The 144,179-nt window shown below is 46.2% G+C and overlaps 1 long non-coding RNA gene across 2 annotated transcripts; it reads left to right on the plus strand.

The window, feature by feature from the left end:
* Positions 1–29,063: 29,063 nt before the first annotated feature.
* LOC134929177 (uncharacterized) lies at positions 29,064–89,783 on the plus strand. Of its 2 annotated transcripts, none has more exons than XR_010178349.1 (3): positions 29,064–29,170; positions 37,212–37,268; positions 88,984–89,783. It is a non-coding gene; the product is annotated as an uncharacterized LOC134929177 (long non-coding RNA). The 2 variants fall into 2 exon arrangements; XR_010178348.1 differs by lacking the exon at positions 29,064–29,170 and adding an exon at positions 29,177–29,431.
* The last annotated feature ends 54,396 nt before the right edge of the window (positions 89,784–144,179 follow it).

Raw genomic sequence — 144,179 nt, forward strand, 5'->3', positions numbered from 1 at the left:
GGGGCAATGGAAAGTCACACTCCTTGTCTGGAAGTTAATTTTTCCCTAAAGCCCCTAATTGGAATCTAGGCAGAGGCATAAATGAATCCCAGTCCCAGTCCCAGGAAAACAAATATGCGAGCATATGTAATAGGGTCTGAGTTTGCTGGAGGTGCTGTATGCCAGTGGATCTCAGAGGTTTTTTTAAAGTGGCAATCATTTACAAGGCAAAACTCGGACCCTATTACATATGTCCAATGGTGTGTCTATCTATCGATCTATTTATTTATGTATTACAGATTGAGTATCCCTTATCCAAAATGCTTGGGACCAGAAGTATTTTGGATATTGTTATGTTTCTGTATTTTGGAATAATTGCATACCATAATGAGATATCATGGTGATGAGACCCAAGTGTAAGCACAGAATGCTTTTATGTTTCATATACACCTTATACACACAGCCTGATGGTAATTTTAGCCAATATTTTTAATAACTTGGGTGTTCATTCCGAGTTGATTGCTAGCAGAAAATGTTCGCTGTGCAGCGATGATGCAAAAAAATGGCACTTCTGCGCATGCGTATGCAGCGCAATGCGCACGTGCGACGTACTTTCACAACGGCCGATGTAGTTTCACACAAGGTCTAGCGATGCTTTTCAGTCGCACTGCTGGCCGCAGAGTGATTGACATGAAGTGGGCGTTTCTGGGTGTCAACTGACCATTTTCAGGGAGTGCTCAGAAAAATGCAGGCGTGCCAGGAAAAACGCAGGCGTGGCTGGGCGAACGCAGGGCGTGTTCGTGATGTCAAAACAGGAACTGAACAGTCTGAAGTCATCACAAGCGCTGAGTAGGTCTGAAGGTACTCTGAAACTGCACAAAATTATTTTGTAGCCGCTGTGCGATCCTTTCGTTCGCACTTCTGCTAAGCTAAAATACACTCCCAGTGGGAGGCGGCTTAACGTTTGCACGGCTGCTAAAAACAGCTATCGAGCGATCAACTCAGAATGACCCCCTTTGTGCATTAAACAAAGTGTGTCTACATTCACACAATTCATTTATGTTTCATATATACCTTATACACACAGCCTGAAGTTCATTTAATACAATATTTTTAAAAACTTTGTGTATTAAACAAAGTTTGTGTACATTGAGCCATCAGAAAACAAAGGTTTCACTATCTCACTCTCACTCAAAAATTCCGTACTTCGGAATATTTGGATATGGGATACTCAACCTGTATATATACTATAAACACACAACTTGCAGAATTATATAGCCAATCTACAGGGACTGGAGCCCGCAGTGCACTGGCGTATTTATAATGGGTGTGGTGTGTGTGTGCAGTGCACATGGGCCCCAGAGGTGCCCTCCCTGCAAACCTTGCACTAATTATTTTTCAATACCTACCCTCTGAAGTCCCACGTTTGCAGCAGTAGCGTGGCAGAAATCACTAGGAAAATGGTGCGGTGGACATTTTCCCAGCATTTTGCCCAGTAAGAAAATCACTGGCAAAATGTCCGCTGTGCCATTTTCACAGAGACCTGCGCATGCACACTAGACTCTGGAACAGAGCTAGGGTGCCCTTGTGCCCAGAGCTACAGTGCTTCTGGCATAGAGAGGAGGGGGCCCAGATGGACCCTGCACATGGGCCTTCTACACTCAAGATGCGCCCCTGCCACAGTAAATTGATAGAGCTCCAGGTACACTTTGATTCAGCCATTTGCAGCATACAGAATCAGCGTTCACTGGTGGGTCCCATCTCACAGTCCAGCAGCAGTGGCGGGTGCCCCGTTGCTTGCTGCAGTGCAGGCTGAGCGGTACCAGACGGGAGCCATCCAGTCCCCTACTGCAGGTGTTAGTAGGGTTCCTGGGACAGAGCCAATTAACTCTGCAGCAGCAGCGGGTGCATTGCAGAGCTCAGTTGGAAGAGCAGCGGTCACCCTTGGATCCTGCTGAGAACCACACAGGTGCTGCTGTACATGTAGGTGCCCCTTCAGGGCTTGGAGCTATTGCCTCTGGGTGTTACGCCCCTGAATCTGAAAGAAAATACAAAGCAGTGGTATAGTAGCCTTAGAAGCAGAGGCGGAACTACCGCCAGTGCAACCAGTGCGTTGCACTGGGGCCCGCTACTGTCCAGGGGCCCAAAGCATGTAATAAGTCAAACTGACTCATTACATGGCGCTGTGTGCTGCGGGCAACCGCCGCCCGCAGCACACAGGAGAGGAGCGCAGCTGCCACGGGGGAAGGAGGAGGAGGGAGGTGGAGGAGGGAGCCGCAGCAGCGCTGTGTTATTGGTTGAGGTGCTGCTGCTGCTGTCCCTCTGCTTCACCATAGGCTGTCTTCCGACGCTGTGAAGCGCATCCCAGCATTCACAGCGGCGGAGAATAGCCTATGATGAAGGATTGGGACAGCAGCAGCAGCGCCTCCACCAATAACACAGCGCTGCTGCGGCTCCCTTCTCCACCTTCCTCCTCCTCCTCCTCTCCTGCCCGGGAATCGGGATCTCTGTCAGAAGCTGCACCGAGGAGCCTGAGCCAGCGGAGACAGTAAGTATAATTCTTTCTTTCTTTCTTTCTTTCTTTGTAAAAAAGGGGATGCTGTCTGCCATAATGTGTAAAAAAGGGGGACGCTGTCAGCCGTAATGTGTAAAAAGGGGGAATCTGCCTGCCGTAATGTGTAAAAATAAGATTTTAAACCTACCGGTAAATCTTTTTCTCGTAGTCCGTAGAGGATGCTGGGGACTCCGTAAGGACCATGGGGATAGACGGACTCCGCAGGAGACATGGGCACTTTAAGAAAGACTTTAGGTATGGGTGTGCACTGGCTCCTCCCTCTATGCCCCTCCTCCAGACCCCAGTTAGAGAAACTGTGCCCAGAGGAGACGGACAGTACGAGGAAAGGATTTTAGTTAATCCAAGGGCAAGATTCATACCAGCCACACCAATCACACCGTATAACTTGTGTATTTATTAAACAGTTAACAGTATGAAAAAACAACGTAGCATCAGTCCAAAACCGATGAAACTATAACATAACCCTTATGTAAGCAAAACTATATACAAGTCTCGCAGAAGTAGTCCGCACTAGGGACGGGCGCCCAGCATCCTCTACGGACTACGAGAAAAAGATTTACCGGTAGGTTTAAAATCTTATTTTCTCTTACGTCCTAGAGGATGCTGGGGACTCTGTAAGGACCATGGGGATTATACCAAAGCTCCCAAACGGGCATGAAAGTGTGGATGACTCTGCAGCACCGATTGAGCAAACAGGAGGTCCTCCTCAGCCAGGGTATCAAACTTATAGAATTTAGCAAAGGTGTTTGAACCCGACCAAGTAGCAGCTCGGCACAGCTGTAGTGCCGAGACCCCTCGGGCAGCCGCCCAAGAAGAGCCCACCTTCCTAATGGAATGGGCCTTAACCGATTTTGGTAACGGCAATCCAGACGTAGAATGAGCCTGCTGAATCGTGTTACAGATCCAGCGAGCAATAGTCTGCTTTGAAGCAGGGGCGCCATATAGGACAAACAGTGCTTCTGTTTTTCTGACTCTATCCGTTCTGGCCACGTAAATTTACAAAGCCCTGACCACATCAAGGGACTCGGAATCCTCCAAGTCCCTCGTAGCCACAGGAACCACAATAGGTTGGTTCATATGAAAAGATGACACCACCTTAGGCAAGAATTGAGGTCGGGTCCGCAATTCCGCTCTATCCATATGGAAAACTAGATAGGGGCTTTTATGAGACGCCAATTCCGACACTCGCCTAGCCGAAGCCAAGGCTAATAACATGACCACCTTCCAAGTGAGATATTTTAACTCCACCGTTTGAAGTGGTTCAAACCAGTGCGACTTAAGGAAACTCCACACCACGTTAAGGTCCCAAGGCGCCACCGGAGGTATAAAAGGAGGCTGAATATGCAGCACTCCCTTCACAAAAGTCTGTACTTCTGGGAGAGAAGCTACTTCTTTTTGAAAGAAAATGGATAAGGCCGAAATCTGAACCTTAATGGAGCCTAATTTTAGGCCCAAATTCACTCCAGTCTGTAGGAAGTGAAGGAAACGGCCCAGATGGAATTCTTCCGTCGGAGCATTCCTGGCCTCACACCAAGAAACATATTTTCGCCATATACGGTGATAATGTTTTGCTGTCACGTCCTTCCTAGCCTTTATCAGCGTAGGAATGACCTCATCCGGAATGCCTTTTCCCGCTAGGATCCTGCGTTCAACCGCCATGCCGTCAAACGCAGCCGCGGTAAGTCTTGGAACAGACAGGGCCCCTGTTGCAACAGGTCCTGTCGTAGAGGAAGAGGCCACGGATCTTCTGTGAGCATTTCCAGCAGATCCGGATACCAGGTCCTTCGTGGCCAATCTGGAACAATGAGAATTGTTCTCACTCCTCTTTTTCTTATTATTCTCAACACCTTGGGTATGAGAGGAAGAGGAGGAAACACATAGACCGACTGGAACACCCACGGTGTCACTAGGGCGTCCATAGCTACCGCCTGAGGGTCTTTTGATCTGGCGCAATACCTCTGTAGCTTTTTGTTGAGGCGGGACGCCATCATGTCTATCTGGGGCAGTCCCCACTGACTTGCAATCTGTGCGAAGACTTCCTGATGAAGTCCCCACTCTCCTGGATGCAGGTCGTGTCTGCTGAGGAAGTCTGGTTCCCAGTTGTCCACTCCCGGATTGAACACTGCTGACAGCGCGCTTACATGATTTTCCGCCCAGCGAATAATCCTGGTGGCTTCCGCCATTGCCACTCTGCTCCTTGTGCCGCCTTGGCGGTTTACATGAGCCACTGCGGTGATGTTGTCTGACTGGATCAGAACTGGTTGGTCGCGAAGTAAGGTCTCCGCTTGACGTAGGGCGTTGTATATGGCCCTCAGTTCCAGGATGTTGATGTGAAGACAAGTCTCTTGGCTTGTCCAAAGTCCTTGGAAGTTTCTTCCCTGTGTGACTGCTCCCCACCCTCTGAGGCTCGCGTCCGTGGTCACCAGGATCCAGTCCTGAATGCCGAACCTGCGGCCTTCTAAAAGGTGAGCACTCTGCAGCCACCACAGGAGAGACACCCTGGCTCTGGGGGACAGGGTGATCCGCTGATGAATTTGTAGATGTGACCCGGACCACTTGTCCTTGCAAAAGTCCTTGCATGGAATCTGCCGAAGGGAATGGCTTCGTATGTTGCCACCATCTTTCCCAGGACTTGAGTGCAATGATGTACTGACACTTGTTTTAGTCTCAATAGGTTCTTGACTAGAGTCATGAGTTCCTGAGCTTTTTCTATCGGAAGAAAAACCCTTTTCTGGTCTGTGTCCAGAATCATGCCAAAGAAGGTCAGGCGGGTCGTAGGAACCAGCTGCGACTTCGGGATGTTGAGAATCCAGCCGTGTTGCTGTAACACCCTCAGGGAAAGTGTCACGCTGTTCAGTAACTTCTCTCGTGATCTCGCTTTTATGAGGAGATCGTCCAAGTATGGGATAATTGTGACACCCTGCTTGCGCAGGAGCACCATCATTTCCGCCATTACCTTGGTGAAAATCCTCGGGGCCGTGGAAAGCCCAAAACGGTAACGTCTGAAATTGGTAATGACAATCCTGTACCGCAAATCTCAGGTACGCCTGGTGAGGCGGATAAATGGGAACATGAAGGTATGCATCCTTTATGTCCAGAGATACCATAAAATCCCCCCCTTCTAGGCTGGCGATGACCGCTCTGAGCGATTCCATCTTGAACTTTAACCGTTTTAAATATAGGTTTAGGGATTTTAAATTCAAAATGGGTCTGACCGAACAGTCCGGTTTCGGGACTACAAACAGAGTTGAGTAGTAATCCTCCCCTCTTTGAAGCAGGGGAACCTCGACCACCACTTGTTGAAGACACAATTTGCGAATCGCATTTAACACTAACTCCCTTTCTAGGGGAGAAGTCGGTAGAGCCGATTTGAAAAACCGTCGAGGAGGCACCTCTCCGAATTCCAGCTTGTATCCCTGAGAAACAATTTCTGTTGCCCAGGGATCCACCTGTGAGTGAACCCAGATGTGGCTGAAAAGTCGAAGACGTGCCCCCACTGGGGCGGACTCCCATAGCGGAGCCCCAGCGTCATGCGGTGGATTTTGCAGAGGCCGGGGAGGACTTCTGTTCCTGGGAACTAGCTGTGTTGTGCAGCTTTTTTCCTCTGCCCTTACCTCTGGCAAGAAAGGACGATCCACGTACTCTTTTGCTTCTATTTGAACGAAAGGACTGCATTTGATAATGTGTCGCTTTCTTAGTCTGTGAGGGAACATAAGGCAAAAAATTCGATTTACCTGCCATAGCTGTGGAGACGAGGTCCGAGAGACCTTCCCCAAACAATTCCTCACCCTTGTAAGGCAAAACCTCCATATGCCTCTTCGAGTCGGCATCACCTGTCCACTGCCGGGTCCATAAGACTCGCCTAGCAGAAATAGACATAGCGTTTATTCTGGAACCCAGTAGACTAATGTCTCTTTGAGCATCTCTCATATATAAGACAGCATCTTTTATATGCCCTAGGTTCAATAAAATGGTATCCTTATCTAGGGTCTCAATATCCGCTGATAATGAATCTGTCCATGCTGCTACAGGGCTAGAAACCCAGGCCGACGCAATCACCGGTCTGAGTAAAGTACCAGAATGTGTGTAAATGGACTTCAAGGTAACCTCCTGCTTGCGGTCAGCAGGATCCTTGAGGGTAGCCGTATCTTGGGATGGCAGCGCTATCTTTTTTGATAAGCGTGTCAATGCTTTGTCTACCCTAGGGGAGGATTCCCACCGTATCCTGTCCAGTGGCGGGAAAGGATACGCCAAAAGAATCCTTTTGGGAATCTGCAGTTTTTTGTCTGGAGATTCCCACGCTTTTTCACACAACTCGTTCAACTCATGTGAGGAGGGAAAAGTTACCTCAGGTTTCTTTCCCTTATACATGTGGACCCTCGTGTCAGGGACAGGGGGTTCCTCCGTGATATGCAAAATATCTTTTATTGCAATAATCATATAACGAATACATTTAGCCACTTTTGGCTAAAACTTTGCATCATCGTAGTCGACACTGGAGTCAGAATCCGTGTCGGTATCTGTGTCTCCTATTTGGGATAGTGGGCGCTTTTGAGACCCACGAAGGTCCCGGCGACATAGGGACAGACATGGGTTGACTCCCTGACTGTTCCCTAGCTTCAGCCTTGTCTAATCTTTTGTGCAATAAATTGACATTAGCACTTAAAACATTCCACATATCCATCCAGTCAGGTGTCGGCGCTGCCGACGGAGACCTCACATTCATACGCTCCCCCTCCTCCCTAGGCGAGCCTTCCACCTCAGACATGTCGACATACGCGTACCGACACACCACACACACAGGGAAACTCTTATCTGAAGACAGTTTCCCCACCAGGCCCTTTCGAGAGACAGAGAGAGAGTATGCCAGCACACACCCCAGCGCTATATGACCCAGGAAAAAACACCAAATGTTTACCCAGTAGCGCCTTTTTATATGTATATGCGCAAATTATGTGACCCCCCCTCTTGAAAACCCTCTGTCACCGTAAGTAAGCAGGGGAGAGTCCGGGGAGCTTCCTCTCAGCGCTGTGCTGTGGAGAAAATGGCGCTGGTGAGTGCTGAGGGAGAAGCCCCGCCCCCTCGGCGGCGGGCTTCTATCCCGCTTAAAATTCTTAAAAAACTGGCGGGGGCTCTTTATATACATGTACAGTGCCCAGCTGTACATGTATATGTGTAATTTTGCCAAAGGAGAGGTTTATATGCTGCCCAGGGCGCCCCCCCTGCGCCCTGCACCCTTACAGTGACTGTCGTGTGTGAGGTGAATGGGAGCAATGGCGCACAGCGTTACTGCTGTGCATTACCTCTGTGAAGATCAAGAAGTCTTCTGACGCCTCTGAAGTCTTCTTTTCTTCTTATACTCACCCGGCTTCTATCTTCCGGCTCTGCGAGGAGGACGACGGCGCGGCTCTGGGATGGACGGCGAGGATGAGACCTGCGTACCAATCCCTCTGGAGCTAATGGTGTCCAGTAGCCTAAGAAACAGAGCCTTGAAACTCACAGAAGTAAGAATGTTTCTCTCTCCTCAGTCCCTCGATGCAGGGAGTCTGTTGCCAGCAGGCTCCCTGAAAATAAAAAACCTAACTAAAATTCTTTCTAACAGGAAACTCAGGAGAGCTCCCTGTAATGCACCCAGTCTCCACTGGGCACAGTATCAAACTGGGGTCTGGAGGAGGGGCATAGAGGGAGGAGCCAGTGCACACCCATACCTAAAGTCTTTCTTAAAGTGCCCATGTCTCCTGCGGAGCCCGTCTATCCCCATGGTCCTTACGGAGTCCCCAGCATCCTCTAGGACATAAGAGAAAAGGGGACGCTGGCTGCTGGAATGTGTAAAAAGGGCACGCTGTCTGCCATTATGTGTAATGGCAGAAAAAGGGGGACGCTGTCTGCCGTTATGTGTAAAAAGGGCATGCTGTCTGCCGTTATGTGTAAAAAGGGGGACGCTGTCTGCCGTAATGTGTAAAAAGGGCACGCTGTCTGCCATTATGTGTAAAAAGGGTACGCTGTCTGCCGTTATGTGTAAAAAGGGGCACGCTGTCTGCCGTTATGTGTTAAAAAGGGGGATGCTGTCTGCCGCAATGTGTAAAAAGGGGGATGCTGTCTGCCGTTATGTGTAAAAATAAGAATTTACTCACCGGTAATTCTATTTCTCGTAGTCCGTAGTGGATGCTGGGAACTCCGTAAGGACCATGGGGAATAGCGGGCTCCGAAGGAGGCTGGGCACTCTAGAAAGATCTTAGACTACCTGGTGTGCACTGGCTCCTCCCACTATGACCCTCCTCCAAGCCTCAGTTAGGTACTGTGCCCGGACGAGCGTACACAATAAGGAAGGATTTTGAATCCCGGGTAAGACTCATACCAGCCACACCAATCACACCGTACAACTCGTGATATGAAACACAGTTAACAGTATGAAACAATAGAGCCTCTCAACAGATGGCTCAACAATAACCCGATTTAGTTAACCATAACTATGTACAAGTATTGCAGATAAACCGCACTTGGGATGGGCGCCCAGCATCCACTACGGACTACGAGAAATAGAATTACCGGTGAGTAAATTCTTATTTTCTCTAACGTCCTAGTGGATGCTGGGAACTCCGTAAGGACCATGGGGATTATACCAAAGCTCCCAAACGGGCGGGAGAGTGCGGATGACTCTGCAGCACTGAATGAGAGAACTCCAGGTCCTCCTCAGCCAGGGTATCAAATTTGTAGAATTTTTGCAAACGTGTTTGCCCCTGACCAAGTAGCTGCTCGGCAAAGTTGTAAAGCCGAGACCTCTCGGGCAGCCGCCCAAGATGAGCCCACCTTCCTTGTGGAATGGGCATTGACAGATTTTGGCTGTGGCAGGCCTGCCACAGTATGTGCAAGCTGAATTGTACTACAAATCCAACGAGCAATAGTCTGCTTAGAAGCAGGAGCACCCAGCTTGTTAGGTGCATATAGGATAAACAGCGAGTCAGATTTTCTGACTCTAGTTGTTCTGGAAACATATATTTTCAGTGCCCTGACAACGTCTAGCAACTTGGAGTCCTCCAAGTCCCTAGTAGCCTAGGCACCACAATAGGCTGGTTCAGGTGAAACGCTGACACCACCTTTGGGAGAAACTGGGGACGAGTCCTCAATTCTGCCCTATCCATATGGAAAATCAAATAAGGGCTTTTACAAGACAAAGCCGCCAACTTTGATACTCGCCTGGCAGAAGCCAAGGCCAATAACATAACCACCTTCCACGTGAGATATTTCAAATCCACGGTTTTTAGTGGTTCAAACCAATGTGATTTTAAGAAACTCAACACCACGTTGAGATCCCAAGGTGCCACAGGAGGCACAAACGGGGGCTGACTCTGCAGCACTCCTTTTATAAATGTCTGAACTTCAGGTACTGAAGCTAGTTCTTTTTGAAAGAAAATCGACAGAGCCGAGATCTGTACCTTAATGGAACCCAATTTAAGGCCCATAGTCACTCCTGCTTGCAGGAAATGCAGAAATCGACCTAGTTGAAATTCCTCTGTTGGGGCCCTTTCGGCCTCACACCATGCAACATATTTTCGCCATATGCGGTGATAATGAGTTGCTGTAACCTCTTTCCTGGCTTTAGTAAGCGTAGGAATGACTTCCTCCGGAATGCCCTTTTCCTTCAGGATCCGGCGTTCAACCGCCATGCCGACAAACGTAGCTGCGGTAAGTCTTGGAACAGACAGGGCCCCTGCTGCCGCAGGTCCTGTCTGAGTGGCAGAGGCCATGGGTCCTCTGATATAAATTCTTGAAGTTCTGGGTACCAAGCTCTTCTTGGCCATCCACGAGTATCGTTCTTACTCCTCGCCTTCTTATTATTCTCAGTACCTTTGGTATGAGAGGCAGAGGGGAGAACACATAAACCGACTGGTACACCCACGGTGTTACCAGAGCGTCCATAGCTATCGCCTGAGGGTCCCTTGACCCGGTGCAATATCTTTTATAGCTTTTTGTTGAGGCGGGACGCCATCATGTCCACCTGTGGCCTTTCCCAATGGTGTACAATCCTATTGGAAGACTTCTGGAGGAAGTCCCCATTCTCCCGGGTGGAGGTCGTGTCTGTTGAGAAGATCTGCTTCCCAGTTGTCCACTCCGGGAATGAACACTGCTGACAGTGCTAACACATGATTTTCCGCCTATCGGAGAATCCTTGTGGCTTCTGCCATCGCCATCCTGCTTCTTGTGCCGCCCTGTTGGTTTACATGGGCGACTGCCGTGATGTTGTCTGATTGGATCAGTACCGGCTGGTTTTGAAGCAGAGGCCTTGCCGGCCTCAGGGCATTGTAAATGGCCCTCAGGTCCAGAATATTTATGTGTAGGGAAATAACCTGACTTGACCAAAGTCCCTGGAAATTTCTTCCCTGTGTGACTGCCTCCCAGCCTCAAAGGCTGGAATCCATGGTCACTAGGACCTAGTCCTGTATGCCGAACCTGCGGCCCTCTTGAAGATGGGCACTCTGCAGCCACCACAGTAGAGATACCCTGGTCCTTGGAGACAGGGTTATCAGCCTATGCATCGGAAGATGCGATCCGGACCACTTGTCCAACAGGTCCCTCTGAAAAGTTCTTGTATGGAACCTGCCTAATGGGATTGCTTCGTAGGAAGCTACCATTTTTCCCAGGACTCGCGTGCAATGATGCACCACTACCTATTTTGGCTTCAGGAGGTCTCTGACTAGAGATGACAACTCCTTGGCTTTCTCCTCCGGGAGAAACACTATTTCTGGTTTATGTCCAGAACCATCCCCAGGAACAGTAGACGTGTCATAGGAACCAGCTGTGACTTTGGACTGTTTAGAATCCAACCATGCTGTTGTAGCACTTTCCAAAATAGTGCTACCCCGACTACCAACTGCTCCTTGGACTTCGCCCTTATAACGAGATTGTCCAAGTACGGGATAACTACAACTCCCTTTTTTTTAAGGAGTATCAACATTTCGGCCATTACCTTGATAAAACACCCTCGGTGCCATGTACAGTCCAAACGGCAGTGTCTGGACTTGGTAATGGTAATCCTGTACCACAAATCTGAGGTACTCCTGGCGAGGATGGTAAATGGGGACATGCAGGTAAGCATGCTTGATGTCCCAGGATACCATGTAATCCCCCTCGTCCAGGCTTGGAATAACCGCCCTGAGCGATTCCATCTTGAACTTGAATTTTTGTGTTCAAGGATTTTAAATATAAAATGGGTCACACCGAACCATGCGGTTTCGGTACCCCAACCCGTGTGGAATAGTAACCCCGTCCTTGTTGAAGTAGGGGCACCTTGAGTGTTACCTGCTGGGAATACCGCTTATTAATTGCCTCTCGCACAGCCTCCCTGCCTGAGGGAGTTGTCAGCAAGGCATATTTTAGGAAACGGCTGGGGGGAGACATCTCGAATTCCAGCTTGTACCCCTGAAATACTACTTGAAAGAAACAGGGATCCACCTGTGAGCGAGCCCACTAATTGCTGAAATTTTTGAGACGGCCCCCCACCGTACCTGGCTACACCTGTGGAGCACCCGCGTCATGGTGTGGCCTCACAGGAGGCGGGGGAAGAATCTTGATTCTGGGAACAGGCTGACTGGTGCAGCTTTTTTCCCTCTACCCTTGTCTCTGTACAGAAAGGAAGCGCCATTTGTTTCTGAAGCCGAAAGGACTGTACCTTTGTCTGTGAGGAAACCTGAGGTAAAATTATTTCTTCCCAGCAGTTGCTGTGGATACGAGGTCCCAGAGACCATCCCCAAATAATTCCTCACCCTTATAAGGCTCTCTATGCGCTTTTTAAGTCAGCATCACCTGTCCAGTGACAGGTCTCTAATACCCTCCTGACAGAATGGACATTACATTTATTTTGGATGCCAGCCGGCAAAATATCCCTCTGTGCATCCCCCATATATAAGACGACGTCTTTAATATGTTTTTATGTTTGCCAACTAGTATCCCTGTTTGACAGGGTCACCGACCACGCTGCAGCAGCACTATCTGCAGGTCTCAGTCTAGTACCTGAGTGTGTAAATACAGACTTCAGGATAGCCTCCTGTTTTTTATCAACAGGTACCTATTAAAGTGGCCGTATCCTAAGACGGCAGTGCCACCTTTTTTGACAAACGTGTGAGCGCCTTATCCACCCTAGGAGATATCTCCCAGCGTAACTTATCCACCTGGCGGGAAAGGGTACGCCATCAGTAACTTTTTATAAATTACCAGTTTCTTAACGGGGGAACCCACGCTTTCACACACTTCATTTATTCATCTGATGGGGGAACAAAACACTGCCTGTTTTTTCTCCCCAAACCTAAAACCCATTTTTAGAGGTGCTTGGGTTAAAGTCAGAAATGTATAACACATTTTTTATTGCCGGGATCACGTCACGGATGTTCCTAGTGGATTGTGTATATGTCTCCACCTTGTCGACACTGGAGTCAGACTCCGTGTCGACATCTGTGTCTGCCATCTGAGAGAGCGGGCGTTTTTGAGCCCCTGATGGCCTTTGAGACGCCTGGGCAGGCGCGGGCTGCGAAGCCGGCTGTCCCACAGCTGTTACGTCATCCACCCTTTTATGTAAGGAGTTGACACTGTCGGTTAATACCTTTCACCTATCCATTCACTCTGGTGTCGGCCCCACAGGGGGCGACATCACATATATCGGCCTCTGTTCTGTCACCATATAAGCCTCCTCATTCAACATGTCGACACAGCCGTACCGACACACCGCAGACACACAGGGAATGCTCTAAACGAGGACAGGACCCACAAAAGCCCTTTGGGGGGACAGAGTAAGAGTATGCCAGCACACACCAGAGCGCTATATATATACAGGGACTAACTGAGTTATGTCCCTAATAGCTTTTATATAATATACTGTATACAGTGCCAATTTTAATGCCCCCCCTCTCTTTTCCCTCTTACTGTGCAGGGAAGAGCCAGGGAGCTTCCTTCCAGCCGAGCTGTGAGGGAAAAATGGCGCCAGTGTGCTGAGGAGATAGGCTCCGCCCCTTTTTCGCGGCCTATTCTCCCGTTTTTTATGGAATTCTGGCAGGGGTATTTACCTCATATATAGCCCCTGGGGCCATATATTGAGGTATTTTAGCCAGCCAAGGTGTTTTTATTGCTGCCTCAGGGCGCCCCCCCCAGCGCCCTGCACCCTCAGTGACCGGAGTGTGAAGTGTGTGAGAGGAGCAATGGCGCACAGCTGCAGTGCTGTGCGCTACCTTGGTGAAGACAGAGTCTTCATGCCGCCGATTTTCCGGACCATCTTCTTGCTTCTGGCTCTGTAAGGGGGACGGCGGCGCGGCTCCGGGACCGAACATCAAGGCTGGGCCTGCGGTCGATCCCTCTGGAGCTAATGGTGTCCAGTAGCCTAAGAAGCCCAATCCGGCTGCAAGCAGGCGAGTTCGCTTCTTCTCCCCTTAGTCCCTCGCTGCAGTGAGCCTGTTGCCAGCAGGTCTCACTGAAAATAACAAATTCTAAGACTATAACTTTCTAAGAGCTCAGGAGAGCCCCTAGTGTGCATCCAACCTCGGCCGGGCACGAAATCTAACTGAGGCTTGGAGGAGGGTCATAGTGGGAGGAGCCAGTGCACACCAGGTAGTCTAAGATCTTTCTAGAGTGCCCAGCCTCCTTCGGAGCCCGCTATTCCCCATGGTCCTTACGGAGTTCCCAGCATCCACTAGGACGTTAGAGAAAAGGGGGATGCTGTCTGCCTTAATGTGTAAAAAGGGGACGCTGTCTGCCTTAATGTGTAAAAAGGGGGCGCTGTCTCCCGTAATGTGTAAAAAGGGGACATTATCTGCCGTAATGTGTAAAAAGGGGAATCTGCCCGCCGTAAGGTGTAAAAGGGTCTCTACCTGGTGTAGTGGTGCTACTGTGCGGCGTAATTTGAATAATGGAGACTTCTGTGCACCGTTATATGAATTGGTATTATTTTGTGGCCACACCCCTTCCCCACAAAGCCACGCCCTTATGTATTTTTGCGTGCGCCTACGGTGCGCACTGCCCCTGTTTTGCATGCAGGGGTGGGGCTCCAATGCTGTTTCTTGCACACAGTGCTAAAATGTCTCGTTACGGCACTGTTGCTAGGTATCCATTTCTCTGGCCCTGAGCAGGTCCCCCTCACCAGATCCTCTCCAGGGGTTAGGGGGTGGATGGGATGAGGGTGCAAAGCATTTTGTCGCACCTGGGCCCACCGCTCGCTAGTTCCGCCACTGCTTAGTAGGGATAACAAATACTCAGCTGAAACTAATATACAGTGCATCCGGAAAGTATTCACAGCGATTCACTTTTTCCACATTTTGATATGTTACAGCCTTATTCCAGAATGGTATAAATTCATTTTTTCCCTCAAAATTCTACACACAATACCCCATAATGACGACGTGAAAAGTTTTTTTGTGATTTTTGCTAATTTATTAAAAATGAAAAACCTTAGTTTCACATGTACATAAGTGTTCACAGCCTTTGCCATAAAGCTCAAAATTGAGCTCAGGTGCATCCTGTTTCCACTGATCATCCTTGAGATGTTCCTACAGCTTAATCGGAGCCAACTGTGGTAAATTCAGTTGATTGGACATGATTTGGAAATGCACACACCTGTCTATATAAGGTCCCACACTTGACAGTGCATGTCTGAGCATGTCTGAATTGTCTGTAGACCTCTGAGACAAGATTGTCTTGAGGCACAAATCTGGGAAAGGGTACAGAAAAATATCTGCTACTTTGAAGGTCCCAATGAGCACAGTGGCCTCCGTCATCCGTAAATGGAAGAATTTCGGAACCACCAGGAGTCTTCCTAGAGCTGGCCGTCCGTCTAAACTGAGCGATCAGGGGAGAAGGGCCCTAGTCAGGGAGGTGACCAAGAACCCGATGGTCACTCTGTCAGAGCTACAGCATTCCTCTGTGGAGAGAGGAGAACCTTCCAGAAGTACAACCATCTCTGCAGCAATCCACCAAACAGGCCTGTATGGTAGAGTGGCCAGACGGAAGCCACTCCTTAGTAAAAAGTACACAGCAGCCCGCCTAGAGTATGCCAAAATGCACCTGAAGGACTCTTAGACCATGAGAAACTAAATTCTCTGGTCTGATGAGACAAAGATTGAACTCTTTGGCGTGAATGCCAGGCATCAGGTTTGGAGGAAACCAGGCACCGCTCATCACCAGGCCAATACCATCCCTACAGTGGTGGTGGCAGCATCCCTACATGGTGGTGGCAGCATCATGCTGTGGGTATGTTTTTCAGCGGCAGGAACTGGGAGACTAATCAGGATAGAGGGAAAGATGAATGCAGCAATGTACAGAGACATCCTGGATGAAACCTTGCTCCAGAGCACTCTTGATCTCAGACTGGGGGCGACGGTTCATCTTTCAGCAGGACAATGAACTTAGGCACAGAGCCAAGATATTAAAGGAGTGGCTTCAGGACAACTCTGTAAATGTCCTTGAGTGGCCCAGCCAGAGCCCATACTTGAATCCGATTGAACATCTCTGGAGAGATCTGAAAATGGCTGTGTACCGACGCTTCCCATCCAACCTGACGGAGCATGAGAGGTGCTGCAAAGAGGAATGGGCAAAACTGGCCAAAGTTAGGTGTGCCAACTTGTGGCAGCATTTTCAAAAAGACTTGAGGCTGTAATTGCTGCCAAAGGTACATCAATAAAGTATTGAGCAAAGGCTATGAATACTTATGTACATGTGATTTCTTCGTTTTTTATTTTTAATAAATGTGAAAAAATCTCAAATAACTTTTTTCACGTTGTCATTATGGTGTATTGTGTGTAGAATTTTGAGGGGAAAAAATAAGATTTTAAACCTACCGGTAAATCTTTTTCTCCTAGTCCGTAGAGGATGCTGGGGACTCCGTAAGGACCATGGGGAATAGACGGGCTCCGCAGGAGACATCGGCACCTAAAAGAACTTTCTAGTATGGTGTGCACTGGCTCCTCCCTCCATGCCCCTCCTCCAGACCTCAGTTAGAGAACTGTGCCCAGAGGAGATGGACAATACGAGGAAAGGATTTTGTTAATCTAAGGGCAAGATTCATACCAGCCCACACCAATCATACCATATAACGTGGAATAGACATAACCAGTTAACAGTATGAACAAAACAACAGTATCGGTCCAAGACCGATTCTAACTGTAACATAACCCTAATGTAAGCAATAACTATATACAAGTCTTGCAGATTTTCCGCAGTGGGACGGGCGCCCAGCATCCTCTACGGACTAGGAGAAAAAGATTTACCGGTAGGTTTAAAATCTTATTTTCTCTTACGTCCTAGAGGATGCTGGGGACTCCGTAAGGACCATGGGGTTTATACCAAAGCTCCCAATCGGGCGGAAGAGTGCGGATGACTCTGCAGCACCGACTGAGCAAACGCTAGGTCCTCGTCAGCCAGGGTATCAAACTTGTAGAATTTAGAAAAAGTGTTTGACCCCGACCAAGTTGCTGCTCGGCAAAGCTGTAATGCCGAGACACCCCGGGCAGCCGCCCAAGAAGAGCCCACCTTCCTAGTGGAATGGGCCTTTACTGAATGCGGTAACGGCAATCCAGCCGTAACATAAGCCTGCTGAATCGTGTTACAGATCCAGCGAGCAATAGTCTGCTTCGAAGCAGGCGCGCCAATCTTGTTGGCAGCATACAGGACAAACAATGCATCTGTTTTCCTAATTCTAGCCGTCCTGGCTACATAAATTTTTAAGGCCCTGACTACATCCAGGGTCATGGAATCCTCCAAGTCACTCGTAGCCACAGGCACCACTATAGGTTGGTTCATATGAAACGAAGACACCACCTTAGGTAAAAATTGAGGACGAGTCCTCAATTTCGCTCTATCCACATGAAAAATCAAGTAAGGGCTCTTGTAAGACAAGGCCGCCAATTCTGACACACGCCTCGCAGATGCCAAGGCTAACAACATGACCACCTTCCAGGTGAGAAATTTCAACTCCACCGTTTTAAGGGGTTCAAACCAGTGTGATTTAAGGAACTGCAACACCAAGTTCAGGTCCCATGGTGCCACTGGGGGCACAAAAGGAGGCTGGATGTGCAGTACTCCTTTTACAAACGTCTGGACTTCTGGGAGAGAAGCCAATTCCTTCTGAAAGAATATTGACAAGGCCGAAATCTGTACTTTAACAGAGCCTAACTTTAGGCCCATATCCACTCCTGTCTGTAGGAAGTGGAGAAAACGACCCAGATGGAAATCTTCCGTAGGAGCATTCTTGGTTTCACACCAAGAGACATATTTCCGCCAGATACGGTGATAATGTTTTATCGTCACCTCCTTCCTAGCCTTTATTAGAGTAGGTATGACCTCCTCCGGAATACCCTTGTCCGCTAGGATCCGGCGTTCAACCGCCATGCCGTCAAACGTAACCGCGGTAAGTCTTGGAACATGCAGGGCCCCTGCTGTAACAGGTCTTCCCTTAGAGGAAGAGGCCAGGGATCTTCCGTGAGCATCTCCTGAAGATCTGAGTACCAGGCCCTTCGAGGCCAGTCTGGAACAATGAGTAATGTCTGTACTCTTTTTCGTCTTATGATCCTCAACACTTTTGTGATGAGAGGAAGAGGAGGAAACACATAGACCGACTGGAACACCCATGGCGTAACCAGAGCGTCTACTGCTATTGCCTGAGGGTCCCGGGACCTGGCACAATACCTCCAAAGCTTCTTGTTGAGGCGTGACGCCATCATGTCTATTTGAGGAACTCCCCAGAGACCCGTTATCTCTGCAAAGACTTCTTGATGAAGTCCCCACTCTCCTGGATGGAGATTGTGTCTGCTGAGGAAGTCTGCTTCCCAGTTGTCCACTCCCGGAATGAAGACAGCTGACAGAGCGCTTACGTGATTTTCCGCCCAGCGAAGAATCCTGGTGGCTTCCGCCTTCGCGACTCTGCTTCTTGTCCCGCCTTGGCGGTTCACATGAGCTACTGCTGTGACATTGTCTGATTGAATCAGAACCGGTAGGTTTGCGAAGAAGATTCTCCGCTTGTCGAAGGCCGTTGTATATGGCCCTTAGCTCCAACACGTTGATGTGTAGACAGGACTCCTGGTCTGACCATTGTCCCTGAAAATTTCTTCCTTGGGTGACTGCTCCCCATCCTCGGAGGCTCGCGTCCGTGGTTACCAGGATCAAGTCCTGAATGCCGAACCTGCGACCTTCTAGAAGGTGAGCACTTTGTAGCCACCATAGAAGAGACACCCTGGCCCTGGGGGACAGTGTTATTTTTTGATGTAATTGTAGATGGGACCCGGACCATTTGTCCAGAAGATCCCATTGAAATGTGCTTGCATGGAACCTGCCGAAGGGAATGGCCTCGTAAGTTGCCACCATTTTCCCCAGAACCCGAGTGCATTGATGAGCTGACACTCTTTTCGGCTTTAGTAGTTCTCGGACCATGTTCTGGAGGTCCTGGACTTTTTCCAACGGGAGGAAAACTTTCTTTTGTTCCGTGTCCAGTATCATGCCTAGGAACGGTAGTCGAGTTGTCGGAACCAACTGTGACTTTGGTAGATTGAGAATCCACCCATATTGTTGAAGCACTCTCTGAGAGAGTGACACGTTCTCCAGTAATTGCTCTCTTGATCTCGCTTTTATCAGGAGATCGTCCAAGTATGGGATAATTGTGACTCCTCGCTTGCGCAGGATCACCATCATTTCCGCCATTATCTTGGTGAAAATCCTCGGGGCCGTGGACAGCCCAAACGGCAATGTCTGAAACTGATAATGACAATCCTGTACCGCGAATCTCAGGTACTCCAGATGAGAGGGATATATGGGGACATGAAGATAAGCATCCCTTATGTCCAGTGACACCATAAAATCCCCCCCTTCCAGGCAGGCTATCACCGCTCGGAGCGATTCCATCTTGAATTTGAATCTTTTCAGGTACAGGTTCAGGGATTTTAGGTTTAAAAATAAGAATTTACTTACCGATAATTCTATTTCTCGTAGTCCGTAGTGGATGCTGGGAACTCCGTAAGGACCATGGGGAATAGCGGCTCCGCAGGAGACTGGGCACAAAAAGTAAAAGCTTTAGACTAGCTGGTGTGCACTGGCTCCTCCCCCTATGACCCTCCTCCAAGCCTCAGTTAAGATACTGTGCCCGGACGAGCGTACATAATAAGGAAGGATCTTGAATCCCGGGTAAGACTCATACCAGCCACACCAATCACACCGTACAACTCGTGATCTGAACCCAGTTAACAGTATGATAACCGTAGGAGCCTCTGAAAAGATGGCTTCCAACAATAAACAACCCGATTTGTTTGTAACCATAACTATATACAAGTATTGCAGACAATCCGCACTTGGGATGGGCGCCCAGCATCCACTACGGACTACGAGAAATAGAATTATCGGTAAGTAAATTCTTATTTTCTCTGACGTCCTAGTGGATGCTGGGAACTCCGTAAGGACCATGGGGATTATACCAAAGCTCCCAAACGGGCGGGAGAGTGCGGATGACTCTGCAGCACCGAATGAGAGAACTCCAGGTCCTCCTCAGCCAGGGTATCAAATTTGTAGAATTTAGCAAACGTGTTTGCCCCTGACCAAGTAGCTGCTCGGCAAAGTTGTAAAGCCGAGACACCTCGGGCAGCCGCCCAAGATGCGCCCACCTTCCTTGTGGAATGGGCTTTAACAGATTTTGGCTGTGGCAGGCCTGCCACAGAATGTGCAAGTTGAATTGTACTACAAATCCAACGAGCAATCGTCTGCTTAGAAGCAGGAGCACCCAGCTTGTTGGGTGCATACAGTATAAACAGCGAGTCAGATTTTCTGACTCCAGCCGTCCTGGAAACATATATTTTCAGGGCCCTGACTACGTCCAGCAACTTGGAGTCCTCCAAGTCCCTAGTAGCCACAGGTACCACAATAGGTTGATTCATGTGAAACGCTGAAACCACCTTAGGGAGAAATTGAGGACGAGTCCTCAATTCCGCCCTATCCGAATGAAATATCAGGTAAGGGCTTTTATAGGATAAAGCCGCCAATTCTGATACGCGCCTGGCTGAAGCCAGGGCCAACAGCATTACCACTTTCCATGTGAGATATTTCAAATCCACTGTGGCAAGTGGTTCAAACCAATGTGATTTTAGGAACCCTAAAACTACATTGAGATCCCAAGGTGCCACTGGAGGCACAAAAGGAGGCTGTATATGCAGTACCCCTTTGACAAACGTCTGAACTTCAGGCACTGAAGCCAGTTCTTTCTGGAAGAAGATCGACAGGGCCGAAATTTGAACCTTAATGGATCCTAATTTTAGGCCCATAGACAATCCTGCTTGCAGGAAATGTAGGAAACGACCCAGTTGAAATTCCTCCGTAGGGGCCTTCTTGGCCTCACACCACGCAACATATTTTCGCCAAATGCGATGATAATGTTTTGCAGTTACATCCTTCCTGGCCTTGATCAGGGTAGGGATGACTTCATCTGGAATGCCTTTTTCCTTCAGGATCCGGCGTTCAACCGCCATGCCGTCAAACGCAGCCGCGGTAAGTCTTGGAACAGACAAGGTCCCTGCTGGAGCAGGTCCTTCCTTAGAGGTAGAGGCCACGGGTCCTCCGTGAGCATCTCTTGCAGCTCCGGGTACCAAGTTCTTCTTGGCCAATCCGGAGCCACGAGTATCGTTCTTACTCCTCTCCTTCTTATGATTCTCAGTACTTTTGGTATGAGAGGAAGAGGAGGGAACACATATACCGACTGGAAAACCCACGGAGTTACCAGAGCGTCCACCGCTATTGCCTGAGGGTCCCTTGACCTGGCGCAATATCTGTCCAGTTTCTTGTTGAGACGGGACGCCATCATGTCCACCTTTGGTTTTTCCCAACGGTTTACAATCACTTGGAAGACTTCTGGATGAAGTCCCCACTCCCCCGGGTGGAGGTCGTGTCTGCTGAGGAAGTCTGCTTCCCAGTTGTCCACTCCCGGAATGAACACTGCTGACAGTGCTATCACATGATTTTCCGCCCAGCGGAGAATCCTTGCAGCTTCTGCCATTGCCCTCCTGCTTCTTGTGCCGCCCTGTCTGTTTACGTGGGCGACAGCCGTGATGTTGTCCGACTGGATCAATACCGGTTGACCCTGAAGCAGAGGCCTTGCTTGACTTAGGGCATTGTAAATGGCCCTTAGCTCTAGGATATTTATGTGAAGAGACGTTTCCATGCTTGACCACAAGCCCTGGAAATTTCTTCCCTGTGTGACTGCTCCCCAGCCTCTCAGGCTGGCATCCGTGGTTACCAGCATCCAATCCTGAATGCCGAATCTGCGGCCCTCTAGAATATGAGCCTTCTGTAACCACCACAGGAGAGATACCCTTGTCCTTGAAGATAGGGTTATCCGCTGATGCATCTGAAGATGCGATCCGGACCATTTGTCCAGCAGATCCCACTGAAAAGTTCTTGCATGGAATCTTCCGAATGGAATCGCTTCGTAAGAAGCCACCATTTTTCCCAGGACTCTCGTGCACTGATGCACTGACACTTGTCCTGGTTTTAGGAGGTTCCTGACTAGCTCGGATAACTCCCTGGCCTTCTCCTCCGGGAGAAACACCTTTTTCTGGACTGTGTCCAGAATCATCCCTAGGAACAGTAGACGTGTTGTTGGAATCAGCTGTGATTTTGGGATATTTAGAATCCACCCGTGCTGACGTAGCACTACCTGAGATAGTGCTACTCCGACCTCTAACTGTTCCCTGGACCTTGCCCTTATCAGGAGATCGTCCAAGTAAGGGATAATTAATACGCCTTTTCTTCGAAGAAGAATCATCATTTCGGCCATTACCTTGGTAAAGACCCGTGGTGCCGTGGACAATCCAAACGGCAGCGTCTGAAACTGATAATGACAGTTTTGTATCACAAACCTGAGGTACCCTTGGTGAGAAGGGTAGATTGGGACATGGAGATAAGCATCCTTGATGTCTAGAGATACCATATAGTCCCCTTCTTCCAGGTTCGCTATCACTGCTCTGAGTGACTCCATCTTGAATTTGAACCTTTTTATGTAAGTGTTCAAAGATTTTAGATTTAAAATTGGTCTCACCGAGCCGTCCGGCTTCGGTACCACAAACAGCGTGGAATAATACCCCTTTCCCTGTTGTAGGAGGGGTACCTTGATTATCACCTGCTGGGAATACAGCTTGTGAATAGCTTCCAATACTGCCTCCCTGTCGGAGGGAGACGTTGGTAGAGCTCGTTTGGAATCCGCATCACCTGACCACTGTCGCGTCCATAACGTTCTTCTGGCAGAAATGGACATCGCACTTACTCTAGATGCCAGGGTGCAAATATCCCTCTGTGCATCTCGCATATATAGTAATGCATCCTTTAAATGCTCTATAGTTAATAATATACTGTCCCTATCCAGGGTATCAATATTTTCAGTCAGGGAATCCGACCAAGCCACTCCAGCGCTGCACATCCAGGCTGAGGCGATCGCTGGTCGCAGTATAACACCGGTATGTGTGTATATACCTTTTAAGATATTTTCCAGCCTTCTATCAGCTGGTTCCTTGAGAGCGGCCGTATCAGGAGACGGTAACGCCACTTGTTTTGATAAGCGTGTGAGCGCCTTATCTACCCTAGGGGGTGTTTCCCAACGTGCCCTAACCTCTGGCGGGAAAGGGTATAGTGCCAATAATTTATTAGAAATCAGCAGTTTTTTATCGGGGGAAACCCACGCTTTATCACACACCTCATTTAATTTATCTGACTCAGGAAAAACTACTGGTAGTTTTTTCACACCCCACATAATACCCTTTTTTGTGGTACTTGTAGTGTCAGAAATGTTCAATGCCTCCTTCATTGCCGTGATCATGTAACGTGTGGCCCTACTGGACATTACGTTTGTCTCGTCACCGTCGACACTGGATTCAGTATCCGTGTCAGGGTCTGTGTCGACCATCTGAGGTAACGGGCGTTTTAGCGCCCCTGACGGTGTCTGAGACGCCTGAACAGGCACTAATTGATTTGTCGGCTGTCTCATGTCGTCAACAGTTTTTTGCAAAGTGCTGACATTGTCACGTAATTCTTTAATTACTACCATCCAGTCAGGTGTCGACTCCCTAGGGGGTGACATCACTAACACAGGCAATTGCTCTGCTTCCACATCATTTTCCTCCTCATACATGTCGACACAATCGTACCGACACCCAGCACACACACAGGGAATGCTCTGATAGAGAACAGGACCCCACTAGCCCTTTGGGGAGACAGAGGGAGAGTTTGCCAGCACACACCAGAGCGCTATATATATACAGGGATAACCTTATATAAGTGTTACTCCCTTTATAGCTGCTGTATTATATATTAGCTGCCAATAGTGCCCCCCTTCTCTTGTTTTACCCTGTTTCTGTAGTGTAGTCTGCAGGGGAGAGTCAGGGAGCCGTCCTTCCAGCGGAGCTGTGAAAGAAAATGGCGCTTGTGTGCTGAGGAGAAAGGCTCTGCCCCCTTCACGGCGGCCTTTTCTCCCGCTTTTTTCAGGAAACTGGCAGGGGATAAATGCATCCATATAGCCCAGGAGCTATATGTGATGCATTTTTTTTAGCCATATAAGGTTTTTATATCGTTTTTATTGCGTCTCAGGGCGCTCCCCCCCAGCGCCCTGCACCCTCAGTGACCGGAGTGTGAAGTGTGCTGAGAGCAATGGCGCACAGCTGCAGTGCTGTGCGCTATCTTATTTGAAGACAGGAACGTCTTCTGCCGCCGCTTTCTCCGGACCTCTTCGCTCTTCTGGCTCTGTAAGGGGGCCGGCGGCGCGGCTCCGGGACCCATCCAGGCTGAACCTGTGATCGTCCCTCTGGAGCTAATGTCCAGTAGCCAAGAAGCCCAATCCACTCTGCAGTCAGGTGAGTTCGCTTCTTCTCCCCTTAGTCCCACGATGCAGTGAGCCTGTTGCCAGCAGGACTCACTGAAAATAAAAAACCTATTTAAACTTTTACTTCTAAGCAGCTCAGGAGAGCCACCTAGCTTGCACCCTTCTCGTTCGGGCACAAAAATCTAACTGAGGCTTGGAGGAGGGTCATAGGGGGAGGAGCCAGTGCACACCAGCTAGTCTAAAGCTTTTACTTTTTGTGCCCAGTCTCCTGCGGAGCCGCTATTCCCCATGGTCCTTACGGAGTTCCCAGCATCCACTAGGACGTCAGAGAAATGGGCCTTACCGAACCATCCGGCTTCGGAACCACAAATAGGGTTGAATAATACCCTTTTCCCTGTTGGCTCATGGGAACCCTGATAATCACTCGCTGTTGACACAGCATTTGAATTGCAGCTAGCACTACTTCCCGCTCTGGGGTAGAAGCTGGTACGGCCGACTTGAAAAATCGGCGTGGGGGCACTTCTTCGAATTCCAGCTTGTAGCCCTGGGAGACTATTTCTATCACCCAAGGGTCCAAGTCTGACTGAACCCAGACTTGGCTGAATAGTCGAAGGCGTGCCCCCACCTGTGCGGACTCCCGCAGGGGAGCCCCAGCGTCATGCGGTAGACTTAGCGGAAGCCGGGGAGGACTTCTGCTCTTGGGAACCAGCCGCAGCAGGTGTCCTCTTGCCTCTACCCTTACCTCTGGCGAGGAAAGAGGAGCCCCGACCTCTTCTGGATCTATGCGACCGAAAGGACTGCATCTGATATTGTGTGGGTTTCTTTTGCTGTTGGGGAACAAAAGGTAAAAAGGTCGATTTACCCGCGGTAGCTGTAGAGATCAGGTCCGCGAGGCCGTCCCCAAACAATACATCACCTTTGTAATGTAAAACCTCCATATGCCTTTTTGAGTCTGCATCCGCCGTCCATTGGCGGATCCATAAGGCTCTTCTTGCCGAAATAGCCATAGCATTAGCTCTTGAACCCAGTAAACCAATGTCTCTTTGAGCGTCTCTCATATATAAGACTGCGTCCTTAATATGAGCTAATGTTAACAAAATTGTATCCCTATCTAGGGTATCAAGGTCAGCTGACAGTGTATCCGTCCAAGCTGCTACTGCACTACATACCCATGCCGACGCAATTGCCGGTCTAAGCAAAGTACCAGTATGAGTGTGGATAGACTTTAGTGTAGTCTCTTGCCTGCGGTCCGCAGGATCCTTGAGGGCCGCCGTGTCAGGGGACGGTAGCGCAACCTTCTTGGAAAGGCGTGTTAAGGCTTTGTCCACTGTGGGAGAGGATTCCCAACGTACCCTGTCCTGTGTAGGGAAAGGGTACGCCATAAGAACCCTTTTGGGAATCTGCAGTTTCTTATCTGGAGTTTCCCATGCTTTTTCACATAACTCATTAATTTCATGGGAAGGAGGAAAGTTTATAACTTGTTTCTTTCCCTTAAACATGTGTATCCTCGTGTCGGGCACCGAGGGCTCATCAGTGATATGTAACACATCTTTTATTGCAATAATCATGCACTGAATACTTTTTGTCACCCTGGGGTGCAATCTTGCTTCATCATAGTCGACACTGGAATCAGAGTCCGTGTCGGTATCTGTCCCTTATTTGTGAGAAGGGACGTTTCTGAGACCCCGACGGGTCCTGTGAGTCGGTATAATCCGTAGATTGATTACCTGTCGACGCACTGGACTCTGCTTTGTCCAGTCTTTTATGCAGTGAAGCTACACTAGCATTTAACATATGCCACATATCCATCCAATCCTGAGTCGGCACCGTCGACTGAGACACACCACTCATCTGTTCCACCTCCTCTTTGGATAAGCCTTCCGTTTCAGACATGCCGACACACGTATCGACACCCCACACACACTGGGATATAACTATAAGGGGACAATTCCCTAAAGAAGGCCCTTTGGAGAGACAGAGAGAGAGTATGCCAGCACACACCAGCGCCAACTGACCCAGGGAAAAGAAAACCCCGATAGCGCTTTTATATATATATAAATGTATATAGATTTCCCCACTCACTGCGCCTTAATTATCTGCCCCCCTCTCTTTTTTTTCAGCCCCCTGATGCTCAGCAGGGGAGAGTCCGGGGAGCCAGCGTTCTCTGCAGCCTCTGTGGAGAAAATGGCGCTGGTTAGTGCTGAGGGATCAAGCTCCGCCCCCTCACGCGGCGGACTTCGGTCCCGCTCGTGAATTTGAAAAAAATGGCGGGAATCCGTAGTTTACTGCCTCCGCAGCCTAACTACCTAAAACGAGGTTTATTGCTGCCCAGGGCACGCCCCCTGCGCCCTGCACCCATCAGTGCCATGTGTGTGTTTAAGTGTGGGAGCAATGGAGCGCAGCTTCCTGCTGCACGCTTACCTCATGAAGATCAGAAGTCTTCTGCCGCCTGATGTCTTCTTATGTCTGACATACTCACCCGGCTTCTTTTTTCCGGCATCTGTGAGGAGGATGGCGGCGCGGCTCCGGGACGAACCCCAGGGTGAGACCTGTGTTCCGACTCCCTCTGGAGCTAATGGTATCCAGTAGCCTAAGAAGCAGAGGCCTTAACTCTTAAGAAGTGGGTCTGCTTCTCTCCCCTCAGTCCCACGATGCAGGGAGTCTGTTGCCAGCAGAGCTCCCTGAAAATAAAAAACCTAACAAAATTCTTTTTACAGAAAACTCAGGAGAGCTCCCTGTAATGCACCCTATCTCCTCTGGGCACAAGATCTAACTGAGTTCTGGAGGAGGGGCATGGAGGGAGGAGCCAGTGCACACCATACTAGAAAGTTCTTTTAGGTGCCCATGTCTCCTGCGGAGCCCGTCTATACCCCATGGTCCTTACGGAGTCCCCAGCATCCTCTAGGACGTAAGAGAAATGTATTTATTGCAGTTTGGAATAAGGGTGTAACATAACAAAATGTGGAAAAAGTGAAGCGCTGTGAATACTTTCTGTATGCACTGTACACTACATGGGCATGGCATGCATTATGGAAGCATACAAAAGGTCTAGGAAATGAGCGGTTAAAGCGGCAGACAAAAAGGGTGTACGATAACCCCCCACCCCCACCCCCCGAAGTAGGTGTGTGTGGAAGGGAGGGGGGGGGGGGTGTTGGGAGGCAGAAGCCATGGGTACCTTGCTATGTCACTTACATAAGTTACAATAAAGGAAGGCACTCTGAAACAGAAATTAAAATTATAAATATTTGTTGCGTTATTGTGCATTTTTGCTGGTGGAACATACATGCATAATAAGATAATTGGAATATAACTGATGAGATATTGCTGCATGGCCAAGTTAACCACAATGCTCTACCTTTTTTCAAGATAGTCACGCCACCGGGTGGCACTGTTCTGCTAATGTCTTTTTACTGAGTAACTTATTTTATGAAAAGTATATTGCAGGTATGTTTGCATCACTCTCCTTATGTTATGAATCCACTATTGGTCTTCCTGCAGAAATCTTCCTGAGACACCACCACAATTATCTCACACATATCTTATGGCACATGTGTAATGGAGAAATTGTCAGTGCAAATGAGCTTTGCTCCTCTGGGCTGCCGGGACATGTAGTCTCTCACTTCCCACCCTGACTCACACGGTGGTGCTGCGGCTGATGTTCCCCAGGCAGCTCTTTGTGGGTCTCAGCTGGTCCCGGGGGCAGGCTGATAGTACTACATATGTTACATCGTTAATAGGCGATGATAAGGACTCCACAGTTTGCTGCCTTCTGTACTGAGTCAGCTGTTAGGAGTAAGCACAACTTCATCCACACTACCCATTGCACTTTCATCTACATTCCTCCTATGTTAAAGCACCGATTCTTTTCAGGCTATTACGTCTCTGATATCTTATCTCACATCTTTCTCACATTTTAGGCCTGGTTTATATTCTCTGCCTGTAACACATTGACTAATTTATCATTTCTTCCATGATGCACTGAAGAAGAATCGCCCTTGAGCTGCAGCAGGAGGGAACAAGGTGTGGCTCAGGCTTGCTGCTAGAAAATGTACTAGTGCTGCCAGATCACTGTGTTTGCCTGTGCCCTGCCATCCCTCACACGTGCAACAGCTACCTCTCAGTAGTGATGCTGCTAAATGGGGGGTTGACAAAAGACAGTGGAAGCAGAGGAGACCCTCAGCAGTCAGCAGCGCCCACTCATCATCAGCCCTCCCTAAGACAGGGCAAACAGGTGTTCCTCTCATGTGACTGTGAGGAGGGGGAGGGAGCCTGGTGCTATCCCTGACTGATCTGTGTGTTATACGGCTGCTAGAGGCTGCAGCTTGTGTAGTTGGTACCCTGCTGTTGGTAACGTGAAGTCAGGAGTCTGAGCAGTAAGGCAGCGCCTAGAACATGCTATTACATGCAAGTTATGAGATGACTACTAGTTAGCCTATGGATGCTTACTACGCAGGCTCGGAAGGGTTGCTACTACACACAGTGCTGTAAGCTGTGCTCCCTATCTGTAGTCTCCCAGTGCATAGCTGTGCTTACATCACATATGGACACTCTCTGTTACAGTAGCACCTGACAGTAGAACCTTTGCAGGATGTGTGGTGAGAAGGAGAAGAGCCATCAGTGCTCAGTGTCCCGGCCTGTTGCCCCCCGCCCCGCTCTCTCAGAGACAGGCAGACAGATGCCTCCTATCACCGACATTATTAGCTCTGTCGTTTTCCTGCCCTCGCTCACTCCCTCCCCCTTCCTGTGGGGTGTGGAGTGGAGGAATTAGAAGTGGTGCTCTGCCTGTCTCCTTGGAGGTGAGAGGGGGGAGGGATGTAAAAGTGGGTCAGGATGGAATGTAACCAGACTCTGCCCCTCCTGCAGATACAGGCTGCTCTGCCTTCCTGTTATACAGCCGGTCCGCTGCTGCTGCTGCTGCTGCTGGCATTCCTCTGTTGATATTCGCTGATGGTAACCAGGGGACCCTAAAGGATGTTTCTGTCATCCTAGAGAAAGAAAATGTAGTTGCCAAAGTAACAAAGTTTGGCTTGAAGGCAGTGATGCAGTAACTTTCTTAGGTGAGCGCCCTGATTGATAGGTCACTGGTACTGTGCCTAAGGCTGTTTGTTAGGTGAGGCTAATCTTCCTTGTAACCCTTTGAAGAAGGCTACACTCTTAAATACTGAAAGGGTTACATGAATGTCTGTATGCTGTGCAGTAATTCCTGGTACCATACAGACATGTAACTTTGCTTTGACTGCTGATTTGTAAATTAAGAAAAAAGTTTTAAATAAATATTCTGTATTTAATCCATTAGCAGTGCACCCGATGTATTACATTTACCACAAGCATTGAGTTGTGAACAACTGTCATCCATTAACTTCTGTTATTAAATGCTATTATTGTGGAGCTATTTGCCCTTATATCAGGAAACTTAATTGGGATTGTGAAATTAAAGCAAAACCTTGTAGGCATCCGCTGCTTTAAAAGAAGGCATGTACCAAAGGGTGGTACAGTCCCATCCCATCCCTGCATTGAAGTGCTGGGTGCTGGCCTGATTCCTTTTATCTTTTAATTTTGTGTTTGCAATTAAGCAGACTGACACTTCCAGCTGTAGTGCTCTCATAGATGAGGGAAATGCATGTGAGCAGATAGAAACATATGCAGTTACAGTGTGCGTGAGCCATCACATTGGGTCGACCTGAGTGTGTGAAAAGCACATCCGTGTCCAGGATGACAGATCTACACAGTCTAGATAGACAGTCAGTAGGTCCGCACCATATGCGCTTAAGGTCGACAGGTTCAAAAGGTCAACACGACAGTGGTCAACACAAATGGTCAACGCATGTTTTTGGGTTTTCACATGTTTTCCCAACATTTGCTTGATTTACTATCCACGTGGGCTACAACTGGGAATTGTAACCTGTGGCAAAAGCAGCGAGCTACCTTGCCTGAAGCGTGCCGAACGAAGTAAGTCTGCGAGTCTACGTTTCCTGCTGATGGTGATCACAGAACATGAAATATACAAGATGTGGCCAAAATAATCATGTCGACAATTCTGGTGTCCACCATTGGCATGTCGACCTTTTGACCCTATTGATCTTTTGTACCTTAACCACTCTCGACCTTTCATCTGTCAACCTTTTGTACCTGTCGACCTAATGTATGTTGACCATATGGTGCCAACCTATTGATTGTCGACAGTGTAAATTTTCTAGATTACACTAGGTTCATAGCTGAAAAGTTACATTGCAGTGGATGAGTACTCTACCACAATATGTGAATCTTGTTTATCACTTACATCGTGTTACGTATTTTCTCATACTTCCTAGAGAATGCTGGGGTCCACTTCAGTACCATGGGGTATAGACAGTTCCGCAGGAGCCATGGGCACTTTAAGACTTTTCAAGGGTGTGAACTGGCTCCTCCCTCTATGCCCCTCCTCCAGACCTCAGTTTAGAAAATTTGCCCAGGCAGACTGGATGCACTCCAGGGGAGCTCTACTGAGTTTCTCTGAAAGACTTTATGTTAGGTTCTTTATTTTCAGGGAGGACTGCTGGCAACAGTTTCCCTGCTTCGTGGGACTTAGGGGGCAGAAGTAGGAACCAACTTCCTGAATAGTTCCATGGCTCTGCTTCTGGCTGACAGGACACCATTAGCTCCTGAAGGGTACTAAACGCTAGCTGCGGCTATGTGCTCACTCCCATAGCGTGCCGTCAACCCCCTTGCAGAGTCAGAAGACAGGTGAGTGTACAAGAAGAAGGATCATCATCGTGACGGGTAAAAGGTACTGGAACGCTGCGCGCCATGCTACCCAGTAACACAGGCACAGCAGGGCGCGGGGGGGGGGGGGGGGGGGGGGGGGGTGCCCTGGGCAGCATGTAGCCTACTCAAAACTGGCAGATAAGGGAACATAAGATGCTGAGGCACAGTCCTACCCCCGCCAGTATAAAAATTTGTATTAAAAAATCTGATAGGAAACGCGCCATTGCGGGGGCGGGGCTTCTTCCTCAGGCAGCCAGCACACTGCTCAGCGCCATTTTCACTCCTAGCAAGCTGCAGAGAACGCTGGTCCTCCTCCACTTCTGAACCAAGTATCAGGGTGCAAAACAGGGGGGTGCACAGTGTAATTTGGTGCTATATTGTGTATTTATCAATTTAAAAGCGCTATAGGTCGGTGGGCATTTTGTGTTTCACAGGATTATTATAACTGGCGCTGGGTTGTGAACTGGCAAATCCTGTCTGTGTCCTTCTGACAGATTTTACTGTGGGTCTGTCCCCTATAAGTCCCAGAGTGTCTGTGGTGTAGTTGTGCACGTGTGTAACATGTCTGAGGCAGGGAGCTCTTACCCTGAGGGAGCCATTTTAAGAACACAGAGTTGTAATGTGGTGGCGCTACCGGCACAGCACGAGCCTGAATGGGTGAAAGAATTACGTGATAGTGTGAATCATATCAGTAAGAGATTGGATAAGTCTGAGTCTCATGCAGAAAGCTGGAGAAAATCAGTGGAAGATGTGATTATTCATAGTTCTGCCTGTTCATCCACAGGAGACAACTCTGGGTCACATAAGAGATCATTTGCACAAATAGTACCAACTGATACCGACACAGACTCTGATTCCTGTGTCGACACTAGTGATTCCAGGGGAATAGATCATAAATTGGCAAAAAGCATTCAATACATGATTGTTGCTATAAAGGAGATCTTGGAAGTTACGAAAGCCCCTCCTGTACCTCAGGAGAAGGCTTATTTTTATTTAAAAAAAAGAAATTAAATGTAACTTTCCCTCCTCACGAGGGAGTTTGGGCAAACCCTGAAAAGAAGTATCAGATTCCCAAAAGAATTCAGGTTGCTTATCCTTTCCCAGCAGAGGACAGGAAAAGATGGGAATCACCCCCCCCCCCCCCCCCCCCCCCGTTTTAGACAGTGCTTTGTCACGATTAACTAAAAAGGCGATTCTTCCTGCACCTGGGACGGCTTCACTAAAGGAGCCGGCAGACCGCAAGTTAGAGACTGCATTAAAATCTATTTATGTGGCCAGTGGTACGCTACTCGGGCCCACCATTGCTTGTGCGTGGGTGAGTAGTGCTATCGAGAAATGGTCGAACAATTTGTCATCTGAAATTGACACAATAGATAGAGATGAGGTACTCCTAACGTTAGGTCATATCAAAGACGCTGCTGCATACATGCTAGAAGCCATGAAAGATATTGGGCTCTTGGGTTCAAAAGCCGCTACCATGGCAGTCTCAGCTCGAAGGGCGTTGTGGATTCGCCAATGAAATGCTGACGCAGATTCCAAAAGAAATATGGAGGCTCTCCATTATAAAGGTGAGGCCTTGTTTGGAGATGGGCTGGATGCTTTAGTCTCTGCGGCTACCGCAGGTAAGTCGACATTCTTGCCTTATGCTCCTGCACCGGCGAAAAAGTCACATCACTCTCAGATGCAGTCCTTTCGTCCCAACAGATACAAAAAGGGTAAAGGTTCCCCTTTCTTTGCAGGTAGAGGGAGGGGAAGAGGAAAGAAGTCCACAGCGTTTCCAGGATCGCAGGAGCAGAAATCAACCCCTGCTTCTGCCAAATCTGCAGCATGATGCTGAGGCTCCCTTGCGGGAGTCCGCTCGGGTGGGAGCACGTCTGAAACTTTTCAGTCAGCTCTGGGTTCAATCGGGCCTGGACCCATGGGTCTTGCAAATAGTGTCCCATGGATACAAACTGGAGTTTCAAGACGTCCCCCCATGCCGATTTTTCAAATCGACCGTGCCAGCTTCTCTTCCGGACAGAGAAGTAGTATCAGCTGCCATTCAAAAATTATGTCAGGCTCAAGTCATTGTACTGGTACCCTTGTCACAACAGGGAGAAGGTTTTTATTCAAGCCTCTTCGTGGTTCCGAAGCCGGACGGCTCGGTCAGACCAATTTTAAACCTGAAATCTCTGAATCTTTACCTAAAAAGGTTCAAATTCAAGATGGAATCTCTGAGAACAGTGATTTCCAGTCTGGAGGAAGGGGACTTCATGGTATCAGTAGACATAAAAGATGCTTACTTACATGTTCCCATTTATCCTCCTCACCAAGCGTATCTGAGATTCGCAGTACAGGATTGCCATTACCAGTTCCAGACGTTGCCGTTCGGGCTCTCCACAGCACCGAGGGTATTCACCAAGATGATGGCAGAGATGATGGTCCTTCTTCGACAACAAGGAGTCAATATAATTCCTTACCTGGACGATCTCCTGATAAAAGCGAGATCCAGGGAACGGTTGGTGCAGAACATTGCACTCTCCCTGTCAGTACTCCAACAACACGGTTGGATCATGAATTATCCAAAGTCACAGTTGGAACCGACAACAAGATTGTCCTATCTGGGGATGATACTGGACATGTAAGTACAGAGGGTATTTCTTCCAGTGGAAAAGGCTCTAGAAATCCAGGGAATGGTCAAGCAAATTTTGAAACCAACAAGAGTGTCGATCCATCAATGCATTCGGTTGTTGGGAAAGATAGTAGCGGCCTGCGAGGCCATACAGTTTGGCCGATTCCATGCCAGAGTTTTCCAGTGGGACCTGTTGGACAAGTGGTCCGGATCCCACCTACACATGCACCAGAAGATAATCCTGTCCTCCAAAACCAGGATTTCACTCCTGTGGTGGCTGCACAGTTCTCACCTGTTAGAGGGACGCAGGTTCGGGATTCAGGACTGGGTCCTAGTAACCACGGATGCAAGTCTCCGTGGTTGGGTAGCAGTCACACAGGTAAAAAGCTTCCAAGGAAAAGGGTCAGGTCAGGAAACCTGTCTTCACATAAACGTTCTGGAATTGAGAGCCATTTACAACGGCCTTCTACAAGCGGTGCATCTTCTTCAAGATCAACCCGTGCAGATCCAGTCGGACAGTGTAACAGCAGTCGCGTACATAAACCGTCAAGGCGGAACGAAAAACAGAGCGGCAATAGCAGAGGTGACAAAGATCCTCCTCTGGGCAGAAAGACATGTAAGAGCTCTGTCAGCAATTTTCATTCCGGGAGTGGACAACTGGGAAGCAGACTTCCTCAGCAGACACGATCTCCATCCAGGAGAGTGGGGCCTCCACCAAGAAGTCTTCGCAGAGGTGACAAGTCTTTGGGGAGTTCCTCAAGTAGACATGATGGCATCTCGTCTCAACAAGATGCTTCAGAGTTATTGTTCCAGGTCGAGAGACCCTCAAGCAATAGCAGTGGATGCACTGGTGACCCAGTGGGTGTTTCGGTCGGTATATGTCTTCCCTCCACTTCCACTAATACCTAAAGTTCTCAAAATCATAAGAAGGACAAGGGTTCGAGCAATCCTCATTGCACCAGACTGGCCAAGGAAGGCTTGGTATCCAGATCTTCAGGAGCCGCTCATAGAAGATCCTCAGCTTCTTCTTTCTCGCGAGGACCTGCTGCAGCAGGGGACGTGCGTGTATCAAGATGTACCACGGCTACGTTTGATGGCATGGCTGTTGAGCGCCGGATCCTAACCCGAAAGGGTATTCCCAAGGAAGTCATTCCCACTCTTATTCAGGCCAGGAAAGGAGTAACATCTAAACATTACCACCGTATTTGGAGAAAATATGTGTCTTGGTGTGAATCCAAGAAGGCTCCTACGGAAGAGTTTCAGTTAGGACGTTTTCTCCGTTTTCTGCAGGCTGGTGTGGATGCGGGACTAAGATTGGGTTCAATCAAGGTCCAGATTTCGGCCTTGTCAGTTTTCTTTCAAAAACAATTGGCCTCCCTTCCAGAAGTTCAGACATTCGTGAAAGGGGTGCTGCACGTCCAACCTCCATTTGTGCCCCCAGGGGCACCTTGGGACCTTAATGTGGTGTTGCAGTTCCTTCAATCAGATTGGTTTAAACCTCTACAGGAGATAGAATTGAAGTTTCTCACTTGGAAAGTGGTAAACTCTTGGCCTTGGCATCTGCAAGGAGGGTGTCTGAATTGGGGGCCTTGTCTCACAAGAGCCCTTACCTGATCTTCCATGAAGATAGGGCAGAGTTGATAACTCGCCAACAATTTCTTCCAAAGGTGGTTTCGTCTTTCAATATAAACCAACCTATTGTGGTGCCAGTGGCTACTGACACCTTCGCTGCTTCAAAGTTTCTTGATGCGGTTAGAGCTTTGAAAATTTATGTCGCAAGAACAGCTCAGATACGGAAAACAGAGGCTCTGTTTGTCTTGTATGCTCCCAACAAGATTGGGTGTCCTGCTTCTAAGCAAACTATTGCGCGCTGGATCAGAGGGATGATTCAGCACGCTCATTCCACGGCAGGATTGCCGATAACGAAGTCGGTAAATGCCCATTCTACTAGAAAGGTGGGCTCATCCTGGGCGGCTGCCCGGGGGGGTCTCGGCATTACAACTTTGCCGAGCAGCTACTTGGTCAGGGGCAAACACAATTACAAAGTTTTACAAGTTTGACACCTTGGCCGATGAGGACCTCAAGTTTGGTCAATCGGTGCTGCAGGGTCATCCGCACTCTCCCGCCCGTACTGGAGCTTTGATATAACCCCATGGTACTGAAGTGGACACCAGCATCCTCTAGGACGGATGAGAAAACAGGATTTTAATACCTACCGGTAAATCCTTTTCTCCTAGTCCGTAGAGGATGCTGGGCGCCCGACCCAGTGCGTACTTTACCTGCAGTTGTTAGTTTGTAGTTACACAAGTGTTGTGTTACGGTTATTTTTTCAGCATGTTGCTGCAAATTGTTCATGCCCGTTGGCATGTGTTATGTTGAATGCCATGTGGTGCGGCATGGTTGAGGTGTGAGCTGGTATGAATCTCACCGTTAAATTAAAAGTAAATCCTTTCCTCGAAATGTCCGTCTCCCTGGGCACAGTTCCTATACTGAGGTCTGGAGGAGGGGCATAGAGGGAGGAGCCAGTTCACATCCTTGAAAAGTCTTAAAGTGCCCATGGCTCCTGCGGAACCGTCTATACCCCATGCTACTGAAGTGGACCCCAGCATCCTCTATGGACTAGGAGAAAAGGATTTACCGGTAGGTATTAAAATCCTGTTTTCCACTATTATCATGTTACTTTTGCCATTTATTATCACACTTCCCATGAAACGAAATATATATGTTATAAATAATAATTGCTGATGTTGAATTTGGTATTGATTTCATCCAATTTGATAAATCATCAAAATTTTAAGGGGCAGATTCACTTTGTGTTTGTACACTAATTCTATGTGGGTTATCTGGGCTGGAAAAAAAATTTTTTTTTTCTTTTCTTTTCTTGTATTTCATAGATGTACAAACAAAATATAAGCAAGGCTATCCTCCCATATTAATCTGATATGTGTGTAGCCATACGTTGTGATGGAATGTCGCAATTAATCTTTTATTTAAATTTTTTTTCTATGTTTTGAAGTATTAAAATAATAATAATAATTAATAATAATAAAATTATTAAATAACTGCTACTGATAAGCAGGTGAAATCAATATTTGCAGTGACATTAAAAATCCTGTAGTTTCAAAAAACAAAACACAGTAAAATCATTTCTGAAGCCTGTGAGCCACATCGATGGGAAGTTTAGTGCTCAAGGACAGCTTCCACTTTATTTCTGCCTGTTTGTAAGCAATGAGAGGAGACTTCTTGGAAAGCATTTGAATACATTGGGGATACTTAGAAAACATTTGCATGGAAACTCTGTGCAGATCAAACAGGGACAGTACGTAGAAAAACACTGTCAGATTTTATAAATGTCCCCCAAATAGCACCATGTACTTCAGTTATCCTAGATCTGATCTGGCAGCTGAGATTAGTATTTTGAATAAAATAAATTTTTTTGTAAGAAATTTGCATTAAGTAACACTTGACAGTTTTTTTTACAGGTTTCAACAGGTTCAAGTTCCACAAGCAGTTTGAAAGGATGATAAAATGTCAATAATGTAGGTACATCTCAATTTAATGGAATGCAAAGGTCATTAAAAAAAATGTAAGAACACTTTTTTAATTGTAATAAATAATTCACTGAGGTTCACATGTTCTAATTCTTTGAGAGTGATTCATACCCCTTTCAGACTTATACCACTTTTATGTAAACACAGCTTTGACCGAGATTTCCAGACACAGTTCCAACCTGGGTTAGACCCTATTCACACTACACATTGGACCCAGGTTATTCCCAGGTCAGCCCCACTGCTTTTATACCGGGTTCAAATGCAGGGTTACTTGACCCAGGATATTTAAAAGTGGTGGTTTTAGACTGCACCTCAACCTGGGTTGAGCTGGCTCTACCCGGCAATATCCCGGGTTATATTTGCGGTGTGAAAGGGGTATTACACACTGAACCCAAGTCTGCCCTACATGTTGCTCACAGACCCTCCCTTGAGGCAGACCTCTGTATACACTACCAGCTTTTAAGTATAACCTGGGTCGGATAACCCAGGTTGAGCTGTTTACACTGCAATGTAATACCCCTTTCACATCTCCAATGCCGGATCCCGCCCGGGAATTAGAAACGGGTCCTTCCCGGGTGGGATCCGGCATTGGAGACTCTCCTATCTCTTCTGCTGGCTTCCAGACCCGGCATATTCCTGTGTCAGTTGCCATTGCGGCGGGGGGTGAAGCCAGGGGTGGAGGCGGCGCTGGGTTATGAGCTCATCTCAGCACTTCCTCTCCCTATCTTGTATACGGATCCAGGATCGTATTGACCCGGGAATCGGTTTACAGAGCCACTGACCCGGTATTCAACCCGGGAATAACACTTCTTATAACACGGGTTGAATTACCTGGTCAGGCGACCCAGGAAATCCGACATGGCGCTTTCACACCGCACACTGGTTATTTGTGCTGTGTGAAAGGGGTATTACCTGGGTCCAACCCTGGTAGCTACCAGGGTCAGATTCCCTGGTCACTCGACCTGGGTTATTTTTCAAGGACCCTTTTACACCAAGCTGGGAGCAATAACCCGGGTCAAAGTCTTGGTGTACAAGGGGTATAGCCAGGTCACACCTGGGTTATTTCTCTAACGTCCTAGTGGATGCTGGGGACTCCGTAAGGACCATGGGGAATAGACGGGCTCCGCAGGAGACTGGGCACTCTAAGAAAGATTTAGTACTACTGGTGTGCACTGGCTCCTCCCTCTATGCCCCTCCTCCAGACCTCAGTTAGAATCTGTGCCCGGACAGAGCTGGGTGCATTTTAGTGAGCTCTCCTGAGCTTGCTAATAAGAAAGTATTTTAGTTAGGTTTTTTATTTTCAGAGAGCTTCTGCTGGCAACAGACTCTCTGCTACGTGGGACTGAGGGGAGAGAAGCAAACCTACTAACTGTGGCTAGGTTGCGCTTCTTAGGCTACTGGACACCATTAGCTCCAGAGGGATCGAACACAGGACCTGACCTTGTCGTCCGTTCCCGGAGCCGCGCCGCCGTCCCCCTCGCAGAGCCAGAAGTCAGAAGCCGGCGGGTTGAAGCAAGAAGACGTCAAAATCGGCGGCAGAAGACTCCTGTCTTCATATGAGGTAGCGCACAGCACTGCAGCTGTGCGCCATTGCGCCCACACTAACCCACACACTCCGGTCACTGTAGGGTGCAGGGCGCAGGGGGGGGCGCCCTGGGCAGCAATTGATTACCTCCTGGCAAAAAGCAGCATATATACAGTTGGACACTGTTATATGCATGAGCCCCCGCCATTAATTTTACACAAAATCGCGGGAGAAGCCCGCAGCTGAGGGGGCGGGGCCTTCTTCCTCAGCACTCACCAGCGCCATTTTCTCTCCACAGCTCCGCTGAGAGGAAGCTCTCCCCTGCAGAAGCACGATAGAGAGGGTGAAAAAGAGAGGGGGGGGCACATAAATTTGGCGTAAAAACAATATATACAGCAGCTACTGGGTTAACACTAAGTTACTGTGTGATTCCTGGGTCATATAGCGCTGGGGTGTGTGCTGGCATACTCTCTCTCTCTGTCTCTCCAAAGGGCCTTGTGGGGGAACTGTCTTCAAATAGAGCATCCCCTGTGTGTGTGGTGTGTCGGTACGTGTGTGTCGACATGTCTGAGGTAAAAGGCTCCCCCAAGGAGGAGATAGAGCAAATATGTGTGTGAGAGGGTGTCTCCGTCGACAACGCCGACACCTGTTTGGATATGTGTAAGTGCTGAGGTGAATTTATTGCACAAAAGATTAGAGAACAGACAGGAAATCTACCCATGTCTGTCCCTATGTCACAGAGACCTTCAGAGTCTCACAATGCTCACTATCCAAAATAATAAACACTGATATCGACACGGAGTTTGACTCCAGTGTCGACTACGATAATGCAAAGTTACAGCCAAAATGGCTGAAAGGTATTCAATATATGATTATTGTAATAAAAGATGATTTGCATATCACTGATGACTCATTTGTCCCTGACACAAGGGTACACATGTTAAGGGGAAGAAAGCTGAGGTAAATTTCCCTCCTCTCATGAGGAAAAAGAGCGGGAATTTCCAGACAAGAGACTGCAGCTTCCCACAAAGAATTCTCAGGTAGTATCCTTTCCCCACTAGGGCCAGGATGTGATGGGAATCTTCCCCTAGGGTGTCACGTTTGCACAGAAGGTAGCACTAGCTATTCTCAGGGATCCTGCAGATAGCGTGCACATTCTAGTACACTACTCAGACCGGCGATTGTGTCGGCATGGGTTTATAGCGCTGTGGCAGCGTGGACAGGTACCTTATCAGCAGAGATTAGATATATATATATATGTATATATAGAGATATATATATATTAAAGATGCTGTCTTAAGAGATAGGTATATATGTATAAAACATGCCCAAAGAGACATGAGTATACTGGGTCCTAGAGTCAAAGCTATGTCGATTTCTGCTTGACGTGTCCTGTAGAATGTGCAATGGACAGATGATGCCGACTTAAGAGGCATATGGAAGGCTGAGGATTGTGTGGAGAAGGGTTCTCGGACCTGGTCTCCACAGCTATGGCTGGTAATTCTGATATTTTGCCTTATATTCCTGCACAGCCTAGGAAAGCACGACATTATCAAATGCAGCCTTTTGAATAAAGAAACAAGAAAGTCCGAGGTGCGTCCTTTCTTGCCAGAGGCGGGGGCAGAGGAAAGAAGCTGCACAACACAGCTAGTTCCCAGGAACAGAAGTCCTCCCCGGCCTCTACAAAGATCCACTGCATGTCGCTGGGGCTCCACAGGCGGAGCTAGGCCCGGTGGGGGCACGCCTTCGTAAGTTCAGCCACAAGTGGGTTCACTCCCTGTTAGATCCCTGGGCAATAGATATTGTGTCTCAGGGATACAAGCTGGACTTTGAGAAGAAGCCCCCTCACCGACGGCCCTGCCGGCTTCCCCCCACGAGAGGGAAACAGTGTTAACTGCAATTCACAAATTGTATCTTCAACAGGTGGTGGTCAAGGTTCCCTTCCTTCAACAAGGAGGGGGTTATTATTCGACCATGTTGTAGTCCCGAAACCAGACGGTTCGGTCGGACCCATATTGAATTTAAAATCCCTGAACATATACCTGAAAAGGTTCAAGTTCAAGATGGAATCGCTAAGAGCGGTTATTGCAAGCCTGAAAGGGGGAGATTTTATGGTGACTCGGGACATAAAGGATGCATACCTTCATGTCCCCATTTATCCACCTCATCAGGCGTACCTCAGAATTGCGGTACGGGATTGTCATTACCAATTTCAGACGCCGTTTGGTCTCTCCACGGCCTCGAGAATATTCACCAAGGTAATGGCGGAAATGATGGTGCTCCTGCGGAAGCAAGGTGTCACTATTATCACGTACTTGGACGATCTCCTCATAAAAGCGAGATCAAGAGAGCAGTTGCTGAACAGCGTATCACTTTCTCTGGAAGTGTAACGGCAACACGGCTGGATTCTATATATTCCAAAGTCGCAGTTGGTTCTTACAGCTCATCTGCCTCTCCTAGGCATGATCCTAGACACAGACCAGAAAAGGGTTTATCTCCCGATAGAGAGAGCTCAGGAGCTCGTGACACTGGTCAGGAATCTATTAAAACCAAAAACAGGTGTCAGTGCATCACTGCACTCGGGTCCTGGGAAGGAGGGTGGCATCATACGAGGCCATTCCCTTCGGCAGGTTCCATACGAGGACCTTCCAAATGGGACTTACTGGACAAGTGGTCCGGATCACATCTTCAGATGCATCGGTTAATCACCCTATCCCCCAGAGCCAGGGTGTCTCTCCTGTGGTGGCTGCAGAGTGCTCACCTTCTTGAAGATCGCAGATTCGGCATTCAGGACTGGGTCCTGGTGACCACGGATGCAGGCCTCCGAGGGTGGGGGGCAGTCACACAGGGAAGAAATTACCAAGGGCTGTGGTCAAGGCAGGAAACTTGCCTTCACATCAATATCCTGGAACTAAGGGCCATATACAACGCCCTAAGTCAAGCGGAGACCCTGCTTCGCGACCAACCGGTTCTGATTCAGTCAGACAATATCACCGCAGTGGCTCATGTAAACCGCCTAGGCGGCACAAGGAGCAGGGTGGCGATGGTAGAAGCCACCAGAATTCTTCGCTGGGCGGAGAATCACGTAAGCGCACTGTCAGCAGTGTTCATTCCGGGAGTGGACAACTGGGAAGCAGACTTTCTCAGCAGGCACGACCTCCACCCCGGGAGAGTGGGGACTTCATCAAGAAGTCTTCGCGCAGCTTATAGGTCGGTGGGAACTGCCACAGGTGGACATGATGGCATCCCGCCTCAACAAAAAGCTACAGAGGTATTGCGCCAGGTCAAGAGACTCTCAGGCGATAGCTGTAGACGCACTGGTGACACTGTGGATGTTCCAGTCGGTTTATGTGTTTCCTCCTTTTCCTCTCTTACCCAAGGTGCTGAGAATCATAAGGAAAAGAGGAGTGAGAACAATACTCATTGTTCCGGATTGGCCAAGAAGGACTTGGTATCCAGAGCTGCAAGAAATGCTCACAGAGGACCCATGGCCTCTGCCTCTAGGGCAGGATCTGTTGCAGCAGGGACCTTGTATGTTCCAAGACTTACCGCAGCTGCGTTTGACTGGCATGGCGGTTGGACGCCGGATCCTAGTAGAAAAGAGGGATTCCGGATGAGGTTATTCCTACGCTGATAAGGGCTATAAAGGACGTGACGACTAAACATTATCACCGTATACGGCGAAAATATGTTGCTGGGTGTGAGGCCAGGAATGCCTCTACAGAGGAAGTCCAGCTGGGCCGTTTCCTTCACTTCCTACAGTCGGGAGTGACTTTGGGCCTAGAATTGGGGACCATTAAGGTCCACATTTCGGCCCGATCCTTTTTCTTCATACAAAAACTAGCTTCTCTACCTTAAGTTCAGACGTTTGTAAAGGGAGTGCTGCATATTCAGCCCCTTTTTTGTGCCACCAGTGGCACCTTGGGATCTTAACGTGGTGTTGAGTTTCCTGAAATCTCACTGGTTTGAGCCGCTTAAGACCGTGGAGTTAAAATATCTCACGTGGAAGTGGTCGAAAATTGGCGGCTTTGTCATGTAAAAGCCCCTATCTGGTTTTCCATATGGACAGGGCAGAAGTACGGACTCGTCCGCAATTTCTGCCAAAGGTGGTGTCATCTTTTCATGTGAACCAACCTATTGTGGTGCCTGCGGCTACTCGTGACTTGGAGGATTCCAAGTTACTAGATGTAGTCAGGGCTTTGAAGATTATGTAGCCAGATCGGCTGGAGTCAGGAAACCTGACTCGCTGTTTATCCTGTATGCATCCAACAAGCTGGGTGCTCCTGCTTCAAAGCAAACTATTGCTCGCTGGATCTGTAACACGATTCAGCAGGCTCATTCTGCGGCTGGCTTGCCGCCTCCAAAATCAGTAAAAGCCCATTCCACAAGGAAGGTGGGCTCTTCTTGGGCGGCTGCCCGAGGGGTCTCGGCATTACAACTTTGCCGAGCAGCTACTTGGGATGAAATCCTGGGATGCTCGATCTGGATATTGCTTTGGGACCCTTTCAGACTAAGCAAAAACTTGGGTTGGTGCGCGTTCATGTGTAATATAAATAACCCGGGAAATTTTTGCTAGTCTGAAAGGCGTATCAGCGGAGAGTGATAAACTACCAACCAGCTCCTAACTGTCATTTTTCAAATACACTGTGTGGTTTATTTACTAAGCCTTGGATGGAGATAAAGTGGACAGAGATAAAGTACCAGTCAATCAACTCCTAACTGTCATTTTGAAAACACAGCCTGTGACATGGCAATTAGGAGCTGATTGGTTGGTACATTATCTCCATCTACTTTATCTCCATCCAAGGCTTAGTAAATAGACCCTACAGTCTGTAACATGTCAATTAGGAGCTGATTTGCTGGTACTTAATCACTCTCCACTTTATCACTTTTCAAGGCTTAGTACATCTCCCCCTTAGACTTAATATAATTTAAACATTAAAAAAAAGATATAAGTCCTGATTCAGAGGTGGACGCAATGCTGATGTTTGCGCAACTGAACATGCACGAAAACTTGCAATAGAGTTGGCAGCAGAAAATCATGGGCTTTGACTCAGTGAAGGCCTGAAGTGTTTGTAATAAAAGGCTGTCCCATGGGCGTGTCAGTGAGATCCCAAATGCAGATCCACAACCACAGTGACAGAGGCCATGTTTAGAGGCAGTGGCAGCTCCAGAGGTGGGGCTGCAGCACAGTCCAGAATTCAAATAGGGGAGCCACACCAACTGCCACTCCAAACACTGCCAAGCATTGTCGGCTGGGAATCACTGGCAGTTGGTGTGGCTTCCTTATTTTTAATTTTGAACTACACTGCAGCTCCACATCTGGAGCTGCCACTGCTTTAAGGGGAAGGCTAACATTATCATTTGTATATTACCGCTACAGCTGTTTTGACAGCTGCTGCTATTGTGGGTGCAGTACCGTCGACCTCTGAATCATGCCCATCACCTTTAAAAATCCCTGGAAATTATGGACATTGACAGTCGTCATACGTAAACATATTGTTAAAATTGTTTTCTTGATGAGTGGCATGATGGGCATGACCAGAGCATGGCACTCTACTGAATCTAGACTAAGTAGTGCACCTGATTTTGCATCCAAGTGCTAAAATTAGACTTTATGCTGTAAAATTAGATCTTTCTGCAGCGGGGTACATTGGTTTCCACAGGGAAACAACGGGGTGTAGAGATAGATCTTGATCCAGGCACCAACAGGCTAAAGCTTTAGACTGTCCCAGGATGCATTGTGGGGCCTCCTCTATAACCCCATCTCCAGGCACTGTGAGCTCAGTTTCGAGTTGGTGCCTGCAGAAGAAGGTCACTTAACAGGGGCTGCACTGGGCAGCCCTGAAAAAGCTTTTAGAAGACTTCAAGGACTGCAACACTTACATGTCAGGGTGACATTCTGTGCTGCGGCTCCGTCACCTCCCCAGTTGCGTTGCATACTCCAGCTGGCTCTGTTCCCGGGTACTTGCGGCGGAGACGCTCTGGCTCTGGGCACACGGTCGCAGACGCTCTCCTGGTTCGCGTGGCTGCTACTGAAGGGTGGAGGTAAGAGGGTCTCCCAGGCGGGACCCTCCATTAAATCGCGTTCTGATCCCTGTCTAGGAGACGGACTGCGACGCTGGTGTGGACACTGTAACTGGGCAGGGACCCCACTATATCCACCAGGGCAGAGGAGTACAGGTTGGATATATTAATATCCACTTTCAAAAAGGCTCCATAGTACCAGGTGGGGAAGTCCAGTATAGGGAAGAAGGCGCTTGACCCGTAGCCCCCAGCCCAGGGCGCCATCTACTAGTGGTGTTCCCGCCCTGGAGCTGCCTCACACTCTACCTCACTCCCTGACTAAAACGCTGGGCGCCATTTTCTAGAATAGCTGCGACTGGTCTTCGGGACTGCAGGGCAAGGTCTCCTTTGCAAACCCGCCTGTGCATCAGCGCCGTGGTCTTACAAACACTTAAGTATTCTACATGTCGTTATTAAGACAGCGTTAGCTAAGAACAAGTGTACCTGTGCCAGAATATATTGTATGAGTATTCTGATATATACATCCGGTCTGAGACCGTGCATTGTTTTATTTATATATATATATATATATATATTTCTCTAAACGTCCTAGTGGATGCTGGGGACTCCGTCAGGACCATGGGGATTAGCGGCTCCGCAGGAGACAGGGCACAAAAATAAAGCTTTAGGATCAGGTGGTGTGCACTGGCTCCTCCCCCTATGACCCTCCTCCAAGCCTCAGTTAGGTTTTTGTGCCCGTCCGAGCAGGGTGCAATCTAGGTGGCTCTCTTAAGGAGCTGCTTAGAAAAAGTTTTAGGTTTTTTATTTTCAGTAAGTCCTGCTGGCAACAGGCTCACTGCATCGAGGGAGTTAGGGGAGAGAAGTTCAACTCACCTGCGTGCAGGATGGATTGGCTTCTTAGGCTACTGGACACCATTAGCTCCAGAGGGAGTCGGAACACAGGTCTCACCCTGGGGTTCATCCCGGAGCTGCGCCGCCGACCCCCCTTGCAGATGCTGAAGATTGAAGGTCCAGAAACCGGCGGCAGAAGGCTTTTCAGTCTTCATGAAGGTAGCGCACAGCACTGCAGCTGTGCGCCATTGTTGTCACACACTTCACACCATTAGGTCACGGAGGGTGCAGGGCGCTGCTGGGGGCGCCTTGGGCAGCAATGTATAATACTTTTTATGGCTAAAAAATACATCACATATAGCCCTTGAGGCTATATGGATGTATTTAACCCCTGCCAGATATCTCAAACTCCGGGAGAAAAGCCCGCCGGAATAGGGGGCGGGGCTTATTCTCCTCAGCACACAGCGCCATTTTCCTGCTCAGCTCCGCTGTGAGGAAGGCTCCCAGGACTCTCCCCTGCACTGCACTACAGAAACAGGGTAAAACAGAGAGGGGGGGCACTTTTTTTGGCGATATTTTATATATTTAAGCTGCTATAAGGATACAACACTTATATAAGGTTGTTCCCATATATATTATAGCGCTTGGGTGTGTGCTGGCAAACTCTCCCTCTGTCTCCCCAAAGGGCTAGTGGGGTCCTGTCTTCAATAGAGCATTCCCTGTGTGTCTGCTGTGTGTCGGTACGTGTGTGTCGACATGTATGAGGACGATGTTGGTGTGGAGGCAGAGCAATTGCCGATAATGGTGATGTCACCCCCCAGGGAGTCGACACCGGAATGGATGGCTTTGTTTATGGAATTACGTGATAATGTCAGCACATTACAAAAATCAGTTGACGACATGAGACGGCCGGAAAACCAGTTGGTACCTGCCCAGGCGTCTCAGACACCGTCAGGGGCTGTAAAACGCCCTTTACCTAAGTCGATCGACACAGACCCAGACACGGACACTGAATCTAGTGTCGACGGTGAAGAAACAAACGTATTTTCAAGTAGGGCCACACGTTATATGATCACGGCAATGAAGGAGGCTTTGCATATCTCTGATACTGCAAGTACCACAAAAAGGGGTATTATGTGGGGGGTGAAAAAACTACCTGTAGTTTTTCCTGAATCAGAGGAATTGAATGATGTATGTGATGAAGCGTGGGTTAACCCAGATAGAAAAGTGCTAATTTCAAAAAAGTTATTGGCATTATACCCTTTCCCGCCAGAGGTTAGGGCGCGCTGGGAAACACCCCCTAAGGTGGATAAGGCGCTCACACGCTTATCAAAACAAGTGGCGTTACCGTCTCCTGATACGGCCGCCCTCAAGGATCCAGCTGATAGGAGGCTGGAAACTACCCTAAAAAGTATATACACACATACTGGTGTTATACTGCGACCAGCCATCGCCTCAGCCTGGATGTGCAGTGCTGGGGTGATCTGGTCGGATTCCCTGACTGAAAATATTGATACCCTGGATAGGGACAGTATTTTACAGACTTTAGAGCAATTAAAGGATGCTTTTCTTTATATGCGAGATGCTCAGAGGGATATTTGCACTCTGGCATCGAGAGTAAGTGCGATGTCCATATCTGCCAGAAGAAGTTTATGGACACGACAGTGGTCAGGTGATGCGGATTCCAAACGGCATATGGAAGTATTGCCGAATAAAGGGGAGGAATTATTTGGCGTCGGTCTATCGGATCTGGTGGCCACGGCAACGGCCGGGAAATCCACCTTTTTACCTCAGACCCCCTCCCAACAGAAAAAGACACCGTCTTTTCAGCCGCAGTCCTTTCGGTCCTATAAGAACAAGCGGGCAAAAGGACAGTCATATCTGCCCCGAGGCAGAGGAAAGGGTAAGAGAGGGCAGCAAGCAGCTCCTTCCCAGGAACAGAAGCCCTCCGCGGATTCTGCAAAGCCCTCAGCATGACGCTGGGGCTTTACAAGCGGACTCAGAAATGGTGGGGGGTCGACTCAAGAATTTCAGCGCGCAGTGGGCTTGCTCACAGGTGGACCCCTGGATCCTGCAGATAATATCTCAGGGTTACAGGTTGGAATTCGAGAAGTCTCCCCCTCGCCGGTTCCTAAAGTCTGCTCTGCCAACGTCTCCCTCAGACAGGGCGACGGTATTGGAAGCCATTCACAAGCTGTATTCTCAGCAGGTGATAGTCAAGGTACCCCTCCTACAACAGGGAAAGGGGTATTATTCCACACTATTTGTGGTACCGAAGCCGGACGGCTCGGTAAGACCTATTCTAAATCTGAAATCTTTGAACCTGTACATACAAAAATTCAAGTTCAAGATGGAGTCACTCAGAGCAGTGATAGCGAATCTGGAAGAAGGGGACTTTATGGTGTCCCTGGACATCAAGGATGCTTACCTGCATGTCCCAATTTGCCCTTCACATCAAGGGTACCTCAGGTTCGTGGTGCAAAACTGTCATTATCAGTTTCAGACGCTGCCGTTTGGATTGTCCACGGCACCTCGGGTCTTTACCAAGGTAATGGCCGAAATGATGTTTCTTCTACGAAGAAAAGGCGTATTAATTATCCCTTACTTGGACGATCTCCTGATAAGGGCAAGGTCCAGAGAACAGCTGGAGGACGGAGTAGCACTAACCCAAGTAGTGCTGCAACAACACGGGTGGATTCTGAATTTCCCAAAATCTCAGTTGACCCCGACAACACGTCTGCTGTTCCTGGGAATGATTCTGGACACGGTTCAGAAAAAGGTGTTTCTTCCGGAGGAGAAAGCCAGGGAGTTATCCGAACTTGTCAGGAACCTCCTAAAACCAGGAAAAGTGTCTGTGCATCAATGCACAAGAGTCCTGGGAAAGATGGTGGCTTCTTACGAAGCAATCCCATTCGGCAGATTCCACGCACAAACTTTTCAGTGGGATCTGCTGGACAAATGGTCCGGATCGCATCTGCAGATGCATCAGCGGATAACCTTATCGCCACGGACAAGGGTGTCTCTTCTGTGGTGGTTACAGAGTGCTCATCTGTTACAAGGCCGCAGATTCGGCATACAGGACTAAGTCCTGGTGACCACGGATGCCAGTCTGAGAGGCTGGGGAGCGGTCACACAGGGAAGAAACTTCCAGGGAGTATGGTCAAGCCTGGAGATGTCTCTTCACATAAATATACTGGAGCTAAGAGCGATTTACAATGCTCTAAGCCTGGCAAAACCCCTGCTTCAGGGTCGGCCGGTGTTGATCCAGTCGGACAACATCACGGCAGTCGCCCACGTAAACAGACAGGGCGGCACAAGAAGCAGGAGAGCAATGGCAGAAGCTGCAAGGATTCTTCGCTGGGCGGAAGATCATGTGATAGCACTGTCAGCAGTGTTCATTCCGGGAGTGGACAACTGGGAAGCAGACTTCCTCAGCAGACACGATCTACACCCGAGAGAGTGGGGACTTCATCCAGAAGTCTTCCACATGATTGTGAACCGTTGGGAAAAACCAAAGGTGGATATGATGGCGTCTCGCCTCAACAAAAAACTGGACAGGTATTGCGCCAGGTCAAGAGACCCTCAGGCAATAGCTGTGGACGCTCTGGTAACACCGTGGGTGTTCCAGTCAGTGTATGTGTTTCCTCCTCTGCCTCTCATACCCAAAGTACTGAGAATTATACGGCAAAGGGGAGTAAGAACGATACTCGTGGCTCCGGATTGGCCAAGAAGAACTTGGTACCCGGAACTTCAGGAGATGCTCACGCAAAATCCGTGGCCTCTACCTCTAAGACGGGACCTGATTCAGCAGGGACCGTGTCTATTCCAAGACTTACCGCGGCTGCGTTTGACGGCGTGGCGGTTGAACGCCGAATTCTAAGGGAAAAAGGCATTCCGGAAGAGGTCATCCCTACACTGGTTAAAGCCAGGAAGGAGGTGACTGCACAACATTATCACCGCATTTGGAGAAAATATGTTGCGTGGTGCGAGGCCAGGAAGGCCCCCACGGAGGAATTTCAATTGGGTCGATTCCTACATTTCCTGCAAACAGGATTGTCTATGGGCCTCAAGTTGGGGTCCATTAAGGTTCAAATTTCGGCCCTGTCGATTTTCTTCCAGAAAGAATTGGCTTCAGTTCCTGAAGTCCAGACTTTTGTAAAAGGAGTACTACATATACAGCCCCCGATTGTGCCCCCAGTGGCTCCGTGGGACCTTAATGTAGTTTTGGATTTTCTCAAATCCCATTGGTTTGAGCCACTCAAATCGGCGGATTTGAAATATCTTACATGGAAAGTAACCATGCTACTGGCCCTGGCTTCAGCCAGGAGAGTGTCAGAATTGGCGGCTTTATCGTATAAAAGCCCATATCTGATTTTCCATTCGGACAGGGCCGAACTGCGGACGCGTCCTCATTTTCTGCCTAAGGTGGTGTCAGCGTTTCACCTGAACCAGCCTATTGTGGTGCCTGCGGCTACTAGCGATTTGGAGGATTCCAAGTTGCTGGACGTTGTCAGGGCATTGAAAATATATATTTCAAGGACGGCTGGAGTCAGAAAATCTGACTCGCTGTTTATACTGTATGCACCCAACAAGTTGGGTGCTCCTGCTTCTAAGCAGACGATTGCTCGTTGGATTTGTAGCACAATTCAACTTGCACATTCTGTGGCAGGCCTGCCACAGCCTAAATCTGTCAAGGCCCATTCCACAAGGAAGGTGGGCTCATCCTGGGCGGCTGCCCGAGGGGTCTCGGCATTACAACTCTGCCGAGCACCTACGTGGTCGGGGGAGAACACGTTTGTAAAATTCTACAAATTTGATACCTTGGCTAAAGAGGACCTGGAGTTCTCTCATTCGGTGCTGCAGAGTCATCCGCACTCTCCCGCCCGTTTGGGAGCTTTGGTATAATCCCCATGGTCCTGACGGAGTCCCCAGCATCCACTAGGACGTTTAGAGAAAATAAGATTTTACTTACCGATAAATCTATTTCTCGTAGTCCGTAGTGGATGCTGGGCGCCCATCCCAAGTGCGGATTGTCTGCAATACTTGTACATAGTTATTGTTACAAAAAAATCGGGTTGTTCTTGTTGTGAGCCGTCTGTTCAGAGGCTCCTACGTTGTCATACTGTTAACTGGGTTCAGATCACAAGTTGTACGGTGTGATTGGTGTGGCTGGTATGAGTCTTACCCGGGATTCAAAATCCTTCCTTATTGTGTACGCTCGTCCGGGCACAGTATCCTAACTGAGGCTTGGAGGAGGGTCATAGGGGGAGGAGCCAGTGCACACCACCTGATCCTAAAGCTTTATTTTTGTGCCCTGTCTCCTGCGGAGCCGCTAATCCCCATGGTCCTGACGGAGTCCCCAGCATCCACTACGGACTACGAGAAATAGATTTATCGGTAAGTAAAATCTTATTATATATATATATATATATACTAGTCCAGTGCAGTTTTATTGTCTGACTAAATTAATTATCTGCATTGCCACTGTGACTGTGTGTGCCTGTATTTGCTGTGTGGATCTCACTTTCAGTGTATCCCATCTATATCTATCACTGTATTCTGTACCCTAAGGGACTCGGTGCGTCAGGGTCTTATATAGTGCTTCACAGTATTTACAGATTATAGTGTATTATACTGTGTGCTCAGTCACATAATACCGGATTTATTTGCTGGTGTTGTGTACTGTGTCCTCAGTCACATATTACCGGATTTAGTCACTGGTGTTTGTGTACTGTGTACGCGGTCACATACTAGGGGATTTATCTGCAAGTATTAGTACTCTGTCTGGCTGTATCATACTTAGATGCTCTGCGGTTGCATTCATTGTAAAAATGTCTAACACAAAGGGCGGAAAATCCGAGAACGTTCCTGCATCCTTCAGCACATGCGCCAAGGATTTGCCTGAGGTGGAAGTTTTGTATGACGGTCTGTGTACTATGTGCCATGTATCTCCCAGTCAGTCCGCTGCTCCTGTTACCAATTAGGAGCCACCTTGGGCGGCGTTCTCAACTATGCTCAATACGCTTGTGCAATGCCTTACGCCCCCTATGGGATCCCCTATGCCATTGCAGCCACATATTGTCCCTATGGTAAATCCGCCTTGGGCGGATAATTTGTCTACCCAGTTGCAGCAGTTAAATCAATCCTTGGTTAGACATAAGGCTGCCCCAAGTCACTCTCGTGTCACGGGGTCATCTAAGCGGGCTACTTCCTCCTCACAATCCACTAATATCTCAGAGGACTCCTCTGATGATGATGATGGGATGAATACTGTCCTATATTCTAGAAAGAGAAAAGAAGACTCTATCTTGGGGGCACTCTTTGAAATATAAATAGGGCCAGATATACCCTTAGGTATCATTAAAATATAACCTTTAATTGTATCTTTAAAATTAATAGGAATTTGAAAAGGAAAAATATATAAACACACACACAGGTTTATTCATATACACCTTGGGATCACTTGTCTATCACAAGGAGTTCAAAGAACACTGATTGCTCACTATGGAGCTTATTGGTTCAGAGAACACTGATTGCTCACCGAGGAGCTTGTTTTAATTATTTTTATTCAGATTTTTTTATAACCAATTATGATCTCTCACTGTTTAAACAACCATATCATGAATAGGTATTGATTTACCGAACGTCAGCTCCTATATTCTCAAACACATGTATAATTATAAAAATTCAAAATTTACCCAAATGGTATATACACAGTGTTGAGAGATGCAGAATGCCCATCATATTTATATGGTATCTTATGCGCTCATTAGTAGCCCGACATAAATAGTTGGTATAGAGAGAAAAAAGGAAAGAGTAAAAAAGATGATCAGTATGCCATGGTACATTGCTTCTACTGTCTCACCGTCATGAGCTCAAGGTTTTTGTTAGCTCAGCGGCCGGTGGATGAGAGGGCAGCGACCTTGAAATTTCTGACCAGAAAGAGGATAAGTGGCCGTACTGCTTTCCCTGTTAGAGCGGATGGAATGTCTCGATATCCTAGGACATTGCAGGACACTGCAGCGCAATCCAGGGATGAGTGTTAACCGAAATTGAGTACAATTCCTGCCTGTTTAATTTTCAGGTAATTGCAGGGAGATGATAGGGAGTGGTTCAATGTTAAACCAGTGCCGTGCACATTCTCACATAGAAATGCATTTATCAAAAAAGCCGTTCTCCACACAGGCTATTAGCAAAGTACTTTCCCAAATTTATTTTCAGGTATACTTTATCGGTATACTAATATTGTTAGGCTCACTTAACATAATTCATTATTTTCTCTAACATTTGACCATAGGTCACTGAACAATATGTGTTGGGCTAAAAGTAGCAGCAAACTCAGCTAGAATGAAAAGTTTTTATGACCGCAAACCCAGTCCAGCCGCTGAGATCTCTTTTCGTCATGTACTCTGGTCACTAGGACCGGTGCAGCGGACGGCAAATATGAAAACAGCAGCGCTTCGGGTATATATCCTATTTTCAGCTAGCTCTCATCCACGGATTGTGGTGCAGCGTCCTTGCTCTGTCCTATGATATCAAGGCGCTGCAACCGCTCTAACGTGGAAAGCAGCACAGCTACTAATCTTTTTTCCGGCCAGTAATACCCGAAGCGCTGCTGTTTTCATATTTGCCGTCCGCTGCACCGGTCCTAGTGACCAGAGTACATGACGAAAAGAGATCTCAGCGGCTGGACTGGGTTTGCGGTCATAAAAACTTTTCATTCTAGCTGGGTTTGCTGCTACTTTTAGCCCAACACATATTGTTCAGTGACCTATGGTCAAATGTTAGAGAAAATAATGAATTATGTTAAGTGAGCCTAACAATATTAGTATACCGATAAAGTATACCTGAAAATAAATTTGGGAAAGTACTTTGCTAATAGCCTGTGTGGAGAACGGCTTTTTTGATAAATGCATTTCTATGTGAGAATGTGCACGGCACTGGTTTAACATTGAACCACTCCCTATCATCTCCCTGCAATTACCTGAAAATTAAACAGGCAGGAATTGTACTCAATTTCGGTTAACACTCATCCCTGGATTGCGCTGCAGTGTCCTGCAATGTCCTAGGATATCGAGACATTCCATCCGCTCTAACAGGGAAAGCAGTACGGCCACTTATCCTCTTTCTGGTCAGAAATTTCAAGGTCGCTGCCCTCTCATCCACCGGCCGCTGAGCTAACAAAAACCTTGAGCTCATGACGGTGAGACAGTAGAAGCAATGTACCATGGCATACTGATCATCTTTTTTACTCTTTCCTTTTTTCTCTCTATACCAACTATTTATGTCGGGCTACTAATGAGCGCATAAGATACCATATAAATATGATGGGCATTCTGCATCTCTCAACACTGTGTATATACCATTTGGGTAAATTTTGAATTTTTATAATTATACATGTGTTTGAGAATATAGGAGCTGACGTTCGGTAAATCAATACCTATTCATGATATGGTTGTTTAAACAGTGAGAGATCATAATTGGTTATAAAAAAATCTGAATAAAAATAATTAAAACAAGCTCCTCGGTGAGCAATCAGTGTTCTCTGAACCAATAAGCTCCATAGTGAGCAATCAGTGTTCTTTGAACTCCTTGTGATAGACAAGTGATCCCAAGGTGTATATGAATAAACCTGTGTGTGTGTTTATATATTTTTCCTTTTCAAATTCCTATTAATTTTAAAGATACAATTAAAGGTTATATTTTAATGATACCTAAGGGTATATCTGGCCCTATTTATATTTCAAAGAGTGCCCCCAAGATAGAGTCTTCTTTTCTCTTTCTAGAATATTTGGTTTTCTGACTCTGGGGAGCAACACCAACCCTGTATTATGGTGAATCTACCCGAGTAATCATAGGTATTTGGTTTTCTTTAAAGAATTAACCCCCCTCGTGTGTTCATTTTGTGTGTAACTGTGTCATCCAGGCACAAACAAGGGGGTATCTTGTTGCGGATCATCACAAATGTTTCTTCCATGAATACTGTCCTGTCAGACACTGACTCAGCTGCTTCTGACGAGGAATGTACAACTCAGGTTGATGCCCCTGACCTAGTGGTTGCTATTAAGCAAATCCTACAAATCGATGATGATGTGAATCCCACTACTGTGTCTAAGAAACCTGATAAATTTAAACGTCAGAAGGTAACTAAAACATTCTTACCACATTCTGACCATCTTGTGGAAATACGTCAAGAACCCTGGGCTTCTCCAAGGAAGAAATTCTCCTTGTCTAAAAGGATGGTAGCTCGCTATCCTCTCCCTACAGAGTTGTGTAACAAGTGGGAAAATTCACCTCCGGTGGATTCCCATGTCACCCGCCTTGTGGTGTCATCTACTATGCCAGTCACCACTGTCACCTCACTGAAGGAACCGACAGATAAGCGTGTGGAGGGTTGCCTGAAGTCTATTTACTCCCTTACAGGTGCTGTACATAGACCCACTATAGCAGCCTCCTGGGCTGCAAAAGGAATTGAAGCATGGGTTCAGGCATTAGAGGAAGAGCTGCCTCAGGATATATCTGACACTGCCAGATAATAACTTTCTCATTACCACCGCCGCCTATTACATTCAGGAGGCGTCCTCTGAGGCAGGTGTGTTGGTGGTTAAGGCAACGACTACGTCCATCCTAGCTCGCCATATTCTGTGGTTGAGGCCATGGAAGGTGGACCTGGACTCCAAAAAGACCTTGGAGGAACTCCCTTTTAAGGGGGACATCCTATTTGGGGAAGACCTCAATAAAATTGTGACTGACTTAGCGGCTGCTAAGACGGCTTTTCTCCCAAATACTAATCCTTCTGCACAGAAGGCAAAAGGTACACTTTTCTTTCCTTTCGACCTTAAGGGAAAGCAAACGGTCAGGCATACCAGAGACAGTCTCGTGCTCCCAAAACCACTAAGCCCAAGGCAAAACAATCCTGGGCTGCCCATCAGCCTGCTTCTAAACACGACAAGCCTGCTGCATGACGGGGCGGGCCTCCCCCTGGGGGACCCCTGGGTTGGAGGCCGACTTCTGCGATTCACCCAGGTCTGGTTAAAGACCATTTCAGACACATGGGTGCGAGAAGTTGTCTTTCACGGGTACGCAGTCTCTTTCAAGAGACGTCCCACTCGCCAGTTCTGCATAACTGTTTTTCCTTCGGATCCGTTAAAGGCGCAAGCTCTACAATTGGTTGTGCATTCCCTCCTGGATACAGGAGTGATAGTGCTGGTACCTCTTTATCCCAGAGAGGCAGAGGATACTACTGGACCCTGTTTCTAGTCCCGAAACCCAATCAGTCTTTCCGGCCTATACTCAACCTGAAATCACTGAACAAGTTTGTGAGAATGTCCAAGTTTCGTATGGAAACACTGCGCTCAATTGTACTGGCCATGGAACCCGGAGACTATATGGTATCCTTGGATATACAAGATGCTTACCTGCACATACCTATTGCCATGTCGCATCAGCAATATGGGATCCAGTCTCGACACTATCTAGGTTGACCACTATTGGTCGACAGTAACTAGGTCGACAGGGTCTCTAGGTCGACATGTTCTAGGTCGACAGGTCAAAAGCTCAACATGAGTTTTTCACAATTTTTCTCCTACGTCCTAGAGGATGCTGGGGACCCCGTAAGGACCATGGGGTATAGAGGGGATCCGCAGGAGACATGGGCACACTATAAGACTTTGAATGGGTGTGAACTGGCTCCTCCCTCTATGCCCCTCCTCCAGACCTCAGTTAGACTCTGTGCCCAGGAGTGACTGGACACACACTAGGGGAGCTCTACAGAGTTTCTCTAAAGACTTTATTGTTAGGTTTTTTATTTTCAGGGAGACCTGCTGGCTACAGGCTCCCTGCATCGAGGGACTGAGGGGAGAGAAGTCAGACCTACTTCTGCTTAGTTAAAGGCTCTGCTTCTTAGGCTACTGGACACCATTAGCTCCAGAGGGTCCGATCACTTGGTTCGCCTAGCTGCTTGTTCCCGGAGCCGCGCCGTCACCCCCTCACAGAAGCCAGAAGAAAGAAGCCAGGTGAGTGTTAGAAGATCAGAAGACTTCAGTAACGGAGGTACAGCACAGCGGTCGCGCTGTGCTCCATGCTCCCACACACCAACGGCACTCACAGGGTGCAGGGCGCTGGGGGGGAGCGCCCTGGGCAGCAAGTTACTGAAGGTCAAAAAGGCTGGCAATTGAGGCATATTCGATGCCCGGGCACTGTGTACGATACCCCCGCCAGTGTAACGCAGCGGTCGCGCTGCGCGGCATTGCTCCCACACACCAACGGCTTTACGAGGGTGCAGGGCGCAGGGGGGGCGCCCTGGGCTGCAATATATAAAAAGAGCATGTATACAGTATATAGATACTATATATGGACCCCCGCCAGCTTAAAGTATATATATTAGTAGCGGGGCTGAAGCGCGCCGGGAAGGGGCGAAGCTTAGTCCTCACACCAGATTCAGCACCATATTTCTCTATGTCCCCGCCAAAGCAGGGCAAAGAGGGGGGGGCACAGTGTTTTAGTGCTATATAGTGAGAAATATAGCACTATTTTTGCTAATTGGAGTATAATCATTATTGTGGTGCATATATATATATCTGTTATTCCTGTCAGATTTACCCACTATAGCTTTTTAGTCAACATATGTCGACGTGAGTGAGTGCTCTGTCAAAAGCAGCTGTGTGGTTCACTGTCGGCATCGCCGACGTCTGTTGGTACTTGATTCAAGAGATGCAGTATCAGCAGATCGTTAGTGATTTCCTTGTCAAAAGTAAACACTGTATGGGAGACACAGTAGTATGTGGGTGACCCTGTCGGCACCAACTGTTATTACTGGGTGTAAATTAACATGCTGTAACTGCCTTATACCTGTATATATATTTATAGGTAGGGTACGGTTCCATGGGATATGTGGGGGAGTGTTATCAAAATTATTTATGTATGCTTCCCTCGGACCCCTCGGGGTTGCAAGAATGTTATTTTGCCTGGTTACTACTCCCTGCTGTTGACGAATACTAGGTTTTCTGTCGGTGTCAAAGTCAGAAAAATATCATGCTACACGTTGCCATATATTCACCTCATGCGCGTGCCTGATGCACGTGCACATTCTCTCCCGTGCGTGCAGATACTCGCAGCTGCGTAATGGAGCTTCTACGGCCGTGCGCATTGGCGCGTGGTATGTGCATTTACGGTAGAGTTTGTGTGCGTCTAGCGGGCGACTCAATCATTAAATAATAAAACCAAATAGTATGTTTTATAGATAATGTTCCCCTTAGTGATAACTGTAAGTTTGTTTAATGTGACTTGTTCATGGACATAGGAATCCCTCTTTTCATGATACAAAGGGTCTGTCTAAGGTTGAACAGTGGTGTCTGGTACCTAACCGAAGAGTATTTTAATAGCAATAATCCGGTGTTGGTTAGGTAAAGATTAATTGCTCCTGCGTGTAGTTATGGCCATTAGTAGTTTCTGGACATTTCATATATTTGCAGTTCATTATCCATGCGGCGGGAATCCGGCGATTCCCTCCCACCTGAGCAGTTTGTAATAGCCACAGCCCACTTGTTCAAATCCACCTATGACCTTTTGTTACAGTGCAGAGAGACATTCCTGTGTCCAATGAACAATAAGATTGTAGGGCCCTTTGTAGTACACTGTATGTTGTGTATATAAGGGTCACTGTCCCCAGACCGGCCAGTACTCTCACTCTTCAACATTTATCTCAGATAATTGGAGGACTGGATTCCGGTTGCACTTGCGAGTGTTTCCCGTATGGTATGTTTCTCTGTGGCCACTTTGTTACCCGTTTAAATGTTAGTCATTCATTCTTATTTGTTGTATTAGTGTTTGCGATCGTTCGCTATTGTGTATATTTCTGTTTAGTTATTCTGTTAGATTTTAATGTTAGCCTGTAGTGTATGAACTGTTCACTGTTTTCTTTTCCCTTTTACTTAGTTAAATATTGTTAGTAAAGGTGTTGGAACCTTAGCACGGTATTGTGTGATCATTACATTGCAGAGGGTAATAGGAGCGTCTCGATCGCTCAAACAGCTTTAGGATTAACAAGGTTAAGCAGCGTTATATCGCTACAGTAATTCAGTATAAGGTTTACAGCATAAGAGTATCCTTTCTGTGTGTTACATTCGAGGTTTACTGATTGTCATCCTGTGAGCGTCTGCGCCGCTCGTGATCTCCTCGTGGTCTCGAGCGTCCGCTACGCTGGTAGCGTAGCATTACGGTAGTCGACCGCCTATAGCGTGCTCGACACCACGCATTAAGCTGTGAGCGAGCGTGTCGCATGTGCGTCTCGATCACGGCCGAGCGTATGCTACGCTAAGTGTGTACCCTTACGGTACCCCATACGCCAATTGCGTACTGAGTCTCTTACCCATATATAGTGAAGGTTATAAGGTAATCAAATCAGCATTATCAATTGAGGGCTCGTCCGTCCTCCACATATCCACACTAACGAAAACAAACGTTATCTGCCAGCAAGGGCGGGAAGGCAGTAGTGCTGGCTAGATAAGCGTCTGTTTCGCTACGTTGTAGGAGTGCTGGTGGAATCCGGAACCGGAGGTAAGAACAATACGCTATTATCTTTTAAAACTGTTTATTTCTGTTTTTGCGTACGCACACACGCACGCACACACCTGCATTGTTGCGGCTCACTCTCTTGTTGCCATTAGAAACGTGCTGAGGAAATCTGGTGCTATTTAGTTGAGATTATAAAGGATAATTTTTTTTAAGGAAATAGTTGTAAAGGACACGCACACAGCATAGCAAATACTGTGTGGTGTACGGTAAGCGTTTACAGTTGAACATCGTTTACATTGATAGAAGCGTGTTGGTTGCGTTGCTGTGGGCATATCTGGACTTTGTGCATACGTGTCTCGGGCATTGTGCGAGATTACGTACGCAACACAAAGGCATACGCACGTGGCGTGTTTACGCAGCGGAGCGTACGGATACGCCCACCGAGACTCAGGTCACACGATAACATTGTTTTAGTGGGGGCGGTATAGTATAGCCAGCTGATAATAGCACAGGTTTGTTCAGTTTTCCAAAAAGCTTAGTTAAAAGAGAACCTTTTTCCATTGCAATACTCAGGGATCGAACTACTACCTGTATGAAAGGAATTTCTGTACAGAAAGATCAGTGTATATGAGTGAGTAGGAGTGAGTGTGGAAATAAAGGTATTATTTTCTGTGAACCCACAAATCGGGATCCCGTCGGAGACCACATCAGGTGAGTGGACACTTGGTGGCGTGGGACTGGCTTGCCCGCGTTAACATTATACAACGTAAAAGGAGCAAGTAGTATCCGCAGACAAAACGACTGCGAAGGTTTAAGCGCAGCCCGGGGGGTTTTGCGTATTACCCATATAGATTGAGCTCCGGCTGAAGGTTTCGCAGCCTAAACAACTGATTCCGTTGGTCGTACAGCGTATAAATATTAAGTTACTTATGCACAGTGCGACTGGACCGCACGTAATTGTGTGCATTAGTTTGTTACCTTGATACCCATTAAAATTTACTGTGGGATCATAAACGCTATTTGTACATTCTAACGTGATTTGTGTAGGTTTTTGTTATTTTAAGGGAGTTTCGCTGTTCACTCAGGAAATCTCCAACAACCAATACTTACTGGGGAGGGTAGCATACTCCCACGCGCCCCAGTAAATAGAGGTTACAAAAGATCCCACGGATTGGATTGGCCAATTGGGGCGCAGAGTGAGTGAAGGCACTAGTGGAACTTTCACCGTCGCCTTACCGCGGGCATCGTGGTTTGTTTTGTAAGAATTTGCTGAGACAGTAATATCTGCAAACAATGGGGGCCAGTTGTTCAAAGAAGGGACGTCCAACAAGGGTTCACGTTGGTAGTTGTTGGCCCAAAGGGTCAGCACGGTATATAATGTGTGAAAAATACGGATCACACACACAGGTATTTTGCAAAGAATGGGAACGAATGACAGAGGATGATGGGGAACAGTTTCCCCGGGTAGGCAGTTTGAACCCTGAGGTATTGCAGAACCTAAGAAAAAGGATAGGTCTAATAAAATCTGCAAAGCAGAGGATTAGACATTATGATTGTTTACAGGTATGGCAACAGGAAAGTGAAATACAACAGGAATTAGCTCAGAAAGCAAATTCAAATCCTGGTAGGAGTCTGATAGCAACGGCACCACCACCATATATAGTAGGGGACAAAGTGGCTACAGAGAATGACATGCGGGTGTACGATAAGGGTGCACTTAACCAATGTAGTAATGATAAGAATAAAATGAAAGTTAATGCAAATGTTGAGACTAACGCTAACCCATGCAAGTTGTATCCCATTTTAAACTTTCCCCAGGAATACGACCAGGAAGATGAGCCCACTACGATTTCAGCTCTCTCTCTAGCGGCCACCATAAACGATACTTCAGTAGGCATCGCCCAACCAGTAAGATTGGTATCAAAGGCACATAGTTCAGGGACAGGTGAGGTTGTATCTAAAGGTAAGTACGGCACTGTACAATATGCTGAAACTGTTGCACCACCCACTGTAGAATCAACCGAGAGTGAAGTAATTAATATTAATCCTGTTAGAGTGATAGCGGTCCCCAATGGGAAGACCGACACAAATGGGGTCACACCCATCAGGAATATTGCAATGCACTGTCCCTGGTCCCGAGCAGAATTAAGAACAATTTTGTCTGAATTTCCTGATCCCAGAAAAGATTTAGCCGCATGTCAGAGGTTCATTAAGGACCTGGGTAACTCCATTGAACCAAATAACAAAGATTGGCGGACACTACTGAGGGCATGCCTGCCCTCTAGTATTGACCCTGTGAAATTTTTAGCTGACTGTAAATTAGACGAAGAAGTACCCCTTACGGATGAGTATAATCAAGATAATGTAACCAGGATCAATCTGCAGCTGGGAGTATACTTCCCAGCTGTGGTAAAATGGAACAAAATTTTCTCCATCAAACAAATGGAAGGAGAAACTGCCGCTGACTATTTCCACCGGGCACTGGAGGAAATGGCTAAATACACTGGGATCGTGGAAATTGAGGCAAATATACACCATAGAGAGGTAGCGGTGTCCGTCTTGATGGACGGTTTAAAGGAGGTATTAAGGAATAGGGTACAAACCACTCAACCTAACTGGAGAGGTATGTCGGTGGCCGCCTTAAGAGAGACTGCTGTTGGGCACGACAGGAACATCACAAGACGCAGGGAGTCACAGAGTGATAAACTGATGGCTATAAGTATCCAAGCCCTTACAACAAGGCCACCTCAGTTTAAATCTCAGACCCCTGGTGGTAAGCCACATACGATAAAATGTTACAATTGTAATAGGGAAGGTCATTTTGCACGTAACTGCACCAGTAATCCACACAATGCATATAAAAACCCTAGACAACGACATGACATAAGAGATTGGGATCAAGGACCGCAGAGACGGAGTTATGAGCCACACGCAGGGGAAACAAGAAGGTATCACCCAAGAAGAGACTGGCAAGTCTCTGATAATTCCCATTTACCTCCTTCACAGGTAATAGCTGCCAGTACGATGCAGGGGGTCACCACGCACCATAGGGGCGGGGCCACACCTGTAGTCTGCAGCCAGTGAAATTAATTGCGAGCCTTGGAAGTGAACCCGATGTCACAATTGATGTAGCTGGTAAATCTCTAAATTTCCTTGTAGATACGGGGGCGGCCAAGTCAGTGATAAATTCGACCGTGGGCATGAGAACCACTGGTAAAACAATTCCAGCCATGGGAGTAACAGGAGTAGTACAGCACTACCCTTTAAGCAAACCTGCAGAGATTACGATAGGGCCTTTGCATACCAAGCATTCTTTTCTGTTGGCTGCATCGGCTCCGACTAATCTCCTAGGGAGAGATTTACTGTGCAAAATGGGATGCGTCATATACTGTACTCCTGAAGGTGTGTTCTTGGACATACCCGAAAACCACGCTCAGGAAGCGCAGGATATGCTAGACTCCCCAACAAGATTAATGTCACACACTGTTGTTGTAAATAGGTGTCCGTCCAAGGTAGAGGAAGTGATTTCCCAGATACCGGAATCACTTTGGACCAAGGATGGACAAGACCCTGGATTGATGGCAAACGTAGCCCCAGTAGTTGTGCAAGTAAAAGATAGTAGGATAGCTCCAAAAATCCCACAATATCCTCTGAAGCCAGAGGTGGAGTTAGGAGTTTTGCCTGTAATAGAGCGCTTGCTACAACAGGGCATTCTGGTAAGAACGTCCAGCACTGCCAATAGTCCCATCTTCCCTGTTAAGAAGAGTGGGGGGAGGGGTTACAGATTAGTGCAGGATCTAAGAGGGATCAACAAAATAGTTGAGAGTCAATTCCCCGTAGTACCAAATCCAGCTGTTATCCTTATGCAAATCCCTCCCACTGCCAAATTTTTCACTGTGATTGACCTCTGCTCCGCTTTCTTCTCGGTACCTCTGCACCCTGACAGTCAATACTTATTCGCATTCACATACAGAGGAGTTCAGTATACATGGACTCGCTTACCACAAGGTTTCATAGACAGTCCAAGTATCTTCTCACAAGCCCTGCATGATTGTTTACAGTCTTTCCAACCAGAGAGTGGATCAGTATTGATCCAGTACGTGGACGATTTACTACTGTGTTCAGATTCACTGGAAGCGTCCCTGAGAGATACGAAACAACTCCTGTTTCATCTTTCAGACACAGGACACAAGGTTTCCAAAGATAAGTTACAATTATGCCAGGCCCGGGTGAAGTATTTGGGACACTGTCTGACACAAGGACTGAGACACCTCACCGCTGATAGAATTCAAGCAATTCGTGACATGACCCTGCCACAAACCCAGCAACAGATTAGAACGTTTTTAGGAATGTGTGGGTATTGCCGTAACTGGATCCCAGGTTTTTCCATACTGGCCCTACCTTTGCAGGAGATGGTCTCATCAAGCAAACCTGATCGGATTTCGCACACAGACGAATCCGAGATGGCCTTTGAGAGACTCAAACAGTGCCTAACGCATGCACCGGCATTAGGTATGCCAGACTATGGGAAACCCTTTGAGCTGTACGGAACAGAGAGTGCTGGGTGCGCAGCAGGTGTCTTAACCCAGAAGCATGGTGATGCCAGCAGGCCGGTAGCCTACTATAGCGCTTAGCTAGATACGGTAGCGCGATCCCTCCCCACATGCTTGCGAAGTGTTGCAGCAATAGCATTGCTAGTTACAAAAAGCGAAGATGTACTGCTAGGACACAACCTCACAATTCATACACCACATGCAGTGTCAGCCTTGCTGAATTCTGCCCACACCAGACACGTCTCATCAGCGCAGTTTACAAGATGGGAATTGGCATTGATGGCCCCCGTAAACATCACCATAAGGAGATGCAGCGCATTAAATCCTGCAACGTATCTCCCAGGTGTGCCTGGACAGGCACAAAGGGTGGAGGATGAGAGTGATGGTGAAGGAGGATTTAATACAGGGGATGACACGCATGATTGTATGGAATATTTGACCCAAAATTTCGCGGCAAGGCCTGACATCAGTGACAACCCACTGGAAGATGTAGATTTTACCTTCTACACTGACGGTAGTTGTCACAGACAGACGGACTCGGGAGACTTGTGTACTGGATACGCGGTCGTAGATGACCAAAATACCATAGAAGCAGAACCGCTAGGCCCACCTCACTCAGCACAAGTTGCTGAACTGGTTGCCCTAACCAGAGCATGTGAATTGGCTAAGGGCAAGTCAGCCAATATTTACACAGATTCTAGGTACGCATTCGGAGTAGTCCATGATTTCGGAGCCCTATGGCGCCTCAGAAATTTCATGACGGCAGCTGGCACACCCGTAGCGCATGCAGCCCACATCAAAAGACTTCTAACAGCGATACAGGAACCCGACAGAGTGGCTGTTATCAAGTGTAAAGCTCACACATATAGCCAAGACCCGGTATCACTTGGTAACAGCCGAGCAGACGAAGCTGCTAAATCAGCAGCCGGTAACCCCATACAAACAGACAGTACACGACTGATGGTATTTAATACTGTAAACACACAAAAATTGTGTGAAATGCAAAATTTGTGTTCCCCACAGGAAAAGGCAGTCTGGAGGTCAAAAGGATATGGCCAGGAGTCCTCAGGACTCTGGACAGATGGACATGGTAAACCAGTGGCACCCAGAGCATACCTTCCAAGTCTAGCGGAAGCAGCACATGGGCTGACTCATCTAGGCAAAGAAGGGATGTGTAAGCTAGTAAGAGCTTATTGGTGCGCCCCAGGATTTTCCTCCCATGTGGGCAAAAGAGCAATGACATGTCTCACCTGCTTGAGGAAGAATATCGGAAAGGCAATACCGACAGAGCCATCCCATATCCCTCCGACAGATGGTCCTTTCCAGGTAATACAGATTGACTTCATACAATTGCCACCTTGTAGAAATTTAAAATATGTATTGGTCTGTATTGATGTGTTCTCAAATTGGGTTGAAGCATTTCCCGCGGCCACAAATACCGCTGTATTTACTGCAAAGAAAATTGTGCAGGAATTTGTGTGTAGGTACGGTATCCCTAGAATAATTGAAAGTGATAGGGGTACCCATTTCACAGGTGAAGTCTTTCAAACAATGTGTAAGTTGATGGGAATTAATAGTAAGCTGCATACTCCGTACCGCCCCCAGGCGAGCGCGAAGGTGGAAAGAGTAAACAGCACTAATAAAAAATAAATTGAGCAAGGTAATGACTGAAACAGGACTGTTATGGCCTGAAGCTTTGCCAATCGTACTATACAGCATCAGAACCACACCCAGGTCCCCTCTAAATCTGTCTCCTTTTGAAATTCTGTTTGGTCGACAACCCCATGTTATGATTAAGCCCCAGGATGATTTGAAATGTAACAATGAAGTAACCGTAAAGTACTTGGTTAAGATGAGTAAGCAATTGAGGAATCAGAATGATAATCTAAAGTTGGTGATTCCTGATCTGCCAGACAGTAATTGTCATGACATTGAACCTGGGGATTATGTAATGATACGGAATTTTCTACGTTCAGGTTGCCTTATTGACAGATGGGAAGGACCATACCAAGTCTTATTGACCAGCACAACAGCATTGAAGGTTGCCGAGAGAGAGACTTGGGTCCATTCGTCTCATTGTAAAAAGGTCACTGACCCAGAGAGGTCCTGTGATAAAGAACAGACGGTAGAGGTTGTATCACTAGAGTGTCTGTTCAGGGAGCATTGAGACAACACCTGAGCGCCGAGAATAATAAGACCGGAAGCTTGTCGAACCAGATTTCTTTTTTTCCCATTTGTTATTTTCTCCAGTTCCCACCTCCCTCCTATTTCCTTTCCCCCTTCTTATTTTTCTCCTTTTACTCCTCTAAGATGGACTTGCCCCAAGAGACTGTGATCCGGATTTTCCTGTTGACCATGATGTTGACCAGAGCAGTCTGTTTCGGTGAGAGTACCATGGAGGTCGAGAAAGGATCTGGAATGGGTTCTGATGACCAGGATGCAGGCGTAGATTTCCAAGAACAACATAATCTCCGAGTAAAGGTACAAAGACATCCGCTTGGAAGAAGAATTTGACAACCTTTTACACAGACCATTGATGGACAATGCCATAGACCCCCATTTTCCCTAGTGACTTTAACTTTTACGATAGCCCAATACTTTAAAGATTGTAAGTCTATGGACATTGAGAAAGCTTTTTGCTCAGCATTTATAGCAAAAGCATCGGGAGACTACAGTCAACATGTACATCGAGACAAGACATCAGACAAGACCTCAATCAGCAAATGTATATTAAACTCACATAGTTTATGACTGCATTTACCATAATTGCTTCTTATCTTCACCACTACAACCTTCAGGTAATGACACACATAGTCGATAGGGAATATAGGCACAGATATTAGCACTCACATATCCCCCCATTCATGTATCATCAACTAAAATGTGCTCCCCCATTTTGTTGCAACCAAAAGCCGAAAAGAGCTCGGTAAAGTTTGACAGCCCATCCACAGACCCGTAATACGGGATAAGAAGGAATTCAAATGTATACTTCGCAATACCTCGAAGCTTGATTTAAAACACGTACGGCACGATGATACATGACCCCTCAAACATGGATTCATACACACATGCTTCTACTATCTCACTAGGTCATACTTTTTTTCCCACCTGATCCTCTTCTCCCTTACCCAACCATAGAAATGTATTTACACATGACATATATTTTTCTTTTTTGAACTGTTTTAGGAAGTGGCAGTTATTGATGACTGCCAAAGGGTGGACTGTCAAAGTCAGAAAAATATCATGCTACACGTTGCCATATATTCACCTCATGCGCGTGCCTGCTGCACGTGCACATTCTCTCCCGTGCGTGCGGATACTCGCAGCTGCGTAATGGAGCTTCTACGGCCGTGCGCATTGGCGCGTGGTATGTGCATTTACGGTAGAGTTTGTGTGCGTCTAGCGGGCAACTCAATCATTAAATAATAAAACCAAATAGTATGTTTTATAGATAATGTTCCCCTTAGTGATAACTGTAAGTTTGTTTAATGTGACTTGTTCATGGACATAGGAATCCCTCTTTTCATGATACAAAGGGTCTGTCTAAGGTTGAACAGTGGTGTCTGGTACCTAACCGAAGAGTATTTTAATAGCAATAATCCGGTGTTGGTTAGGTAAAGATTAATCGCTCCTGCGTGTAGTTATGGCCATTAGTAGTTTCTGGACATTTCATATATTTGCAGTTCATTATCCATGCGGCGGGAATCCGGCGATTCCCTCCCACCTGAGCAGTTTGTAATAGCCACAGCCCACCTGTTCAAATCCACCTATGACCTTTTGTTACAGTGCAGAGAGACATTCCTGTGTCCAATGAACAATAAGATTGTAGGGCCCTTTGTAGTACACTGCATGTTGTGTATATAAGGGTCACTGTCCCCAGACCAGCCAGTACTCTCACTCTTCAACATTTATCTCAGATAATTGGAGGACTGGATTCCGGTTGCGCTTGCGAGTGTTTCCCGTATGGTATGTTTCTCTGTGGCCACTTTGTTACCCGTTTAAATGTTAGTCATTCATTCTTATTTGTTGTATTAGTGTTTGCGATCGTTCGCTATTGTGTATATTTCTGTTTAGTTATTCTGTTAGATTTTAATGTTAGCCTGTAGTGTATGAACTGTTCACTGTTTTCTTTTCCCTTTTACTTAGTTAAATATTGTTAGTAAAGGTGTTGGAACCTTAGCACGGTATCGTGTGATCATTACATTGCAGAGGGTAATAGGAGCGTCTCGATCGCTCAAACAGCTTTAGGATTAACAAGGTTAAGCAGCGTTATATCGCTACAGTAATTCAGTATAAGGTTTACAGCATAAGAGTATCCTTTCTGTGTGTTACATTCGAGGTTTACTGATTGTCATCCTGTGAGCGTCTGCGCCGCTCGTGATCTCCTCGTGGTCTCGAGCGTCCGCTACGCTGGTAGCGTAGCATTACGGTAGTCGACCGCCTATAGCGTGCTCGACACCACGCATTAAGCTGTGAGCGAGCGTGTCGCATGTGCGTCTCGATCACGGCCGAGCGTATGCTACGCTAAGTGTGTACCCTTACGGTACCCCATACGCCAATTGCGTACTGAGTCTCTTACCCATATATAGTGAAGGTTATAAGGTAATCAAATCAGCATTATCAATGGCCATAACGTTCCTGGTAGATCCACAACTGGGGCATGTCAGTACATGGTCATACACATTCAGAACACATTAATGTCACTAAGGACCCGACGGTTCAGGACAATCCGCTTATATGTATGGTATATATATATATATATATATATATATATATATAGGATATGTGTGTATTTGTGTATTACATTATGTATATTAATATTATGATTTACACTGAATGCTGAAGTAATAGTATTCCTTCTCATGTGCTGGTCGCTCTGTTGATAAAGCTCTAGGTCGGCCATGACGAGTTGGTCTCAGATCCTCTCAAGGAGTCTGAATGTTGTTCGTTTCCTGCCGCGGATAGAATACTGTGAAAGTCAACTCCGGGTCGACACGGGGCCTTGTCACAAAGGATCGTATACAGGAAGCTAAGTGATATTTTATTTCTATACTTTGGACTTATCTGCATTACATGCACATGGGGGAGTGGTTATATTCGGAAAGGCATCCGATATCATTACCCTAAAGAGAGAGGGGATGTTCCTTAGGTTGGTTCTTCTCTATAAATCTCGGCAGGCTGCCGTGCGTATATAGGAGGTGTGGCCGGGGGAATGCTGAGGCTGACTCCGAGAGATACTAGAGTTTCTTCCTGGGACGGTGTACCACTGTTTGAGGATGCCTCAGTTCAGTCAATCTCGGCGGATACTCCTGGAAAATCTAACTTCATGAGTTAGTCTCCTTCACAACGGTTGGTGACGCATTCTTTTGTGGGATGCAGTCGTTTTAACCGGTTCGATACCGTTCTTCTTTTTTCCTTTTCTGTGCAGACAGTGGAAGGTGAAAAGGTAAGTGTTCTGCAGCCTTGTTAGGTTCGCAGAAGCGGATGTCGGTTTCTGTTTCTACTACATCCATCACATGTCGCTGAGTCTATCTGGCTGGAGCCCACTCCGGTGGGAGCTCGTCTGCTACTTTTCAGTCAGTCCGGAAATAGACTAGAACCGGTGAGTTAATAATAGAGGACATGCTGGAGTTTACAGATAATTCCCCTCACTGATTTTTCGAATAGATCTTAGCGGTTCTCCTCTGGAAGGTGAGGTAGTACGCGACGCCATACTAGAGTTGCGTCAGGTTCAGGACATTGTCCTGCTGTCCCTAAAAAAAAAAAAAAAAAGAATCAAAGATTTCTACTTACGAAGGGAGCTCCAGCACGTAAAGGTAGAAAAAGGGTTAAATGTGTTTTTCTCCACATTCGGCTTACCTGGGGTGATATCCAGGATTGTCTTTGCCATTTCACCGGAGTGATGGCAGTATGATGGGTTTCTTTCAATAGTAAGAGCCATTGTTATTCTGCACTGAGACGCTCTCCTGATTAAGGCGAGGTCAAGAAACAAGTGGTGCAAATCGTTGTTTCTCTCTGACTGTTCTTCAACACAGGGAATGGCTGTTGTTCCCAATGACGCAGATGTCGAAGGTGGGTATCAGAGTAGATACTGAACGGTTGAGCTTCTGTGTTTTCCTGTGGAAAGAGGTCTGAGGATCCAGAGTCGGATCAGATTTGCAGGGACAATCCATCAATATGTTCCGTTGATGAAGAAGATGGTGCGGCCTAAGAGGCTTTTCAGTGAGCAGGTCAAATGCCAAAGTGGTTTTCACAGGGCCAGTTGGAAATGTGGTCCGGGTCTCACCTGCACATGCGCCAGAATTTAATCCTAATGGCCAGGTTATCGCTCCTGTGGTGTCTGCTCAGTTCTCGCCTCCTAGAGGGACGAAGGTTCGGAATCCAGGTGGAGTTCCTGGTGTCCATGCATGCAGATCTCCGAGACTGGGGAGCAGTCCTTGCAAGGGAAGTATTTCCAGATGAAAAGGTCAAGCTGGGAAGCTTGTCTGAAATAAGCTTTCTTGGATTAAGAGCTATTTTCAGTGAACATATGCTTAGTGATCTGCCCGTGTTAATTCTGTCGGACGACTTGACAGCAGTGGTGTAAGTAAGCCGCTAGGGCGGAACAAGGAGCAAAGCGGCAATGGCAGATGCCGTAAAAGTTTTCCGCTGGGTGAAAGGACTGGTAAACGCTGTATTAGCAGTCTTCGTTCCGGATGTGAACGACGGAGAAATAGATTCCTCTGCAGATGCGATCTCCATCCGGGAGAAATACAGTTGTCATCGAGAAGTTTCACTGAAGCGACAAGTCTTTGACGAGTGCCTCAATTGGACATGTTGGCGTCTCGCCTCAACGAGAGATCTCAGGGATATTGTTCCAGGTCAGGGGACACTCAAGCTATAGCAGTGGACGTCCTCGGGACACCTTGGGTGTTTTCATTCGGTCTATGTGTCCCCTCCGTTTTCACTCTTCTGAAGGGGATAAACGTAAGACGAACAAAGGTTCAGGCGATCCTCATTGTTCCGGTCTGAACATGGAGGGCTTGGTATCCAGTTCTTCAAGATTTACTCATAGCAGATCCCTGGCCTCTTCCTCTACGTGAGGAACTGTTACAGCAAGATCCGGGCGTGTATCGAGACTTACCGCGGCTGCGTTTGGCGGCATGGCGGTTGAACGCCATATCCTAGCCAGAAGGGGTATTCCCAGTAAAGTCATTTCCACTTTTCTTCAGGCTAGAACAGAAGTAACGGCAAAGCCTTACCACCGTCTTTAGAGAAAATATGTGTCTTGGTGTGAATCCAAGAAGGCTACTACGGAAGCTTCAGCTGGTTCGTTCTTCTCCATTCTTTGCAAGCAGGTGTGGGTGCAGGCCTAAAGTTAGGCTCCATTCAGGTGCGGTTTTGGCCTTATAAATTTTCTTTCAAGAAAGAATTCACGACCTTTCCGGAAGTTCGGACCTTCGTGGAAGGAGTACTACACATCCAACCTCCATTTGTGCCCCCATTGGCACCGTGGGACCTTGACGTGGTGTTGAGTTTTCTTGTGTCACAATGATTGGAACCTTTCTGAAATGTTGTGTTAAAATTTCTCTCTTGGAGAGTGGTCATGCTTTTGGCTTTGGTGTCCGCACGGCGGGTGTCGGAAGTAGCGGCTGGGTCTCTCAAATAGCCCCTGTTTGATCTTCCAGGAGGATAGAGCGAAATTGAGAACTCGGATAATAGTTCTGCTAACAGTTATTTAGGTGTTTCGCAGAAACCAGCCTATTTGATGCCTGTGGTTACTTAAGCTGATTCAAGGTCTCTCTCGCTGTAGTCAGATCTTTGAATATTTACCGTATTTGCCGGCGTATAAGACGACTAGGCGTATAAGACGACCCCCAACATTTCCACTCAAAATATAGAGTTTGTTATATACTCGCCGTATAAGACTACCCCCTTCCACACACCAAATAAAACGTAAAAGAACATCAGATTTGTGACATACTGTATATTATGACCTGATAAGAGATTTGGATAGGGAGTATTTATCAAGGTATGCATAAGAAGGGGGGAGGGGGCGAGGAGAAAGTTGTAAAATGTATAAAAGTATACCCCTGTGTGCATTTAGTGTTACCGGTTTCACATGAGTGCCACTAGTATTAGTATTAGTGCCATTACAGTACCTGTCATTGTCACCATTGTACGGCCACAACGCGACTGCAGCGCCTCCGGCCAGTCCCTGCATCTCCCTGTAATTGGCACTAGTGACCCGCCGCGGCCGAACTGGATATCGCGCGATACTGGATGGTGAGTAGAATGAGGTGGGCGGGCATCGGGAGGCCACTATGGGCACCGGGCGAGTATCGGAAGGCCACTATGGCAGCTATGTCTATCCCAACTGAAGTGCACCCGGCGTATAAGACGACCCCCCCACTTGGAGGCATGTTTTTCAGGGCAAAAAAGTAGTCTTATACGCCAGCAAATACTGTATGTTTCCAATTTGGCTCAGATTGCGGAAACAGAGGCTCTGTTTGTCCGGTATGCTCCCAGCGTGACTGGGGCGCCTGCGTCTCTGCAGTAGGTTACACGCTAGATCTGTGATCCGATTCGGCGTGCTCGTTCTACGGCTGGATTGCCGTTACCGAATTCGGTAGTGACCCATTCTACTAGGAAGGTGGGTTTTTCTTGGGCGGATGCCCGAGGAGTCTCGACAATTCAACTTTGCCGAGCGGATAATTGGTCGGGTTCAAACACTTTTGCTAAGCTCTACAAGTTTGATACCCTGGCTGATGGGGACCTCATGTTGCTCAGTCGGTGCTGCAGAGTCGTCCGCACTCTCCCGCCCGGTCTGGAGATTTGGTATAAACCCCATGGTCCTTACGGAGTCTCCAGCATCCTCTAGGACGTAGGAGAAAATAGGATTTTAATACCTACCGGTAAATCCTTTTCTCTTAGTCCGTAGAGGATGCTGGGCGCCCGTCCCAGTGCGTACTGTGGCCCTCATTCCGAGTTGTTCGCTCGCAAGGCGAATGTAGCAGAGTTACACACGCTAAGCCGCCGCCTACTGGGAGTGAATCTTAGCTTCTTAAAATTGCGACCGACGTACGCGCAATATTGCGATTACAAACGAGTTAGCAGTTTCAGAGTAGCTCCAGACTTACTCTGCCTGTGCGATCATTTCAGTGCTTGTCGTTCCTGGTTGACGTCACAAACACACCCAGCGTTCGCCCAGGCACTCCCACCGTTTCCCCGGCCACTCCTGCGTTTTTTCCGGAAACGGTAGCGTTTTCAGCCACACGCCCCTGAAACGCCGTGTATCCGCCCAGTAACACCCATTTCCTGTCAATCACATTACGATCGCCGGAGCGAAGAAAAAGCCGTGAGTAAAAATACTTTCTTCATAGTAAAGTTACTTGGCGCAGTCGCAGTGCGAACATTGCGCATGCGTACTAAGCGGATTTTCACTGCGATGCGATGAAAAATACCGAGCGAACAACTCGGAATGAGGGCCAGTGTCTGCAGTTATTGGTTATGGTTACACTCTGGTGGTGTTTCTTTTCTGTCAGGCTGTTGCTGACGTTGTGCATGCCTTGGCAGGCAGTGTCTTATTATTGGTTGTGTTGACACACTGGTTGTGTTACATATTCTCTCACCATGTGGCTGTGTATTTTTCATGCCGTTGGCGGGTGTTCTTTTGAATGCCACATTCTGCGGTATGTTCGTGGTGTTAGCTGGTATGACACTCACCGTGTTTAAACAATAAATTCTTTCCTCGAAATGTCCATCTCCCTGGGCACAGTTTTCTAACTGAGGTCTGGAGGAGGGGCATAGAGGGGGGAGCCAGTTCACACCCATTCAAAGTCTTATAGTGTGCCCATGTCTCCTGCGGATCCCGTCTATACCCCATGGTCCTTACGGAGTCCCCAGCATCCTCTACGGACTAAGAGAAAAGGATTTACCGGTAGGTATTAAAATCCAATTTTTTCTTTTTTTGAACCTTTTCATACTTAACGATCCACGTGGACTACGATTGGAATGGTAATCTGTGCCGAGTGAAGCGGTAGCGGAGTGAGGCACCTTGCCCGAAGCATGGCGAGCCATGCGAGGGGACACGGTGCACTAATTGGGGTTCCCGGTCACTCTACGAAGAAGACGACACCAAAAAAAACAAAAAACTCATGTCGACCTTTTGACCTGTCGACCTAGACCCTGTCGACCTAAAGACCCTGTCAACCTAGAGACCCTGTCGACCTAGTTACTGTCGACCAATAGTGGTCGACCTAGACACTGTCGACCTAGTTACTATCTACCTTCCATACCACACCCCAGCAATATCTGTGGTTTGCTATTGGCAACCTTCACTATCAATTTCAGGCTCTGCCGTTTGGACTGGCAACAGCCCCTCAGATCTTCACCAAGGTTATGGCCGTGATGACGGCTCATCTCCGTCGCCAGGGAGTCAGGATCCTGCCGTATCTGGACGACTTGCTGATTCTGGCAAACTCCCACGATGTCCTCCTCAGTCATCTACAACTGACGGTAAACTTCCTACAAGTCCACGGGTTGCTAATCAACTGGAAGAAGTCCTTGGTGGTCCCTGCTCGGAGCACCTGGGAACACTGCTGGACACACACAGTCAACGGCTGTTTCTGTCTCCAGAGAAGGTCCTGAAACAGGATCAGATACTTCCTCTCTCGCCCAAGAGTGTCGATACACTCGGCGATGCAAGTACTAGGCCTCATGGTGTCGGCTTTCAACATGGTAGAGTACGCTAATTTCACTCCCGCCCTCTGCAGAGGTTAATCCTTTCCAAGTTGGATGGCCTGCCTCACGGATCAGGTCTCACATGATCTCCTTGACCCCGGAGGTTCGTCTATCGCTGACCTGGTGGCTACAGGAACAGTAGTTGAGCAGGGGCCGTCCCTTCTGGATACCCAACTGGGTCCTACTGACTACGGACCCAGTTCGAGGGGTTGGGGCGCGGTGTTGGAGCAGCACTCTTTCCAGGGTCGGTGGACCAAGGAGGAATCACTCCTCCCAATAAACATTCTGGAATTGCGGGCAGTTTTTAATGCTTTGTCTCTCGCCGTGTCTCTGATACGGAACAGTCCTGTTCAAGTACGGTCAGACAACGCCACCATAGTGGCGTACATAAACCATCAAGGCGGCACTCCAGCCGCATGGCAATGATGGAAATGTCAAAAATCCTTCGTTGGGCGGAACTCCATCTGCCAGCAATATCGCCATCTGCCAGTGTTCATTCCTGGAGTCCTCAACTGGGAAGCGGATTTCCTCAGTCGTCAGGACGTGCACGCCGGAGAGTGGAGTCTTCATCAAGAAGTCTTTCAACTCCTAGTGGACAAGTGGGGTCTACCAGATGTAGACCTGATGGCGTCTCGACACAATCACAAAGTTCCGGTCTTCGGATCAAGAACGAGGGATCCTCAAGCAGCGTTCGTGGACCCAATTCCATGGAACTTTCGGCTGCAATATGTGTTCCCTCCAGTGTCACTCCTGCCCAGGGTACTGCGGAAGTTCAAACAAGAAGGAGGAAAACTACTTCTAGTCGCTCCAGCGTGGCCCAGACAGCATTGGTTCTCAGACCTACAGGGTCTATCGATAGAGCGTCCTCTTCTACTTCCTCAGTGCCCAGACCTCCTCGTTCAGGGCCCTTGTGTCTACCCGGACCTGGCCAGACTGGTTTTGATGGCGTGGCTCTTGAAGTTTCACTCCTAAAGGCCAAAAGAATTCTCTGAGGTGGTTATCCAAACTATGCTGAAGGCCCACAAACCGGCTTCTGCGCAGATTTATTATAGGGTCTGTAATTCTTACTTCACCTGGTGTGCTGCTAAGAATTACGATGCTTAAAAATTCAGTACTTCCAGACTTCTGGCTTTTTTGCAACAAGGCCTCGACTTAGGCCTTCGTCTGGTCTCCCTCAAGGTTCATATCTCTGCCTTGTCAGTTTGGTTTCAGAGAAAAATTGTGTCTATTCCTGACGTTCATACTTTCACTCAGGGTGTTTTACGGATTCAGTCTCCCTATGTTCCTCCTGTGGCTCCATGGGATCAGTCTGTTGTTCTGAATGCCCTGCAAGAGTCTCCATTTGAACCTCTTGAGTCAGTGGACCTTAAATGGCTCACGGTCAAGGTCCTGTTCCTACTGGCTATTGCCTCTGCTAGAAGGGTATCGGACCTAGGCAATCTGTCCTGTCGTCGTCCACCCTTTCTGATATTTCACCGGGACCGGGCAGTTCTTAGAACTTGCCCTGGTTATTTGCCCAAGGTGATGTCATCTTTTCGCCTTAACCACGAGATTGTGGTTCCGGCTTTCATCTCTTCTGGTTTGTCATCTAAAGAGCGGTCTTTGGATGTGGTACGGGCTCTCCGTGTTTACGTAGAGAGGACTGCCTCTATTAGGAGGTCAGATACCCTTTTTGTACTTTTTCGTTTTCACAAACGTGGCTGGCCTGCGAACAAGCAACCATTGCCAGATGGATTAGACTAGTGATTGCACAAGCATATGCACAGGCTGGTCTTCCAGCTCCTGCTGCTATTAAAGCCCATTCTACTCGGTCTGTTGGACCTTCTTTGGCGACCCGCCTAGACGCGTCCGCTGAACAGTTGTGCAAGGTGGCTACGTGGTCTTCAGGGAACACGTTTATTAGGTTCTATGCCTTTGATACTTCCGCCTCCCAGGATGCTTCCTCTGGACGTCGGGTTCTCATACCCACTACGGCACGTCCCCTCCCATGAGGAACTGCTTTAGGACATCCCCGATGTTATTCCCTGTGGAAACCAATGTACCCCGCGGCAGAAAAGGAGATTTATGGTAGACTTACCATTGTTAAATCTCTTTCTGCAAGGTACATTGGTTCCACAGGGCGCCCGCCCTGACGCACCTAGCTTCTATGGGTTTGTATGGCATTAGCCACTAGTCCCTTCTCCTGTCGCGAGAACGTGGTTCTATGTGACTAACATCTACCTTCTCTTTTACCTGCTCCTGCATTGGACTGGTTAATGAAACTGAGCTCACAGTGCCTGGAGGCGGAGTTATAGAGGAGGCCACACAATGCATCCTTGGACAGTCTAAAGCTTTAGCCTGTTGGTGCCTGGATCAAGATCCATCTCTACACCCCAATGTTTCCCTGTGGAACCAATGTACCTCGCAGAAAGAGATTTAACAATGGTAAGTCTACCATAAATGTCCTTTTTAATTCACTTCCTAGTTGTGCAGACTGTGCAATGGTGGATGCCTTCCCTCAGAAGTGTTTGAACTCTAAACTCACTTCACATTGAGGGGGATATGTAATGAGCCTTGGAGAGAGATAAAGTTCCAGCCAAGCAGCTCCTAATTGCCAAGTTACAGGCTGTGTTTGAAAAAATGTCAGTTATGAGCTGATTGGTTAGTACTTTAGCTCTCTCCAAGGCTTAATACATCTGCACGTGAGTGTGTGGTTGTACAATGCAGGTTTGCATGGCGCTTCACAATAGCCACCCAGTTCACCTTCCTTGAAGTCATCCTTCAATTGCAATGGTTAGTGGAACCATACCCAATTTTCAGGGTGATTTAATTATTCTAAAATTAAAAACTGTGTAACATTCATGTAACCGGAAGCCAAAGGAGCCAATTCTATGTTCCATCCACTCTGTACTGCCACTGGGGTTCCACATAAAGAAAATATGAACAATTAATCCTGGTAGTATGGCAGCAGTGAGTTTAGTTTGTCTGAAAACAAGCACTGCAATGAATGAACTTCTATGGGGGGGGGGGGGGGGGGGGGAGAGAGAGGACTGTCCTGGGAAAAGATGGACTCAGTAGTAGATCTACATCCTGCTGTACTGGGCCTTTCAGCAACAGGGCGAACTGTACATCTCCGCCCCAAATGATCAGATGCAGTTTTTCTCCCACCTAATGAGGCTGCTTCAGAGTTGATAGCAAAATGGATGTGAATCACTCTAAATAAATGTACACATGTACAAATGTAATGTGTATTTTCACCCATACTGTATTACAGAGAAAGAGAAAGGGTAGCACTATGTCACCAATATCAGTATGTAGCAAATGTACACAATATATAGGGAGCAAAAAGTTATAAAATATATAAATAAAATGTAAGCTCTCATGAGCAGGGTCCTCAACCCTCATGTTCTTATCCTTCTGTTACTTAAACGATCTTCTACGGCACCAAATCCCACAGTTTTCTGCCACCCTTATACTTGTGTGAGTGTCGTCTGCTGCTGTAGCTATGTTTATTTACCCTGTACTTGCCCTATATTGTCTTCAACTGTAAAGCCCCGTAAACACTGGGCGATACACTAGACCAGAGGTTCCCAAACGTGGTTCTCAAGGCACCACAATGGTCCAGGTTTTAGGTTTATCCATGCTTGGCCACAGGTGACTTAATTAGCACCCCAGTCTATTTGATGTAACCATCTGTGCTGAGCCATGGATATACCTAAAATCTGGACCGTTGGGGTGCCTTGAGGTCCGCGTTTGGGAACCTCTGCACTAGACGATATGAACGATAACGATCTTTTTTAAAAGATCTATTGTCATATCATCTAGTGCAGTGGTTCTCAAACTTGGTCCCCAGGACCCCACACGGTTCACGTTTTCCATGTCACCCAGCAGGCGCACTGTGTATGACCAACTGCCACATTTAAAAAATCTACAGGTGACCTGCAAAACATGAACCATGTGGGGTCCTGAGGACCGAGTTTGAGAACCTGTGATCTAGTGTGTATGCCTGAACGATGCGAGCACCCACGGGTCGTTCTCGTTCAGGCATTATCTACTGAACGACTATCAACTTTAACTATATTGTTTTACTGCATGTGCAGGCGATGACGTCACTGAATGATATCGTTCAGTGTGTATGCACTGGCGATCTCCCCTAATTAGCAATCAGCGATATAGCTCTGATTGCTAACTAGGGGAGGTCGCCCAGTGTGCACCCAGCTTAAGTCACTATTTTCCTGTTTTGATTATTTGGTTTATGTACTATGTTTATGTTATTGGACACTGCTGATCCCTTGCGGCGTCATAAAAATAAATGATGATAATAATACTACTAATAATAAATATATATTATACAAAGCAAACACTAAGCATAGCTAAGAAACTTTTTGAAAGTGTTAATTATACATTAGTACACTGGTTTAAATTCATGAAATATACAAAAAAAATCCCATAAAAAAGAAAGACAAAAATTATCTAATATACCACTGTGATGATTAAAAAAAAGTAATATAATGACTCTAATATAGGGGTTATTCAGATGTGTCAGCAAACCAAAAAAGCACACTAATGAGCAAAACCATGCTGCACTGCAGGTGGGGCAGATGTAACGTGCAGAGAGAGTTAGATTTGGGTGGGTTATTTTGTTTATGTGAATGGTAAATACTGTCTGCTTTATTTTTACACTGCAATTTAGATTTCAGTTTGAACACACCACCCAAATCTAACTCTCTGCACATGTTACATCTGCCCCACCTGCAGTGCAACATGGTTTTGTCCATTAGCATACTTTTATTGGTTTGTAACAAACCTGAATACGGTCCATAGTTCAGCCATGAAGTCAGAGCCCTAACACACATGAATTATCCACTGCATCTCAGGAAATCAATGTGCCCAATACGTGGGCTGTATAGTAACAGAAAGCTAGATAATGATCTTTGATCTGGCATGTCACAGGACATTGTATTGAGGTGCTCCTGGATTGCAAATTAGTATTATGTTGTAAATGTCACTATTTATAATCTTAAATATTATCAAGTTATGACTATTATCTAACTTTTTACTACTATACAGCCCACATATAGGGCACACGTGTTAGGGCTCTGACTCTGGACAAACTATTTTATAACATTGGTATATTATTTATTTTTTCCTTTCCTTTTTATATGGATTATATGGGATATATTTATCACTGATGTGATAAATAATTTTCGCCTAAATTTGCAATTTAGCTCTTGCTTGGAGACAAACTCTGATATGGGCCCATGCCAGTGAGGTGATAGCTAAGAAATCAGTCACCAATTGGGAGATAATAGTACATACAAGAAATTACAATATAGAAAATAAATTACTATTTGAGCTATAATACTCTCAATGTGCATATATGGACAGAAGCCACAAGTGTAATTTTCATTCAATTAATTTATTTATTAGACACTATCTTTTCAATTTGATGTATAATTGTATCAAATCTCTAATAAAGATACGTATCATAAAAAGTTTCTTTCTTTCCAAACATAAAAATACATACACATATAAAAGGTATTCAAATTACATAGATATAAGACATCCAATGTTACAATATAAAAAAAATGTAGGTCACGTGACTCAAAAAATGTACACTCTAAAAATGTTATATAATATTATTTGTCTGAAAGCTTCAGTTGAATAATTCTTAATGTGTCCAATAGTAGTCTTTTATATAAGAGGTGAATAAATGCAACGGACCACTTATCCCAAACACCAGCACGGAGGTGTTACTTAGATATGTGGAGTTTACCAATCCTGATCTGCATGTGATATTGGTAAGTGATTATGCTGTTCACAGCGGGGAGCCATGAGCAACTTTTACCCGTCCGTGTCTGTCCCGACTGCTATACATAGGGGGGAATTCAAATGTTTGAAAAGTCAGTTGGGTGTCTGTTTTTTTCCTATCTAATAGACAGGAAAAAACAGACACCCAACCAACTTTTCAAACATCTGAATTCCCCCCATGGAATACAGAGCTGGTGCCGCTTGTATTAGGACTGGGAAAACCTTGCCGCTCTGCCACTCGCCGTCAGCTGGTTGGCCGCATTACATGACCTACATTTTTTTATATTGTAACATTGGATGTCTTATGTTTGGAAAGAAAGAAACCTTTTATGATACTTATCTTTGGAGATTTGATACAATTATACATCAGATTGAAAATTACACTTGTGGCTTCTGTCCATATATTCACCTTGAGAGTATTATAGCGCAAATAGTCATTTATTTTCTACATTGTTTTGTATATATTTTATGGGGAGTGGAGGATTTTTGGCCTTCAGTTTTTCACCATAAATTAGCTGTGTGAACACAGACACCAGCTTGGATTAATATCAATAAAATTTAATAGAATATATCAAAATATACATAAGCGCCTAAATCCCTTTTGTGTCTCCATACAAGAAATTACAAAGTGATCCTTCAATAACAATCAGCAATAAATTAAAGGAATTAACAAATAAGGCTGTACAAAAATTGAAAAGCAGTGAAAAACAAGAGAGTGATTTCATAAATATACCAAATCCTGCAACACCTACAATATATGTACTCCCAAAGTTATATAAACACGCCACTAAACCTCCAGGCAGACCCATCATTTTGGGGTCAAACAGCGTTACATCCAATTTGTCCGCCATGATTGACCATTTTCTGCAACCTTTAGTTAAAACCAATAATGCATACTAGAAAGACACTTCTGACACTTTAAGGAAACTTGATAAAATTCAATGGGATGACAAATGTATCTTAGCCACTGGATATGTCAGTAGTTTATATACAATAATTGATCGGGACAAAGGTTGTGAGGCTGTAAAATTCTTCTTGGACAAAAGTAATTACTCTGAAGAATTAAAAGCGTTTATTATTGAATACATTTCTTTTATTTTGCATAACAATTATTTGTAATTCAGTGGATGTTTTGATTTATAAATCAAAGTCACTGCCATGGGCACTAGGTTTGCCCCCAGCTACGCAAATCTGTATATGTCGTACTGGGAGCACATCTATATAGACCCAGTAAACGTAGCGGGGGCAAACCTGGTGTGCGGTATTGTTTTATTGACAATGTATTTTTTATTTGGAAAGGGGAGAACAGTGCCTAGGGGGTATATTCAGTTGAAATCAGATCCATTCCGACATTCATTTGTTGGAATGGATCTCACCTGGGCTATTCAATGCTATCTCAATTTGACTTTTAAAAAAGAGCCGCAGGTAGACGGGAGAGAGCAGCACTACAGCAGCGGCTATGCTCTCCCCCGTCTGCCTGCGGCTCTCCCCCATCCCCCCCCCCTGTCTCTGCCCCTGCCCATCCCCCATTACAGCCGCCGCTCACGGCAGCGTCCACCCAGCTCTAGTAAGCGAGGTCTCGCTTGCTGGAGCCGGGTGGACGCTGCTGTGAGCGGTGGCTGTTACATCCTCCAGCTACGCTGCTCACCCCATCTCCAGCGCTGCTCTCCTTTCTCCCGCGCTGCTCTGCCCGTCTCCCGTGCTGCTTTCCCCATCTCACTTCCACTTTTTTTAAACTCAAATTGAGATGGTCAAAAAGGGGTTTTGGCCCCGTTTTCGACACAAGCACGCGGATTGGCAGCTATTCCGCCGATCCACATGCTTTTCGACAAGTCGAATTCCTCGACTTGTTGAAAAATTTGGGGTTAGATTGAATAGGTCGGAACCCCTTCTGATCAAAAAAAGTAAAAAACTGCCGTCTTTTCGACAGACGGCAGCTTTCGACTTCAATTGAATATACCCCTTAGAGTCCTTTTGTGAAACTTCGAATAACAATGATTTCAATATAATTTCTCTGACGTCCTAGTGGATGCTAGGAACTCCGTAAGGACCATGGGGAATAGCGGCTCCGCAGGAGACTGGGCACAAAAGTAAAGCTTTAGGACTACCTGGTGTGCACTGGCTCCTCCCCCTATGACCCTCCTCCAAGCCTCAGTTAGATTTTTGTGCCCGGCCGAGAAGGGTGCACACTAGGGGCTCTCCTGAGCTTCTTAGTGAAAGTTTAGTTTTAGGTTTTTTATTTTCAGTGAGACCTGCTGGCAACAGGCTCACTGCATCGAGGGACTAAGGGGAGAAGAAGCGAACCTACCTAAGTGGTGGTAGCTTGGGCTTCTTAGGCTACTGGACACCATTAGCTCCAGAGGGACCGAACACAGGCCCAGCCTCGGAGCTCGGTCCCAGAGCCGCGCCGCCGGCCCCCTTACAGAGCCAGAAGCAAGAAGAGGTCCGGAAAAATCGGCGGCAGAAGACATCAGTCTTCAACAAGGTAGCGCACAGCACTGCAGCTGTGCGCCATTGTTACTCAGGCACACTTCGGTCACTGAGGGTGCAGGGCGCTAGGGGGCGGCGCCCTGAGCAGCAATGTAAACACCTTGGCTGGCATAAATACACCACATATAACCCCCAGGGCTATATGGATGTATTTTAACCCCTGCCAGAACTCACCAAAAAGCGGGAGAAAAGGCCGCCGAGAAGGGGGCGGAGCCTATCTCCTCAGCACACGGGCGCCATTTTCCATCACAGCTCCGCTGGAAGGACGTCTCCCTGACTCTCCCCTGCAGTCCTGCACTACAGAAAAGGGTAAAAAAGAGAGGGGGGCACTAATTTGGCGCAGTTTTAATACTAACAGCAGCTATAAAGGGAAAAGCACATTTTATAGTGGTATTCCTGTCTATATATAGCGCTCTGGTGTGTGCTGGCATACTCTCCCTCTGTCTCCCCAAAGGGCTAGTGGGGTCCTGTCCTCTATCAGAGCATTCCCTGTGTGTGTGCGGTGTGTCGGTACGATTGTGTCGACATGTTTGAGGAGGAAAATGAGATGGAGGCGGAGCAATTGCCTATTATAGAGTTGTCACCCCCTAGGGAGTCGACACCTGAGTGGATGAGCTTATGGAAGGAATTGCGTGACAGTGTCAGCTCTTTACGACAGACAGTTGACGACATGAGACAGCCGGCTACTCAGCTTGTGCCTGTCCAGGGGTCTCAAACGCCATCAGGGGCTTTAAAACGCCCGTTACCTCAAATGGCAGACAGACACGGATACTGACTCCAGTGTCGATGATGAGGAGACAAACGTGACTTCCACTAGGGCCACACGTTACATGATTGAAGCAATGAAAAATGTATTGCATATCTCTGATAATACAAGTACCACTAAAAAGGGTATTATGTTTGGTGAGAAAAAACTGCCTGTAGTTTTTCCTGTATCCGAGGAATTAAATGAAGTGTGTGATGAGGCGTGGGTTTCCCCCGATAAAAAAACTGATAATTCCTAAAAGGTTATTGGCATCGTACCCTTTCCCGCCAGAGGATAGGGCACGTTGGGAAACACCCCCTAGGGTGGATAAAGCGCTCACACGCTTGTCTAAACAGGTAGCACTACCCTCTCCTGATACGGCCGCCCTAAAGGAACCTGCCGATAGAAAGCTGGAGAATATCCTAAAATGTATATACACTCACACGGGTGTTATACTGCGACCAGCAATCGCCTCAGCCTGGATGTGCAGTGCGGGCCTGGCGTGGTCGGATTCCCTGACTGAAAATATTGATACCCTAGATAGGGACAGTATATTACTGACTATAGAGCATTTGAAGGATGCATTTCTATATATGCGTGATGCACAGAGGGATATTTGCCGACTGGCATCAAGAGTTAGCGCGCTGTCCATTTCTGCAAGAAGAGGTTTATGGACGCGGCAGTGGTCAGGTGATGCGGATTCTAAAAGGCACATGGAAGTATTGCCTTATAAGGGGGAGGAGTTATTTGGGGTTAGTCTATCAGACCTGGTAGCCACGGCAACTGCTGGAAAATCCACATTTTTACCCCAGGTAGCTTCTCAACCTAAGAAGACGCCGTATTATCAGGCGCAGTCCTTTCGGCCCCATAAGGGCAAGCGGGCAAAAGGCGCCTCATTTCTGCCCCGTGGCAGAGGGAGAGGAAAAAGGCTGCAACAAACAGCCAGTTCCCAGGAACAAAAGCCCTCTCCCGCCTCCGCAAAGTCCTCAGCATGACGCTGGGGCTTTACAAGCGGACTCAGGCACGGTGGGGGCCCGTCTCAAGAAGTTCAGTGCGCAGTGGGCCCACTCGCAAGTGGACCCCTGGATCCTTCAGGTGGTATCTCAGGGGTACAAATTGGAATTCGAGACGTCTCCCCCTCGCCGTTTTCTAAAGTCTGCTTTACCGACGTCTCCCTCAGACAGGGAGGCAGTATTGGAAGCCATTCACAAGCTATATTCCCAGCAGGTGATAATCAAGGTACCCCTCCTACAACAGGGAAAGGGGTACTATTCCACACTATTTGTGGTACCGAAGCCGGACGGCTCGGTGAGACCAATTTTAAACCTAAAATCCTTGAACACTTACATACAAAGGTTCAAATTCAAGATGGAGTCACTCAGAGCAGTGATTGCAAACCTGGAAGAAGGGGACTATATGGTGTCTCTGGACATCAAAGATGCTTACCTACTGTCACTATCAGTTTCAGACGCTGCCGTTTGGATTGTCCACGGCACCCCGGGTCTTTACCAAGGTAATGGCCGAAATGATGATACTCCTTCGAAGGAAGGGAGTTTTAGTTATCCCTTACTTGGACGATCTCCTGATAAGGGCAAGATCCAGGGAACAGTTGGAAGTCGGAGTAGCACTATCTCAGATAGTGCTGCGCCAGCACGGTTGGATTCTCAATATTCCAAAATCGCAGCTGATCCCGACGACACGACTTCTCTTCCTAGGGATGATCCTGGACACAGTCCAGAAAAAGGTGTTTTTTTCCCGGAGGAGAAAGCCAGGGAGTTATCCGAACTAGTCAGAAATCTCCTAAAACCAGGCCAAGTCTCAGTGCATCAATGCACAAGGGTCCTGGGAAAGATGGTGGCTTCTTACGAAGCAATCCCATTCGGCAGATTCCACGCAAGAACCTTCCAGTGGGATCTGCTAGACAAATGGTCCGGGTCGCATCTTCAGATGCATCAGCGGATAATCTTGTCACCAAGGACAAGGGTGTCTCTCCTGTGGTGGTTGCAGAGTGCTCATCTTCTAGAGGGCCGCAGATTCGGCATTCAGGACTGGGTCCTGGTGACCACGGATGCCAGCCTGAGAGGCTGGGGAGCAGTCACACAGGGAAGAAATTTCCAGGGCTTGTGGTCAAGCCTGGAGACATCACTTCACATAAATATCCTGGAGCTAAGGGCCATCTACAATGCTCTAAGCCTAGCAAGACCTCTGCTTCAAGGTCAGCCGGTGCTGATCCAGTCAGACAACATCACGGCAGTCGCCCACGTAAACAGACAGGGCGGCACAAGAAGCAGGAGGGCAATGGCAGAAGTTGCAAGGATTCTTCGCTGGGCGGAAAATCATGTGATAGCACTGTCAGCAGTGTTCATTCCGGGAGTGGACAACTGGGAAGCAGACTTCCTCAGCAGACACGACCTCCACCCGGGAGAGTGGGGACTTCACCCAGAAGTCTTCCACATGATTGTGAACCGTTGGGAAAAACCAAAGGTGGACATGATGGCGTCCCGCCTCAACAAAAAACTAGACCGGTATTGCGCCAGGTCAAGGGACCCTCAGGCAATAGCTGTGGACGCTCTGGTAACACCGTGGGTGTACCAGTCAGTGTATGTGTTCCCTCCTCTGCCTCTCATACCCAAGGTACTGTGAATCATAAGAAGGAGAGGAGTAAGGACTATACTCGTGGCTCCGGATTGGCCAAGAAGGACTTGGTACCCGGAACTTCAAGAGATGCTCACAGAGGACCCGTGGCCTCTACTTCTAAGAAAGGACCTGCTCCAGCAGGGACCCTGTCTGTTCCAAGACTTACCGCGGCTGCGTTTGACGGCATGGCGGTTGAACGCCGGATCCTGAAGGAAAAAGGCATTCCGGATGAAGTCATCCCTACCCTGATCAAAGCCAGGAAGGATGTAACCGTACAGCATTATCACCGTATTTGGCGTAAATATGTTGCGTGGTGCGAGGCCAGGAAGGCCCCTACAGAGGAATTTCAACTGGGTCGTTTCCTGCATTTCCTGCAAACAGGACTGTCTATGGGCCTAAAATTAGGGTCCATTAAGGTTCAAATTTCGGCCCTGTCGATTTTCTTCCAGAAAGAACTGGCTTCAGTTCCTGCAGTTCAGACGTTTGTCAAGGGGGTACTGCATATACAGCCTCCTTTTGTGCCTCCAGTGGCACCTTGGGATCTCAATGTAGTTTTGGGGTTCCTAAAATCACATTGGTTTGAACCACTCACCACTGTGGACTTAAAATATCTCACATGGAAAGTGGTAATGCTGTTGGCCCTGGCTTCAGCCAGGCGTGTCTCAGAATTGGCGGCTTTATCCTATAAAAGCCCTTACCTAATTTTTCATACGGACAGGGCAGAATTGACGACTCGTCCTCAATTTCTCCCTAAGGTGGTTTCAGCGTTTCACTTGAACCAGCCTATTGTGGTACCTGCGGCTACTAGGGACTTGGAGGACTCCAAGTTGCTGGACGTAGTCAGGGCCCTGAAAATATATGTTTCCAGGACGGCTGGAGTCAGACAATCTGACTCGCTGTTTATCCTGTATGCACCCAACAAGCTGGGTGCTCCTGCTTCTAAGCAGACTATTGCTCGTTGGATTTGTAGTACAATTCAGCTTGCACATTCTGTGGCAGGCCTGCCACAGCCAAAATCTGTAAAAGCCCATTCCACAAGGAAGGTGGGCTCATCTTGGGCGGCTGCCCGAGGGGTCTCGGCTTTACAACTTTGCCGAGCAGCTACTTGGTCAGGGGCAAACACGTTTGCTAAATTCTACAAATTTGATACCCTGGCTGAGGAGGACCTGGAGTTCTCTCATTCGGTGCTGCAGAGTCATCCGCACTCTCCCGCCCGTTTGGGAGCTTTGGTATAATCCCCATGGTCCTAACGGAGTTCCCAGCATCCACTAGGACGTCAGAGAAAATAAGAATTTACTTACCGATAATTCTATTTCTCGTAGTCCGTAGTGGATGCTGGGCGCCCATCCCAAGTGCGGATTGTCTGCAATACTTGTACATAGTTATTGTTACAAAAATCGGGTTATTATTGTTGTGAGCCATCTTTTCAGAGGCTCCTCTGTTATCATGCTGTTAACTGGGTTCAGATCACAGGTTGTACGGTGTGGCTGGTATGAGTCTTACCCGGGATTCAAAATCCTTCCTTATTGTGTACGCTCGTCCGGGCACAGTATCCTAACTGAGGCTTGGAGGAGGGTCATAGGGGGAGGAGCCAGTGCACACCAGGTAGTCCTAAAGCTTTACTTTTGTGCCCAGTCTCCTGCGGAGCCGCTATTCCCCATGGTCCTTACGGAGTTCCCAGCATCCACTACGGACTACGAGAAATAGAATTATCGGTAAGTAAATTCTTATTTTTAACTTTTCAAACAAGTCCACAACAGGTTGACTTTTTAGATTGAAATATCTATACCAAAAATAATTGTTTACACACTAGAATATTTAGAAAAGAGACTGACTCTAACTCCTATATTGATAATACGAGCCAGCACCACCGCAGTTGGTTGGAAGGAATACCTTTAGGACAATTTAAGCGGGTTAAACGTAATTGCACAGAAGAGGTAATATGTGATGAAGAGATAAAAGTTATCAGTAAGCAATTTGAAAATAAAGGTCATTCTAAAAATACCGTTATAAAAGCAGAGGAGAGAATAAAGGATATTCAAAGAGAAGATCTACTAAAAGAAAAGGGAAGATTCAGAAGGACAATATCGATATAGAATGGTCCTTCATCAGCACATACGGCTGTCATTACAAACAGCTGGAAAAGAGCATACAAAAAATTGGAGAGTCTTACAAGAAGACCCCATTCTTAAAGATCATCTTCCTATAAAACCTAAGTTTATATATAAATGGGCCCCGTCATTGAAAGACAAACTTGTGAAGAGTACTCTATTGGAATCTAAACCCATTAGTAATAGAATAAAAAGGTTTCACAGGTGTGACTCGTGCCTTGTGTCAGTCTACAAACAATCAGAATAATCAGAGAAAGGTGACATCTTTTGAGGTCCTAAACAAAAAATATTATATTAATAGTTTTGTAACCTGTCACTCAACAAATGTAATATATTTATTAGAATGTAGTTGTGGGCTTGTGTACGTAGGGAAAACAACTAGAAATTTTAAAACCCGTATGGCGGAACATATATATAAGAAAAGAACACCTCAATCATCCATTATCGAACATTTTACAATTATACATAAAAATTGTGAAAACCATATTAAGTGTTACATTGGCATAGAACAAATAAAAGAATCATGGAGATCAAGAGATCTAGAAACACGATTAGCAAAAATAGAAAAATAGAATTGATTTATTCACTTAATAGTCTAGTGCCAAATGGTCTTAACTCTGATTTTTAATTAAAATGGTTTTTAAATACATTTTTTAACTGTATTTAATATTTTTTATATTTGTTGTATTTCTAATGACTGTTTATTCCTTTTTTTGGCATGCACCTATGGATTCACATGAACTAACCCCGTTGCCAGTAGGGAAGGACTACATGGGAATACAAAGTACCATGGTACATTATATAAAAATGGCAAGCGGGAGTTAATTGGTACTATTATCTCATTATGCATATGGAAAGTACACAGAGCCATCATAACTTAGTTTCCGGGCTTTTGGAACGCTTAAGTCAAGCATATGGAATGTACATCAGAGCTATTATAACTCCGTTTCCGGGATTTGGAACGCAAAAGTTAAAGAGGAAGCCACTTCTAGAACCCTTAACCACTTGTTCTGTAACTAGCGCTAAGCGGAAATACGTCACCCGCATCACTTCCAGTCTATGGAACGCAAACTTCCGGTTTCCATGTCCACGGTGGAACACAAATCAGGGGAGACTTTTTTTTCAATTAGGAACTGCAATTTCCGGATTAGGGCTTTAAATATCAGCCCAGGACAGCAGTGGTTTATGCACTTGACAAAGGATGAAGAACATCTGAAACGCGTTGTACTATTGAACCGCATCTCCGTTTGAACTCCTGCTGGAAACCGTCTATTCCATCTGGGCCAAGCTTGTGGTGTGTTGCTGGTTTGTCAACCAGCAGCTCCAACATCTAGGCACACACCACATATCCCGCACGTTATAAATCAGGAGTATTGAACATTTGCACTATGTGATACTAGCACTGGAATTTGGCTAAAATGTTTTGTCCCTAATAGGTGTTTGCACTGTGTCACTTTGTGCAATATTCTGCTTTTTATCTTTTATGTATATATGTATCTAACAGAAGGTAGTGCATTGTGTCACTTTATACCTGATGTTAATTTTTCAATAAATGTGTGTGGTAAAAAAAACTTTAGCACATAAGCGATTTATGGGGGTAATTCAGAGTTGATCGCAGCAGCAAGTTTGTTAGCAATTGGGCAAAACCATGTCCACTGCAGGTGGGGCAGATGTAACGTGCAGAGAGAGTTAGATTTTGGTGGGTTATATGGTTTCTGTGCAGGGTAAATACTGGCTGCTTTATTTTTACACTGCAATTTGGATTTCAGTTTGAACACACTCCACCCAAATCTAACTCTCTTTGCACATGTTATATCTGCAGTGCACATGGTTTTTCCCAACTGCTAACAAATTTGCTGCTGCGATCAACTCAGAATTAGGCTCTATATGTACACACTTGAAAACATCTGTTTAGGCGTAGGGCTCACAATTGGGTACCAGTTCCGACTTTTTATTTGATAGCTTAGAGACTATAAAATTTCTTCGTGGTTCGGGTCTCCAGTAGCCAGTGCACTTGCACGACTGGTGCAAGTGCCCTGGCTGACGCAGAGGGATCCAAAGGAGCATTTACAGTTGTAAATCGAGGTACTGTGGCAGATATCAGAGAAATCCCCTGCAATTCTTCCATGGTACATCTGGGGAATCCTTAATATTTGCAGGTACTTGCGACAAACATTGAATGATAAATAGGCCCCTACTGTATGGTTTTTTTCATGTATTTATACCAGTATACAGCTGTATAATTCAAAACTTTACTATGCTTAGTTTTTGCTTCGTATAGTTGCTGTGTCACTCCATCCCCCCCACCCTGTGTAATTGCAGCAGCCCCTCATGTGTCTTTGGCTGTCTCATCTATAGTGTCCGGCTCCATCAGTTCTCAGTCCCCATAGTGCCACTACATGTCTTGCTGCAGCGCAGCGGTTTCTGGATCTGTTGCGCTCACATGACCTCAAGTGTCGGGAATGACCTCAAGTGTCGGGAAACAGATTTGAATAAAGACAAAGCCTTATGCCACTGGAGAGCCGCGGGTTGCCCACCGCTGTTGTAGACCATAGTATCGAACCAGGTGTTTGTTATTTTTTGTCCAGTCTACTGGACTGATGGGGGTGATACAGAGCTGGATACTGTTTGCACCACAGTTGTGTCTTTGGATGCAACTGCTATGTGAAAATATGTACAAGCTACAGGAGACGTCTTGTGTGAAAAGATTGCGATCAGGCAACTATCGGCCATCAGAGTAAGCCTAAGTTTACTCAGAATGACCGGCCGAACTCCACTGCCAAGGCCAGTAAATCTGTGTCTCCCACAAAATGAAGCTTGCAAACTCCCCCAAACACACTTCCACCATAGTCACAGACACAGAAATGCACATGCGCAGCGCAACTTCTGCGCATGTGCAGTACAAAAACCATCATCCATGTTTATAAACATTGCATTAAGTACTTCTCTGAATCAGGTCCCATGTTAGTAACTAGACCCAAGTAATAGGTTTTGCAAAAGCCAGCCTTAACTTTTTCTGCTGCAAGGTACACTGGGCTCCACAAGGAATGGACAATGGGGTGTAGAGTAGGATCTTGATCCGAAGCACCAACAGGCTCAAAAGCTTTGACCTTCTTCCCAAGATGCATAGGGCCGCCTCCTATATCACCACGCCTCCGTGCACAGGAGCTCAGTTTGTAGTTGGTGCTTGCAGTGCAAGCATGTAACAGGAAGAGCTGCTCACAGCAGCTCCAGAAAAAGCTTTTTCTGAGGAAAAATGAAGACTACAAGGGCTGCAGCAGAGGCACAGATTGTGCTAGATGTCAGTAGACATTGCCTGCTGCAGCTCCATCTCTTCCCCCAGCGGCGCTGTACACTCCCGAGCCCTGGTTGCCGGGTAACTACAGCAGGAGGCTCCAGTTTACTTCTTGTCGGGCACACACGACGGGGGCTCTCCAGGATCGCGTGCCTGCGCTTCGGGAGGTAGTAAGTGGGTCCCGCTTGCAGGACCTGGTCTTTATCGCGATCCGGCGTGGTCAGTGGGAGGCGGGCCGCGCACGCTGGCGGTGGACACTGTGGCAGTACAGGCGATCCCACTAGATCACCAGGGCATGGGACAGGTCAGGTTTTCTCTATAAACCGTTTTATTAGAGCCCGCAGTACCCGGTGGTTTTGCCAGCAGGGGGATAGAGCTTGGACCTGAAGCCCCTCCCCCAGCCCCACGGCGCCATTTTCTGCAAGTGTTCCCACCCTGGAGCTGCATATCTGTCTCTCCCTCACTCCCTGGCAGTATCTGCGGCGCCATTATCCCTCAGCTCACTGTTCCTGGGAATGCATGGGCAAATCCTCCTATGTAAAGCCGCCTGGTTGTCAGTGCTTTGACTTTACATAACACTTAAGTATTCTACCTGCCTTTTTTAGTCAGTGTTAGTTAAGAAAGAGTGCACTTAGTCAGGGTTTCCTAGTACAATTACCCTGTGATATACATCCAGTTCTTACTGTGTACTGTTATATCTATTGTTAAATAGCTGTGTAAGCTAGTCCAGTGCAGTATTATTGTTAGTAATAACCTCTGCATTGTACAGACTGTGACTATTTGTGTGTGCATTTGATAGCTGAGTGGTGTCCATTTCGTGTCTTTCACTCAACCTGCTATCCCTGTAAACTATAACCTGAGGGGGCTTGGTGCGTCAGGTTTTATCTAATATAGGATTTTCACAAAGTTATACTGTATTACGGATTTTTCTCTGTGATTTAGTCACCATATCTCTCCTTTATCTCTGCTGGTGCTGACTACACTGCGCAGGGGTTTGGGCTAGAGGTATTGTGCTGCTGACAAATTGTACTGTGTTACCTGATACTGCAAGTTATATCATGTCTGCTTCTGAGGGTAACAGTTCTGGGGCTGAACACACTGCCGGTGTTGCTGAAGCCGCAGATACCTATGAGGAGAATATAGCAGCTTTGGGCTCTGGTTCTGGGGGCTCCTTGCCCCCCAGTGGGACGGTGGCAATGGGGGCAAATAATGACCCGCCGTGGGTCACTTTTTCCACGCTTCTGCATACGCTAGTTCATAAACTAACACCCCCCTATGGGACCCCCAATGCCGGTGCAACCGTTTGTGGTCCCTGCAGCTAACCCGCCATGGGCGGACGATTTATCTGCTCAAATAAAGAAGTTGAACCAGTCCCTGACTACTAAAAAGTCTGACCATCGCTCGCCTACGTCCAAGGGGTCCTCTAAGCGAGTGCTTGTCTCCTCACAATCCACTGCTGTCACTGACACCTCGTCGGATCAAGACGGCACTTACACTGACCCCACAGGTTCTGACTCAGATACGGCTGATGGGGAGGGTGGTTCATATGTGGATGTTCCTGATCTTTTGGAGGCTATTAAATTAATTTTACAGATTACGGATGTTCCCGAGCCATCCGTTCCTCCTAAGAAACCTGATAGGTTCAAGCGTCAGAAGGTGATTAAACAAGTTTTACCTCGCTCTGACCACCTAATTGATATACGTCAGGAACCCTGGGAAAACCCGGGTACGAAGTTTGTGCCTCAAAAGAAGATGCTGGCTCGCTATCCCCTCATGCCGGAGCTGTCTAAGAATTGGGAAACGCCTCCTCCAGTGGACTCACATGTGGCTAGGATGGTGGTTTCCTCAGCTCTACCACCGTCACATCTCTAAAAGAGCCTACGGATAAACGTGTGGAGGGTTGTCTGAAAGCGATTTACACCCTCACTGGTGCTGCACAAAGGCCCACTATTGCAGCTACTTGGGCTGCAGAGGCCATTGAAGCATGGGCCTTGGAGTTAGATGCTGAAATCTCCTCTGACCATGCTAGACAATGCCTGTCTTATATTGTCACAGCTTCTCGTTATATTAAAGAGGCGGCTTCTGATGCCGGTATCCTGGCAGCCAAGGCCTCTACTACGTCAGTCCTGGCTCGCCGGATATTGTGGCTGAGATCCTGGTCTGTGGATCTGGACTCTAGAAAAACCCTGGAGGTACTCCCTTTTAAGGGAGATATTCTGTTTGGGGAGGATTTAAATAAGATTGTGGCTGACTTGGCTACTGCCAAAACTGCCTGTCTGCCAAGTACTGTTCCTTCTGTGTCGAAGGCTAAAGGTACGTCCTTTCGTCCTTCAGGTAAAGCAAAAGGTCAGGCGTACAACAAGCAGGCCCGCACTTCCAAACCTGGTTAGCCGAAGCCCAAAAGAGCCTTGGCGGCCCGTCAGCCAGCTTCCAAGACAGATGCCTGCCGCATGATGGGGCGGGCCTCCCTCTGGGGGATCCCAAGGTGGGGGGCCGGCTTCTAGGGTATACCCATGAATGGTTGAAGACCACTTCAGATGCCTGGGTACGGGAAGTCATCACGCGAGGTTACGTCATAGCCTTCAAAAACCGACCCCCTCATCGATTTTGCCAGACAGATGTCCCGTTGGACAAGACAAAGGCAAACACTCTACATTCGGTGGTATAGACCCTCCTGGATACAGGAGTCGTAGTACAGGTGCCTCTTGCGCAGAGGGGCCGGGGGTACTATTCTCCGCTGTTTCTAGTCCCGAAACCAAATGGGTCCTCCTGGCCCATTCTCAACCTCAAGGCATTGAACAGGTTTGTGAAGGTTTCCACGTTCCGGATGGAAACCCTTCGCTCTATAGTTCTGGCCTTGGAACTTGGGGACTTCATGGTCTCCCTGGATACACAGGATGCTTACCTGCATATTCCTATAGCAGTGTCTCATCAGCAATACCTGAGATTTGCGATTGGCAACTGCCATTACCAGTTTCGGGTGTTACCTTTTGGTTTAACAACGGCTCCGCGAGTCTTTACAAAAGTCATGGCGGTGATGACGGTGGTACTCCGCCATCAAGGGGTCAGGATACTGCCGTATTTGGACGACTTGTTAATCCTGGCAAATTCCCCAGAACTTCTCCTGCGTCATCTAGATGTGACGGTCCGGTTTCTGCAAGCCCACGGGTGGCTCATCAACTGGAAGAAATCATCCCTGATCCCTGCTCAGAGCATGGTGCATCTGGGAGCACTATTGGACACTCACAACCAGCGGTTGTTCCTGTCTCAGGAGAAAGTCCTGAAACTTCAGGACAGGATTCGTTGCTTCCTATCTCGTCCGCAAATGTCGATACATTCGTGGATGCGCTGGCGGTACCGCGGAGGTTTCGGCTGCCGTACGTGTTCCCTCCGGTGTCACTCCTGCCCAGGGTAATTCGGAAGTTCAAGTAAGAAAAAGGAATTCTGCTTCTCATAACTCCAGCGTGGCCCAGACGGCACTGGTTCTCAGACCTGCAAGGCCTATCGTCAGAGCGTCCAATTCTACTTCCACAACGCTCAGACCTCCTCGTTCATGGCCCCTGTGTCTACCAGGACCAAGCCTGGCTGTCTTTGACGGCGTGGCTCTTGAAGCTTCCGTCTTGAGGGCTAAACGGTTTTCTGAGGCGGTCATTCAAACTATGTTGCGGGCCCGGAAACCGGCTTCGGTTCGGATTTACTATAGGGTCTGGCATTCTTACTTTGTTTGGTGCGCATCTAACGATTATGACGCTTCCAAGTTTAGTATAGCCAAGTTGTTGGCTTTTCTTCAGCAGGGCCTGGACTTAGGCCTGCGTCTGGCCTCCCTCAAGGTTCAAATATCTGCCTTGGCGGTGTGGTTTCAGAGAAAAATTGCGACCTTACCTGATGTGCATACCTTTACTCAGGGCGTGTATCCAACCTCCCTATGTCCTGCCTATGGCGCCTTGGGACTTGTCGGTGGTTTTGGAGGCGTTACAAGAGTCTCCATTTGAACCTCTTGGTTCAGCTGACCTTAAGTGGCTTTCCCTTAAGGTGGTGTTTCTGCTGGCTATTGCTTCAGCTAGAAGAGTGTCGGATTTGGGTGCCTTGTCCTGTAGTTCCCCATATCTGATATTTCACCGTGACCAGGCGGTTCTTAGGACTCGTCCCGGCTATCTACCTAAGGTGGTTTCTTTGTTCCACCTTAATCAGGAGATTGTAGTTCCGGCACTTGTTTCTCCTGCTCTGTCTCCCAAAGAGCGATCTTTGGATGTGGTACGGGCTCTCCATATCTATGTGAAGAGAACTGCTCCTATTAGGAAATCTGATTCTCTTTTTGTTGTGTTTGGGTTTCACAAACGGGGCTGGCCTGCTCACAAGCAAACTCTGGCCAGATGGATTAGAATGGTGATTGCACATGCTTATGTGAAGGCTGGTCTCTCTGCTCCTGATCACATTAAGGCCCATTCTACTCGGTCTGTTGGACCTTCTTGGGCGGCCCAACGTGGTGCGACCCTTGAACAATTGTGCAAGGCGGCTACATGGTCCTCTGTGAACACGTTCATAAGGTTCTATGCCTTCGATACTGCCGCTTCCCAGGATGCTTCCTTTGGACGCCGGGTTCTTGTGCCCGCTACAGTGCGTCCCCTCCCATAAGGAACTGCTTTAGGACATCCCTATTGTCCATTCCTTGTGGAGCCGAGTGTACCCCGCAGCAGAAAATGAGTTTTATGGTAAGAACTTACCTTTGTTAAAACTCTTTCTGCGAGGTACACTGTGCTCCACAAGGCGCCCACCCTGACGCACTTAGCTTCTTTGGGTTGGTATGGCATTAGCCGCTGACACTTCTCCTGTCGGGAGAGTGTGGTGTATGTGGCAACTGGCAGTTGTCGTCTCTTTTACTTGCTACTGCATTGGGCTGGTTAACAAAACTGAGCTCCTGTGCACGGAGGCGGGGTGATATAGGAGGCGGCGCTATGCATCTTGGGAAGAAGGTCAAAGCTTTTGAGCCTGTTGGTGCTTCGGATCAAGATCCTACTCTACACCCCATTGTCCATTCCTTGTGGAGCCCAGTGTATCTCGCAGAAAGAGTTTTAACAAAGGTAAGTTCTTACCATAAAACTCGTTTTTCCTTACAAATTGTACGGTATGAGCTTTATAACTGTACAGATGAATAAGGCATTCAGGGTGAGATGTATTAAGCAGTGAAAAGAGCCAATCAGCATTGAAGTAACATTTATAATTTGCATACTATAAAATTCTACAGAGCAGCTGATTGGTTGCCATGGGCAACTTCTCCACTGGCTTACTTCTCCACTCTTTTCACAGCTTAGTACATCTCCCCCTTAAGGTGAGAATTATCAAAGCTTAGAAAGAGATAAAGAATAAAGAGATAAAATACCAACCAACCAGCTCATGTTATTTTTTCAGCCTGTAGCATTGCAGTTAGGAGTTGATTGGCTGGTACTTTATCTCTGTCCACTTTATCTCTCTCCAAGGCTTAATACATAGTCCCCTTAGTTCCTATAACTATCTGTTTAACATCAAAAGTTATATAGTTATAGCAGCCACTCTAAAGCTGTGTTTTCTGGTGTTACCAGCTGTGTATGTTAGCTTAGCTTCTATGTTATTTGAACATCTGCTAATACTTGCTATCTTTTTAATTTCCTTTTCTGGAACAGTTCCTAAAGGATGCAGGTGCTTTGCATCATTAGAACCTGCAGCACAATACCCATGAAGAGAGGATTGGACCTAGAGGTAGTGATTCTCTGTGAAGGTGACCTACTGTCCTAGGCGTCCATTAGCGGCGTTATGCCCACCAGAGGGAACATCTGCATTTCAATAGCTTATAGGGTAAAATGTAAAAGTTGTGTATTGAGCACTTACCTGATATTTTCTCTATCTTCTGGAAAGGGTAGGATGTTGTGGGGGGAGGGAGGGTGGATCTTGTGCTCAGTCTAGACCCGGCCCTCATGAACACATTACAAAAAACTAAACTCAGAATTAAGGTGTTCTGCCTATTCATCAAATAACCCTCATAGTGAAGACTATCCCAAGCAATAGCCTTCACAGGGGGCATTGTGCAATGTTTCCCAGAACAAAGTACCCCTACACTTCTCAGAGTCCAGGCTTCCAGTTCCATTATCATCCTTGACATCCAACTGGCCTGTTAAAATAAATCTTACCACTGACAGTCCATTACGCAATGGAGCTGAGCATCATTCTGCTACCCTAGTGGTAATAGATTCTCTATCACCAGGTTTGAGTGACAACAGAAAATGTGGCATTTCAGGACTATTGATAATTAGACCCCTAAATTTGCAAAATAGATCCTAACAATGTTTTATTATTTAGATTCCACTTCCAATCAAGGATGAAATTTACTGACAGAAATGCTACATTTTAAACATAACATGCTAAAAATAAGTCTGAATGCCAGCTAACAGGATAACATATTAAAGGCATTTGACATAGCTTCAGTTGTAATATAAAGCAAAAGGAAAACCAGTTAGGGCAGTACAAAACCTACACAGTGACCTTCTTTTATGTATAAAACAGATTAAACCGCATACAAAACAATTTAGCACAAAATTAATTTTAAATTATATACTTAAATCTGTTAGGCTGAGGCCACACTTAGGGGCAGATGTATTAACCTGGAGAAGGGACAAGAAAGTGATAAACCAGTGTTAAGCGCAAGGTGATATCGCACCAGCCAATCAGTACGGATTTGAAAATGACAGGAGTTGACTGGCTAGTGCGTTATCACCTTGCACTTATCACTTCTTTATCCCTTCTCCAGGCTTAATACATCTGCCCCTTAGCGTTTTATCGCTTGGCCGGAAGAAGGGTTTTGTGTTCACACAGATCGTGTTCTGCTGGATGCCACATTTCATCTTGGATGACATCTCGCCACCTCAAACTTAATATTTCTAAAACAGAATTAATTATATTTCCACCAGCCAATATTAGTTACCAACCTGATATCTCTATCACTGTTCATAACTCAGCAATCATCCCTACTCCACAAACTCGCTGCCTAGGTGTCATTCTTGACACTGAACTGTCCTTTGTTCCCCACATTCAATCTGTCTCAAAATCATGTTACATACATCTAAGAAACATATCCAAAATACGACCATACCTTACACAAGACACTGCAAAAACTCTAATCCATAATCTCATTATCTCCCGCATTGATTATTGTAATAGTCTCTTGACTGGTTTTCCCAAACATAGCTCTCACCGCTACAATCCACTCTGAATGCAGCTGCAAGGCTAATCTTCCTCGCTAGACGTTCATCGTCTGCAAATCCACTCTGTCAGTCCCTCCACTGGTTACCGGTATTCTACCGTATTAAATATAAAATACTTTTACTGACATACAAGGCTATTAACCAAACTGCACCAACATTCATCTCTTCACTCATCTCAAAATATCTCCCTACCCGACCTCTCCACTCTGCACAAGATCTGCGTCTCTCATCCACACGTATTTCTTCCCACTCAAAATTACAGGACTTTATCTGGGCTTCTCCTACTCTGTGGAATGCCGTCCCACACACAATAAGACTCACCCCTAGTCTCCAAACCTTTAAAAGTTCCCTAAAAACTCACCTCTTCAGACAAACCAATAATATTCCAGACTCACCCACATAACCTTCAATTCTTCCGTTTCTAATTACATCCTCTCTGTACAGAACACATAACCTCACATATTTTGTCTTTCTTTGCTCTCACACCCTCCTGACCCTTGGCCAACATTGCTGGGTGATCATATCATACAACCCATTAAGAATCTAGCAATCTGGTGGACCATTATGCAAGAGGTAGCATCTACCCTTGTCCAGTGCCTATTTCCCTATAGATTGTAAGCTTGCGAGCAAGGCCCTCCTACCTCGTTGTCTGTTTTTGCCAAGTTTGTTCTATTACGGTTGATCTTATTGAAAAGCGCAACAGAATATGCTGTGCTATATAAGAAACTGTTAATAAATAATAAATAAATATTTCAGGTTAAGATGGTGTAAACTGAAAGGGCCAGGCCATAGTCCCCATTGATAATGGGACTGAGATCTGCAGTGCTAATATGCCTCCTGCATTAGGCTAGTAGTATATATATAGCAATTCATGAAATTATGCACAAGCTGCAGTTTCTACTTAATTTTATGTTTAAAAAAGAAAACCTTAATAAATATGTCCATTTCTGGTACCACAGCTCTAGAGAACTGAACTTTGCTGACCTCACCAGTAATGCAAAGCGTCTTGCTTATTGACATTTGGTAGCTCAAATTAGAAAAGTATTGTATCTCTTGGCAACACAGGCGCTGGGCTCTCCATTCTTTGAGTAGCTTTTTAAAAAGGACAATACACCGAACTATTCACAGGGTTGAGGCTCTGAAGATCGAACAATTAGGGGTATATTCAATTCCGGTCAGAAACTACCGTCTTGTCGGAAAGACGGCAGTTTCCATCTGTTTCAGTTCGGAAAGGGGTTCCAACCTATTCAATTTCAGCACATTTTTTCCGACAAGTCGGGAATTCTCGACTTATCGGAAAGCACGCGGATCTTTGGCTTCAGCCGCCGATCCACGTGTGTTGTCAGAAATGCAGCTAAATCCTACAGGTTTTAGCTTTGTTTCCGAAAATGTCAATCCGACTTTAAAAACAGTCGGATTGTCATGTCGGGAACGACCAAACCCTGTCGGATTTGGCCGCGGCATTGAATACTCACATGTCGGATCCTTTCCGTCGGAAAGGATTCAACATGAATTGAATATACCCCTAAGTGCTAACTCAGCTTGTATGTTAATCTCAGCCACTGAAGCTCTGCTTCTCCTCATTGGTATTCTGTATTTTTTTCAAGTTTGTATTGTAGCTGTATATGCACTTTGGGGGTCATTCCGAGTTGATCGCTAGCTGCTTTCGTTCGCAGCGCAGCGATTAGGTAAAAAATCGGCACTTCTGTGCATGCGTATGCGGCGCAGTGCACACGCGCAACGTTCTTTCACAAAAGCCGATGCAGTTTCACACAAGGACTAGCGACGCATTTCAGTCGCACTGCTGGCCGCAGAGTGATTGACAGGAAGTGGGTGTTTCTGGGTGGTAACTGACCGTTTTAGGGGTGTGTGTGAAAAAACGCAGGTGTGTCAGATACAAACGCGGGCGTGCCTGGGGAAACACAGGCGTGGCTGGCCAAACGCAGGGCGTGTTCGTGACGTCAAAACAGGAACTAAAATGTTTGCAGTGTTCGCAAGCTAGGAGTAGGTCTGGAGCTACTCTGAAGCTGCACAAAATTACTTTGTAGCCGCTGTGCGATCTTTTTGTTCGCACTTCTGCTAAGCTAAGATACACTCCCAGATGGCGGCGGCTTAGCGTTTGCAGGCTGCTAAAAGCAGCTAGCGAGCGATCAACTCGGAATGAGGGCCTTTGTAAGGTGCAGCAGACCCCTTGTGGCACAGTATAAATTGTAATAATGATGATACTGTAAACCAGTGAGAAGAACTGTGATGGAGAAGCTTGTATTCAGGCAAGAGACAGAACTCTTGCCAGAATCCATTTACAATACAGTCTGCACTTTGTACTTATGTTGCTTTTCCACATAACTATGTTTAACAAGTTTGTACATGTATCTTGGTCTGTTTAAGTCTCATTCATCATAAAAAACCATCTAGACTCAAAAATGAATATTCAGACAAGATTGATTTCTATAACCTATCTTTTATTAGAGTGTTGTATTCTTGTACTCTGAGAATAGATCTGCCAGCATTTTTAAAACAATATCTACACTTGATGGGACCTAACATACCTTCAAAGATCTCTGAGGATGTGAACCCAGGCTTGGAGATTAATCAGTACAAGGCCGGTGTCCACAAGCTTGGTACAAGCTGTTCCTAACTGGAAGGTGGTTAAATTACTTTTTCACTATCTAACTTAATGGTCGGGGTTAACATTTACTATGACTCGCATTTTTCCTGTTTGCACCTCCCTGAGGGTGAGAGGTGGTATGGGTAATCCTTATGTCATACCTCCCAACATGACCCTCTCCAGGAGGAACACAATGCTCTGCTTCTGGACTTCCCTCTTAACGTATGATTGCCGGCACCTGTGTTAAACAGGTTAATGGATAAGAAAGGCGTTTCACCACAGGTGAGGGCAATCATTTATTAAGAGGGAAGTCCAGGAGCAGAGCATTCTGTCCCTCCTGGAGAGGGACATGTTGGGAGGTATGCTTATGTTAAGATTAAAATGTATGCCCCCATACCCCTCAATGACTAGGCAATTGTAAATTTCCTATTAGTTTAATTAATCCAATAATCACCACTCTTTTTTCTGAGGTTTAAAAAAAAATGGCCTCTAATTACCTCAAAAATCACTTTTTCATTGCTTTTTGCACCCTACATTTAGAGTACAGGTTGAGTATCCCTTATCCAAAATGCTTGGGACCAGAGGTATTTTGGATATCGCATTTTTCCGTATTTTGGAATAATTGCATACCATAATGAGATACCATGGCGATGGGACCTAAATCTAAGCACAGAATGCATTTATGTTACATATACACCATATACACATAGCCGGAAGGTAATTTTAGCCAATATTTTTTATAATTTTGTGCATTAAACAAAGTGTGTCTACATTCACACAATTCATTTATGTTTCATATACACCTTATACACACAGCCTGGAGGTCATTTAATACAATATTTTTAATAACTTTGTGTATTAAACATAATTGTGTACATTGAGCCATCAAAAAACAAAGGTTTCACTAGCTCACTCTCACTCAAAAAAGTCCGTATTTCGGAATATTCCGTATTTTGGAATATTTGGATATGGGATACTCAACCTGTATTTATGTTTTGAAAAATAATTGCTTTTTAGCATTTATATTTTTAGATTTTTTTAAAGTAACCTCAAGCATCTTTTTTCGTACTTTATTTATTTTTATTTTTTTTATTTGAAAGTAAACTATCAGCCCACTATTTCATGCACTTCTCTTACATCGCATATGGCTGAAATTCCGCAAACCTCCGCTGCGAGTACTGCGAATAGGCATTTTTAATTAGATTGGAGAATTCTCTGGAGCGCGCATTCGTGTGAATGTCTGCGAGTTTCATGAACCATCTCCCAAACAGCACCTAAACATGAGAGCCAGCTATAAAATGTATTTCAAGGATATTAACTTATTCCCAATCAAGTCACCCACACTCCTTAAACCTGAAGGCAAGGTAAAATGATATTTTCGCACATGTAAGACTTCATTGCCTCCAGTCCCAGTACATTTACTGGAAATCATAGTCTGTACTTAATGTTATGTTGGAAGCACAATTGTAATCCCAGAAGCCCTTGCTGCATGGTTTTAAAGAAACAATCGGTCAGCAATTAATATAGTAGTCCTCATAAAGAGACAGCTGTTGTCATTGGTGGCCAGCAATATTAAGGGTACACTGCCCGGGAGCAAACCTAGCATTTCCATTGTGTAAGCAGAAGTAAGGAAGACTGGTGTGTGCTAATATCTATGTCAGTGTTTCCCAAATTTAGAGCCTGACTCAGAGATGTACGCAAGGCTATTCACAGTTGCGAATGTGTACCCAGCAGCTGTGTTAAAATATGCTAATGTTGCAGCTACCTGGATTTGTACTGAAACGTCCACCAGTGGCTTTGTGAGTCCCACCGGCTGCGTACAAAGGGCCTAATTCAGAGTTGATCGCAGCAGCAAATTTGTTAGCAGTTGGCAAAACAATGGGCCTAATTCAGACCTGATCGTAGCCCTGCAAAATTTTGCAGGGCCACGATCAGGCACATTGACATGCAGGGGTACGCCCGGCACAGGGCTAGTCCGCCCCGCATGTCAGGAACGCCCCCCCCCCCTTCCTCCCCATCCGCAGAAGTACAAAGGCATCGCACAGCGGCAATGCTTTTGCACTTCAGGAGTAGCTCCCGGCCAGCGCAGCTTTTGCGTGCTGGCCGGGAGCTACTCGTCGCTGCCCGGGTTGCAGCGACTGCGTGTGACATCATGCAGCTGCTGCGGCCCGCCCCCCGCACAGTCCAGCCACACCTGTGTTTGCCGGATCGTGCCCACAAAACGGCAGCCAAATGCCGCCGTGCCGCCCTCTCTCATCCAGCGACCGCCTCTGCGTGTCAATCAGGGACAGCCTGATGCGCTGGCACACTGCGGCACCGGCGCATGCGCACTTCTGACCTGATCGCTGCGATGAACAGCAGCGTGCAATCAGGTCAGAATGACCCCCCATGTGCACTGCAGGGGGGCAGATATAACATTTGCAGACAGAGTTAGATTGGGGTGGGGTGTGTTGTGTGTACAAACTGAAATCTAAATTGCAGTGTAAAAATAAAGCAGCCAGTATTTACCCTGCACAGAAACAAAATAACCAACCCAAATCTAACTCTCTCTGTACATGTTACATCTGCCCCACCTGCAGTGCACATGGGCCCTCATTCCGAGTTGTTCGCTCGCAAGGCGATTTTAGCAGAGTTACACACGCTAAGCCTCCGCCTACTGGGAGTGAATCTTAGCTTCTTAAAATTGCGAACGATGTATTCGCAATATTGCGATTACAAACTACTTAGCAGTTTCAGAGTAGCTTCAGACTTACTCGGCATCTGCGATCAGTTCAGTGCTTGTCGTTCCTGGGTTGACGTCACAAACACACCCAGCGTTCGCCCAGACACTCCCCCGTTTCTCCAGCCACTCCCGCGTTTTTTCCGGAAACGGTAGCGTTTTTATCCACACGCCCTTAAAACGCCGTGTTTCCGCCCAGTAACACCCATTTCCTGTCAATCACATTACGATCGCCGGAGCGAAGAAAAAGCCGTGAGTAAAAAAACTATCTTCATAGCAAAATTACTTGGCGCAGTCGCAGTGCGAACATTGCGCATGCGTACTAAGCAGAAAAACGCTGCGATACGAAGAAAATTACCGAGCGAACGACTCGGAATGAGGGCCATGGTTTTGGCCAACTGCTAACAAATTTGCTGTTGCGATCAACGTCCGTGGGTGATCAGATGGTAACCAAAGATTTGAGTATCCTTATAGTCACGCAGCAGGGCTGCAGGAAGTGAGATGGCGGAGACATTGCAGCTGTGTGATTGCATTGCAACCTCAAACACGCCCCAAAACTGGCCGCAACATGCATGCATTTTCGCCACCGCTCCCAGTTAGCTTCCCCATGTGTTCCCTGACTATCCATCACTATCACTCATCCTAAGCCCTCTGTTCCACACTCCCTTTCGACCCCATCTGTGTCACCCCTTTTTGTGTGCCCCTCCCCTTTAGAATGTAAACTTTCACGAGCAGGGCCCTCTTCCCTCATGTGCTTTTCCATCTCTGACTTATCTTCTTTTCAATACTCCCTTTGACTGCACCAAATCTCCCAGTTTTCTGCTGCCCTGATGTTCATTTCAGTGTTGTGTGCTGACGCAGCTATGTTTATATACCCTGTACTTGTCCTATATTGTCTTGAACTGTAAGTCACTGTTTTCTTGTTTTGTCTATTTGTTTATGTACTCTGTAACTAGGCACTGTGAATCACATGTGGCGCCATATAAATAAAGGATAATAATAATAACTTTGTGAAAAAATCCTCTCGACCACCACTGTCGCAAGACCATCACAGGACATGCACAATGCTACTTAGACGCATGCGCAGACTGCCGATAATTGCTCAGCTGCAAAAGGTTTGCGTACATCTCTGAATCAGGACAAAAGTAATCAGAGACCCATGGTTTTCAGATCTCCTCAATACCAGAATTAAGAATATTAGCACCACCTGTGGATCTCTGAAAATGTGTCAACCAGTAAAGCTGAGCATACACTGTACCAGTGGTCAGAGCTGGCCCCACGCATACGCGGGGTACGCAACTGCATTGAGCGCCAGATGAGGAGGGCGCTGCCACAGATACCCCCCCCCCCCCCCCCCCCCCGAAGCCACCCCGCAGCTACGCTAGCCACTGTAGCTGCGCCTCTCCCGCCTGACTTTTACATGCTGGCGGCAACTCTGATAAGAGGGTCCGCGGCGCTAGATCACCACCCGCATAAGAACACTGTAGGTAGGTCCCACCGCGCAGGCTGTTATGCGGGCGGGCTGGGGTTTGAGTTTATGCTGTCCTAGAAAGCAGCAGTTGTAAGCTCCGCACCACAATCATGACTCCCTCCTCCTGTCCTGTGAAACACTGCCATAATCTGAAGCAGAGACATGCTTCACTTGCCCGCCCTCCCTGCACTGTATAGAATAATGCCGAGATATTGTATTCTGTGTTTCTGCATATGGGAGATATGTGAATGTACAGCAGGGGTGTATATGTTTATGTATGGGGGATGGGCATGTACAGGCAGGGATGTATATATGTACTGTATATATGTGGGGGGGGTACATGTGCAGGAGGGTGTATATACTGTATGTATATTAGGGAGGGGTATGTGTATATAGTATATATACTATGCGGGCTTCGGTCCCTTCATCATATATTAATAAAATGGCAGGGGTCCGCGGATTTACTGTCCCCCAGCCTAATCCACCTTATTTATGGCCAAAACGAGGTTTATTGCTGCCTAGGGCCCCCCACCCCTGCGCCCTGCACCCTTCAGTGCCTGCTTTGTGTGTGTGACTGGGAGCAATGGCACCTCATGAAGATCTGATGTCTTCTGCCGCCTGAAGTCTTTTCCTCAATACTCACCCGGCTTCTATCTTCGGCATCTGTGAGGAGGACTGTGGCGGCGCGGCTCCGGGACGAACCCCAGGTGAGACCTGTGTTCCGACTCCCTCTGGAGCTAATGGTGTCCAGTAGCCTAGAAGCAGTGCCCAACTTTACAAGCCAGCTCTGCTTCTCTCTCCTCGGTCCCACGATGCAGGGAGCCTGTTGCCAACAGGACTCCCTGAAAATAAAAAACCTAACAAAATTCTTTTTCCACAGAAAACTCTGGAGAGCTCTCTGCAGTGCACCCATTCTCCTCTGGGCACAAGATCTAACTGAGGTCTGGAGGAGGGGCATAGAGGGAGGAGCCAGTGCACACCCATAGTCAAAGTTCTTTTTAGGTGCCCTATCTCCTGCGGAGCCCGTCTATACCCCCATGGTCCTTACGGAGTCCCCAGCATCCTCTAGGATGTAAGAGAAAACAATATTCTCATTTTTACACATGGCTATCAGCCACCCATCCGCAGCCCTTGGATGGGGGGGACAGCCTCGGGCTTCACCCCTGGCCCTTGGGTGGCAGGAGGGGAGGGACCCCTTGATTTAAGGGGTCCCCACTCCTCCAGGGTACCCCGGCCAGGGGTGACTAGTTAGTGATTTAATGCCAGGGCCGCAGGGACCTATATAAAAGTGTCCACCGGCTGTGGCATTATCTCTCTGACTAGTGGAGCCCGGTGCTGGTGTTAAAAATACGGGGGACCCCTACGCTTTTTTTGGCACCAGGACCAGGCGCAGAGCCCGGTGCTGGTTGTTAAAATATGGGGGAATCCCTGTCAATTTTTTTCCCATATTTTTGCAACCAGGACCGGCTCAAAGAGCCCGAGGCTGGTTGTGCTTAGGAGGGGGGACCCTACGCAATTTTTTTTTTAAAGTTTTTACACTAAACGACCCTTTCCCATAGATAACCATGCGCAGATCTCACCAATCCGTGCATGATTATCCAAACTCGCCAGGAAAAAGCAGGTCTATTTTTTTGCTGCTTTTTTTAACGAATCGCAAAAAAAACCACCCGCACTTGAGCATTCAGAGACTAACACCCAAATACGAATTAATAGTGAATACCCGTGTTGTATGAAATAACAGCCGCATTTGACCGATGGTCTATTCATTCGTATTTCTGAACTTAGCCTTGAAAACCATTACGAATAGCCCAAACACTGCCGAGATTTGTGCTTAGTGAATTCCCGTGTTGGAATTCAAATCGGTCAAACTCGGATTATTAGTAAATATAGGCCCACCTGTCTAATCTGGTGGTTGGAATAAAAATGTGGCAATGTATGTGATCAAATAACAATCGACCATTAGCTCCCAAACACTGGAAAATGGACAAAAAATGTTGTTCAGACAAATTGGTTAAATATATATATACAGGTTGAGTATGCCTTATCCAAAATTCAAAATCCCACATTTTTGGTTCCCCTACCGAGATAATGACACATATATATGTATATTATATAATGTATTTATATATACACATAATATATAATATATATGTCATTATCTCAGTAGGGGACCCAAAAATGTTGGATTTTGGATAAGGGATACTCAGCCTGTATATATATCTTTTCCCTCAAAATTCTACACACAATACCCCATAATGACAACGTGAAAAAAGTTTTTTTGAGATTTTTTCTAATTTATTAAAAGTAAAAAACTAAGAAATCACATGTACATAAGTATTCACAGCCTTTGCCATGAACCTCAAAATTGAGCTCAGGTGCATCCTGTTTCCACTGATCCTCCTTGAGATCTTCCTACAGCTTAATTGGAGTCCACCTGTGGTAAATTCAGTTGATTGGACATGATTTGGAAAGACACACACCTGTCTATATAAGGTCCCACACTTGATAGTGCATGTCTGAGCACAAACCAAGCATGAAGTCAAAAGGAATTGTCTGTAGACCTCCGAGACAGGATTGCCTTGAGGCACAAATCTGGGTAAAGAGTACAGAAAAATATCTGCTGTTTTGAAGGTCCCATTGAGCACAGTGGCCTCCATCATCCGTAAATGGAAGAAGTTTGGAACCACCAGGACTTTTCCTAGAGCTGGCCGGCTGTCTAAACTGAGTGATTTGGGGAGAAGGGCCCTAGTCAGGGAGGTGACCAAGAACCTGATGGCACCCTGTCATAGCTACAGCATTCCTCTGTGGAGAGAGGAGAATCTTCCAGAAGGACAATCATCTCTGCAGCAATCCACTAATCAGGCCTATATGGTAGAGAATAATTAATGAAAAACTCCTGGCGCCAACCAAATACCTACACAGTTGCCGCAGCTTTCAATTAGGGAATACTCAGCCCATAAATCAGAATAAAAAATAAATAAATAATAGAAAGCGCTGGTAACCGTGTAAAAAAGGCTTTATTTTTATTTGATATATTCTATTTATTCTTTTCTAAAATAAGATTTATATCTCATACATATATAAAATCTTAACATACAATATGCAATATTCATAAGCCATATATTCCAATTTTTATTTCATTTATCCTAGTTCAGAAATGCATTTATTTAGCAGATTTAATTATACTAGCTGAAAATCTTATTTTAGAAAAAAATAAATAGAATATATCAAATAAAAATAAAGCCTTTTTTACACGGTTACCAGCGCTTTCTATTATTTATTTATTTTCTATATGGTAGAGTGGCCAGACGGAAGCCACTCCTTAGTAAAAAGCAATGGTAGCCCACCTGGAGTTTGCCAAAATGCACCTGAAGGACTCTCAGACCATGAGAAACAATATTCTCTGATGAGACAAAGATTGAACTCTTTGGCGTGAATGCCAGGCGTCACGTTTGGAGGAAACAAGGCACCGTTTATCACCAGGCCAATACCATCCCTACAGTGAAGCATGGTGGTGGCAGCATCCTGCTGTGTGGATGTTTTTCAGCGGCAGGAACTGGGAGACTAGTTAGGATAGAGGGAAAGATGAATGCAGCAATGTACAGAGACATCCTGGATGAAAACCTGCTCCATAGCGCCCTTGACCTCAGACTAGGGCGACGGTTCATCTTTCAGCAGGACAACGACCCTAAGCACACAGCCAAGATATCAAAGGAGTGGCTTCAGGACAACTCTGTGAATGTCCTTGAGTGGCCCAGCCAGAGCCCAGACTTGAATCCGATTGAACATCTCTGGAGAGATCTGAAAATGGCTGTGCACTAAAATCAGGATGGCCCAACACAGGCAAGCCATCAGAAGTGCACTCCTGACGGGAAGAGGCGACCAGCCGGTGGCTCGCCATTTCCTGGAAGCCAAACACACCATGGCCACTTTGAAACATCGAATTATAGACCATGTCCCGGAATCAGCGAGGGGTGGCAACAGGGGAAAGCAACTGTTACAGCTCGAGTCCAGATGGATTCATAAACTGAATACCCTCAGACCAGGTGGGTTCAATGATAATTTGGGGCTGATAAACTTCTTATAATGACCCCGTATGGTAGAAGATGGCAAAGAAACGGACTGGAAATATGGCCAGGTCCAAGGGAGTAATTATGTAAACCCTGCATTTAGAATTAAGTTATAGAGCAAATAGGTGGCTCAGCTAGTCCAGAACACAAAGGGTTGATATGAGCACTAGAGATGTGCACCGGAAATTTTTCGGGTTTTGTGTTTTGGTTTTGGGTTCGGTTCCGCGGCCGTGTTTTGGGTTCGAACGCGTTTTGGCAAAACCTCACCGAATTTTTTTTGTCGGATTCGGGTGTGTTTTGGATTCGGGTGTTTTTTTCAAAAAACCCTAAAAAAAAGCTTAAATCATAGAATTTGGGGGTCATTTTGATCCCAAAGTATTATTAACCTCAATAACCATAATTTCCACTCATTTTCAGTCTATTCTGAACACCTCACACCTCACAATATTATTTTTAGTCCTAAAATTTGCACCGAGGTCGCTGGATGACTAAGCTCAGCGACCCAAGTGGCCGACACAAACACCTGGCCCATCTAGGAGTGGCACTGCAGTGTCACGCAGGATGGCCCTTCCAAAAAACACTCCCCAAACAGCACATGACGCAAAGAAAAAAAGAGGCGCACTGAGGTAGCTGTGTGACTAAGCTCAGCGACCCAGGTGGCCGACACAAACACCTGGCCCATCTAGGAGTGGCACTGCAGTGTCAGGCAGGATTGCCCTTCCAAAAAATACTCCCCAAACAGCACATGACGCAAAGAAGAAAAAAAAGAGGCGCAATGAGGTAGCTGTGTGAGTAAGCTAAGCGACACAAGTGGCCGACACAAACACCTGGCCCATCTAGGAGTGGCACTGCAGTGTCACGCAGGATGGCCCTTCAAAAAAACACTCCCCAAACAGCACATGACGCAAAGAAAAAAAGAGGCGCAATGAGGTAGCTGTGTGACTAAGCTCAGCGACCCAAGTGGCCGACACAAACACCTGGCCCATCTAGGAGTGGCACTGCAGTGTCAGGCAGGATGGCCCTTCCAAAAAATACTCCCCAAACAGCACATGACGCAAAGAAAAAAAGAGGCGCAATGAGGTAGCTGTGTGAGTAAGCTAAGCGACCCTAGTGGCCGACACAAACACCTGGCCCATCTAGGAGTGGCACTGCAGTGTCAGGCAGGATGGCCCTTCCAAAAAACACTCCCCAAACAGCACATGACGCAAAGAAAAATGAAAGAAAAAAGAGGTGCAAGATGGAATTGTCCTTGGGCCCTCCCACCCACCCTTATGTTGTATAAATAGGACATGCACACTTTAACCAACCCATCATTTCAGTGACAGGGTCTGCCACACGACTGTGACTGAAATGACGGGTTGGTTTGGACCCCCACCAAAAAAGAAGCAATTAATCTCTCCTTGCACAAACTGGCTCTACGGAGGCAAGATGTCCACCTCATCATCATCCTCCGATTCATCACCGTGTACATCCCCCTCCTCACAGATTATCAATTCGTCCCCACTGGAATCCACCATCACAGCTCCCTGTGTACTTTGTGGAGGCAATTGCTGCTGGTGAATGTCTCCATGGAGGAATTGATTATAATTCATTTTAATGAACATCATCTTCTCCACATTTTCTGGATGTAACCTCGTACGCCGATTGCTGACAAGGTGAGCGGCGGCACTAAACACTCTTTCGGAGTACACACTTGTGGGAGGGCAACTTAGGTAGAATAAAGCCAGTTTGTGCAAGGGCCTCCAAATTGCCTCTTTTTCCTGCCAGTATACGTACGGACTGTCTGACGTGCCTACTTGGATGCGGTCACTCATATAATCCTCCACCATTCTTTCAATGGTGAGAGAATCAGATGCAGTGACAGTAGACGACATGTCCGTAATCGTTGTCAGGTCCTTCAGTCCGGACCAGATGTCAGCATCAGCAGTCGCTCCAGACTGCCCTGCATCACCGCCAGCGGGTGGGCTCGGAATTCTGAGCCTTTTCCTCGCACCCCCAGTTGCGGGAGAATGTGAAGGAGGAGATGTTGACAGGTCGCGTTCCGCTTGACTTGACAATTTTCTCACCAGCAGTTCTTTGAACCCCTGCAGACTTGTGTCTGCCGGAAAGAGAGATACAACGTAGGTTTTAAATCTAGGATCGAGCACGGTGGCCAAAATGTAGTGCTCTGATTTCAACAGATTGACCACCCGTGAATCCTTGTTAAGCGAATTAAGGGCTCCATCCACAAGTCCCACATGCCTACCTGGCAGTGTCTGAACTGACTTCACGTGTGGCAAGTTCAAAAGGTTGCAGAACCTTGCACAACGTTGAAATCATTCTCCACTGCGCTTGAGACAGGTGCATTCCACCTCCTATATCGTGCTCAGTTGTATAGGCTTGAATGGCCTTTTGCTGCTCCTCCAACCTCTGAAGCATATAGAGGGTTGAATTCCACCTCGTTACCACTTCTTGCTTCAGATGATGGCAGGGCAGGTTCAGGCGTTTTTGGTGTTGCTCCAGTCTTCTGTACGTGGTGCCTGTACGCCGAAAGTGTCCTGCAATTCTTCTGGCCACCGACAGTATCTCTTGCACGCCCCTCTCGTTTTTTAAATAATTCTGCACCACCAAATTCAAGGTATGTGCAAAACATGGGACGTGCTGGAATTTGCCCATATTTAATGCACACACAATATTGCTGGCGTTGTCCGATGCCACAAATCCACAGGAGAGTCCAATTGGGGTAAGCCATTCTGCGATGATCTTCCTCAGTTGCCGTAAGAGGTTTTTAGCTGTGTGCGTATTCTGGAAAGCGGTGATACAAAGCGTAGCCTGCCTAGGAAAGAGTTGGCGTTTGCGAGATGCTGCTACTGGTGCCGCCGCTGCTGTTCTTGCGGCGGGAGTCCATACATCTACCCAGTGGGCTGTCACAGTCATATAGTCCTGAGTCTGCCCTGCTCCACTTGTCCACATGTCCGTGGTTAAGTGGACATTGGGTACAACTGCATTTTTTAGGACACTGGTGAGTCTTTTTCTGAGGTCTGTGTACATTTTCGGTATCGCCTGCCTAGAGAAATGGAACCTAGATGGTATTTGGTACCGGGGACACAGTACCTCAAACAAGTCTATAGTTGGCTCTGCAGTAATGATGGATACCGGAACCACGTTTCTCACCGCCCAGGATGCCAAGGCCTCAGTTATCCGCTTTGCAGCAGGATGACTGCTGTGATATTTCATCTTCCTCGCAAAGGACTGTTGGACAGTCAATTGCTTTGTGGAAGTAGTAAAAGTGGTCTTACGACTTCCCCTCTGGGATGACCATCGACTCCCAGCAGCAACAACAGCAGCGCCAGCAGCAGTAGGCGTTACACGCAAGGATGCATCGGAGGAATCCCAGGCAGGAGAGGACTCGTCAGAATTGCCAGTGACATGGCCTGCAGGACTATTGGCATTCCTGGGGAAGGAGGAAATTGACACTGAGGGAGTTGGTGGGGTGGTTTGCGTGAGCTTGGTTACAAGAGGAAGGGATTTACTGGTCAGTGGACTGCTTCCGCTGTCGCCCAAAGTTTTTGAACTTGTCACTGACTTATGATGAATGCGCTGCAGGTGACGTATAAGGGAGGATGTTCCGAGGTGGTTAACGTCCTTACCCCTACTTATTACAGCTTGACAAAGGCAACACACGGCTTGACAAATGTTGTCCGCATTTCTGTTGAAATACTTCCACACCGAAGAGCTGATTTTTTTGGTATTTTCACCAGGCATGTCAATGGCCATATTCCTCCCACGGACAACAGGTGTCTCCCCGGGTGCCTGACTTAAACAAACCACCTCACCATCAGAATCCTCCTGGTCAATTTCCTCCCCAGCGCCAGCAACACCCATATCCTCCTCATCCTGGTGTACTTCAACACTGACATCTTCAATCTGACTATCAGGAACTGGACTGCGGGTGCTCCTTCCAGCACTTGCAGGGGGCGTGCAAATGGTGGAAGGCGCATGCTCTTCACGTCCAGTGTTGGGAAGGTCAGGCATCGCAACCGACACAATTGGACTCTCCTTGTGGATTTGTGATTTCGAAGAACGCACAGTTCTTTGCTGTGCTTTTGCCAGCTTAAGTCTTTTCATTTTTCTAGCGAGAGGCTGAGTGCTTCCATCCTCATGTGAAGCTGAACCACTAGCCATGAACATAGGCCAGGGCCTCAGCCGTTCCTTGCCACTCCGTGTGGTAAATGGCATATTGGCAAGTTTACGCTTCTCCTCCGACGATTTTATTTTAGATTTTTGAGTCCTTTTTTTACTGATATTTGGTGTTTTGGATTTTACATGCTCTGTACTATGACATTGGGCATCGGCCTTGGCAGACGACGCTGATGGCATTTCATCGTCTCGGCCATGACTAGTGGCAGCAGCTTCAGCACGAGGTGGAAGTCGATCTTGATCTTTCCCTATTTTTGGAACCTCAACATTTTTGTTCTCCATATTTTAATAGGCACAACTAAAAGGCACCTCAGGTAAACAATGGAGATGGATGGATACTAGTATACTTATGGATGACGAGTGACTGCCGACACAGAGGTAGCTACAGCCGTGGACTACCGTACTGCGTCTGCTAGTATAGACTGGATGATAATGATATAAAAAAATATATATATATATCACTACTGCAGGACAGGTATATATTATATAATGACGGACCTGCTGGACACTGTCAGCAGACTCCTAAACTACTAGTATGAAGAAGATAGAAAAAAAAACCCCACCACAGGTAGGTATACAATTATGGACGCTCGACTGCCGACACAGAGGTAGCTACAGCCGTGGACTACCGTACTGCGTCTGCTAGTATAGACTGGATGATAGTGATATAAAAAAATATATATATATCACTACTGCAGGACAGGTATATATTATATAATGACGGACCTGCTGGACACTGTCAGCAGACTCCTAAACTACTAGTATGAAGAAGATAGAAAAAAAACCCACCACAGGTAGGTATACAATTATGGACGAGCGACTGACGACACAGAGGTAGCTACAGCCATGGACTACCGTACTGCGTCTGCTAGTATAGACTGGATGATAATGATATAAAATATATATATATATCACTACTGCAGGACAGGTATATATTATATAATGACGGACCTGCTGGACACTGTCAGCAGCAGACTCCTAAACTACTAGTATGAAGAAGATAGAAAAAAAAACCCACCACAGGTAGGTATACAATTATGGACGAGCACTGCCGACACAGAGGTAGCTACAGCCGTGGACTACCGTACTGCGTCTGCTAGTATAGACTGGATGATAATGATATAAAAAATATATATATATATCACTACTGCAGGACAGGTATATATTATATAATGACGGACCTGCTGGACACTGTGAGCAGACTCCTAAACTACTAGTATGAAGAAGATAAAAAAAAAAACCCCACCACAGGTAGGTATACAATTATGGACGAGCGACTGCCGACACAGAGGTAGCTACAGCCGTGGACTACCGTACTGCGTCTGCTAGTATAGACTGGATGATAATGATATAAAAAATATATATATATCACTACTGCAGGACAGGTATATATTATATAATGACGGACCTGCTGGACACTGTCAGCAGACTCCTAAACTACTAGTATGAAGAAGATAGGGAAAAAAAAAACCACCACAGGTAGGTATACAATTATGGAAGAGCGACTGCCGACACAGAGGTAGCTACAGCCGTGGACTACCGTACTGCGTCTGCTAGTATAGACTGGATGATAATGATATAAAAAATATATATATCACTACTGCAGGACAGGTATATATTATATAATGACGGACCTGCTGGACACTGTCAGCAGCAGACTCCTAAACTACTAGTATGAAGAAGATAGAAAAAAAAACCCCACCACAGGTAGGTATACAATTATGGGCGAGCACTGCCGACACAGAGGTAGCTACAGCCGTGGACTACCGTACTGCGTCTGCTAGTATAGACTGGATGATAATGATATAAAAAATATATATATATATCACTACTGCAAGACAGGTATATATTATATAATGACGGACCTGCTGGACACTGTCAGCAGACTCCTAAACTACTAGTATGAAGAAGATAGAAAAAAAAAACCACCACAGGTAGGTATACAATTATGGACGAGCACTGCCGACACAGAGGTAGCTACAGCCGTGGACTATCGTACTGCGTCTGCTAGTATAGACTGGATGATAATGATATAAAAAATATATATATATATCACTACTGCAGGTATATATTATAATATATTGAATGACGGACCTGCTGGACACTGTCTGTCAGCAGAATGCGTTTATAGAATAAAAAAAAAAACACCACACGAGTGTTTAACTTTTTCAGGCAGACAATATACTGGTGGTCACTGGTCAGTCACACTGGCAGCAAAAGTGTGCACTGTTATGTACTCCTGCTATAACTGCTCCCCAGTCTCCCCCACAATTTAGCTGTGTGAGCAGTGAGCACTCAGCACAGTCAGATATACATAGATGATATTATCATGCAGCACACTGAGGCTGAGCACAGATATGGTATGTGACTGTGTATCATTTTTTTTCAGGCAGAGAACGGATTTTAAATAATAAATAAAACTGGTGGTCACTAGTATAACTATCAGCAAAACTCTGCACTCTCTGAGTACTCCTAATGCTCCCCAAAATTACTAAAATTAAATTACTAGTAAATCAAGTGTCTCACTCTCTATCTAAACGGAGAGGACGCCAGCCACGTCCTTTCCCTATCAATCTCAATGCACGTGTGAAAATGGCGGCGACGCGCGGCTCCTTATATAGAATCCGAGTCTCGCGATAGAATCCGAGCCTCGCGAGAATCCGACAGCGGGATGATGACGTTCGGGCGCGCTCGGGTTAACGAGCAAGGCGGGAAGATCCGAGTCTGCCTCGGACCCGTGTAAAAAGGCTGAAGTTCGGGGGGGGTCGGATTCCGAGGAACCGAACCCGCTCATCTCTAATGAGCACCCAATCGCAAAGCATGGTTTAATGAAGAGAACATGCTTAAAGCGTTAGAATCCACAAGAGGCAACGAATAAGCACTTAGTTAGGTCATGGTCATACAATTATACGGAGGGGCAGGACCAATTTCCATCAATGGGCCCCGATATAATATGGCAGAGTACGGGGAGACCACCAGGTAGAAGCAATTAAGAGGTTATGGTCACAGAAATAATTTCAATTACACACCTCGGAATCCTTGTACAGATTCCGATTTTATAGTAAAGACATTTTTTTTTATGATTATTCATTCTTTTATGTATAAATTTTATATTTCATTGTCACATATTGAACATGTTGCAGATGGTTCACTTGAAGTAAGTGTGTTAGAGATTGAATTTGCCATGTTGATTACACTGTTAGCTGTGCACATGATATTGATTTTGGTTTTAGTTAATTCGCAGTCTGTTTGTTTACAGCGTCGTCATGACCACCCGCCTGGCAACCAAGACGGCAGTTCCGCGTCACAGGATGTGCGCCGGGACGCCAGACAGGAAGCCGGAGCAGCGTGGCCAACGGCGTTTGCAGCGGGACAACGCGAGAAATGGGGGTGAGTGTGATCTATTTAAACACTGTCACTTGTTATGTTTGGTTATCCTGATGAAGGGGACGGGGGTCCCCAAAACGTTGATGTACCACAATGCACGCTTTTGATATTTGAAAAGTCACCGAGTGCCGCCTCTTATTGAGCTTTATATATATATATATATATATATATATATAGAGAGAGAGAGAGAGGTAGATAGATAGATAGATAGATAGATAGATAGATAGATAATTCAGCCATAATTGAAGGTACATTAGTACAGGGGCCCCTCAGGGCTGTGTCCTCTCACCCCTGCTCTTCTCCCTGTACACAAATGACTGCACCTCAGAGGCGCAATCAGTAAAGATCATCAAATTCGCTGATGACACCACCGTCATTGGCCTTATCAAGGATGGGGACGAATCGGCCTATAGACGGGAAGTAGACCGGTTGGCCCAGTGGTGCATCCACAACAACCTTGAGCTCAACCCCCTCAAAACTGTCGAGATGGTAGTGGACTTCAGGAAGAAGTCATCTAGTGCACCTCCGCTAACGATTGCTGACAGTGTGGTATCGCTGGTGGACTCTTTCAAGTTTCTAGGGACCACAATCTTCCGGGACCTTAAATGGGGGTCCAACGTTGATGCCACTGTTGGGAAAGCGCAGCAGAGGTTGTTCTTCCTCAGGCAACTAAGGAAGTGCAACATCCCATAGAAGCTTCTGCTCCTCTTCTACTCCGCGATTGTGGAGTCGGTACTGTGCTCCTCGATACTGGTATGGTACAGCTCCGCCAGCGCGAGGGACAGATGCAGGCTCCAAAAGGTGGGGAGCACCGCAGAGAAGATAATCGGGGCCAACCTTCCCTCAGTCCAGGACCTGTACCTGTCCAGAGCTAAAAAGCGGGCAATGAAGATAGTAAAAGACCAGCTACACCCCAACCACAGCATGTTTAACTTGCTTCCTTCAGGCAGGCGTTACAGGGCCGTCCCCGCCAGGTCCACCAGAAGCCTCAAAAGTTTCTTTCACCAAGCGGTCCGCCTGCTGAACTCCTGAACATTGACTGACTAGACGTACATGTAACTAACTTGTGTCCCTACGGTATGCCTTTCTGTGTGACTTTACTTGCCCCCACCTGCTTATCTGTTACCTACATGGCTGTTGTGTAGCAAACCAAAGACAAATTCCTAGTATACGCAAGTATACCTGGCCAATAAAGCTGATTCTCATTCTGAAAGAAAAAAAAGGAAAAGAAAGGTGTCTTCTCAGCCTTGCATTGAAAAGGCAGCAGCAGTATAGGAGTACTTGAAACCTTTTGTCTTAGTTATTAATTCAATTAATATGTCTATGTCAGAGACCAGACAACCTACAAAGTAATTTGAAATAAAAATGTTCCTGTTTCATAACTCTATGATAAATCAATAAATTATGGTTTGTACAGACGGAAGGGTGGTTATCAGCAGGTATCATGCACATTATAAATAAGCACTGTGCAGAGAAGCTACAGTAATCACGTATCTTGAAGAATGAGGCTTGTCCTAATAAAAATTCATATGCAAATGTTGAGGTTATGATCTGTTTATTGAATTGGAAATCATGACAATGCAATGTATGGTAATTAGATTTTGTATTTATTTCTGACCAAGTTATGATTCACATCCAAGGAGGATTTCCTCTACAAATTAGAGTTGTCGAAGTCACAAATATTACATACACTGAACATACAAACTCCAAATACAGAGGTCTCTGTTCGTGTGCATTCACGCAACGTGCACAGGATATACGGTTGCATACTGTCGAAGTCAAAAAAATATTACATAAAGAGAACATACAAACTACACACATATAAGTCGCTATACTTGCAAATACGCGCAGCGAGCACAGCAATATATGGTAACACGCGCATTTACACGGACATGCCACAGAGAAATGGATTCGACACTTATTTCATACAGTACATAATTATAATAATATCAAGCGCCAGACATCATGATGATTTAAAATTATCTAATGAAGTAATGTCATGAATGTGTATTATTTGAACGAAACAAGATAGACCGGTCATGTTTACTATTGAAACGACCAGATTAATGTGTGGATTCATTTGATACTTGTTATTAAGTTGTAGGACATTGCAACAAATAGTTATGATTATATGTATAAAAGCTAAAATCACTTTTATTAGAACAATAGATACTCCACACAGGTAATGAACAGGAAACTCAGGCCAGCCCCTTTGGACGTCCCCAAGGCTGAACCTGTTCAGTATATACAAAGGAACTGGTGACTCATCGTGAATCCCTCCCCCAGAAACTAGATAACACATTGACCACACAGGAAGTTAGTGGCTGTAAGGTCTGAGACGATGATGGACTTGCTGGCAGATCAGTTCCTGTATTTATTTACAGAGAGAGAGAGTGATATGGAAAGACGAATTTATATAACTTAAGGATAATGGTATTGTATGCTGGCATGTAACTGTATGTAACTTTATGTATTAACTGCTTACTGTGTGAGTTGTAATCCTGTAACTATAGGTATACTGTGCTTTGTAATATATATTGAATCCATATCCTTTTAATAACAAATATATACATCAATGAGCTTTGGAACTCAGATAATGTGTGGGCGTATTGTTTTCTCTTATGGGATGCAGTGTTTTGCGATGTATAGCGTACATTCATGGGATATGGTAATAAGAGATGCAGGCATTTACAATATATATTAGAGCGGGCATTTTAAATATTTGTGAGAAATCAATTTGGCATTCTTAGATGGGGGCTCTTACGGGATATCAGGGTCTTAATGATGCACTGTACATTACAAACGCGGCTGTAATTGACCGGCTCCAATGGACGCATTGCGAAGCTGATGAAAATAACAGCCACGTTAATGTATTGTTGTGTTATCAGTAAGCCAATGATATGAAATTTCAAGGGACAATGCGTTTCTCATAATATTTAAGATGCTAAAATGTATTTTTATTGTTGCAAAACAAGGTTCAAATAAGTCATATTGTGTTTGATTCAGACTGGATTGTTTATCTGTTAAGTAGGGTTAAAAGTATATTTAAAAGTTGCTGCATAGCCTTGATATAGTTTTTATTTTTAACTCAGGCCTAAAATAACTTCTGGTGCTTGTATGATGTGTGATTTCTTTGTGACAAAGGAAGCTGCATGGTCTGTCCTCCATTTTGGACTAACCACATGGCCTGTTCACCATTTTGTGTAACCCTCGTGGATGTGGAAGGGGGAGGAGCAGCGGCCATTTTGGGAAGGTCATTTTCTAAATTGCTGATTTTCACTGCTCAGAATAATCAGCTTTCCTTGGTCACATCAAACACCATTTATGAATTACCAATGCATTTATTTACCCCGTGCCATAGTCAATTACAAATAGTTTCAGCTGGGCCTAGTGAGAGTTAATAGATGAATACTTGATGTAAGAATTACACACAGATATAAACAAAGTTTTTTTCTTTTTCCTCCAGGATTTAGTTAAATCTGCTTGCTAGTTTAGGATAGCCATTGAAATGTTAATTAACCTGTGTAACTGCTTTTTCTTAGCAGTGAAAACCACTTTTACAGGCAGGCAAAAGCACATAGCTTTGATATGCAAATTAGAAGCACTGAATGGGTAAGGTGTCTCATAGGAGACCAGTGAATGGTATATTATATATAATATTATTATAATTATGTGTGTGTTTATATCAGTGTATGTTCTGCAAGATAGCTATCCAATCTGAATCATATCATTTAAATTATTGATTATTGGTAGATTCATTATAGATCTGTGTGAATCCGAATACATTTGTTGCTATATAGTTAAAACTAAAATAAATGTTTAAGGAAGTAAGTGTAAAGCACAAACGCAGTCTGGCCTGGTTGTAAAGGTTTATACAGAAAGAAACTGTGTGTTGTGTTAAGTGAGCGATTTTAGTTTTTATTGCTCACATTTATCGAAGTTGTGTGAGTTGTTTTTTTGCGTACGCACATTGGTACACGTGATACGGAACGTGAGGACAGCGTACAAAAACGTGCACGTGGCGCAAGGCCGCACACGTGGCATAGAGGTATGCACGGTTGCGTAATTACGCAAGCTTGCGTAGGGTTGTGTGCGCATAATAAAACCACACGATAGTTTCGTTTAGTTAAAAGGTGGGACAGTAGCCACGCTGCAATATCACAAAACTGCCCGGTTTCTAAAGCAGATTAGTATAAACTTTTTGTTTAAACTGTATTGCCTCTGGGGTAAAGCTGCTTATCTGAATGAATCAAATTTTTCTGTACAGAAAAACAAAGTGTATTTGAGTGAGCGAACGTAGGAGTGAGTGGATATTCGAACCCAGGGAATTCGGGATCCCGTGGAGTGGTACACCGAGTGAGTGGAGGCTTGGTGGCGTGAGGCGGCTGACTCACGTTAGTATAAGGTTTAATACGTAAGTCGTGAGGAGACTTACACAGGAGCATGGTAGGGAATTGTGAATTGTGTTGTGACCCATATAGTTTTTTTTTATACGCTCCGGCTGAGGTTTCGCAGCTTGTGATTCGATTCCAGTGGTCGTACGGCAGATAAGTAACAAGTACATATATGCTGTGCAAATGGACCGCGCGTTTGTGGGTGCGATATATAGCGCAACGTGATATCCTTTTTACAAGCTTTTGCGTAAAATTGCTGTATCATTAGCGCTGTATAGAGCATACGCAAGCGTGATTTGTGTATAATAAAGTGTATAGGGAGTTTTCGCTGGTCTCTCTCAGGAACATCTCCAACGACCGATACTTTACTGGAAAGGGTAAGTTATTCCTAAAAACTTCCAGTAAATATAGGTCAGATAGGGCCCTAAGTTGGGTACATTGCCTTCGCTATCGACAGTGTATGGTAGTACTGGCCAACGTGGGTGGTGAGCGGGTGAAGAGCGCTCGGAGAACTTTCACCGTCACCTTATATTGAGTATTTTGGTGTTTGTGGGAAAAGGCCCACAATTATGGGAGCCAGTTGCTCAAGTAAGGGACGTTTAACCAGGGTTCAGGTTGAAGAGCCGTGGCACAGGGGGTCAGCGAAGTTTAAAGGAAAAAGTATTATGTGTGGGAAATATGGTCCACACGCTGAAGACTTTTTGTCTGAATGGGAATGTATGACTGACAAAGATAGGGTACCATTCCCTAGGGTGGGCAGCTTTGAACCAGAGGTATTGCAGAACTTAAGCAGTAAAATATGTCTTCTTAAATCCCCAAAACAAAGGGTCAGACATACAAATTGTTTAAACCTGTGGCAGCAAGAGGGGTTGGTGAGTTTGATTCTAAGGTATTGCAGGTGGTATGTCTAACCAAAGTTATATAAGACAAGAATGGAAATATAAGAACTGTTTGAACTTGTAGCAACAATAACCAAGTAGGAAGAAAAAAGAGAATGCAAGTACACCGCCTTATGTAGATGTGGAAGCAGTTACGGCCAGCATACAAACTACAGAAAATAATAAAAATATGAAAAATATGACTGTAACCCATATATGTACTAATGAATGTTGAAGTTTTATTTAGGAGGAGAAGGTGACCTGATCGTTTTCAGCCATTTCTCATGCACCCAGAGGAGTATCCAACCGGTAAAAGAAGAGCAGTAGCATGTGGGGAAGTGGCTGAGACCAGTGGAACAGGTAAGTATGGTATCATTCGTGTACGTATATAGTAACCCCCCCCCCCCCAAAAAAAAAAAAATCAAGAAAGTAAACGTCAGAAATGGAGAAAAAAAACCTGTCCGCACATTAGTATTTGCCAGTAGGAAAGCGGACAGAGCCAAGGTAACCCCCGGGTATTTCTTTCAGTTACCATATAAGAAGTATTCATTCCTAGTAATGCCCCTAGTAAAGATGAGCTTGAAAATGTTTGTTGGACCATGTACAGACCCTTAGTACGTGATGAGAAGGATTGAATGAAATACTTCGCATGACCTAGAAGCTTGTTAAACTTTTTTTGTTTTTGTCTCTTGCAGTAATAGAAAACTCTTCATCTGGATAAGATCACTGGTAAACACTAATTCGGCAAATGGGAGGTGGCTGTCTCTGTGCAAATGGACGGGCTCAATAAGGCATTGAGTGTCAGGGTCACAGTAGCTAATTTTAGATAGTGTGCTATTGAACGTCACCAGAATAGTGCTAGGCGCAGAGAACAACAGGTGGAGAGGTTGAGGACGGTAAATATACTGGCACATACAGTAAAGACCCATCAGTTCAAACCCTAGATCCCTAATGGTCAATAATATGTTACACTTGTAGGAAGGAAGGGCATTTTGCCAGAGATTGTAGGAGTAGTAGGACACATAGTCAATATAGATCCCCTAGACAGAAAACACAAGCCACATTATTAAACACATAGACGGGACCAAGGGACATATAGTAAGGAATCATAAGCCATATAGAAAACACATATTCGGCTAATGGGAAGAACAAAATAAATGCAACATTACCCTTTGACAAAACTTGAAGACTAATGTCGCATTCTACTGTTCTAGATGCATGTCCATCACAGGTAGAGGAAATTATCTCACAGATACCGGGTTCCCTATGAACTTAGGATGGACAGGACACTGGATTGATGGCTGGGATAGTCCCAGTAGAGATAATAAACAGAATTTTTTTAAGGGGAGTAGACCAAGTAGAGAATCACTTCCCCGTAGTGCCCAATCCAGTTGTCAAATTTTTATAAAATCTTCTCCACCTCTACAAACTCATCTGTCACCAACCTCTATTCTGTTTCTCTACAGTTTTCCTCTTCATCTTTTGCGTTCACAAAGGTGGTACAATACATGGACCCAAGTACATTTCAAACTCCACATGCCTAGGTCCTTCAGAGTTCTGCCCAAACCAAGTATATCTCAACAGCACGATGACACCAGTATTACTGCAGTGTGCCTTGTCATGCAAAAAGGGTGGAGAATGGGAATACTGGTGAAGGGAAATTTTGTATAGACACTGATATGCCTGTTGGTGAATGGCAAACCTGACATTTTCTTTTTCATTTTCTTCTTCTTTCTCTCCTCTAGAGATGTTTCTTTTTTCTTTTTTTTCTTTTTTTTGAGTTATGCTCATGGTACTCTACATTGCAAACACACGATAGTTAAATTAAGATACAAAAATGTGTGTTCCCTGCAGGAAGAGGCAGTCTGGAGGACAAAGGGGTATGGCCAGGAGTCCACCGGACTGTGGGCAGGTGGACACGGTAAGCCAGTAGCACACAGAGCATACCTTCCAAGTCTAGCTGAGGTGGCACACGGTCTGACTCATCTAGGCAAAGAGGGTAGGTGTAGGCTGAAGAGAGCCTACTGGTGTGCGCCAGGATTCTATTCTCATGCAGGTAAGAGAGTAATGACCTGCTTTGCTTGCTTGAGGAAGAATATTGGTAAAGCAATACCAACAGAGCCATCCCATATCCCTCCTGCAGACGGATCTTTTCAGGAAATACAAATCAACTTCGTACAGTTAACCCCCTTTAGGAATTATTGTTATGTATTGGTGTGCACAGATGTTTTCTCAAACTGGGTAGAGGCATTTCCTGCCGCCACGGATACTGCTGTGTTTACCGCAAAGGAAAATTGCGCAGAAATTTGTGTGTACATAATGGTACCCCTAGAAGTAGGAGCAAAGTTTGAAATTGTACTATTGTGATCATAGATACTGCCACTAGTATTATGTAGCTTCAGAACCACTCCCAGATCTTCACTCAACGAATCACCCTCTTCAAAATTTGTTTTGTTTTTGTTTTGGTATTTGTGTTTTTTGGTTGTTTTTGGAAGACAACTCATGTCATGATTGATCCGCACCATGATCAGAAATATACCAATGAGGTGACAGTACAGTACCTTGTTGAGATGAGCCAGCATTTGAGAACTTGACAAAGAACTTGAAACTGTTGATTGCTGGTATGCCAAATGCTAACTGTCTTGATTATGAACCAAGAGACTGTGTGATTGTTCTTACGCTCAGGTTGCCTGATAGACAGGTGGGAAGGACCATACCAAGATTTGTGGACAGCACTAAAGGTCGCCGAAAGATAGACTTGGGTCCACTCGTCCCACTGCAAGAAGGTCGCTGACCCGGAGAGAACTCGTGACAAAGTAGTTTATTGCTCACATTCATCGAGTTTGTGTGTTCGAAGTGAACTGTGTGTTCAAAGAGCAAGGTGGAGAGCAAAGTGAAATGTGTGTTCCAAGTGAACTGTGTTTTCAAAGAGCAAGGCAAAGAGATCGCAAAAGTATCACCAGAGACTCTGTTCCGTGAAGACTGAGAGGCGGCACTGTTGAACACTACCTGAGCGTACTAAAGGATTGCAGAAAGACCAGTCATTGTAATTGATTTGTTATGAACAAGAGTTGTTTTGTTCTATTTCTATTTTCTCTCTTTCCCGCTGACAAACATTTTCTTTCAGGATATTCTATTTTTGCAAGGTTTTTTTATGAGTAGTCGAGTGTGGGACTGGAACTGGTTCTGTAGGAAGGAGTGATCTCCTTATAGGATCCCAGGATTAGCCGATCAGTTTGTTAAAATCAGAGAAAAATCAAAGGTCTAGTAGTTATGGAGTTCAGAGGTAATCAGGAACAATCAGACAATGGCTATTCACACATTGCAGATAAAGAGCTCATTAATATATGTGGAAGAAAGGTTTATGAGTGGCTCTCCCCGAACTCCGAAGGTTTATGTTATTTAGGAAGGACACTACTTATGATAAAGCTAAATATTTATCTTACTTAAAACCCTTTAAGAGGTCAAAGAACACAGTACGCTATTGGCGTACGGAATACCGTAAGGGTACGCACGTTGCGTAACAATCGCTTAGCCGTAGTCGAGACGCTCAAGCGTCACGTTCGCTCACGGCCAAGAGATCACAGGCAGGCACGCTATTGGCTGCCGACTAACGTAATGATACGCTATTAGCGTAGCGGACGCTCGGGACCACGAGGAGATCACAAGCGGCGCTGACGCTCACAGTGTAAAACCTTTATATCTATACCATAAAACAATGTATTATGCAGTAAACCTTGGTGTAGTGATAGGGTGTAGATGTAACACAGTGTAACCTTATTAACTTAAAAGCTGTTCGAGCGTCTCCGATGCTCTGAGAATACTTAGAAATATAAGAAATACACAGATACCGATCTTAGGTTCTAACACCTTCTATGAACGTTCTATTTGCAAAAGAATAATACAATACAAGTCATACACTACCAATATAACATAGACTAACTAACCAGATAACTACACATGAAATACAATACAATACAATTACGTTTAAGGGAAAATGAGAGCGAAAGAGGAGAGGAGAGAGAGAGATATGGCTCACAATAACAATAAAGACAATATGATTGCGGAGAAAACTTACGCACAAAGGAAACAATCGCATGCGCCTCTGGATATCCAGCTCCCGATTATCAGTGGTGAGAACCGTTGAAGAGAATGAGCTGGATCAGATCGGCTTGTCTATTTATGCCCCACACACAATACAATACAATGGTCCCTACAATCTCATTGTTCATTGGACACAGGAATTCGTCTTCGCATTATAACAAAAGGTCATAGGTTGATTCATACAGGTGGGCTGTGACTATTTCCAACTGCTCAGGTGGGTGGGAAACTAGGTTTCCCGTCGCATGGATAAGTGAGTGCAAATAATAGTAAAAGTACATAAACTTCTTATGTCCATAACTATTCGCACGAGCGATTAATCCGCTTCAAACCAACACCGGAATATTGCTAATTAAATACTCTTCCGATGGATACTAAACACCACTGTATAACCCTTGTCTGACCCTTCGTAACAAACAAAGAGGGATCTCTTTGTTTATGAACATGCTACATTAACTAAACTTTCAGATTCTATCAAAGGGACCATAATCTACAAAATACATTATATGATTAAAATATGTAACGATTGAGTCGCACGCTAGGCACACATAAACTCTACCGTAAATGCGCATACCGTGCGCCTGCGGGTGCACGTAACAGCGGGTATGCGTACGCACGGGAGAGCGCAAGCATGCGCAGCGCGGACCTATATGAGGTGCAAATATGGCAGTGTGCATCATGATATTTTTCTGACTTTGACAGTCCACCCTTTGGCAGTCAACAATAACTGCCACTTCCTAAAACATTTCAAAAAGAGAAAAATATATGTCATGTGTAAATACATTTCTATGGTTGGGTAGGGGAGGAGAGGAGAAGGTGTGAAAAGGGTATGACCTAGTGAGATAGCAAAAGAATGTGTGTATGAATCCATGTTTGGAGGGTCATGTATCATCGTGCCGTACGTGTTTTAAATCAAGCTTCGAGGTATTGCGAAGTATACATTTGAATTCCTTCTTATCCCGTGGTACGGGTCTGTGGATGGGCTGTCAAACTTTACCGAGCTCTTTTCGGCTTTTGGTTGCAACAAAAATGGGGGAGCACATTTTAGTTGATGATACATGAATGGGGGGATATGTGATTGCTGATATCTGTGCCTGTATTCCCTATCGACTATGTGTGTGCTTTACCTGAAGGTTGTAGAGATGAAGATAAGAAACAATTATGGTAAATGCAGTGATATTCTATGTCAGGTTAATGAACATTTGTCGGTTGAAATCTTGTCTGGTGTCTGTTGAATGCAGTCTTCTTTGGGCTTTTGCCAAAAAGTGTGGGCAAAAAGCTTTGTCAATGTCCATAGACTTACAAAAGTGTTGGGCTAGCGTAAATTTAAAATTTCTAGGGAAACTGGGGGTCTATGGCATAGTTCATCAATTATCTGTGTATAAGGTTGTCAAAACTTCTTCTTTAATCCATCTGTTGTCTGTGTACAGGATCATCAAATTCCTCGTCCAAGTGGGTCTTTTTACCTTGGAGAAAACGGAGAAACAGGTGAAAGAAACGGACCGTATAATCGCATTTTCATCACATCATTGTCTCTACCGTTGGGTCATAAATCAAATCCATTGGAATTACAATTTCCTCACTCCTTAGACTCATTACCCTGGTACTACGTTTGCACTTCATTAAAACCTGACCGCATCTAAATATCAAGCCAATCGTTATGACAACACCTAAGATACATAGAAGAAACTTCCCTACATCCATTATGACTCCTTGAGCCCATTCTCCTAAACCAGAGAACCAATTTCGCGGGTTCAACCATGACACCCAACCAGTCAGCTCATTACCCACAGCAGCAAGGGTGAGATTGTGTCTCCTGCGAAATTCCCACTTTAATTGGAGAATATCGTCCATCTTTTGGTCTATGACCTCGACCGGATCCTCGGCACTATTCGTAATATAAGTGCAGCATTTCACGCCGTACTGCGTTGCCAGTGTGACACAATATCCACCTGTCACTGCTGTGAGATAATTGAGAATCATCCTATGCTGAACCAGTTCTGTTTTATAAGCTTGAAGCTCCCTTCCAGTATATCTAAAAGTGTCGTCATACATTTCAGTGATATTGTCTAATAAATTTGCAAGCGCAGAGATATACCTATAGTTAAGCACTCCTCTAGCGGTGCGAGTGAAATCTAGCGCAAGTAGAACCTGAATCCCGGTGGATTCATGGATCATGTCAGAGGCCGAATGCTCTGTCCTTTCTGTCAGTTGCCTTTTAACTACGTGCTCGTAATGAGTGTCAGTATAAGGAGCTTGGGCACCACGGTGTATATCTTTCATTTTGGCATGTGATACAGTCATTACTTCAGGCAGTACTTTTCCAATATAACACAATCCTTCAGAGTTTGGGGCAAGCCACTTATACGCCTTCCTCCCGCATATGAAATATGCATCATCGGGGAGAACATATGGGACGGAGTAGGACATAACCATATTACACATCTTCCATGTGAAATCTCCTAACCCTAATTCTCCCATCTGTCTAGTACACGTATCAGTTTGTATGATATGTGCACAGTATCCTGGTGATACCTCTCCAACTCTCGTAATCCTACTTCCTAGGGTATACCTATATCGGAAAGATTTTTCTCTACTGGCTATGTGACGTATAAGCTCTGTATCTGTAGGCATTCTATCTGCTCTATATGAAAAGGTCATGGTTTGGTTACTCCATGACACTTCCCAATTTCCCGGCTTTCGGGGAATGGAAATGTTAAAACATATTAGGGACTTATCCACATGATATTGGTGGAGCTTCAAACTAGGAGGGCTGGAGATATTAAACCTCCTGTCCACCGGTCTCCCACCCTTTAGCTCAAGTACCTCCCCTATCGTTAAAGGGAATGGTACTAAGCCTGATTTACTATGGCCTTGAGGTACTTGAGAGCATACCCAACAATCTGTCTGATTTAACACTTTACCCACTAAGGAGTGATAGTCACTCAATGGATGCCGGTCCATGTGGATATTAAAACTGGATTGGCATTTCTTGATGCACCCATCCTCAACTACATTGTCACAGATACAGTTCTCTTTTCAGCTAACAATCCTTCACAATGTTTACAAATAACATGGCTGCTAGATCGTTTCCGGTACTCGCCTTTGCTTGGTGGTTGTGTTGCTATTGGAAATTTACACCTCCGTCTCAGTCATCAGAACCTTTCTGGATCCTTTCTCGACCTCACTGGTACTCTCACCGAAACAGACTGCTCTGGTCAACATCATGGTCAACAGGAAAATCCGTATCACAGTCTCTTGGGGCAAGTCCATCTTACAGGAGGAGAAAAGGAGAAATTTGTAATGGGGGTACAGCAAAACAGTTTGAGGGGGAGAGAAACTTGTTACGATAATTAGTTCTCTAGTCTTGTTGTTCTTCTTGTTCTGCTGTCATCTCAAAGGTGCTGTCTCTCAGTCTTCCAACCGAACACTCTGGTGATACAATATTTCTTCCAAACCAGCGATCTTTCTGTAAGGAGCAAAAATCTTGAATTACCATTTGTCTAACTGAGGGGTGACATACCATCTTTAAAACATGAAAACATGAGTGAGAAGAGAGAGAAAACAAAAACAAAGAAAGAGAGAACAATTCATATATGAATATACCACATAAATCAACAATAAACAACAACAGGGAAAAAAAACATTTTTCAAACATTTTAAAACATTGTCAGATCATCAGGCTGTCATATCTACATGTCCCATGGTTTCCTTGCGCAGTCCCTCCCACCAGCACCTCCATACTCCACCCTCTGTATCTGGCCAGGATACATTGATGCGGATAGGTCATGCTGGGGTTTGGTAGACTTCTGCAAAGACCAAGCAGATATGCAATGTTTGAGTCCTACCAATAATCGTCAGAGATGGGGAAAGAAAAAGAAACATTTCACAGATACATTTACAACGTTTCACCCGGTCATTCCTGTGTCTTCAGGGAATGACCTCCCAATTTATTAACTGTTACCTCAGGCTTACCATCAGTCCTAATGATCAATTTTTTTCTAATCATAAATTATATGTGTGGACCAAAATTTGACATGCGTGATACCTGGTTATACTTCCAAGTGTCGTAACTCTGCTCATGTTCTTGTCTAGGGGGTCTGACTTTATGTGGGCTGTTACAGTTACTGGCATAATGCCCTTCTCTTTTACAAAGATAACAAGCCCTGGGCTTCCTCCAAGTGCCAGTGACCTGAGGTCTTGGTTGATTTGATGCTTCCTCAAACGCTTGGATGCTCATCACCATCAACCGCTTTCCCTGTACTTCCCTGACTCCTTGGATACCATGGTTATGTTGTTGTCTAGGGGGTTTATATACCTTCTGTGAATTTCTTGATCTACAACCTCTTGCAACATGACCTTCCCGTAAGCAGTTGTAACAGCTTTTCACCTTTAACTTACCCACAGGGATCTGAGGCTTCTTTGTTTCCCCGTGCTTGATGCTGTTTTGCTCATGCCCAACAGCCGAGTCCCTTAATGCAGTTATTGATTTATCTCTCCAGTATGGATTTGTGATCTGTATCCTTGCTCTCAACACTTCCTTTAAACCATCCATTAGCACAGATACTGCTACTTCTCTGTGCGGTGCACTTGTTTCGATGTTTTCTATACCCGTATACCTAGTCATGTCCTGCAATGCCCGGTGGAAATAATTAGTAGTACTTTCCTCTTCGTTTTGTCTTATGGAGAAGATTTTGTTCCACTCGACAATGGCTGGGAAATATACTTCTAACTGTTGGTTGATCTGCTTAATACATTCCTGATTGTATTCCTCCGTACAAGGTACCTCCGTGTCTAATTTACAATCAGCAATAAATTTCGCAGGGTCAACACTGGAGGGCAAACATGCCCTCAGCACTGTCCGCCACTCTTTGTTGGTGGGTTCTGTGGAGTTTCCTAGTTCTTTAATAAACCTCTGACATGTTACCAGATTTTTCCTAGGATCAGGAAATTCAGACATAATTGATCTCAATTCCATCCGGGACCAGGGACGGCGCATTGCACTGTCCTTGACGGGAATGATTCCCCGATCGTCAGTCTTCCCATCGGGGACTGTGATCACCCTGACAGGACTAAACTCAATTACATCACCTTGTTTTGGTCTTACAATATGGGGTACATTTGTTTGTGCGTGATATAAAACATTGTACGTACCTGTGGACACGACCTCACCTGACCCTCCGTTAGGGGGTTTGATTATTGCCTTTACCGATTTGGTCGCGTCCACCTGGATGTCTTGTGTGATGGCTGCTGGTAAAGGTGCCGACATCGTGCTGGGCTCACTCTCTTGCTTGTAGTCCTGAGGGAAGTTTAACATGGGGTGCAACTTGCATAGGTTAATAGTTGTACATTTAATAGTATTACAATTATCATGGTTATGTTTATTACAATTATTCTTATCATCTATAATACAGTTGCTAAGTGCATTTTTATTGTTCAACATTGTGCCTTTCTCCGCAACCATAATCCTCTTCATTGCCATGTCTCTCCTCCCAAGATAAGAGTCAGATATGTCAGTTAACTCTCTTTGCATTTCACTTTCCTGTTGCCACAATTTTAAACAATCATAATGTTTGATCCGTCTCTTTGCTGATTTAATAAGACCTATCCTTCTCCTTAGATTTTGTAACACATCTGGGCTAAAGCTGCCTACTCTTGGGAACTTCTCCCCGTCATGTACAGTCATTCTCTCCCATTCATCACATAAAACCTACCTTGCCGACCCGATTGGTCGGTTTACTGAATCAACCCGAACCGAGGTTGATCGCCCCCTACCTGAACAATTGGCCCCCATACCTGCAGGTGTTGCTTTCACTACCTCTGACCTTAATCAGGGTCTTTCAGCGAACCCTTACAAAAACCAAAATGTTCAAGATAGGCTGACGGTGGCGGTTTACCGAGTACCCCACTCACTCGCCCACGCCGACCAATACGACCTACACACTGCCCAAGTGCTGGCGTACTCGACCCAGGGCCCCTGCGACCTGAACCTCTATTTACTGGAACATGTGAGGGTGATCCACAGAGCACTTACTCTTTCCAGTAACTATTGGTTGCTGGATAGTTCCCAAGTGACTGGCGAACTTCCCTTAAAATAAAAAAAATTACACAAATCACGTTAGAATGTACAAATAGCGTTTATGACCCCTTTCGTACACAAATGGCACTAGGTCAGATTACTAACTAATGCACACAATTACGTGCGGTACAATCGTTCTGCACATAAGCAACTAATCTTATGTACGGAGCGACCAACGGAATCGAAAATTACGGCTGCGAATTCCTTCAGCCAGAGCTTTATGGCCTATATGGGTTCCGCACCAACCCTTCTTGGTGTTGTGCTACTTTTCTCCATAGCAGACTTCTTAGTCTGCTGTACCTAGACCTCCTGGTCTGTTCCGGACCTCCTGGTCTGTGCTACAGTAGACCTCCTGGTCTGCTATACTCTACTGCTCAAATTTTATGTTTAACAAGGGATGCCTCCCTAGCCACCATGTACGTCACTTACATGTATGTACCTCACGAGAACTCGACTTCTTGTGGTTCAACCTCAAAAATTGTAGAACTTATATAATTGCAAACACTCACTCACCACATGTACACTTTTGTTTCTATTTCTATTTCTGCGCAGAAATTTCTTTCCTTTAGACCAGATGAGTTGTAAATTGGAGAAGGATCTATTAGCTTAAATTTCGGACACTAAAATCGACTTGCGCTATTTATCGCGTTGCCACTTTTTCGCCTGTTGAAATAACACTATCGTGTGATTTGAGTTACGTGGGCATACCCGGACGCTCCGTTGCGTAATATACGCTGCGTGCGTCGCTCTTTGGGTTGCGTACGCGAGTCTCAGCCCTTTGTTATAGACACGTGTACACAATGCAGATATCCACTGTAACACAATTTACACGTTTATCAATGTAGACGATCCTCGATCATCTACCGAGCACCACACAGATCTCTCCTTGTATCTTTTTAGGCAGAGCTGTGTGCGTGCTTTGCAATTTACACCTTAATGTATTAATTTTACTCTTTAACTATTAAATAGCGACAAATCTCTCTTAGCACGTTTATCAATTATAAAATGGCAAACAGGAGAGTGATATGAAAATACACGAATGAAAAAGAAATGCAGATATATGCGTGTGCGTACGCAAAACAAAAATAAACAGTTTTAAAAGACACTAGCGTTTTGTTCTTACCTCCGGTTCCGGATTCCCTCAGCACCCTTTACTAAGCGAAGCAGACGCTTATCCAGGCAGCACTACGAGGACTATGATCTCCCGCCCTTTGCTGATGGATAATGTCTGCTGAAATTACCTAGTACAGATATGTGAAGGACGGACGAGCCGCCAATTGTTAAAGCTAAATATTTATCTTACTTAAAACCCTTTAAGAGGTCAAAGAACACAGTACGCTATTGGCGTACGGAATACCGTAAGGGTACGCACGTTGCGTAACAATCGCTTAGCCGTAGTCGAGACGCTCAAGCGTCACGTTCGCTCACGGCCAAGAGATCACAGGCAGGCACGCTATTGGCTGCCGACTAACGTAATGATACGCTATTAGCGTAGCGGATGCTCGGGACCACGAGGAGATCACAAGCGGCGCTGACGCTCACAGTGTAAAACCTTTATATCTATACCATAAAACAATGTATTATGCAGTAAACCTTGGTGTAGTGATAGGGTGTAGATGTAACACAGTGTAACCTTATTAACTTAAAAGCTGTTCGAGCGTCTCCGACGCTCTGAGAATACTTAGAAATATAAGAAATACACAGATACCGATCTTAGGTTCTAACACCTTCTATGAACGTTCTATTTGCAAAAGAATAATACAATACAAGTCATACACTACCAATATAACATAGACTAACTAACCAGATAACTACACATGAAATACAATACAATACAATTACGTTTAAGGGAAAATGAGAGCGAAAGAGGAGAGGAGAGAGAGAGATATGGCTCACAATAACAATAAAGACAATATGATTGCGGAGAAAACTTACGCACAAAGGAAACAATCGCATGCGCCTCTGGATATCCAGCTCCCGATTATCAGTGGTGAGAACCGTTGAAGAGAATGAGCTGGATCAGATCGGCTTGTCTATTTATGCCCCACACACAATACAATACAATGGTCCCTACAATCTCATTGTTCATTGGACACAGGAATTCGTCTTCGCATTATAACAAAAGGTCATAGGTTGATTCATACAGGTGGGCTGTGACTATTTCCAACTGCTCAGGTGGGTGGGAAACTAGGTTTCCCGCCGCATGGATAAGTGAGTGCAAATAATAGTAAAAGTACATAAACTTCTTATGTCCATAACTATTCGCACGAGCGATTAATCCGCTTCAAACCAACACCGGAATATTGCTAATTAAATACTCTTCCGATGGATACTAAACACCACTGTATAACCCTTGTCTGACCCTTCGTAACAAACAAAGAGGGATCTCTTTGTTTATGAACATGCTACATTAACTAAACTTTCAGATTCTATCAAAGGGACCATAATCTACAAAATACATTATATGATTAAAATATGTAACGATTGAGTCGCACGCTAGGCACACATAAACTCTACCGTAAATGCGCATACCGTGCGCCTGCGGGTGCACGTAACAGCGGGTATGCGTACGCACGGGAGAGCGCACGCATGCGCAGCGCGGACCTATATGAGGTGCAAATATGGCAGTGTGCATCATGATATTTTTCTGACTTTGACACTTATAACCCTTGTTCAATGATTAAACAGACCTAGCATACGTTCCAGAAATGGAAACAATGTTCAGAAAATGATAGGAATATGTAGATCATGAAAATTTTATATGCCACTGTCACGATTTGTTTGTGTCTTCTTCATCTACCCAGCAGAACCTCAATCGAATCCAAACATCAGTGTACAAAGACGTAGGTACATGTATGTGTGAAATGTTCGTCGCAAATCAGACATTATAGGCCAAAGCACTGTCCCAGCATACTCTATAGGTTGAATGTTGTCCCACACCCAACCAGTGGTCCCGTGACCGCCGAGTGCATATAAAGGATGTCTCGTCCTCCTCCCTGTCTTCCCCAAATATAGTCAAGTGTCTGATTTGTGAAATGCATACATACTTGTGTCTAGGTCACCAATTATGGTATGAAATATTTTTTTTCTTATGTTAATAATTGATGGCAGTTATTGTTCACTGCCAAAGGGTGGACTGTCGAAGTCAAAAAAATATTACATAAAGAGAACATACAAACTACACACATATAAGTCGCTATACTTGCAAATACACGCAGCGAGCACATCAATATATGGTAACACGCGCATTTACACGGACATGCCACAGAGATGGATTCGACACTTATTTCATACAGTACATAATTATAATAATATCAAGCGCCAGACATCATGATGATTTAAAATGATCTAATGAAATAATGTCATGAATGTGTATTATTTGAACGAAACAAGATAGACCGGTCATGTTTACTATTGAAACGACCAGATTAATGTGTGGATTCATTTGATACTTGTTATTAAGTTGTACGACATTGCAACAAATAGTTATGATTATATGTATAAAAGCTAAAATCACTTTTATTAGAACAATAGATACTCCAAACAGGTAATGAACAGGAAACTCATGCCAGCCCCTTTGGACGTCCCCAAGGCTGAACCTGTTCAGTATATACAAGGGAACTGGCGACTCATCGTGAATCCCTCCCCCAGAAACTAGATAACACATTGACCACACAGGAAGTTAGTGGCTGTAAGGTCTGAGACGATGATGGACTTGCTGGCAGATCAGTTTCTGTATTTATTTACAGAGAGAGAGAGTGATATGGAAAGACGAATTTATATAACTTAAGGATAATGGTATTGTATGCTGGAATGTAACTGTATGTAACTTTATGTATTAACTGCTTACTGTGTGAGTTGTAATCATGTAACTATAGGTATACTGTACTTTGTAATATATATTGAATCCATATCCTTTTAATAACAAATATATACATCAATGAGCTTTGGAACTCAGATAATGTGTGGGTGTATTGTTTTCTCTTATGGGATGCAGTGTTTTGCGATGTATAGCGCACATTCATGGGATATGGTAATAAGAGATGCAGGCATTTACAATATATATTAGAGCGGGCATTTTAAATATTTGTGAGAAATCAATTTGGCATTCTTAATACGCATTCACACAGACAAGCCACAAAGATATATTCAACACATATTTCATACAACACATAAATTACACATAGACAAAACATGTCAAGCACCAGACATTATAATTGTATTTATATAGAGTGTAACATCAGATATATATGTATTATTGGAACGGAACAAGTTAAATATATCATGCTTAGTGGTATATTCAATTGGTGTCGAATCCGGGCGTGGATTCGTCAGTTTTCAAATTCGACACTATTCGACAGCCGATACCCTCCACCCGGGACACTGAATTCGACATATTCAATTAAAAACGGTTTTGACACCCCCCGGTCGAAAACGGACCAATCGTTGAATAGTGGGCGGCCTGGATTCGAGTTCCCGCCGTCTGGAATCCTATATAGGACTTGTTTGCTGCGTGCTCAGAAGCCATTTTGTGAACCTGCAGAGCGGAGTGAGGAGCTGCAGAGTGATCAATTTGGTTTTGCTTGCTGTGGTATCGTTCACACACCCAGCAGACTTTCAATTAGGACGGACAGAAGACCTTCAGTCACCCCAGAGCAGAGTCGTTTTTGGAGCGAATTCGACATTTGTAAGTAAGTACCACATGTGGTCTGGCGTTGCATGTAGGTGTTTGTGTAGTGTATGGGTGTTGTTTTGAGTGCTTGGCTACTGTTTCTAATGAGGTATGAGTGCAGCATGTAATGTTTGGGTTGTGTGGGGGGGGGGTGCCATGAGGTGTACATGTCGTGCTTCTTGGGTGTGTTTGGGGTATGTATATGTGTACAGGTGTGTATTTTTAAGATCCTACTTGTATTGCTTCATGATTTTATTGGAGTTTTGTGTTTGGGGATGGTTTTTCATGTTTGTTTTTTTATGTGCTAAAATGTGTTTTTGGTCATGCTTCCACACTGGTGTACTACCAGCATGACATGTTGGGGTGCAGGGGTGCATTTACTGGCTTTTTGGGTTGTTTGGGTGAGGTTTTTCATGTTTTTTTTTTGTATGTGCTAATGTGTGTGGTCATGCTTGAGCACTGGTGTACCAGTAGCATGACATGTTGGGGTGGCTTTACTGGCTTTTTGGTTGGTTTTTCATCTTTTTTTTAATGTTTGGTCATGCTTGAGCACTGCTGCACCCCAACATGTCATGCTGCTGGCACCTTTACTGGTCTTTTGGTTTGTTTGGGCGTGGTTTTTCATGTTTTTTTATGTGCTAATGTGTGTTTGGTCATGCTTGAGCACTGGTGTACCAGCAGCATGACATCTTGGGGTGGCTGTACTGGCATTTTGGTTGTTTTTTCATGTTTTTTTTAATGTTTGGTCATGCTTGAGCACTGCTGCACCCCAACATGTCATGCTGCTGGCACCTTTACTGGTCTTTTGGCTTGTTTGGGCGTGGTTTTTCACATTTTTTTTATGTGCTAATGTGTGTTTGGTCATGCTTGAGCACTGGTGTACCCAGAGGTGTAGCTAGGCGCCATGGTGCCCGGAGCAATGGTATGTTTTGGCGCCCCCTTCCCTGTAATGAATTGGGGGCCTAGCCAACATGTGGTAACATGTTACATTTAAAAGAAAGAATATTTAAAAATCCTTAATTGGTGACAGGGCCAGTCAGGAGCTTGCTGGGCCACTGCAATTTAAGTGTTCCAGGGCCATTATTCCATTGCATTCTCTGTGAAAAGCTGCGCCACTTGCTCGAGTCTTCCCCCCGGGCTGAAAGTTGCCAGCCAGCCCCTAGGTCCAGTTCTAGACCTTGTGGAGCTCAGGGCAAAAGTTTCCTTTGGGTTCCCCCAATGTTTAAAATAGGGTCAGTGCGTGATGAAGGCTTGCAACAACAATTTAGGGGCATAGCTTCATTGGGAAAGTGCGTGGCCACAGAATAGCAGGGACGTGCAGTCAGGGGAGGCAGGGGAGGCAGTGCCTCCCCTGACATTAATGTTGGAATAATACAAAGAAGATACTTATGACACATGTTATGTGTTATAAGTATCTGCTTTAGCCTTTGTATTATTTTAGCCAGTCGTACATGTGTAAAAGCGGTCCTGTCAGTGTAGTTGAGGCAGCGCTGTCAGTGCCTCCCGATGTCTGTGTGTACGGGCCGGAAGCGGGGGGCGGGGCCAGCATAAGGGCAGGAGAAAGCATTGACAAAAACTCCTAGAAGCGGCACCTACTTGTAGTGCCGCTTTGAAGCAGCGATTTACCAGTGCGGGACCAGGGGAGGATACTTTGCGGCTACAGGCGCATCACGTGGCTGTTTCCGTCAGAGCCGGAGAGCAGCGCTGAGTAAGCTGCATGGAAAGAGCTGGGGGGAATCAACGTGGCTGTTTCCGTCAGAGCCGGAGAGCAGCGCTGAGTAAGCTGCATGGAAATAGCTGGGGGGAATCATTGGCTGCGGAGGTGATAATGCGGAAGGCCATGAGGACGGGGAGCGACGGGGAGCATCGGTGAGCGCTCTCTCTCTCTCTCTCTCTCTCTCTCTCTCTCTCCCCTTTTTTTGCCACTCCTCTGTATTGAAGTTTTTATGTCTCAGGGCTGTACTAACCTCCGCCATAACTGCACTTTTCTCTGCGCTCTGACACTCCCCCGTCTGCTTTCTTATCCCCTTCTCCCTCTTCCTCACGGCCACTGTATTCTCTCATCGCTGCGCTCCCCCTGGCCGTTTGGCGCATGCGGATCCAGGTTCTGTTTTTCTGGCCATGCGCGGACTGACTTATTGATGAACCAGTGTGCGCATGCCCAGAACAGCAGAACCCGGATGCGCATGCGCCAAACACCCAGGGGGAGCGCAACGATGAGAGAATACAGTGGCCGCGGCGGTGAGGAAGAGGGAGAAGGGGATGAGAAAGCAGACAGGGGGGCAGCGGGGAGTGTCAGAGCGCAGAGAAAAGTGCAGTTATCGCGATGGCGGAGGTTAGTACATCCCTCCCTAAATTACTTGTTTTACAGGTTTTATTGGATTCTACTGGACAAGTGGACGTGACCGGCGTGGGATGTAGGTAAGTAATCTCTCTCTCATTTTTACAGGTACCCCAATTGGATTCTACTGGACAAGTGAACGTGACCGGCGTGGGATGTAGGTAAGTATGTGAGAGTGTGTAAGTGTGTTTTAATAAAATTTTACTTTCAAGGTGTGTGTGTTGTGTTTTTATTTGGGTATTTTTTTTGTTGTGGAACTACAGGTACCAGCGAGCTAATTATTTCCCCGCATACTGGTACTTGTGGTTATCCAAGTACCAGCAAGTGGGGGAGGCTTGCTGGGCCTTGTAGTTCCACAACAAAAAACAATATTCTATTTTTGCACACTTATGACTATCAGCCTGGCACCCACCGCCCAGGGGTGCTGGGGACAGCCTCGGGCTTCACCCCTGGCCCTTGGGTGCCTGGAGGGGGGGACCCCTTGATTTAAGGGGTCACCACTCATCCAGGGAACCCCGGCCAGGGGTGACTAGTTGGGGGGGTAATGCCACGGCCGCAGGGACCAATATAAAAGTGTCCCCCGGCTGTGGCATTATCTCTCTAGCTAGTGGAGCCCGGTGCTGGTTTTAAAAATACGGGGGACCCCTACGTCTTTTGTCCCCTGTATTTTTGGAGCCAGGCCCGGACTATGAGCCCGGTGCTGGTTGTCTAAATACGGGGAACCCCTGTTCAATTTTTCCCCCAGTATTTAAACAGCCAGGACTGGCTCAAAGAGCCCGAGGCTGGTTATACTTAGGAGGGGGGGCCTCACGCATTTTTTTAAATTTTTTTTAACCCATTCACACCCTTTTCCAAAGATAACCATGCACGGATCTCACTGATCCGTGCATGACTATCACAACATGCCAGCAATAAGCAGGTCTCTTTGAAAGCTCCATTTTTTTACGAATTCTATGCTTTCCCGGCAGTGTTTGGCTAATGACGGCAGTGATTGAGAATACAAATTCTTAGTAAATGACACAGTTCTATCAAATAACACCCGTGTTTGACCGATGGTCTATTGATTCGTATTTGTGGGCTCAGGGGCAGTGGCGGGCATTGGCTCGGCGGCGGTAGGGGTCATCGGCAGATTCGGCGGACATTATGGCCGCAGTGCCTCACCAGCCACTGACCTCACCGCACGCCACTGCAGAATAGTACCAATTCCCATTACACTACAGAGTAGTACCCCTTATACACGTTATGCTACACTGAAGAGCAGCGCGCCCTCCACCCGAGCCACCCTCGCTACACCCCTGTGTGTACCAGTAAAGGTGCCAGCAGCATGACATGTTGGGGTGGCTTTACTGGCTTTTTGGTTGGTTTTTCATCTTTTTTTCTCTTACGTCCTAGAGGATGCTGGGGACTCCGTAAGGACCATGGGGTATAGACGGGCTCCGCAGGAGACATGGGCACTACAAAGAACTTTATATGGGTGTGCACTGGCTCCTCCCTCTATGTCCCTCCTCCAGACCTCAGTTAGATTCTGTGCCCAGAGGAGACTGGGTACATTACATGGGGAGCTCTCCTGAGTTTCTCTGAAAAAGAATTTTGTTAGGTTTTTTATTTTCATGGAGCACTGCTGGCAACAGGCTCCCTGCATCGTGGGACTGTGGGGAGAGAAGCAGACCTACTTAAATGATAGGCTCTGCTTCTTAGGCTACTGGACACCATTAGCCTCAGAGGGTCGGAACGCAGGTCTCACCCTCGCCGTTCGTCCCGGAGCCACGCCGCCATCCTCTTCACAGAACCGGAAGATAGAAGCCGGGTGAGTATAAGAAGAAAGAAGACTTCACAGGCGGCAGAAGACTTCAGATCTTCTCTGAGGTAACGCGCAGCGGTAACGCTGCACGCCATTGCTCCCACACACAACACACACAGCGGGCACTGATGGGTGCAGGGCGCAGGGGGGGCACCCTGGGCAGAAATATTAAACCTCTAGGGACTGGCTACCAAGTATATAGGCTGCGGAGGCAGTATATATTATAATCCCCCGCCAGTATTGTAATTTTGAGCGGGACCGAAGCCCGCCGCTGAGGGGGCGGAGCTTGATCCTCCAGCACTAACCAGTGCCATTTTCTCCACAGCACACTGCAGAGAAGCTGGCTCCCCGGACTCTCCCCTGCTGAACACGGTGACAGAGGGCAAAAAAGAGGGGGGGGGGGCACTTTTAATTGGCAGTGAGTGTATAGAGATATATTTATATAAAAGCGCTGTTTATCTGGGAAGTTGGTTTCCAGTGTCAGTTGGCGCTGGGTGTGTGCTGGCATACTCTCTGTCTCTCCAAGGGGCCTTATTGGGGAACTGTCTCCATATAGATATATCCCTGAGTGTGTGGGGGTGTCAGTACGCGTGTGTCGGCATGTCTGAAGCGGAAGGCTCATCTAAGGAGGAGGTGGAGCAGATGATTGTGGTGTCTCCGTCGGCAACGCCGACACCTGATTGGTTGGACATGTGGAATGTTTTAAATGCAAATGTGGCTTTATTACGTAAGAGATTAGACAAAGCAGAGTCCAGGGATAATACAGGGAGTGAATCAATGGCTTTTACGGTGTCACAGGGCCCTTCAGGGTCTCAAAAACGTCCCCTATCCCAAATAGCAGACACTGATACCGACACGGATTCTGACTCCAGTGTCGACTACGATGATGCGAGGTTACACCCAAGGGTGGCCAAGAGTATTCATTATATGATTATTGCAATAAAAGATGTTTTGTATATCACGGATGACCCCTCTGTCCCTGACAAGAGGGTACACATGTTTAAAGAAAAGAAACCTGAGGTAACTTTTCCCCCATCTCATGAGCTGAACGAGTTATTTGAAAAGGCTTGGGAAACTCCAGACAAGAAGCTGCAGATTCCCCAAAGAATTCTTATGGTGTATCCTTTCCCTGCGCAGGACAGGTTATGGTGGAAATCCTCACCCAGGGTGGACAAGGCTTTAACGCGCTTGTCCAAAAAGGTGGCGCTACCATCTCCAGACACAGCAGCCCTCAAGGATCCTGCTGATCGCAGACAGGAGACTACCTTAAAATCAATTTATACACATACAGGGGCCTTGCTCAGACCGGCAATTGCGTCGGCTTGGGTTTGTAGCGCGGTAGCAGCTTGGACTGATACCTTGTCAGCTGACATTGATACCCTAGATAGGGATACCATTTTATTGACCTTAGGTCACATAAAAGACGCAGTCTTATATATGAGAGATGCTCAGAGAGACGTTGGTCTGCTAGGTTCGAGAGCCAACGCCATGGCGATTTCTGCTAGGTGATCCCTGTGGACCCGCCAATGGACGGGTGATGCCGACTCAAAGAAACATATGGAAGTTTTACCTTACAAAGGTGAGAATTTATTTAGGGAAGGTCTCGCAGACCTGGTTTCCACAGCTACCGTGGGTAAATCTACCTTTTTACCTTATGTTTCTCCACAGCAAAAGAAAACGCCGCAATATCAGATGCAGTCCTTTCGGTCGCATAAGTCCAGAAGAGGTCGGGGCTCTTCCTTCCTCACCAGAGGTAAGGGTAGAGGGAAAAAACTGCCTGCTACGGCTAGTTCCCAGGAGCAGAAGTCCTCCCCGGCTTCTACAAAATCCACCGCATGACGCTGGGGCTCCACTGAGGGAGTCCTCGCCGGTGGGGGCACGTCTTCGACTCTTCAGCCACATCTGGGTTCAGTCAGACGTGGATCCTTGGTTAATGGAAATTGTATCCCAGGGTTACAAGCTGGAATTCGAAGATGTGCCTCCTCGCCGGTTTTTCAAATCGGTCTTACCAGCTTCGTCCCCGGACAGGGGGATAGTTTTAGCTGCAATTCAAAAACTGTGTCAACAACAAGTAATTTTCGAGGTTCCCCTAGTTCAACAGGGGAAGGGGTACTATTCAACCCTATTTGTGATCCCGAAACCGGATGGTTCGGTCAGACCCATTCTAAATTTAAAATCCCTAAACCTGTACTTAAAAAAGGTCAAATTCAAGATGGAATCGCTCAGGGCGGTTATCTCCAGCTTGGAAGGGGGGGATTTTATGGTGTCACTAGACATAAAGGATGCATACCTTCATGTCCCCATATATCCCCCTCATCAGGCGTACCTGAGATTCGCTGTACTAGACTGTCATTACCAGTTTCAGACGTTGCCATTTGGGCTTTCCACGGCCCCGAGGAGTTTCACCAAGGTAATGGCGGAAATGATGGTGCTCCTGCGCCGGCAGGGAGTCACAATTATCACGTACTTGGACGATCTCCTGATAAAAGCAAGATCGAGAGATCAGTTGCTGAAAAGCGTGTCGCTCTCCCTGAAAGAGCAGCAGCAGCATGGCTGGATACTAAATCTACCAAAGTCACAGTTGGTTCCAACGACTCGGCTATCTTTCTTGGGCATGATTCTGGACACGGAACAAAAGAGGGTTTTTCTCCCAATGGAAAAAGCCCAGGAACTCCAGAACATGGTCAGAGACCTGTTAAAACCGAAAAGAGTGTCAGTCCATC

This window comes from Pseudophryne corroboree, chromosome 5 (assembly GCF_028390025.1).
Source record: "Pseudophryne corroboree isolate aPseCor3 chromosome 5, aPseCor3.hap2, whole genome shotgun sequence".
Lineage (NCBI taxonomy): Eukaryota > Metazoa > Chordata > Amphibia > Anura > Myobatrachidae > Pseudophryne > Pseudophryne corroboree.